The 144,179-nt window shown below is 43.9% G+C and overlaps 2 protein-coding genes across 2 annotated transcripts; both read right to left on the reverse strand.

The window, feature by feature from the left end:
- Positions 1-50,585: 50,585 nt before the first annotated feature.
- Positions 50,586-113,038, reverse strand: FNDC1 (fibronectin type III domain containing 1; the record flags this gene model as incomplete). Its single annotated transcript, XM_080616067.1, has 20 exons — positions 50,586-50,701; positions 52,156-52,278; positions 53,316-53,477; positions 54,959-54,988; positions 57,648-57,727; positions 64,772-64,880; positions 66,293-66,523; positions 68,483-68,644; positions 69,316-69,381; positions 74,061-74,438; positions 75,388-75,499; positions 77,239-77,354; positions 78,477-80,840; positions 81,623-81,811; positions 87,147-87,254; positions 87,882-88,069; positions 88,609-88,723; positions 90,146-90,244; positions 91,885-92,097; positions 112,948-113,038. 20 exons carry the CDS (start codon positions 113,036-113,038, stop codon positions 50,586-50,588), a joined length of 5,052 nt encoding a protein of 1,683 aa, XP_080472193.1.
- Positions 113,039-132,330: 19,292 nt separating this feature from the next.
- SF3B5 (splicing factor 3b subunit 5) lies at positions 132,331-133,389 on the reverse strand. Its single transcript, XM_080615852.1, has one exon. The coding sequence runs from the start codon at positions 133,328-133,330 to the stop codon at positions 133,070-133,072; it is 261 nt and encodes an 86-aa protein (XP_080471978.1). The 5' UTR covers positions 133,331-133,389; the 3' UTR covers positions 132,331-133,069.
- Positions 133,390-144,179: the final 10,790 nt, after the last annotated feature.

Genomic DNA, 144,179 nt, shown 5'->3' on the forward strand with positions numbered 1-144,179 from the left:
TTCAAGGTGTTCCAAGCATTTCTGCAAGCACCAATGCTTTATTCACTTCCCTGCTTCACTCACCCCATATAGGAGATAGAAAAGGGCTTTTCTTCTATTTTCTTTACCAGGATCCCCCAAATAAATTCAATAAATAGACCTAATTCTTGCTTTCCTTGTGCTATGCTTCAGAATTTGTTTATCTGGACTACCAGCTTTCTGGGTGGTCTGTGCATCTCATTCTGTCTATTCCCATCTACCACTTTGTTTGTCAGTTAATCACAGCCACTTCCTTGCTGTGGGGCTTACCAGGCTAATGGCTACCAGCATGTTCCATATACTGTGTGCTGGCAGATATCACAAGGGAATTACAATCTTACAACAGCTAAACTGGCTTTTTAATGAGAGGAAACATTTCCGGAGATGCTATGATCAGGCTAGCACTCTAAGCAAGTACACGCAAGCTGACTTCCTTCTTTCCAATATACTAATCCCATCTTGTCCCACCCTTGTCGATTTCATGCAAGCTGTTATGTTTGAGAATGGCAGTGTCCAAAAACCCTGGTGTGAGTGCCTTCCAGTCTGGGGTGACCTCATACTGATATTCCTTGATTTGAACCATTTCCTCTGTTATTTGATTCCATTTTGCACCATCTGTTTGCGGAGATGGTTGAGGAAGATGTGCATAGGAACCCAGAACAGTCCTAATAAATAGTATGATTTGCTGTGGAAGTACTCAGTGGCTTCAGAGTTATACAGACAGCTAAGAAGGAAGCCTGTGGGTCTGATGCCTAAGTAAATAGCCCTCTTAAATATTTCACTCACTCAGTTCCTTGTGATGGCTCAGGTTCAGCATCGAGCAGCTTTAGAGCCACTTCATAATGGAGGAGGGAGGGAAGCAGTAATTAGACTATCTCCTTTTGGCAGTGCCACCCCTGTAGCTCAAACTAATGATTAGGCTTGATGCCAGAGAGGAAAAATGCACTGGGAGTACAGGGTTTGCAGCACTCCCCTGGCATGCACAGTCTGCAGATACCTTCAGAGAACAGGCTGTACCTGAGCTGAGTTCAGCCCCGTTTCGCCTCTTCTGAGGAAGAAGCCGGTGAACGGGCTGTGAAGGGGATGGAAGACTCCAACATGCATGCACACACCCTTTCAACTGTCTGGGAAAGAGCTCTGTGTACCTGTGGTTTTGGCCTGTCTCTCTAATCTCCCAATTATTTTATATCATTTAGAAGATACCAAGCCTCAGAAATGTGTGTTTCTCTCAGAGAGAGACCTGCCGACAAGCTGAGAAATGTCGATCAGGTTTCCAATGTTTCACTCATGCTCTTCAAGCTCCTAGGAGCCTGCTTCCAAATTGCCCAGACCCATGGTGGCTCTGGGTTATGGCAATGTTTTTGTGACTACACAAACCAATAGATATGAAGGTGTTTGACTGGGACACTAATGGAGCCAAACCCCTGCATGGGCAGCCACTGGGGCTCTTTAGGGGTGCAGGGCATCACCTCTTGGACATATCCAGATGAAGCATATTTGTGTCTGGGCTGTATGGGCCCGTGCCCAGGACTGCAACCATCATCTGTCACAGTAATGCTGACAGCACTCCCTCAGGAATTTCCTCTTGGCCTTTCCTTCATTTACAGGTTCTGCCTGGAAAGCTTTTGTCTTCTATCTTCACCGAGAAGTGCTCACTGAACTCAGGACTACTCTTTCCACTGACATAAGTCAGCACCATTTACCAGCAGACTCAGTGTGCTATTTGCTTTCTATTTGCATTACCAGCCAAGCCAGCACTACTGCAATTCCAGTGAGGAAACTGAGCTGCTTTCTGCCACCCATTTCTCTCCTTTCTCTCCCGGTGCTGTGTCTTGTCCAAGTCCCAGTGCCCAGTAATCATAAGTCAGGTTAGTTTGGGAAATCATGGGATTTAAAAAATAATACGTGTGGTGGTTTGGTTTCTTCCTTGCCTCTAGGTTTCTAAGCCTTCAGGACTGTGTTTTACTAACCCTGTGTTGTTCTGGGTCATTTTCTAATGAAGATCAAGGTCAGCATTCCCTCACTGTCACAGAACAGTGTCTTGAAGAAATGACATTGGAGGCTGCACTAAACGGTGGCTGCTCTTTCTGCTTCCTCCATTTGTTTTGCACCATTGAGTTGAGGGACACATTTGTGAAAGGTTAGTTCCATTCTTCTAGTCACCTGAGATATCTGGTATTTGTCATCAATAGCATTGGAGAAAACCTGAATAAAGCTGGCAAAAAGGAAAACCTTTTTTTCTGAGATCTGTACCCAGCAAATGTACCTCACTTATTGCATCTGGCTTTCCTACCAAACAAAAGACAAAGACGTTTCCAGCATTTCAGTCACACACTTATCCAAAAAGCACCAACTAGTTTTCGCTTTATGACACACTAGCTTGTCTGTGACTATTCCTGCACACCCCTTCATTCCAATTGCTTGTGCAGCCCAGACAACACCCCTGGTTCCCAAATGACTCTTGTTTGAATTCCCATAGAGTGATAATACAGGCTTTATTTTTTGGCTCCAGTCACAGACCCTGTGGTTTTAGAGACATTTGAGTACAAATATTGGTTTTCTCTTTAGCTGTTGATGCTTTCCAAAGACTGCATATACAGTTAAACTGCCATTAAATGTAATATTTTTAAATCTGTCTTGCTCATTACACAGTAAGACACAAGCTGAAACATATTCTCTATGAGAAGGCTGTCTTCTGGTATTGGGTAATGGAGCATGCTGAAGATATTTCCATGTTGCCAAAAACAACAATAAAACTAAGAGACAGTATGTCGCATTTTCCTTATAGACAGATCCAGCTGTTCTCAAATGCCTGGAAAATCACAAGGGTGAGTAGCCACAACAGTTAGTTCATCAACACTACTAATTTGGCTGCCAGAACCAGCTTATATGAACCTTTGGCAGCTGTGTTTTACAGGCACAGTTTAACTCCCACTTGACCTGGTCTTCTTTTGCATAAAAACAAGGGCAGGGAGGAACTGGCCCACATTCCTTTTGCCCCGGTCTGGCATTTGCCTTTGGACAGTCTCATTTGGGAAGTGTTTCTGGACTTTCCTGGTGAAGAAGAGCAGTGGTGGGCTGAAATTTTGGGTGATCCTAGAGATCCAGGGAGACATGCTGTGTGCTGATGTGATCCTAGGTTCACTTCCCTGAGGATGGACTAGCAGAGTTTACATCACACACTGTTTGTAAGGCATATCCCAGACTCCAACAGGATTGACTGGTGTTCTTGCCTCTAAACTGAATTTAAGGTTTAATCCATACCCCAAATGCCTTTTCTTTTTTGGGGCAGATCTTGCAAAGAGCTTTCCATTTCATAGACTGACATAAATTTTGGCAGTATACATGAGCTGCAGAGTCCTCCTGCCTTCCTACACCAGGGCTCTTGTCGTCAGCAATATCTTTTGTCTACAGTGGTTTTGCAGCCAACCAGCACCCTGATGTCTACAGTGGGTTATTTCTGTTACATAGCTGCAGTGGGACGTGGGGTTTCATATTGCTAACACAAAGCAGCAACAGAGACTGGAGAAATGTACCAGAGAAATTAGGGTCTCTCTGGCTGGGTGACAGCTACTGCTGACAGAGTGGTGCAGCCTGAGGAAGAGTCCCAGCCAGGCTCACGTTACAGCTAAGCTTCCACGGAAAGGCACAAGGTTAGGATGCTCCTTCCTAAACTGAGCACCAAGTTTGCAACCTCTTTGCAACCAGCTGTGAGTTGCCATGGTTTGGCAGACCTATGTGATATCGTTAGCATTATTTAGATATGTTATGATTTCCTGCTCTTACTAATCTTCTCTCTTAAGTTTTAAGAGATACTTCATCAAGAACCTGTCAACCATCACAGAAGGTCACGAAAAGCAGCATGTTTACCACACCCTTGAGAAAAGACAAAGTTGAATAAACTCATGCATGGTTACCAATACATCAGGAAGCAGCACATGTGTTGGAGCTTTTTAAAAGAAAAGTGCTACAACCCAGATTAGCTAGTTCTTCATTTAGTTTCAATTAGAGTTGGAAACCAATTCAGACTAAACATTTTAATTGATGAATATAGTCCCTTCATGCCAGAAATTGCCTGTAAACAGACCATGACTTCTCCAGAAATACTCACCATTAGCTGAAAGTTTTCCACAAGTAAACATCTGTCTGTGACTGGCTCACAAGTTGTTCACCACAACTATTTGTTCTCTTATCTGAGATCCAATATTTGAGCTACACAGTTAGTTAGCCAAAGTCATATGGTATTGCATGTTTTTTCAGCCACATCTGAATGCCTACAGGAGCAGCTTCAGCACAGTGTTTGTTGAAAAGACTGTATTTACAGGATTATTCACCACTGCCTTGCAGCAAATCCTGTCAAAAAGAAAAGCCACATCAACACCACCCCTCATCAGTGATCTTATTATTTGAAAACATAATAAAATCATAGTAGGCTTAGGACTGACCAAAATCTTTGAAGAATTCCTCACTCAACTCTGGTTTCAGTCTAATTTGCCATACCTTTAACCTGTATTCATAAAGAACTGAGGTTTCTGTAACCACACTGTTTAAGTGTATACCTTTGCATAAGTATACCTAAAAATTTTAGAATCTTCTAGCTAGTTTTCCTCAGATTTAAGGGAGGAGAAACATAGAGATTAAGTTCCTAAATGCTCCATGTTTCAGGGAAAGAGATATCTGTAGAGAAGCTGCCGAGGTGCTGTGCCACCAATGAAAGAAAGACCTCAGCATAGCCTTTCCTTTACTTGAGGTGAGAGCCCAAAAACTCTAAGGTTTAGCCTCATCAATTTCAAGCAAATCAGGTTTCATTGGCACTATTACCCACCAGCTCATGAATTATCTTGATTTGCGTCATACAAACTGGATGTAATCTTGGTAGCCTTAATTTAGAACAGAGGAAAATGCTCTGTGTCAGACTTTTTTTGTTACTCTTGAGTATGTCCCATCTTTAAGTATTTTTTTTCTAGTCAATCTCCTTTGTCAACCTCAAATGGTCCCTCTCATTTACAATCTTTCAGCAATGCACCTTGAACAACCTTATAATAAAAGGCTTTATGAGGAATAGAGGCTTCTCTTTCTTGTCCTTTCAGGTGCCACAAGTAGAAGTTGGAGATGCACAGGTATGAACCCACTGTGATCTTGCAGTATAAGTGGGACAATGCTACGTTTCAGAAACTGTGTTAATAGTTTGGAGTAAAATGTTGAGTATTCATCATCTGTTTGAGGGTCTTTTTCATGCAGATGTCATCTGCTTTTGTGGCAGGAGCTGCAAGCCATTATTGTCAGCCTAACTAGACTTACTTTCAATCATCATGATTGAAATACACAATTTTATAGCCTGAAGGTAGGAATATGCATTATTTTCCTACATAGGAGCACTGAAACTGAATGCTGGGGAAAAGATGAAGGGCTTTTAAAAAGCCTTCTCTGGTTCTAACTCGTCTTGTATTGAGATGCAATGCAAACAGGAAGGAGCTCTATTAGGCCCAATTCAAGTGTTTTTTAGAACCTCACCCATGGTTTTATAGTGTTACTTTACATCACTCCCATTTACCCACAAACATGAAACAACTTTCTGGTAATTACACAAGTCTCAGGACCTCATGACCTACAAAACGAACTATTGAACATCCTTCATTGTTAAATATTGCCTTTAAGGACTTCTTAAGTGTCATGGTGAAATCTCCTTCCCAGTTTCCCAGTCTCCTTTAAATACACCATGCTTTGTAACATGCTTATGGTGCTAATAGGACATATTATATATAATATATATTATCTATTATATATCATATATATTAATATATGCATATTCAGATGGACTTTTAGATGGTTTTCTTGAACTCCCTAGAACTGCCAGTACCAGAAGCTTGGATTTCTATGTCCTTGCAAGTCTAAGTTCTGAAAACAAGAGTCTAGTTTGGTTTACAGGGAGCAGAACTGTGCCCATTACAGCCCATTAAAGATAATAGGACACTTAATGATGTAAGAGAAGAACTCATCCCATAATCTGCTTATTCAGCAAACTGTTTCAGGAAGAAGGCAGCTTATGTGTTTAAGACATTGTTAACCAAATTATATAGAAGCAGCACTTTCTAGGAATATTCTGTTACAGTTGTGCAGAGAAAATGTATGTAGGACATACAAATCTGGAGCAAATCTTGGAGAACTCTGCAGAGGCATGCTTCCAGAAGCCCCCGGTAGCAGAACTTGACACTTTCCCTAGAGACATCTTTTATATTTTGGTTTGTTTTTATTTTTTCTAGGTCCCCTTCCCATTCTCTCCACACCCATCAGGGTAGTTGCCTCTGAAGTCATTTTGAGATGTCTGTATTTTAGTTATTTAGGGGTTCTGTTCTTTATCCTCTGTGAGTTTTGTCAAGGTGCTGGCAGCCTGAAAGTCAGCCTTTTAACTCCACACTGCTGTTCAGACTCAGCAAACTGCAAGTGTCAGGAGAGTATTTTCCACCTATAAGCCTATGAAAGAGCCTATGAGAGTCCAGACCACTCATGTCAGGGAGCTCACTCCGTTTATGAAAAGCAGAAAAGGAGTGAAATTGTGAGGACCAAGACAGTTTTTTGTTTCATGTCATAATAATAGTAATAATACAGATTGCTCATGTCTTTTGCTGACTTGAGTGGGAGAGGAGTCACCTCCAGTTTGAGTGTCCTCAAAGGGTCAGGATAATGGCCATTTGCAAACTAAGTATTTACTGTATCTGCTTACCTTGGTCCAACAGAAGGGCACAGGCAGGACCTGGGCAGCACCACATGCTCTCACAGTCCCGTTCACATGTCTTCTGCTTGGTAAAGTACCATGGGATAAGGCGCTGGACAGAATAGGGTACCAAGAAAGCTGGTTAATATTCAAGGATTCACATAAAAATGACCTGTTGTAGTGAGTCCAGAGGAGGCCAGTGGGCTGGAGGAACTCTCCTATGAAGACAGGCTGAGAGACTTGGGCTTGTCCAGCCCAAGAGAGAAGAGAAGGCTCAGGGGATACCTTAGCGCAGTCTTCCAGTACCTAAAGGGGGCCTACAAGAAAGCTGAAGAGGGACTTTTTAAAAGGCCTTGTAGTGACAGAAAAAGGGGTAAAGTCTATAAACTGAAAGAGTGTAGATTTAGATTAGACATTAAGAAGAAATTCTTTTCTATGAGGGTGGTGAGACACTGGAACAGGTTGCCCAGAGAAGCTGTGGCTGCCCCATCACTGGCAGTGTTTAAGACCAGGCTGGATGGGGCTTTGAGCAACCTGGTTTAGTGGAAGGTGTTCCTGGCCATGGCAGGAGGCTTGTAACTGGATATTCTTAAAGGTCGCTTCCAACCCAAACCATTCTTTGACCCTGTGATTCAGTAGCTCCCTGTTGCAGGACCCACCCTCCACTGCCCTGCAAGCTCCTCCAGGAACCCCAGTGGGTTGGGAAGGGAAAGTCACCCAAGGGACAGCCTGCCTGCCTGCATGGGCTGAGTGGTCAGAGGGAGCAGCCTGTTCCCAGCCCTGTTGGTCCTTGCCTTCCTTCTCAGTGTGCGGCCATGAGCACACCAAGCTTTCCCTGTATATCAGGATGTACAGCATATTGGTTTCTGTGGTGAGCAGGGTAAGTATGCTGTACTTCGGTGACTCAGTGCACGTCATCTGTGCACCAAAAATTGTGTTTACTGATAGACACTGCCCAAACCAGGGAGTGAACTCTCTGGTTTGGAAGGACATTTGCAGTAATCCTGGGATGCCACACAAGAATGTGTTGAGATCCTGTCTGATCTCTGCTTAAGTTGTGGCTTTCTGTTGAAGTGATGAAACAGTCAGGCTCTGGGTCTGATTAATTTTCTGGTGCTGGATACCACCACATGCATCGTTCCATTCCCTCCTGCTCTTGGCAGGTGTTTCACTAGCATCTGTTGTCGTAGCCCCAGAGGACCCAGACCCCTTCATCAAAGAGATCAGTGGGAAGCAGACAGTCATATGCTCTCTAATGACTCAGACATCAGCATGATGTCAATGGCACCGTGGCTGTTAACAAAACAATTAATAAGGATTGAAAAACAATGAGGGGATAAAATAACATCAGCATGACCTTGTCAAGAACTGACAGCCTCAGACCAGCCTTGCTTCTCCCTCTGAAGAGATAATTCACCTGGAGAATAATGGAGATGTAAGCAAGACTATCTTGGCTTGGGTTTTTTACACCTCTCCACCCTGATTTTCTTTTGTGGAACAAAGTGAAATAGTCTCTGCGGAGCCACTGTGCACAACCAGCTGCATAACCACGTGTAAGGAGCAGTTGTCTGTGTGTCATGCTGTCCAGCCCAGCAGATACAGATATATGTTCAACAAGGAAATTCAAATATCTGCTCCATTTCTTTTTCTATTTACAATTTGGACCTGGGCATAGGGAGAGCTCCTGCAAAATTTATTGACAAGACAGACAAGAGAAGGCACTAAATCTAAAATTATTTCAATAAAAGAGAAAAACAGGACCAAAATTACTTTATTGACTCAGTTTTATTTTTGATTGCGCATAGCTATTTGACCTTTCTCTGTAACATTTCTGTCTGGCTGACTGTTTTCCTCTCTATGTCTGTGCCTTTCACTTCTGCCTTGTAGCACTTAAATTTGTCTTTCAACAGTTTCCCTACATAGCTTAAAGCGGAGGACAAGAAGAAATCTGCTGAACTTGTGGCAAAGGAAGTTTGGGATCCATACAAGGGAAGATTGTGATGGAGAGGTAGTGGGCTGTTGTCTTCTGGAAGCTCTGAAGAACAAATGTGATGGACATCTGTGATCTAGTGCTGAACCAGTCCCATGTTCCTATGGTTAACTTTAAGAAAGCAGCTGAGGATCCTGCAGCTGCACTGAGGACATGTGTCTTGATAGACCCAGAGCTATTGACTGTTTTATAAAATCTACAGCTGGGTTTTATTGAAAAAGACATTTCACATCTCTGCCTGCTCAGAGGCAAACAAGTCATGCTGGATCTATGCTTTGGTCAAAGGGAAAAGCTTCTGCTGCTGAAGACTGACTGTATTCATTGGAAACTCTTCAAAGGCATGTCCATATGTGTACCTTTGCTCTAGGTACCTTTGGTTGCCATTTCAAGAGCAATGAAGACAGTTTGCACACCTCATTGATCTTCTCACACAGGACATCTGCAGAGCTGGACCAAATCCACTCAGCCAGCATTTTCACTGGCTGAACTAGTCATGCCAAAGCTCATGCTGGGCTTCCCTGCAATGGAGAAAAATTGGCTGCCCTAAGAAGGCGAGCAGATCTGACGCCAGAAGGCCTTATCATGCCTGTCATAGGAGAGATAAAGGGAGGGAGAAAGAAGGGCAAGTAACAATCCCTACAGCTGTCACCTTCTCATACAGCCATCCCTCCAGAGTTGGCAGACCCAGCACAGAAAAATACACAATGGGTCCGTGGCCATTTAGCTGTAATCAGATGTCTTTTGCTCTCCACAACTGCTCTAAAGCAAGCCTGGAGTCTTACTTGTCCTGCTTGCTTTGTTGGTGAATTATGAATTATTTGATTTACACCTTGGTAAAATCCTCCCGGCACATTTGTATGAGCAGAGCCTGATCACAGGTTACAGCACTGAGTGCTGGCTCTCAAGAAAGCCCTGCTGGGATATCCCAGATCATGCTGGCTGCAGGAGCTGGGAACTAGTTCACCAAAAACAAGTGCTGAAAACAGCGTGATTCTCTGCATGTGATGTGGTGCCTGGCTTTATCATGCTCTGAAGGAATGGCAGTTCTGCATTGAGCTGTCAGCCTCACTGGTAGGGTGAGGTGGTCTCAAATAGGAAATCTTGGGAGCAGCAGGTATCCAGTGACCTGTGTCCTGGCGGAATTGCAAGAGCTCTTCCCTGCAGGACAGACACCATGGCTTTAACCTTTCTGTAGAAGTGAAGAATTTCTTTATTTCCTTACATGGTTCCTACTCTGTTTTTCCAAGTGCTTGTGATGGCTATTTCAGAATATATGAATACAGAACACTGTCACTTTACCACTCTTAATGGCAAACCATTCCCATGCTTCTAGGAGCGATGGAGTACAAAATCTCACAGAACTGAGTCACTACAGCAACACAGATAAGGCTGTGAAGGCCATGTTCGAGTATCTAGTTAAGTTTTTATAGCATAAGAGAACAGCTTTTAGAAGTATTCCCTGTACTCTTACAATTCAAAAAAGCTTCATTTATGTCTTGGACATGAATGGATCTGGCACTCCTTTAGTATTAATCCTTCTCTGGTTATCTACATGAGCAAAATTTTCAAGAGGCTTCTTACAAATGAGAGCAAACTGAGTGAAGGAGAGCACATCAGGCCAGTCTCACTTGTTAAAAGTTTTCTCCAGCACATGAAAGTCTCAAATACTCCTATAGAATCCATTTTGGTACCAGAAGGTGCTTGTTCATTCATTCAGACCCAAGCTTTTCAAATTAATAAAAAGCTCAGCAGCACCCTAAAATGATCTAATTTAATGGTATTTCTTTCCTGGTCTGCCAGCATGAAAAGTAAAGAGCCTGGCATCTCCATGGCTGTGCCTGTGGGTGACTGGATGTCTCTAGGGACTTGTCAGGAGGTGACAAAAATTCGTCATCTCTGGATCTTAGCTCATCACCAAGGCTGAAGTTATGGGAGGACCATTCAGTAGCTGTCAGTGGCTGGAGGAACATCAAAGATGTTGAAGGAATGGTTCACAGGAGATTGCGTGGGATTTGGCCATCTTCCATTCACTGTAAGCTAATCTACCAGGGGAGATGCTAATTACTGTTCATGCAGTCTCTTGGCAAACTCGGCAGCTTGCTCTGAACAGGGACAATTGAAGGGAAAGCTGTACCCTGTGAGCCCCAGTCATGGGAGTGAATTGCACAGCTTTCTTCTGAAATAACTGTCATTTGACTTTTCCTTTCACGCTGTGGTCCTTTGCATATGGACTCCAGGGGCTTATTACCAAAAGGAAAACATTTCTCATATCCAGCTAAGCCACCTTCATCACATCTTTACATTCCAGCCCAGCTGCATGCTTCCCCTCCATTATCATTCTAGTATCAGGAAACGGTGTCTAAACGGTTTAGAGATGACTGTGGCTAGACCTGACACACAAGCCAGTTTATTTTAGCAGGCTGCTGTAATTCTGTGGTTCAACACTGGCAGTCAGACAGAGAGACAAAAATGAGGAGTATTATTTCCAAATGAATTCCCAAGAGTGCATTCAATTAGGGAGGTTGTTTTTTTGACTTTTTGCTTCATTAAAGTCCCTATCACTTCTCCAGAAAAAACAATTTTGCAAACAGATGGGAGGAGATGAAAAATGTACGCCTGCAATGCCACACAGCCCAAAAAGAGTAGTCTTGAATGATCTCTGCTGAGAACCAGTGTGCAATTAAAAGGATGCTTATGAAGCCTTCATACTGTGAAGGACAAACACTTGCCTGTAACCTACTGGGAACTGCCTCATGAGAGAAAAAACATATACTCTATTAACTCAGCTGGTATGGAGTTTTGCATGTGGACTATAAAGTGACTTAGAAAGCGGAGTTTATAGAGGCTGGTATTAATTGCTATATGAAAATACAAAGCAGAAAAATACAAGAAAGAATTATTCTGTACAAACAGCTTTATAAAATACATATGAAAACTGAGAAAAAGCAAGAAATAGGATTGGGAAAGACCTGAAAGTTTATTTCAGGTACCTAAAATCTGACAAGTGCTGGAGGAATAGGACAGTTGTCAGGTCAGTAGTTCAGGTCAGTACTCAGAGGAAATGCCATTACTTACAAAAATTAAATACTTCTTAATAGGCACATGTGATCCTGTGTTATTTTTCAGCCCATGTGTGAGTCTGCCTAAATCCCTTTTGGATCTAGCCTTGAGGCCCTTCTGATATACAGAAGAGTTGTTTTCCAGCTCATAGAGCTGGAATGTTTTATTGGAAGCACTCTGCACCCCACCTGCGTGGTGCTGTGCGCTGTGCCTGTTACACGCTCACGGCTGAGCAATGCTCTCCTGAGTGTATGTCACAACAAGCTGCCATCACTGAAAGTGAGCTGCAGCCCATCTCTACTTCCTTACTTTGAGATGAACCTATAACAAGCATATTAAACAGGAAATAGATTTAGGTTGGGTTCCTTTAATGCATTTTAGCTTTATTCCTACCATATTCTCTACTTAATACATTTTGCAATAAGCTGTGGCAGAAAGAATACAGCTAATTTGGATCAGCTCCGCTGATAAAACCTTCTCTAAGCTACTTGAAATGTGAGTGAGTGAAAGTGGTCACAGTCTGTTGCTTTTCAGAAGAGCTTTCAGATGTCAAAGCAGGACCAAAATGGAGTTTTACTCCTTGTGGAAATCAGTGTAACCACACTGGTATAAAACCAGGTGAATACTGTCATTCAGGTCTCACTGAGCAAACTCAGAAGTTCAGTGCTCCTTTGCATCAATCATTCCTGTGCTAGTAGTTGACTGTTCACCTGTACTTACACAAAATAATTTAACCTTTTGCCACAAAAGGAGTACGTATCTTTGCAACAGCTTCACATACAGAGAGGGAGTGATGCTGATATTTTGCCATTAAGGCCACTTGCTGGACTCTGCTAGCGATCCTTGCCATTTTGTGTTAGTACACAGAAAAAGATGGGCCTGAGCCTTCAGCATTGTGATTCATGGGTATTTTCTTCTCAAGCTATAGTCTTTGGAGTTTTTCCTATGCCTCTCTTTTTCTGAAACACTTGCGAATGGCCCTTTCCTCACACCACACAGAAGTGACCACCTGTTACCAGCAACACGAATGATTCTACTTTGCTGCAGGTGACAGGGCTCTGTACCATGATGCTGCAGGCTGGGAGCACCCAGGCAGGGGATGACTCCTGGTCCTTCACATGGCAAGGTACTGCCCGAGCCAGCCCTGCTGGGGGCCTCCCTGGGACCAATTAATCTGTGGCTGACTACTGCACTGGAAGTATCTAACAGAAGCTGGAGCAAAGGCTCTTTGTGAAGGGTGCCTATGTTTAACTGTCTGGAGTACATATGAATCGATTTCCTTGTACACAGCTGCTTGCTTTGTTTCTCTGCAAATATTCTGGTGGAGTCATTAGTGCCCATAAGATGGAAGGCTCAGCTGACAAAATGACTAAACTGAGCTTCACCTGGAATGAAATTAAAAGTGATTATTTTATTATGCCTGTCACAGTCTATTTCTGCTGTGTGAGATGTGTGTACCGATTCTTCTGTCATGACCAACATTAGAGCACCCAGCCCCATAACTCTTTACATTTTCAACTGTTTATATTTCTAAATATCAACTCTAAATATAAATAAATAAATAAGCCCTACACTGTGCCTTCCTATAGAAAAAGATACTTCTTAACATTTGCCTTTTTAAAGGAAGAACTTTGCTTTATTTAATGAGTGAACATGAGCATTTGAAGATCATTCCGTGACCTATGACTTTATCTTTGTACTTTAACAAATGATTCTCAAGTAAATTTTAACAGTAACATTCTTAGGGAGGATAAGAGAATAGGTTTTAGAGTTGATCCTAGCACCTTCTTCTACTGCTTATATGTGACCAGTCACAAAGCTGGACATGCGCTCAGCTGTGCATAAAAACATCCACTTCTTTCTGAAGGGCAACGACAAGGAAGGGGGAGGGAGAAATATGTGAACCTGCTTGTGCCAGGCTGACACTTATGAAAGGAGGCTTCTTAAGCTTATAATAATTTCCTACTTCTTCTTAATACCACCCGGTAGTCTATCCTTTAAAAGGGAACAAATGACGATAACAAACATAAGCTTATAATTCACAACATCAGTGAAATCTGCTCCTCTGGAGGTGCCACAGGCATGTGCTCCCTTCCCCAGCTCTGCAAGTGCTCACAGACTTTCTGCCTCTCTTGCCTGGTCCCGTGCTGCTGACATGGCGTTGCCCAGGCACACAGCACACTACAGCTACAGGTGCTTTGTGTTGTATTCCAAACTGAATTCCCAAGACATTCCTCAACAAGTGTTTCTCTGTTCCCATAGGATTACTCCAAGGAGGAAAATCAGCAGCTGGGTAGAGCAGCTGTAGAAGACCCTTGCTGTCCTCAATGGTTCCATCTAAGGGATTGGCATTTCTCTTCAAAACATTTTCCAGCATATTCCTTGTTAGGCTTTTATACATCAGAAACCTGCAGATTTCCCGTCCATTGGACAGGAAATTTGAAGAGAGTCATTAAAAGATGTACCTAAGGTTTTGGAGGCTACCAGGTCAGTATTAAAATTTTGCACTACTAAGTGACTTCCTGTGCCATTCTGCTTCTTTTCAGAGCAGCATGTGATACATTTGAAGAAGGGACACCAGCCACCACAGAGCAAGCAAAGGAAACTGCTTGTTGCTAGCTGAAATTAGCAATTGAAATAATTGGAAGAAGACAGAAAGAGTTTCAGAAGAAATGTGAGTTGTCTCTGGTGAGACCCAGCATGGCTTGGCAGGCGGGTTTCCACTGAGGTAGGTGATGTAACTGAAGCTAATTGCAGTGAGGTTCATTTCTGCAGGCTTTAGAAACTGTAGCCCAGTCTCTTCTCCTTGAGGAAAGCACGTGTAGCCAGCAGAGATCCAAAGTTATTTAAAGAAACTCCATATACAGAGGAGGAAAACATTTATTCTGTGCATCTAGCCATCCAGCTTTTTCTGGTTACATTAGCCAAGACCTTGGGGAAATACCTAAAAATGGAGGCTTTTAACTACATTAAGTCCAACAGTGTATCAGTGAACAGCATAAAGTTATTAACACATCATACCAGTGTTTCCCCCTCCTTTGCCTGCCCTTTCCACGTGATCCAGAAGCATCTCTATAATTCAGTTTTTCAAAGAGATGACAGATTACATAGCAATGATACTACACTACACTGAAACTGGCACATTGTTGATTCATCCCGTAACTCTTGTCTTGAACTGCAACAGATGGGATTAGCACAAATACAGTGCTGCTAAGTTTCAGCACTCGGCGAACAAAGGTTCCTAGCAGTTTCCAACAGCACATTTTAAAAACAGAAATTAACATTTTATCCTTCGCATATTGTGATCCAATGTCATGTGTCTCTAGTAATCCACTTCTCAGAGCAAAAATTCCACTCCTGAGTCCAAATTTTCCTGTGTGCTTAGAAGCTATGAAAATACAGCACAGAGGAAAAAGTGAGGCTCATCCAGAAACCAACCATTCCTCAATGTTAAGAGCTGGATATTGATTGTCTCCATGCTGAAGCACCTCTGCAAAAACAAGCATCCTTTGTTACTGAGGAATCCAGGCTCTGTGTCTCTGATCCATGGGTGTCTTGTTGTCTTGCTGGGATAACTACTGGCCCATAGTTGAATGGGGCCAACAAAATGTACTTGCAAGAAGAGCTGGAAGAAGTCAGATTACTACAGTCTGGGCCATTTGGAAAATGACAGTGAAAAATGCACAGATCAAATCTGATTATGCTCTCCAGAGCTGAGCACAGTGAAGCTGCTGACAGATCACAGCAGAAGCAGGAAAGTGTTTGTTATGTACCAGCTCATTGAGAAGAAATCAGATTAAGCAGACATACCCATGTATGAGATTTACCTTAGAAACTGGGGATCCGACTCCAGTATCCCACTGAAGGTTGTGTGGTCATGCAGCACTGGGAGAGCAGAAGTGAGCACTGAGAGAGACTACATGAACAACACTGCATCATGATAAATGACTGTCACCAGGAGGCAAAGTTAGTCACTCAAACACCTTCTGAAACAAGTCCTGCTGACAGGTAACAACATATCTGTCAGCAAATTAAAACCAGAAGGAAAGATCATCTCCCAGATCACCCATGCAATAATGCCCAAGGAACGCTGCAAGCCTGCAGAGCTTCTGCTGCCCCTCAAAGTCCATCCCCCCATCTCTATCTTGTTAACAAGATGGCTGCTTTCATAGAGGACTCCAAAAAAGCCCACAACAGCTTGTAGGGGCTGGTGAAACCAGGGCCTGGAGGTTTGTTCCAGCCCTGGCAGCTCCAGTGCACGGTACCACTGCTGTGCACGTAAAGACTCATGGCTCTAGTCATGTCTGACCCACTGAAGTAGAAGAGGGAAGGTGTGGCAAGGACTTGCTTCCAGAAGTATGTTCTACTCCTGGTCTGTGGGATGGCTGGCACTTCCAAACCAAGGCACCTCTGTGCATGGCCAGGAGTGCCAAGTCAGGGACCCCCGCAAGCCTCAGGGGCACCAACAGAAATAACCACCTTGCCTCTTGCACAAGTGCTGTGTGGGACTGGAGCAAAATCCTGGCTACCTCACTCCATGGGGCGTGTGTGTGACACTGCCTGTAAAACACCTTGCCAAGCAAGACAGCTCGTAAGCCCCTTTACTCACACCCTTTCTCCCCGACTCTCAGTCTTTGTTCTTTGAAGTACCGGAGCTTGAACAGCATTAACTCTGCACCTGGCAGCTCAGCAGAGCCTTTCATCTCAAAGCCACCACAGACCCACTTGCTCTGAAAGTGTAGGAACTCTAATGCAAGGAGGTTGCCAGAGGCTTGGACCCCACAAGGATATTTCCATATATTATATTTTTACTGTCGCAGTATGAAAGACGCAGAAGAACACAAGCAAAATTTGGCACCCTGCAAGAGCCTGGTAGACGCATTGGAGGTCTCTGCATGCCGGTGGCAAGCAGTAACCTTTCAATGCGTTTGTTGTTACTTCTGGTGAGTTCGCTGTGCCTGGGCAAACCAAACAACAACAGGTTTCAGCACTGAGATTGCCAGGGCCTGATTTAGCAAAGAAATCTGCAAAATGCCTTCAAATGTCATCATGTCCAGCAACATATAACACTAGTCCCACAGGAAAGAAGCAGAAACAAGCACTTCTGAGACTAAAACAAGCAACAAGAGCAGTAGCCCACCAACACACCATGAAAACTGCATGTGCTTGCAACCTCTGACAGCAGAGCAGACTGCTCTACTCAGCTCTGCCTATTGCCCCACACCTCATCACTGACAAGTCATGGCTTTTGATGCAAGGCACAGACCTGCTTCATTTTGCCACCTCAGAGCAGAGTAAAGCACAGCTTGACAGTTGGCTCTGCGTGCAAAATCAACTTTTGCACTTTGATAACCTCCTTCAAACAGAATCAAAACTTGTCTTTCCGCTGAGGATCCTCATTTATAAAATTCATCTCAAAGTAAGCAAACCCCAGGAGGGAATTTGCTTGACATATAAACACTTTGATATCTACAGGCAACCATCTATGCCCTGATACTTCACAACTTCTCTGAGATCATCATGCAAGATATCACAAGTTTTGTAAAAGGCATTTTGCAGAGATGTTCTTTGCTGTCGTGAAGTTGCAGACTTGAAGGCTCTAACACAGTCGAGTACTTAATCACTTCCCTAACTTGAAGTACCTGTGTAATGTTCTACTGAGCCTTGGAAAGTGGTTTCACTGAACTGAAAACATTTCTGCACTTGGAAAGGCTCCTGGCCTTCCTCAGGCTGTTGCTTGCTTAACAACATGGGTCCTCTGCTGGAACTGTGCTCATGTAATTCAGTCAGATTTAAAAATGAAGGCAATTTGTAAATATACTCAGACTGGCATCTCCCTTTTGGCTGACCTGGCATTGGCCATGGTACGACCAGCATCCTGCTGTCACTGCATGCCCTGGGCTGGGGATGTTCTGGCAGGAGAGTGGACCAGGCAGGGAGAGAGATGGTACCACCTGGGGAAAGGAGTAGGGGAAAACATTATGGGGAGGCAGGGGAAGGAAGAGCCATGTGGACCTCTGCGGGAAGACAAAGAGGCGCCTGGAGCCAGTGTGGAGAGAAGAAAGCTGCAATTGAGATGCTGTGGGAGAAGAGAGGGTGTCTGAGAAACGGAGATCAATTTGGCAGGCAATATAAAGACCTCTTCTTTTCCTGTCCAATTACTGGCTGTTTCTACAGTCCAAAATTAACTACTGCAATCCAAGACAATTACAGGCTTCATTAAAGCCATGGGAGAATGAGCTGTCAGACTGAAGAGCTGTCAAGTCCTTTCGTCTAAGGAAGAGTGGGAGGCTCAGGCTGGTGCAAGCCATGCTGCAGGCAGCCTGAGCAAACAGGCAGGGTTTTTCTCTGGCAGTGGGCTGGGAGTATATATTGGAAAGGGAAAGCCAGGAGGATTTGTGCCCAACATGGGTGGCAGCTTGAGCTTGACAAGCTGCTGGGCTGGCAGGTTTGGGAACAGCTGAGTTGGCAGGTGCTGCTGCTGCCCCTGACTCCTTGGAAGATGGGGCTGACAGACTTCCCTAGGAATGCATGGAGAGGTCATGTCTAGGAGACACCATCTGTATAAATGGTTCTGCCCTAACAGAAACTGTCTTCCAAGTGACTTCCTCCAGTCACACCAGCTGAACAATGTTGAAGCTGGGCAATGAAAAGCAATGCCCCTTAGATGTGTTTCAGCCTACAAGAATAGCTTTATGTACTTTGGGGTAGGCAGGGAAGGCAGGACTGATCACATACACTATGCCAATAATAACTGAGATGCTCAAATAGATGGCTCTGCACATTGGCATGAATACGCTCTAGTTCAGCCAGTCTCACATCAGCCAGAAGTTGGTCCTGTGGCCTTCACCTGCCAGACAAGACGTTGAACAGTGTGTATTCAACACAGTATCTCTGATCACCCAGGGTTCAGAGGTCTCCTTGCAACCAGACTGCAAGTGACCAGTTACATCTCCTTCCTCTTTCCAGTGTTTGGCCTGTATATACTTCCTCTTCTCTGGGACATTTTATGGGATTTGAAGACTATTTAATGCTTAAAAAATTCATTCAGCAGTGTTCTACTTAACAGAGAATTTTTACATGGAAAATGTGTTGTTTTTTCCATTATGTTAACTTCTTACAGCTCTGCCTGCCAGCTGTAGCTCTTTGCTTTCAAGCTACTGATGAACTTCAGCATCTGTTCTTCTAGGCATCCAGGCCATTTGCAGATTCTTTAAAAGCAAAAATCATGAAATACTCTTTTTGTAAAATGACTGGATGTCTTCCAGGCTTGGTGTCATCTAGTGAAAACAGGCCCTCAATGTATTGCTGACACGATGTTGCAAGAGGAGTAGGTTGAGGGTTTGTCCGTTCACTCTAAGGCTACCACAGCCTTCTCCTGTGCTAATCTGAGCAGCAGAGTTCCCCCAGGTTCTGGGGAGGCAGTGTAGAAGTCAGTCCTTCTGGTAAATGGCAAATTGGCAAAACAGTTTTGACTACTGCTGACAGCCCAGCTGCTCTTTAAACCTGCGTTAGAATAAGGTCTCCTAATGTGGAAAACAAATCTAGCTTTTAACAAGACAAAACTGCAAGCAAAATCTCGGAATAAAACCCTCCTGGCATTTTCCAGCTAGTAACACTAGAACCTTATATTTTATGGCCAGAAATAGAAGTGATCAACAGCTGTCCGGGAACTAAGCCAAAGTTTTGTGACAAAGATTGTCACTCCTTCACTATCCTGCCAAGTTTTGCCTCTGGAGCTTTTCAATCGGGTTACTTTCAGTCCTCGGTGATGCTCACACAGGAAAGAGGACATCTCATCCATTACTGTTAATATCCAGGTAGACAGGAGAGCCCACAATGAGAGATTATCTATTGCTAAGCTTCTCGAACAAAGGCTCAGCATTTCTTCCGCACAGCTGAGCTGCAGGTTTTCCCAGGCAATGCACAGAGCTCTGCACTTTCATCGCTGCTGAGGTATTGTTGGGCATGCCAGTTTTTCATATCGATGGAAAGTCTGGGAAAGGCACAGTATGATGTCTAAATGTGCAGATCCCTCTTCAGAAGGCCAAGGCAGGACAAATGGTAGGGTGACACATGTCTGTGTAACCGCTTTCTTGTCAACGCTGGCACAGCAGCAGTGTGCACATGGCACAAACCAGTCAAGCTCTTCTTCCATGTAAATGTGCAACAAAATGGGAAGTGAATAGGAATGAATCAAAGTACTTCTCAGTGTATCTAGCCCTTGGGCTAGATATGAGTCCATTAATCAAGCTCTTTTTCATTCTTCTTTTTCAGCCTTTTCACCACATTAGTCTTCCACAGACATTTTGTCTCTCTGCATTTTCCCCCTTTTAACCACACTAGTGACAAACGCATAAGACAAATGTATTTACAGACTGGAACTGGGCTGGTATCTCAAATTCCTCTCCTCTGCAGACAATTACATGATTTCATCCATTGGCCATAGAGCAGAGGCCCGAGCGGCTGCCAGCCAGCGACATCAGGCAGTATGCAGGCAGCAGCAGCTCCTGCTTCACTTCTGGCATCTGGAGAGCTTGGATGCAGCAAGGAACACAGATGTGGGCATGCCTCTGGCAAGAAGAAAACCACAGGGAGCAGGTTCAGGATGGGCTCTGCCCATGAATGTCCCCACCTATCAATTCATCCAGCTGGGGAGACTCTGGGCAGGTTAAGGTATATGTGGCAAATTTGTTACACGTGGCAAATTTGCGTCATACCTGGATAGCCACAGCCTGACATATACACACATGTAGTCTGTGTCATGCCCTGTTGCAGGGCCCTTTAATGTGGAGTAAAGTCTTGCTCCTGGTCCCTGCAGGACAGCCCTGCCAGCTACTTCTGACCTCTGAAGTGAAGAAAGGGAAAAAATCCCCCTTCTGAACAGACCAAAGTGTCGGGCGGCTCAGTGACCGTTGGTAATGCAGATTTGTTTCCTCCACGTTTCAGACTTAGAGGTGGCAAAAGGGCAACTCCAGGTGTTTTATGGGCAGTTTAGGAACACTCAGATTTCATCTGTTTGTCTTCAGACTTTTTTGTCCCACTGAGGGAATATGAAGGTTGGTTTGCATTGAGCCAAACTCAGACAGTTAAGGCAGGGATTTTTGCTGCCTCCAGTAGATTTCTCCTTTTGGTCTGCCATCTATTTCTAAGAAAATCTTCTCAATGAGAAATGATCTTGAGACAATTTTTTGCTTGGCTCTTCCCTGCTGATTTTATGATTATTCATAGCATTCCAGATGTGTGGACTGGTAGTGTGTTTCACCTCCTCCATTCAGTGTGAATTGCCACCTTGAGAGTGTGTCACTGACAGATGGTCCCATCACATACCTGACTTTCTGTATTTCTGTCTCTTCCTGGAGTCAAGACTCTCACAGTGCCCATTGCTTAGACAATGCTAGGCCAAATGCATGTTTTAATGGATATCACACAAATGCAGAAGATAAACCATATTAAATTATTAAATCGGTCACTGTGTACTCTTTCCAATACAAGATCTAATGCTGAATATGTTGCACGAAAGTATGAAACAACCACAGAGAGCCAAAACAAAAATCTCCCTGCAGATGTATAGTAGTAAAAAGGCCAAATGTGAGATGCAGCTTTGCACTTTTCCCTTTCTCTCAACTTCTGTTGAAGTTTTTAAATAATAAGAGAAACACCTGTGGTTTCACCTGATAAACTTCAGGTTGTCATAGGGATTTAGAGTGGTTACAGACTGTTGTAGAGGGACAGAACTTATTTAAATGAGGTATTATGAAAGAGAGTTTTTTCTAGTCTGTTGATTCCCCACAGGAAATCCATTGCAAATAGGGAACAAAGGAAAAACAAAACTTTGCACAAATAGGTGAAGAAACAAATCTAAGGGAAACTGGTGCCTAGAGTCAAAGACTCACAGGGCTTTGTGGCTTTTCATACATCTTCCACCTACCAATGTGCAGAATCATCAGCTCCACCCACGACAGCATCTAAAAGGGTTTACAACCCATTTTGGTAGAGAACACAGAACTTTTACACAGAAGAGGTCAGACCCTAGAACAAAAACCCTTGATAGCACACTGTGGTCAAAGTGAGTATCTATATAAAAATGTACATAATTTCAAATTGTTGTACATGTCAACAAATTATAGACACCCTTCTGATAATGTCTTTCCACTGCCTTGTAACAAAATGTAATTTGTAATTCCAAAGAGCACTGTCATTTCCAATTCAGTCTCCTCCAAGTTTTCTTTTCATATCCAAAGAATAAAATGAAAAGAATTTAAATCTGGGAAAGCTGAGGTTTTTTCGTTTTGTGTATTTGACTTTCTTATCTTTGCTTTAGAGACCCAAATCCCAACTGCTTTGCAAATGGAGCTTGCATCATTAAAACAAGTGGGATCCATAGCTTAGTGAGTTGAACAATGCTGTTTCTAATGTGAAAGCCACAAGAAGTGAGAGGAGATGACCAACGTTCAAAAGTGCTTAAATAAGAGACTTACCAATGTCAGCTTCACAGGAAAAAGCTTTAAGTCGCTGCTGACAAATGTTTCTTATAGCAGAAAACATTTTTGATGGGTATGACCATGGTGTAAGTCTGAGCAACAGCTTTCCTTGCTCTGCACTTAAAAGTAAGGGACAGATATAAGTAACGTACTGCACAAACCTAGCAGCTTGTGGTTAATATTCTAGGAGTAGCTACCTAATTTGTCAAGGGCTTTGACTACTAACCATCTTAGGTTAAGCCACAGATATTTGGAGGAAATGTTGCAGTCTGCTCCATAGGATTGATCTGCACACTGAAGTGCTCCATTTAGACTAGATGGGACCAAGGCTGTAGTTTCCAGCTCAGTTTCTAACATGAGGCTAAACCTGGGTTGTGTCAGTTTGAATTCAGCAAAATTCCTGGCAGTTATGCAATAAAATATTCATGCAAAACACCAGGTGGATTTAACTAAACTTTACTTATATCACTGGCCTGTCTTACAATAGGTTTTCTGTAGTTAATTGGCAGATCTTCAAATTAGATGTCTACAGAGCATGGGCATGGCCTTAGTGAGAAGACACCATATTTCATCAGGGATGAGTTTTCCCCCAAGACTCACCAAATGCTAATAAAATCACAGCTTGTACCTATTGTTCTATTTCCGGTATTACTTCCTTGCCATTGGCATGTATTTTACAGTTATGTCAGGACCCCACTTTGACATCAAGTGAGCCTTCAGCATGATCCAGCCCGGCCCATGAAAAGACCCTAAATAATACAGCACTTTAAAGGGAAATAAACAGTTTGGAGTAGCTAAAGTTTACTGCATATGAGCTCGTCAAAAGAGCAGTCCTAGCAGTCAGGAACTTGCCTGCTGTGTCTTTGCATCATGTAATTACAGTACTGACCAGGAACTGCAGACTTCAATGTAAGGTCCCCAGTGACCTTTGCACAAAAAGGACTGATGTCCACATACTGGCCTCTTTTTTGTGGAAGAGGTTGATGAAACTGAAGTGAAGCATGTTTAATCCACAGCCTATGGGGAAGGGGGAACATCTCAGCTAGTTTCATCTCAGCTGAGCCAGACATCTTCAAAGCAGTAGATGGGAAATGTTGTGCTGCAATGACTGTGCCATTTCTAGTACTCAGGTCACCTTGTTCAAGGCAAGCGTATGTATCTCTGCAACATAGTGTGGTCCATGTAGATGTTCTCCTCGAAATGTAATTTGGTGACTTAGGAGAACAAAAACCGAAGCTAGACTAAAACTTTTTTAGATTTACTCCCTGGCTATATGCATTTCTGCATCCGCTTTGCAAAACTCTGTTGAAACCTCAAATACAGCCCAGCATCCCCTCCAAGGAAAAGAAACCAAACTGGAGCCCTAACCTAGCCTTCAAAGTTTCTGTCCCCTTCAAGGGTTTGGCAGGCTAAGTCTTGCTTGTGAAACGTAATAGTGTCCCAGTGGGAGACAGCTCACTCGTAACTAACTTCCCCCGTAGGGCTGTGGAAGGCTTTAAAGGATCGGGAAAGCGCAATCAATGTCAAGAATTTTTTGTTATTTTTCCCTAGCATTAATTTCCTGTTCTGCCTTCATGTGAAAAGCTACCTGAACAAAGCACAGAGCAGGACTGGCCTGGCGTGCCTTTCCACATTATTGTAAAACACAGTCAGACCAGAAGCTATTCAGGGAGGATTAATACCAACCAAAAGTAAAGTTTACCGTGGAGAGCATCCAATAGAAATTTTATTTTTCTCACTACAATTTTATATGGGATTAAAATCATATTCATCAGCACTTTTGTGTTTTTCACTAACATGGCAACTGAGGTCTTCTCTTTAAAAAGCTTGATCAATTACCAAGCACAATAAGTTCCCTGTAATTCCATCTGTGTTATAAGAAGGAAGGTGTTTTACCAAGGTTTGGAAATTTCTGTTTACCACAGCCATCTGTTTGACACAGCCCTCCCAGCTTTTGGAGACACACTGGTTCATTTCCTTCTTCCCTGGCAGGCTGCCCTGTCATAACCGAAGTTCCTTTTTGCTTGTTGTCCTGTTGGTGCATATGTGAGGGCTCTTGTACAGATTTGTGAAAAATCAAAATTTGGAAAGGAAGAGAATAAGAGTGAGGCTCTGTCTGGGGCTGCAGTATGGTTTATGCCCTCCTGCACCAAGCAGTTGACACACAAGGAGGCTTCCCTGCCTGGTTCATCTCAAGCAGTACTATTCTCTGCAGACTATCCCTTCAAGCACAGGCATGAGCACATTGCTCATAGTGAACAAGTATACCAGAACTGATCCTGTACTGTGTGCAAAGATCAACACGTTATCTTTGTGAGTCCTGGAGCACAGTAGTTAACTGCCTGCTGATTGAATGCTATAAAATGGAGTGAACAGCAAATACATCCACACTATGTTGGCAAACTATGATAAGACAAGGGGTAATGGGTACAAACTGTAACACAGGAGGTTCCACTTAAACTTGAGAAGAAACTTCTTCTCAGTGAGGGTGACGGAACACTGGAACAGGCTGCCCAGGGAGGTTGTGGAGTCTCCTTCTCTGGAGACATTCAAAACCCGCCTGGATACATTCCTGTGTAACCTTATCTAGGTATTCCTGCTCCGGCAGGGGGATTGGACTAGATGATCTTTTGAGGTCCCTTCCAATCTCTAACATACTGTGATACTGTGATATGTAACACTGCCCTCTTGCCCCTGGACTCTGGCTCTCACCCTTCCAGCACCCCTGAGCATTCCTGGGCATTTCCACTTGCACCCTAGTACCTAATACCCTGTGCAGGGTCTAGCCAGTCCAGCCTGCCAGTTTTTTACACTCTCCCAAATCCACGCATGGCTGGTCACCATAGAGCTGCTCCATACTTGACAGACAAAATGACAACTCTTAGATAAAGGGTTTTACGTTTCCCAAGTCACAAGCCACACTAAACTCATCATGTTCTGCCTTCTTGTAGGTAAAATGTGGTGCTAAAGGTAAATAACACTATTGTTGTCCAGGATTTCCTTCACTTGTTATGATCCTTTATTGCACAGATAATTCCCATAACAGTAACATAGTTTTAAGGATGTGTTTTGTGAGAACAAATGGTGATACGGTTCTCATGGGAGGTTGTGAATGCTCCATCCCTGGCAGTGTTCAAGGCCAGGTTGGATGAGGCCTTGGGTGACATGGTTTAGTGTGGGGTGTCCCTGCCCATGGCAGGGGGATTGGAACTAGATGATCTTAAGGTCTTTCCAACCCTAACTATTCTATGATTCTATGATTCTATGATATTAAGTGAGGCATCAAGGTGGTCTTGATTGTCTTCTGGAAACTCTGTTGAGAGACTCGTGTCTTATTTCTGATTCAGATGCTCAAAGTTGGATAGTATGAACACCCCCTCTCTTTTCCCTTGCCCAAGAAGCCCTTGGTTCCTCTCCTGTAATATCCCTGTGTAATTACTTTGCCAGATGCTGTTGGCTGAAGCCGAGGCCTGGCTCAAATCTGTCTGTAAATTAAGCTGTGACTTTAAGTCCTAACCCAGCATTCATGGCCTCATTATATACAATCCCAGTGCACTCTTTCTAGGCATTAAGTTCCTATGAGAGATAAATCCTGATATGAAAGGATTTTGCAATGTAGGAAAGAGAGCATGGAGAAAGAGAATAAAATGAAGCACTGGTCTTAATGATTAACAGCTTAAATAGGCATCCAGAGTAAGCTTGAGAGCTTATTCTCTATATACTGGACTGAGTGTGCAGAAATCCACATCGATTGCCACCACACCACCTCATCCTGCCACATCCACTTTAATTCTTGGTCCCAGTTTTGTGCCAACAGGTAACACAGTTGCTGCATTGTCTCCTCCAGACCTTGGGAAACACTTACTAGTGCTTGAGGTTAGGATAAAATAGCAAGGAGAAGAAAATGTAATGGTAACTGTCATGTGACCATCAAAATCCATGATGTTTTCTGGTCCTATATATACAAATATGACCTGAAGCTCTTGACTGGTAGTTGTAAACCAGAAGAATGGAAAAATGCTCAGGGGTGTTACAAGAGCTGTCCAAAAGCAGTGAAGAAGGTTGTCATGATTAGGTATGGTCATAAACTGCCCAAGACTGGACAGAATGCCTCTTTCTTAACTATAATCACCTTCTGAAGGAGAAGTGGGTTTTGGCTTTCACTTTTCTTCAGCTGTTTCTGGAGACACTTTTCCCCTGTGGCATCACAGCTGTCTGTTACTTTGGTCAGTCTTCCAAATATCATTTCTCATATGAAAATTATGTGGTTTTGATCTATAAATATGCATCTTGAGAGGCACGGAGCAAACAAACAGCCTCATGATACATCTTAAACATGGGTGTGTGTGAGTTTAGACACTGTAGAAGTAGCCAAAGACAGATGCAAACCAGGTCCAGCTCCTGGTCTGGCCTAGGGAGCCACCCTGGATCTGGCACTTGGCATCCAAAGTTCTGTGTGTCTTCCAACCAGGATACTGGACAACAGGCTGCAGGCTGAGGTCAGACTAGTCTGTTATGAGCTCATTTGAAACCACCATGTGTTGCTATGGCCGTGTACCCTGTGCTAACATCCTGCTATCCAGCAAAAAAAATAGGCTCTACATAAAATTGTGTGGGGAAGGGTTAAAAGGAGATGCACATTGTTTTGTCCCCTTCCCATTCCTATTGCTGGCCTGAATTGATCTAAAACTGGTCAAATAAGTCAGCCTGCTGACACTCTTTTTTACCTGTGTTTGCTAGTAGCCCTTCAGGCTATTCTGCAAGCTTGTGATGGGGCACAGGCACACCATAGCTCTGTCCTCTCTGAGGCCTAAGGTAGATCTGGCTTTCAGACTCTCCATACACACTGTATAGTGCATAGAGGATTGGGTATCCCAAAACTGGATCCCAAACTGCCAGTAAGTCAAGCAAGGCATCCCCGAAGGGTGGTATTTTCAATGTACAGTTCTCAGATCTAGACAGCCTCCTACCGCTGAACACTGTAGTAACTAACTACACGAACTACTCGAACAGTAACTAGCTGAAGAACACTGTACTCCTAAGTATTCAGACCTTTTGTATGTGTAGGCTTTTCTGCTTTGAAAGACTGAAGCTGAATCTTACACCAAAGAAAAAAGCAAGGACAATTGATTGAGCTTATGCGTGCATACCTGAAAGACTTACTGAGCATACATGAAAGACTTACTGCACATACATAAAAGACTTACTGCGCATATATAAAAAACTTACTGAATAAGATGAAAAGCAGGAAGAGCCAGGAATGACTGGATAAACAAAGAGTATAAAGGTTTAGAGGAATACACAGACATAATAGGAGCTCAGGACGAAATCACAGGATCAAAGAAGAAACTCAGATACTTGTGCAAAGAGCGATGAGCATAACAAAGATGCCTGAGCAAAAAGTAAATGTCAGAAATAACATTTTGAAGAGCTATAAAACATACCTAACATCCCTTGATGTATCGTAAGGCTTTGTATTTAACAGCTATAAGAGATCATCAGGAGCAGTGTATCCACTACAAGGAAAGGGAGCAAGCTCAGCTCTTCTTTTAATGCAAAAATGTGTTGGCCTTTCTCCTGTAGAGCTTATTTCTAAGCATCTGAAGTAGTAAATCGGGGAGTAAATCTGAGTAGTAAATCCTCAGTGTCAAGAGAATGTGAAACTGTCATATTATTGCCACTTAACCACCAGCAGCAACAGGCCGATGCCTGGGTTCACTTCTGATGACCAGGTGGAGGGAAGTGAGCCAGGCTTACCCTCCACCTCTGTGTATCAGACTGTGTGGGTAAGGCAGACCAGTTACACCGGGCACCTGAAGGAGCAAGGTGGCTAGCTGTCATCTCTTTCTTCCAGCTTGTGTAAGATGATGTTCACAGCTGGGTCAGGCTTCAGGACAACTTCAGTGTGAGATAAATTTATGAGAGCAGGTTTGACTGCATGCTGTGCTTCTTTCTGGCTTCCCACCACATTCTCCTGGATGTTGAAATATTTATGGGGAAAACAGTCTTAAGAGTTGAAAGAAAGAGATAATGAGCTATAAAACTGCTGACTGCCATAAGGTCTTATTCTCCAATGGCCAATCTGTGTTTCTCCCGTTAACTTGCAGAGATAAGCTTAGTCTTTCTGGCACAGAAATGGCTGTGGTACAAGATTTCACTTGTTTGGTGAAATGGGAATAAACACCTCTGAGCCAGTAGCTTTTGATGAGATTCATTTTGTCATCACTGTCCTTTACAGGACAGAAGGGTGAGGTATTGTGATAGATACTGGGTGGGGTCTCCTTAAATATTTATGCTCACTTTCCAAGTCACAAAACTTCTCAAACTTTACATGCTACCCCCTCTTTTTTCTTTTCTTTTTAATCTTTTCCTGGTGGCACTAAAATATTCCTTTGATTGATAGCAGAATTCAGGCTCCATCAAGGTTCAAGCCATAAATTCCCTCTGGCAGCCAAAACCACTGAGTAAGTGAGCCCATCTTGGAAGGATTTAGGGGAGAGCTGCTGGGAACTCAGATTTAGGATGCCTGGAAGGTGCTGAGAAAATGACGCAACTCAGCTGAGTGCTTTCAAGCTGTCATGAATTGTGCTTCCGAAGAGGTGAGCTGAAGAATAGGCAGATGGATAAAACTGATTAAATCATTTTAAATATCAGTCCGACACGCAATCCTAAAGCTAAGGAATCCTATCCTAGGATCAGTTCAGAAAGTCTTTGATATCATTAAAATGCATCAGATGCATCACTTTTCCCCAGGAACCAAGGCCTTTTCCACAGCACCACATGGCTGCTGTGAACCATGCCTTACCAATTTGCGCGCAAGTTACACAGTGGCAAGCAGCATGAGTGGAGAGCAGGGAAGCCCCCATCTCTCCACTGAGTGAATATGTGGGTCATGGCTGAAAGGAACAGGAGTCAACACCCGTCTTTTAAGATGGGTTGATGTGATCAGAAGCAAACTGGAACAGAATGGGACTGTTGAGGACACTAAGTACTTCCAGCTGTCACTGCTGACACACAGCCACTGGAAGGAAGACAAGTGCATGTGGCTTTAGGTCAAAACCTCACTCACACATAACTTCTGCATGGAGTAGCTCAGGTAGCGGGTGTGGGTCCTTTTGGGGCTGGCTTCTGTGGGAGCACCCATCACCAGCCTGGCCACTGGAGCCATGCCATGGCCAAACCCCTGCCTCTAGCAATCCTCAAGCCTAGCTGAGGAGTTGCCAACAAAGCTCTCACATCTGTGTATGTCCTGGTGCAAAGAGAAAAGTTTGGGGATAGTTGGGATATTTGGATGCTCTGTCATCCCAAGGATTCACTTTCTAACATTTGAAAAAGCATTTCCTTTCGAAAGGTTGGTAAGTTATTTGAGAAGAAAAAACATTTGGAAACAGTTTTAAAAGGTCAAAATCAAACTAAGCATTTGGAAACTAGAGAATCAGCTCACCCAGTCTGAAATGTTCATTTCCTTTGGGTTTGCTGTGTTTAATTTTGATTTTGATTTTTTCAGGGCTTCAATATTTCTTCTTTTCTGGTCAGAAAAGAATGTCAGACCCTGACAGTCCTTGTGGGGCTGGAGGAGCCTCTCCCAACTCGGCCCTTCTGTGCATGCATCATTCATATGAGAAACGGGGCCTTGGACCATAAACCAGTTGAGCAATTTTCTTCCAAAATGAAACCACCACCAGAGTAGAAAAAGATGTTGAGAACAAAAGTTATTGTTTAATGTGATAAAGAAAATCAGTGTTGAAAACAGCTTCCACTGTATCCCATTTCCTACAGCTTTGTCGTTTGAAAACAAAGATTCTACTCTCTCCCCTCCACAGGCTTGACCTAAAGCTTATCTTCCACTTATGTGTCACTTGAATTCTACCAATTTTAGACTCCCTGCAGTTTCTCTGACTTTGCTTATCAGGTCCACTGGGCAGGGCTACATTTGTTAGCCACTTCCCAAAGCACAGCAGGCTACTGCTCCCCGATGCAGTCACTACACCAGTACAAATAATAAACAAAGAGGAATGTGCCAGGCCATACAAGAATTAGAACTTTGAAGTTTTACCTCTTTCTGATTTCCTCATTGTAATTTTAATGTAGTTATTTGGAAGTCAATATATTTCACCCTTGCTGCTCACTAAATATTCTCAGATCAGCAGAGATGTAGAGCTGCTGAACACGCTTGAATCAAGATGTTTTTTGCCAAACAGATGTAGAACATTATTACTAACTTCTTGTTTTTCACCATTCCTCTCCAGTCAGGAAAAAATGAAATAATTGAAGTCTGATACTGGTAACAAACCTTACGGCATTTTGGCTCTGAAATGAAAGAGAAACACTGTGTCTGTGGTCATCTGGCAGTTTGTCTTTCAGTCTTAACCTGTTTGCTGTCCTTGGCATTACTTTTAAACCATCTCTATCTCTAAAGTTATCTTCTGACAAGTGGGGATTTCTAAGGCATTGGCAGTGCCCTCTCTCTGACCCTGTGAAGGCAACAGCCTGAGATGACTGGGATCTCTGGGTTTCACTCGCCAGGCTACTGGTAAGCACAGGCTTGCCTTGCTTTTATTCTCACTGTGCATCTGATATCCTAAATGCAATGAAGCCATGACAAATGCTTTGCTTCCACTACAATGCATTTTTCTGAATTCCCAGAGATGCCTCCGAGCGCTGTCAGGCAGGACTTTGGCTTCTCAGACCCCTTGCTTGGTTACTTCTGCTCGTATTATGACACTTTCTGAACCCATGGCATGTTGTAGGGTTTCAGAGCTGCCCCAAACACTCAGTGTCCCTCTGCTGAGAAAGGTAACCTGCATCCCCAACCCCGACAGTTTTAAGGACCCCACAAGCTATTGGCCTGATAAAATAGTAAACACAAATATCTTTCTGTGTGGCCAGCTTCTGGCATCCCAAGCCATTCACTTCAAATCGACAAGCTCTGATCCCCAAACATGAAGGCTACGACCTTACTAGGTCCTGAGTTGACAGCTAAGACTAAAAATGGACTGAAGGATTGTGCAGCTGTGGGTTGTGCAGTGATCTGGCAGTATCTGCTAAGAGGGGACATATCCAGGTTAGATCCCAGTTCCTGAGGCTGTATCCTGGACCTTTTTCCAGCTGTGAAAAGAGACTGAAGGCAAGGTGCCCCAGAAGAGCTACCTACTCCGTGTAATCTGCATAGCTCCAGGCCTGGATCAGGACCAGATATAGAAAGAGTCTGACCTCTAAAAGCTCTCATCAAACCTAACTTGAGCCATCTGCTACACTGCTGCCTAAAAGTAATTTTGAGCCACATAACCTGCTTGCATCAAGCAATAGAAGAAGTAGGAAAACTGAGGATAAGAGCCATCTGACCAATTTAGGCACCTACGGTAGTATTTATCTCCAGATATGGGTGCCTAAATGATTGTGTACCCATGTAAGTGCCTGTGGTAACATTTAAAGCCTTGAGTGAAGAACTACCCCATGGAGTCAGCTAAGCCTAGAGGGCCATGCAGTTCTCCTTCAGTCCCTTGCCTAAACATAGATGTCTAAGGGTAAGCACCCCATGAAGCTGGCAGGTACAACACAAGACCCATGGGTGATGCACAGCCTTTAAAGGGTCCTGTCTAGGGACGACACAAGATACACTTGAGGCCTGTGCTGAGGCAACCGAGTCCCATCCCTAGAAAGAATACAGGCACCAACACTCAGGTGTTTGCCTGGAGCTAGATCCCTCCCTTGTTTTAGGATGAGCTCAGTCTTTCCATGAAAGTGCCGATTTCTCTTCTTTGACTGTAGGGTAAATCGACCCAGCTGGGCAGGTGTCAGCAGCTGTGTTGCAGATGCTGGAGACCTCCTGTCTAGGGGAATGCCGTAACAGCACCACACCAGCTGAGCACTGACGGCCTCTTTGTGTTTGTGTGAAATAAATCTTTCGGAAGTATTGACTTATTTACAATGAAATGTTTTAACTATTCAGGGTGGAGGGAAATGGTTTTAGTTGTTCTACAATAAATACTAGGTTGACAGATTTCTTCAACACTGACTAGCATGCATTTCCTGCCTATTTCAGGTTTTAAGTCTTTGTGAGGGCACGTTGATTCCTCATAGTGATGCAAATGGCAAGAAGCGCTCCGGATGGAATCTTCACCAGACAAAAATGATGGCAAGTCTCCTATGAACTTCAGTAATGGCATCACCCCTAATTTTTGTGATCAAAGTACATCCATGGGCTTCAGTCTTCAACAAATGATCCCCAGCTGGGGTAGATCAGGCCACCACATGGAAAATTCAGACAAGTAGCTCTGAGATCTCAAAGTGGGGTAAAATATCCTCAAATACTACACACTTGCACAGGGATTCTACAAGGGGGGTTGAAAGCAGCAAGGCAATGAGGAGCTGAAGGAGGCTGTCAGGGGTCAAGTGATTCTGGGGAATGTCAGAGGAAGGCAAGGTGAAGACTTTTCTCCAAACTGCAAGGAAGCACAGCTTGAAACTGGGTGAAAGTTCGGGGCTGTGCTGCCTTTATCCAAACCAGATTTCCTAGCTTCACTCTGTGCAGGATATTTTTTAGTTATTATTTGCTAGCTTTCCTGTTGCTATATGTAATCACTCTGAGGAATGCTTAACTATTTCAAATCTCTGCACTTTATAAGCAATAAGTGTGGTGGATTTTGGAGGAGACCATAGCTTCATCTACACCAACAAGCAATGCAGCACAGCTGGAGCAGGTCTGAAGTGTGGTCTGTGCTGAGGACCCACCTTGGGGTTTTCTTCAGCCCAGCTTCAGGCTGGATCAGTTGCCCATGAGGAGGAAGCACACACTCCCAGGGACCACTCTCACCCTGCTTTCACCTCGATGAAGCCTAGTTTGAGCTCCCTGAGGCCAGTGTGCAGTACAAGTCTTTGCAGTTGTGCATGGGGAAGGCAGATACTCACTCCAAAAGCATCCATCTTCTCCAGTCGAGTGCTGGTGTCAGCACAGTTCCAGGTAGCTGCATTGCAGGGGTAGCAGAATAGCTCCTCTGTTTGCCTCCACCATAGCAGACTGAACCACGGTGCTCCTAGCTAAAGCAATGCCATTTAGGAAGTGCTGATGTGGCACCAAATGGTAAATGAGCCTGCAGTGTCAGATGTGGTTGCTATCAAGACATTAACTATAGGCAGCTCCAACTGTTTTCACCTCAAGTTGCGGAAAACCATGTTGATCCAACCCATCCAGAGTGCCTGCAGATGCAGAAATGAATGTGTAGGAAGTGGTTAACAGGGAGTTAAACACTAAGCTGGCATTCAGAAAGGGAGAAGGAGAAAACTCCTTTTTAGTCACCTCTCCTTAACTGGTGCTGACAAGCTGAGCTAAAAAGCACCAGCCCAGCTTGTGCTCAGGTGGTGATAGCTACCTGTTGGGATATGAGTAACACCTGCCAGGCTGCTTTAGTTCATCCAGCCTGTAAAAACACAAAGCACTTAATCTCTGAACTGTGCTTGAAGGGAGTCACAAGTTCAGGCTCATTTTGGTTGTCATCTATATGACTATTCCTGCTTGGAGGAGCAGTCAGCAAAGAAGGAAAGCACTGGTACCTCCTCTCTGTGATTGCTGACACACCTCTAGCCCTACAAGGGTGACAGATGCAGTTAGCACAGTGCAAACACTGCACTACTCTGCAAGAGCATAGTGCTGCGCAGATGCAGCACTGTCAGTTCTTAAGGGTAAATTTGCTCTTTGAGGACAATTCTTGTAACGCTTGGTGTTGTTGCTTGCGTCAAGGAAGATCAAGGAAGCCGAAGTGTACCAGAGGTATTCTATTTCTTGAGCTCAGCTTTCGCCATCTCTGAGAAACCTTGTGAAAGTAAAATGCTCCAACTCAAGAATGGAGAAGAATTCTAAAGAGATGAAGAGACACATGAAGAGAATTCTAAATTTGCTTTTTTTAAAAAATGCTTAGTTGATACAACTGTCTTTGGGGTGAGAAGCAGAGTGTCACATTGGGTGATTTTGTGTGAGCTGCAATAAATAAATAGCACACTTTAAGGCTAAGGACTTGCTATGCTCTTCTGTCTTTCCAAACTCTTCTAAATTAAGTCAGTATCTGCCATGTGCTTGTTGCCTCCTTGTCCAGGAATGGATTCTTATCCCTGACAACAGTTCAAAATATTCATCCTGAATGACCCAAGGCCTTTTCCTGGATCCATGAAGACATAATTCCTGAGTTTAACTGGGAAATTTCTTGAATGCAAATCAAATATTTCATGATCTGCAAATGCCCGAGAGTCAATAAATCTCTGCAAGATGCTCATGCTCACAAGTGTTTGCAGAACTGTGTCCCCAAAAAGGATCTTTTTAGCAATGATCAGCAAAGTTCCTAATGGTTAGGGGTCCAGTGCAGCAATTTGGATGCTTATTATGCTTATGTAAACCTTCTGGACCGGCTATACTTGGCTGCAAATACAAGGAGTAAGACAGTGGAAAGAATTGTAGCACTTCTACTATTTATTAGTCAGACCCCCAAAGGGCAGAGAGCATCATGGGGAAGAAAAAACACTGGAAATGAAATTAACCAAACTTTGCTGAAATGGCAGTAAAAGTTTGTTGCAGATGGAAAGAATATGATACATTTCCAGAAACAGCTAACCTTTCCAGGTCCATTCCAGTCAACCCTTCCATGGATTTGTAACTCGAATCTTCATATTTTCTGAAATGCAATGTGTCACTGCTCCAGGCCACTGATCACAGTAGTGCTGTTGTCAGTTTCCTGATGGCTGGTGGCATCCGCCCTTCCAGGCCCCCAGGATGCTGAAGGCAGCTACTAGTGCAGATGTTTCACAGGCAGTACCATAGCTGTAAGTGCAAAGTATGTGAAGAAGGAATCATAGATCTAAATGGGCAGCTCACCTTGATGAAGAAACACACACACTTTCCTTTAACTCTCACTGACTTTGTAAAGCCAGCATGTCACTAAATCTCTAAATTTCCATATCAGTTTCATGTTTTGCAATTGTGAATACAACTCCAGTATGACCAGGGACTCTACAGTCATGCATCTGGCTACATGACTCACCCCAAAGGAGCATGAGAGCACCACAGGCAGGTTTTTTTGAGGAAACCTAGAGGAGTGGTATAGGCCCCTTATGCCCTAGCAAACTCATGGCTGATGTGTGCATTAGCCATATGGGTTTAGGAAAACAGAGGAGCAGTCAAGGATTCTGCCAAGTGCAAGGTCCCACACCTGGGTTGGAGCAATCCCAGGCACATCTACAGGTTGGGCAGAGAAGAGATTCAGAGCAGCCCTGCAGAGAAGGACTTGGGGGTGTTGGCCATGAGAAAACAAACATGAGCCGGCTTCAGTGTGCGCTCGCAGCCCAGAAAGCCAACTGTATCCTGGGCTGCATCAAAAGGAGCATGACCAGCAGGTCGAAGGAGGTGATCCTGCCTCTCTGCTCTGCTCTTGTGAGACCTCACTTGGAGTATTGTGTGCAGTTCTGGTGTCCTCAACATAAAAAGGACATGGAACTGTTGGAACAAGTCCAGAGGAGGGCCACGAGGATGATCAGGGGACTGGAGCACCTCCCGTATGAAGATAGGCTGAGAAAGTTGGGGCTGTTCAGCCTGGAGAAGAGAAGGCTGCGTGGAGACCTCATAGCAGCCTTCCAGTATCTGAAGGGGGGTTATAGGGATGCTGGAGGTGGACTATTCATCAGGGACTGTAGTGGCAGGACAAGGGGTAACGGCTTAAAACTTAAACGGGGCAAGTTGAGATTGGATATAAGGAAGAAATTCTTTACTAAGAGGGTGGTGAGGCACTGGAATGGGTTGCCCAGGGAGGCTGTGAATGCTCCATCCTTGGCGGTGTTCAAGGCCAGGTTGGATGAGGCCTTGGGTGGCATGGTTTAGTGTGAGGTGTCCCTGCCCATGGGAGGGGCGTTGGAACTAGATGATCTTAAGGTCCTTTCCAACCCTAACTATTCTATGATTCTATGGTTCTATGATTCAGGCTGAGAGCACCATGAACATTGGTCTGGTGTTAGGCGACAAGAGGTACTTGTCCAGCAAGGTCTCAATATATGGCTTAAGAGTTGGATTTAGCCGTGTGGATCAGATAAACAGCAGTTTCCTCTACTTTCATCCCCTAGTATTTAGCAGTTTAAAAATTCACTGGGTTTTCCATTCAATGTATTCTAGGTATTTTTTAAATTAGCTTCTCCATCCCTCTGTTGCTCTCCTCCTCAGCTCATGACGGCAGACAAAATTCAAGTACTGATCTGAAAGCTGTTTAGTCTGGTCTGAATTCTGTTCTCAGGTGCACCAGGGTAACATTAGTTACTAATTTACGTGTGAACAAATTCAGGACTGTTCTCTCTGCTCTTTCTGTCCAAAAGCAGCAGAGGGGGCCAGAAGCTACCTAGGCTGCATCAACAGGAGCATGGTCAAGGTCAGCAGATGAAAGGAAGTGACTGCTCCTTCTACCCAGCATTTGAAAGACCACATCTAGAATACTGTGTCAATTTTGGGGTGCCACAATACTAGGAAGACATCAATAAACTGGATATATTTCAGTGGAGGGGTCACCAGTATCCGCGGGGCTAAAGCATGCCTTGTGAGAAGAGGCTCAGGGAGCTAGGCTACATAAAAAAGCCTATATCCTGGAGAAGAGATGATTTTGGTGAGACCTGATTGCAGCCCCTGGTACCTATGGGAAGGGAATCCTCCCTCGAGGGTAGAGCCAGGTTCTTCACAGTGATGCAGAGTGGGAGGATGAGATGAGAAGCATGAATTGAAATAAAAGATGTTCAGTTTGGATATAGGGAGAATCTTTTTCACCCTGAGGACAGTCTGAGAGGTAAACAGGTTGCCTAGAGATGCTCTCCAGTCCAATGCAGGTTGAGGACATTGTGTATTTCATCGATGGACCAACAGACCAATCAGCTGACATAGGCATATTGCTAAAGGATTGGACACTCCACAGATGTGGAGTCCTTCACATCTGTGCAGTGCCTGTACACTGAGGCAATCCCCATCTCAGGCAGAACAGCAAAACCTTTATTAGCACTGCTTTAGTTATTACTATTTTTTTTGGAGGGTCATTCTCAGAATTAGGATGGATCATTAAGCAGTTATTATGAAAAGCCAGCTGCTGCCAGTGTTCTTCTAATGAGCTGGATAAAGAAGCAAACACTGTCCTGCTCTGTCTACAATTTCATGTCTGTAAAACTTCACTTAAACTTCAGTGGAAGGGGAAGGGAAGGTGCCTTGAGCCGTGTGCATCCTATCAGAAAATACTTTATAGACTAAGCTTTAAAAATTAGCCTGGTCAGGATGATGCTGGGAAGCAGGGATAATATTGATCACTACGGGAACAACGGCAGCAGTCTTCTGGTCTAATTTGTGAAAGAGGGCTTAGGTGGCCCAGTTGGCCAGAGAACAGCTATGACCTCTGATGTCATTGTTATGGTTCCCAGCCATCTGATTTCCCTTCATGCTCACATTAGTACACTACTGGATATCATTAAGGGACCTGGCCTGCCAAAGTGCTTCGGCCTATTCTGTTGTCAGCAAGGAAAATGTTCCTTACCCTGGCTCTGAAGGAAACATCGCATTTCAAAAGTTTTCAGTTAGATCAGCATTTTCTTGTCAGAAGATGCTGAACTCACATGTTTCGTAACCAGTTGGTTTACAGTGAGACTTAACAGTCATGGGAGTGCTGGGGCTCTGCTAGTGATCATTGTGCTCCATGAAGCTCTAAAGAGCTTGTTACAATACCTCAAAGTGCCAAACAGAGTATTTAATGTGAATCTACAAGTCAATGGCATTCTCGTTTCTGCACTGTATTTATAAAGTGGAAAATGAGCTATAGTTGAAGCAACTGCTTACTTCAGAAACCTTACCTGTGGCTTCTAGGAAGCAAGGGAGACCTGGACCTGTACTAGGATGTCTCAATTGCAAAGGAATATGATTGGACTTGAAAAGCACAGGGTTAGAGCTGCCACATACCAGCCTGTGTTGTACTGGCAGCACAGACCAGACACGAGCTCATCCTGGCCAGCCATGGCCATATGGATGCCATATGTATGTACCCACCTCAGAAATGTTCTCGCTCTGTTAGGTCTTCCAGCTTTCCACTCTTGGCCCTTTCTTCTACTTCATATATTTGAGAAGATTCTTTAAAACATGGGTTAGGGATCAGTGCTCTGGAAGTGGCATTAACAGGAGCTGTGTATTTTGGAATGCCTTCTCAGCACAGGCCAAGCAGTGAAACCACTAAAACCTGAAACAAAGCTGATGACTTTTCATTTCTGGAGGGGTTTCTGTCCCTGTCCCCAACATTCTGGAAATGGCAAGGCTGAGGAATGTAACATTTTTTCAGTTTAAGATTTCCAGAGACTTTTGCAGTGTTTAGAAAAAAGTTCTGACATTTCAGTGGTTTGAAACCTTTATTGGTGGGGAGTAGTGGGTGAAAGCAAATATTGGCATACAAATAATTTGTGGATTACAAAAGGGGTAAATGTAAATTGGATTAAGTATTTTTTCTTATCTTCAGCTCACTGTACTCTTGTCCTCTTTCCAGCTCAGCAGAACTTTTAGCCATGTTTCCTGAGATGTTTCCTGAGAGACCCATAAGAGCTCTACAGCCCAGAGCAAGCCCCATAAAATAAGTAAAACCTCCCAGTGTGAAGTTCTGCCTCACTCCCACTCAGCAATTAACTCTTCTTCCTCTCCCTTACATACAACTTAGCTTCCCACACACTGAATGCCAAGTTTTTTGCTACTTTTCTTTCACACCAACCTCAAGAGAAGGGGAAGGGATTTTTAACCATCCTGCCTCAGGCTCTTCTGGGTTCTTCCTATCTCCAGTTCTCTCCTGGGACAGCTGCAATCTGCTGTGGGCCTGTCTCAATTTTATTGGCCATTCAAGGACACTCAGATCTTCCTTTCAACCATTTCTCATATGGGAATATCTCTTAGTGATACCTATATGCCTTCATCTCTCTTACTATTATCTATGGTACTGACTTAGAAAGAAATACTCTGGCTCCCTGGCTCCTGGAAGCAAAGTTCTGGTGAAGGTCATGGCATTTGGCAGCTCTTTTACCTTGCATCAGGAGCATAGAAACGGTACAGTAAAACAAAGCTGCATGGTCTCGGGTACCTCCAACATCTCCATGACACTGTCTTAGCTCACATCTCTCCTTCCCTGTTAAAGGCCACAAAAGGTCTCTTTGAACACCTACATTAGCCTTTTTAATTATTTCTTTTCCTCTTTTTATTTTCTGGAGGATGAGAAATCACTTCTACCCTCCATTTCCTTCTCCTGCAACTCTAGATTGTAATTACTTAACTGCCTGAGCCTGTTTGCTCAGAAACTCTGGAAGTACAGTGCAGTTTGTTTTAAAGATCATTTGCAAAAGCAAAATACCTGATGTTGGTAACGGTGTCAACATTTATTACATGGAGTTCCCCCTCTAGCTAGTTCATAAGAAGCGTTCATTGTCTGACATTGCAAAAAGTATGTAACTGATTGACTGACTGTTTTCAGAAACAGCAAAGTCTCTTCTGTAGCTGGCTTCCAGCCCCTCTACAGCTGGCTGGCTTCTGCTAGTTTCACAGGGACAAACTGAACAAGCAAATGCATGTGTCTGAATGTGGCCTCTTTAAGCTCTATATGAAAAGCCGAAAGCTCTGGAAGACAAGTCTAAGCAATCAAGACATGTTCAGATGTGGATGTACCATTCCTTGAGATGCTTTCTGGAGTTCAAGAATGGGTTAAGCTGTCCATGTCGACACAGCCAGCAACTGGAGCATGCACAGAGCAAGGGAGCCAAATGTAAACCTGGCACTGCTCTATGGGCTTCTCTGTGGTTATTCCAGATATTAAGAGACCCATTTCCTACCTAAGTGGAAGGATTGTAATCCATCTGAGATTTGTCTGCCTCTGTTGAACCATGTCTGCATGTTCTGGAGTGTATTATTTCCCATTAGATCTACTCAGATCTTAGAGGAGAACCACTTCCCAGTTCAACATCATAAAACACAAAGCAGCATAACAGTAGCCAAATAAACATTTCTCATAAAATAGGGAAACACAGTGCTAGTATGCATGTAAAGAAAGCTACATTTGCTGTGTGGCTAGAACAGACTCCTAGAGTCAGTCAGGAATGAGGGAAATTGCAAACAAGCCCTTACATGACACCTTGTAAAATATAAAGCTTTCTATAGTCACTTCCAGCCTTAAAAGTAATGAGCCTCATGAGTGAAGCACAACAGAGACTACTCTGCTGACACACCATGTGGATATATTGTCACAGCTGCTCTGCCCTCCTGGCAGTACATGGAGGCAGAAACTGCAATGTGAGCCCAAAAGCAAGCATTTAGTTTATTGCATCTGTAAACAGTTAGTCATCCAATTTTGTTCAGTTCAAATTCAAAAATGTTCTTCTCCTGAGGCTTGCAGCTGAAGTGAAACCATAACTTGTCCCCAGGCCAGTACTGAGGTGACCAACTACTGCTAACAATGCCATTTTCTAATTGGAAATCTGCCTTTCTGAAGACAGATTTTGCATTTTCAAGAAGTGAAGAGGTTTTCTACTGCAGTCTAAGGAGGGAGGTGAGGATTAATCAGCTGATCTGGAGCCCCCAGCCCCAGACTCTTTCCTTGCAGCTGTTAGCAGCTGGCTAACCCATGCCCTGGGTATCCAAATGATGGAGGAACCTGCAATTCTGGCTGTTAATTGCGGCCATGAAAAAAGACTACAGACGTGTGTGTGTGAAAAGTGTGGATCCTGTACTAAAGTGGCTTTTTACAAAGCTTTTCTGGCTCAGAGACAACAACAGAAACAACAGCAGTGGAAAAGACACAAGACTGAAAACAAGGCCCCATACTGAGGAGGTTTCCCTATTACTGGGCTTCCTAAGTGTCCTAGGAGCACTGAAACTTGGGAAAGCGCATAGCCAGACTTTGATTCAGGCTGAGAGATCTCCAAGATATCTGAGTCCAGCCCTTTGAAGAGTTAATGGGCATTCTGGAATGTCCCTTTTGTACTTCTGTAATGACATACAGCAACATTAAGACAAGGATAATATTTATCAGGGGATTCTCTTAGAAAGGAAAACCCTCAGAGACAGCTCCATTGACACTCTTGCAGTCTCCTTTCCTGTTATACCTTGGCAGGGTGAGATCCAAGAGGACCAAAGCAGCCTTTGTTTGGTGTACTGCTGTTGAATGAACTACCAGGTGCTGAATGTAAGAAGACCTCAGGTTTAGTTGCATGCCAAAGACATAAATTATCATCATAAAGAGATGAAAGAGGGAGACATGGCAAAGTCAGAAAAAACCCAGAGGAAACTGGATTTGCCCAACTAATTCTTGCTATTTTCAATGTTTGGGAAACGAACGTGTTGTGTTTGATGCGGCTGATAGCTGCAGAAAAATGATCACACACCGCGCAGAAGCACACTTACCTCCACAATAATGGAGCCAACAAATAAATCCTGGAATGGAGAGAGGCAAATTAGGTATTCTCATTTGTTTTACACAACAGCTATTAAACTCCCAATGTTCTATATGCTGCAGAGGTTAACCTACATCACAACATTTTTGCCTTATGATACATTGCATGATTATTTCAGGAAAACACTTTTCACAAGCATGAAGCTCTTCTTCAGAGCTGCGACCCCTGAAGTCAAACAGGATGCTTGTATCAATGAAAATTTGGATTACAAGAATGAAAAACTGCAATCAGGTGACAGAATGATAGGAACACCCATCAGCATGGAGAAACTAGACACCTGTCTTCAGCAGCTTACTTTTACTAATGAGAGAACAAAGATCCCTGAACCAAACAAACTTGTATTCACAGGCCATGGTTCAGCCTTTTTTGCTAAAGAAGCCAAGGCCTGGCAATCTCAGAAGTTTGAAGGATCACAAGTGCATTGCATTTTGATCACTCAGCTGAACTTGCTCCAGGCTGTTTGGGGGCACTGGCAGTAGTAGCAAGGGACATTCAGACTCTTCAGAGTGCCACGGCAGGTTAAAGAGTGAAAGGTGTCCAAATGTTCTCAGAATTTTCCAAGCTCTTGCAGCTCGCACTCAGGTTTCACATGCACTAAGTTGCTCTCCCACTGTTGATGCTTGCTGTATCTCTCTCTTGTCTAAGGAGGATATTTTTCCTCCTGCTGGGATTCCAAAGCAGGTACAATCACCTTGCAAAATCTGCAGAATTGTATCTTCAGCACGACAGCAAGCCCATGCCCTCACTCTGTCCTGGAACACAAAATCAGTCTTCGGCAAAATATAAGCATCCCATCTATCTCCTCTAATATGTACTTAATCCACTTGTTAGAAGCATTAGCATATCACTAAGAATTTGCTATATAGTACCATGTGTTATTCATCCTCTATATACTTCAGTGCCATACATTTTTCTCCTCAGATGCAACTCAAATAATCTTTATGAAGCTTTTTGTTTCTATATCTAATATGATGGCTTTTTTTAAGCAATCCTGTTTTCAGTACAGGTTAATCACATATGAAGTGATATATTGATTGACGTGTACTATATTATAATATAACCCAGATATACATAAGAATTGACTGACTGTATGAATAACTGCCATTTCAGTTACTCTGAGAAACATGTTTTTCCTTGTTTCTGAACTTTTGGACTTCTAAAGAAAACCAGTCCAAAATTTCTTAGCACACATGATTCCAGAATAATTCTCAAAAGAAAATTTCAAAAGGAAGAATCCAAAGCAGAATTTTCTTTGGAACCAGCAAAAGGTCCTAAAGAATATTTCTGGCAGGAGAGCTGAAAATTTAGAAAAAAAAAATAGTATAGCCTTAAGATGTAAAATATGAGGTGCAGCAGTAGTAAAGGCAACTGGGAAATGGTTGGTCAGTTATAAGAAGCTCCAACTCAACCTAGAACATTTCTGTGCAAAAAGCAAGAGGGAAAGCTGAGAATCATTGACTTGGCCACCAGATGAAGATTCCCTATCACCCTGAAAGTCACGATGTGTTTGTTGGAAAGATCAGTTTTGAGCCTTTGCAGACTGAAGGCTAGTGGAGTATCTGGCAGGAGAGCTGATGGGCTGCAGCATGACCAGGGATGCTCTGTGCAGGAGCCCCGTTTGATGCAGTAAGTCGACAAGTACATCAGTGCGCAGTTTTGAAAGGTAAACATCCAGAGTAGGATAGTACCAAAAAATGAACGGTAGAGGTAATAATAACCCATAGTACTACCTGAAATGAATGGTATAGTCCTCATTCTGGTTAGTCACTTCTGTTTTGTTTAGGTTACTTTGCCCAAAACTGGTATTGGCAATAATATTAATTTTGTAGGTCTTGTTTGTCCTCACACTCAAGGAAGAAGAAATGGTAACATATTCACAGCTTGGAACTGTTTTCTCTGGTTTGTTCACTGCTGATTAGCAGCATAAACTAAACACGACCTCAGCTGACTTGTATTTATGTACTCTGCTGTTTTGGTAGAAAACACAAAAATGCATAGTGTATCTGCTCTTTGCGGCCTTTCATCCGTATGCTCATGCCTTCAGGCAGCTTTGCCCATATGGGTCACCATGTCACACAGATCTGGGCTCTCTGTCCTTCGCTGGGGAATGGGACTCCCAGCGTCTGTCCGAGGAAGTCTGGTGGAGTGAGAGGTGCAGCTCTGCAGACGGCCTCTCCGTTTCTCAAGGCTGTCTCAGCCAAAAACAAGAACAACCAGAATACTCATAGGAGCCATTTGGAACAGCCCATTCCGTCCTCTCCTCGGCTGATCTATGAATATCGAGCTTCCAAGGCTGGCTAAAATGATCCTCACTACCCAGTGTGATGGCATGTGTAGCCTGGGGAAAGGAGATGACTCACTAGTGCATGAATCCAGCCCATGAACTTGACACAAGCAAAAGACTCAAGGCCAGCACTTCTGCTTGGTAGGGACACCCATGAGCATGAAGGCAGAGATGCTGGGTGAGCTGGAGGAGTGGGGAAGATTCGATCCCAGGTCCTCTCCTGTCTTTTATTGCCTCTGTTTCATTTCCTTATGACATGCCCATGGGTACCAGCAAAGAACACCAATGTCTGAGTGTTCCATTGTGAAGCACTTTTCGGCATACCTTAGACCATACTTTCAGGACAGTCAGTGCTTCACTCAGCTCCAAGAAAGAATCTCCAATTACAGAAGGGAGAATGTCAATGAAGGGAAAAAAATGAGGTTAGAGATGGAGAATCAGCAAAAGCTTATGCGGATTTTATTAGCTGTTTAAATAAACAGAGCCCATATTTTAATGGATGAAGAGGAGCTGCAGCTCACAGAGCAAGGACCTTCAGAAGGATGAAGCATGGAAAGCAATAAGGTGGGCAGAAATACCATTGCAATTACATTCAAGAAGAGTTTGAAGATGTCCTGGAAATAGTCTATAATGATTTTACTCCTACTACAGCATAAATGGTTTCTTGCTGGCAACAGTACTCTGGGGAAAATCACTGTGCCTGCAATTTTAGGACAAGCATCTCCTGAGAAAGCCCAGCAGGAGCGTGTTGTGTATTTGCACTTTGTTTCTACTTACAATCTTCCAAAGCTTTAGACATAACAGATTGCAAATTTTGCTTTGTGGAGTGTGGAATCCTTCTTAGAGAGAATCTCTAAGACCTGGGAATGGACTTCGCTGCTCCTGAACCAAAACTGAGCTCTCATTAAAGCAATTTTCTTGCTACGGGTGTGCAATGATGAATGTACATGCCACAAGCGCTCCGGCCGCTCATCCCCTGCTGCAAGACCTGGCCAAATAGCACCTCCTGCATCTAGACGTTTTTTGCACAAACATGGGCTACCACCAATGCTCATATGTGATGTGGTCCTCAAATGCAGCTGGGACCTTGAACAAGTCACATTTGGAAGGCATGTGCAGGAACTACTCACAGCAAGAAACCAAGGTCTGAAATTCTTAATGGGAGTCTAGGAGACTACACTCCTTCCCTCTCTTGCCCTCACAATCTCCCTCACTGCCTCACAAATGGTCACATTTTTATCTGGAAGCCAGCTTGTAACCTCCATTTAGGTAACAACAACAACAAAAAAGAGCATTTTTAACAAATGAAGGAGTAAAGAAGTACATTTCCAAAAAGGTGATCCTTCCCCTTTATTCAGCAGGAAGGAACCTTTGGAAGCCAGGTCCAGCACACTGCTCAAAGAAAAGCCAACGTCAGAGCTTGATCAGGTTACTCATGGCCCACTCCAGGCCAGTTATGAGCACCTGCAGGGATGGAGTTTTCCCCACCTCTCCAAGCTGCTCTCCTGTGCCTGATCACCCCCATAATAAAAACTTTCTAATACTTTATTAGGATTTCCCATGTTGCCGTTTATGTCTATTTCCTTTCATCCTTTCACTGCATGTGATTCAGAAAAATGTGATTCCATCTTCTTTACAACCCCATAAGGCTAAATAGATCCACCACGCCAGCCAAGCCTTCCCTCCCCATGGCTGAACAAATCCAGTGCTTGTAATCTTCTTGTGCATCCTGTGCACCAGTTCCCTAATTGTTGTGGTCACACTCTCCTTGGTCTGAGTTACCTTCTACTGGAGCTCCAATGGTACCCCATGTGCAGGCTCACTGTGCTGATGAGAGAAGTACATCACTGAGTCCGCTGATTGTGTCCTTGCTCACGCAGCTCGGTCTGTGGCTGAACTTCATTGCTGCAAGTATGTGCTTCCTCAGCATGCACCATGTGGAGGTTCCCCCAGCTCTTCTGCTGGTCAGGGCGTGTTTGGAGCTGGATGTCACAACTGAGGAGCACCACAACTGGCAATGAGGACTTATGGCAACTGTTAGTACCCAAGGACCTGGCCCCCTGGCTGCTGCCTTTGACGCTTGACTTCCTGATGATACCATGATTATCACACTCAGCTGTGATTCTGGCATTATTCTCCTCCAGGTGCTCATTCCCAACAGGGCCATGCTTTTTATTGACTGTTGGGGTGCAGCTGGCACTGTGATGTGGCACAAGTCCTGTGGGAATGCTTCCTGCTTTATGGGACACAGAAGCACAATGAGAAAAGGAGCAGCAGTACAAGGCATAGTTTTGTTTTCAAATGTTACCAGCTAAGGACCCCCAGGCAGGCTGGCAGCTCTCCAGGGGTGGGATTTTTTAGATATCCATGGACGCCAGCAGAGCCGGGCTGCTGCAACATTGGCCTCATTCCCTTCTGCATTTACCTCATTCTCTTCTGCCAGAGGAAGGCAGCTTTTCACATCAATAACATCTCTCTGCCTAGTGAGAAAAAAGGGCATGGGTTCTGGGGACAGACAACTGTATAGTTTCTTGTGGGGAGGAATCACAAGGGGCATTTCACATTGTTCAGTGGGTTGGGTTACCTCCCGCAAAGGCCTCCAGTTATTTTTCCAACCAACGCCCAATGCTTCCTTTCATCACCAAAGAGCTCTTCTGTTTGCTGGGTCCACATGCTGGGCTTTGGCTGCCCCCAAGAGCCCTTGGCATTTCTCACATATTGGTGATTGTTCCTGCTGCCTTTGAGGCAGAAATCCCAGTTCCCAGAGAAATATGGTACAGTGATCAGCGATTAGCATCTGGAACTGACCAGGGCCAGACAATGCTTCAGGCGACTTCTTTGCCTGTCTTTTCCTCCCCAGCACTTCACCCATTGTGTTTTTCTCCCTTTTTTTCCCAGCTCTGTACAATTCCCCACCAGGCAGGGTCCTGGCATTCCTCTGCCCCAGAGAGACTTGGACCAGAGGCAATGCAGGCACAAGCTGTGTGGATTTCCTCGGGGGGGGGGGGCAGGGATCCTCCCTCTCCTCCATGCCATTCCCTCAAGGATCGCTCCGACAAGAGCAGGGTTGTAACAACTCTCAGAGCCTGTGAAGGGACACAGCATTCTCCAAGCTGGCACCAAGTGCTTGAGGACCAGATGCAGATTTGGCTTTGCCAGCAAGGGGGCCATGGGAGGAGAGCAGATGGAGGAAAAGTCAAATACCTCTCCCATTTGCACTACCCAGAGCTATATGATGTCCCCTGGTATGCAGTGCAGTTACAAAGCTATACAGCTATTTCAATGGAGATGGAGTTTACCTCCAAGCAGGCATGCTGCTTCTCCCATAGTGACACAGCAAGACCAGTGTGTCACAGGGACAGTGAGGAAGGGGGGAAGGAAAGGAGAGGGTGGCCAACTGCTCAGGGTACTGCCAGGGCCATGGAGAGGGGATCTGGATAGGAAGAGGATTTTCTGACCCACATGGCTTTAGCTGCCTCTTTAATTTCAGCACCTCTTAGATGAACAAAGAGCAAAAATAGTGTCGTCTCTTCAAGAAACTGCCTATTGTCACAATAATGTGCTACCCTGCGCATGGGGCAAAGGATGCAAATGTGCCAATCAGACCACCTCATACAGCACAGCAGATGCACACCATTGCGTTTCCTGTGTTTCACTGTTGCATCCTACTGCTGACTCTGCTGTGGCTGGTTTAGCCTCAGAGAAGATTTACACTGGAGGGCAACAATGCACAGTGCCGTCCACCCTTCCCCAGCTGAGGCTGCAGAAAAAATGATGGCTTCAGCATCCTTGAACGGGACTGTCCCCACCCCAAGGGTATTTCCAGCACAGAATGAAGGAACCACATCTCTGCAGATGAACAAATCAAAACCCCTCTGTGATCTCCACAGGTGAAAATGCAGAATGCATTGACTGTGGAGAGTGAAGCTACATCTTTAAGCACTAGGCTGGAGAAAACAAGCCCTGCTCTTTAGAGTCAGTGACACAAGCCCTACTCACACATGCTGAAGACTGGGCTCTGGACCAAGGCACGACTTTGATTCAATGAAAGAAAAACACATTTTATTACTGGATGCCTCCTCTAGAATCATAAAAAGTCACTGAATAATTTAGGTTGGAATGGATCTTTGGAGTGCTCACATTCAATCTGTTGATCACAAGGACTCCCAAGTCCTCTTCTGCAAAGCTGCTCTCTGGACAGTCACAGCAGCCTGTATTGCTGTAAGGGGCTATTCCATCCCACATGTGGATTTTTTCACTTCCTTTTGCTGAACTGCTGAGGTTCCTAACAGCTCATTTCTCCAGTCTCCCTCTGATGAGCAGCTCTGCCCTCCAGTGCATCATCCACCCCCCAGCCCCAGTTTAACATCAGCCGCAAGCTTCCTGACAGTACATTCCATCCGTGCACTCCAATCCCACTGTCCAAGTCATTAGAGAGTATTTGCCCCAGTACTGGCCCCTGGGGGTGGCACAAGCAATCAGCTGCCACTTGGACTTTGCACTATTTTTGATCAGAACCTTTTGAGCCTCACATTGCAGCTAATATTACGTCCAAATTGAAGTCCAACTGTCCAAGCCATATCCCACCAGTTTTGTCACGGAAGCCAAGTGACTTACAAAAGCCAAAGTCAATAACATTCACTTTTCTCCCCTTATGCACAAAGCCAGGCATCTTGGCAAAGATGACAGCCAGGCCGGTCAGGCATGATTTGCCCTTGGTAACTCCATGCTAGCTGTTAACAACCTTTGAAAGGGAGAACTCAGATGCTTTCAGTCCTTTAGAAAAAGCTGACACCTACTCCTTTCCCAAAAGATCTTTTGAAAGTTATCAATTCGCCCCTTTGTCAGGTTACTTGACACAGATGACCAGAAAGGATGAAATAGAAATAGAACCATGTATCATAGGTTTATTAGGGAAGAAAGTTATACTTCAAGACCATATATTTGGCACTGTACTGAAGCAAAAGTATGTGAGAACAATTAAAATGTTAAAACCCAAATCACCATGAAAAATAAAATGCTCTTTTAATCACTTTAGTTCCTTTTTTGTCCCCATACAATTTACAGTAACTACAGGAAGCAACTGAAAAGGTACTAGACCTATATTACATGTAAGCTGGGATGAGAGTGAGAGATGGAGCAGAGACTGGATCCACCCCTCAGGTATACTGCTACTCTCCCAGGCTGTCAGAATGGGGGAGTCTTACTAACATAAGTAAAAGCTGTTAAGATGTTACCATGAAAAAGTAAGACCATGAGTTACGGAGTAAACTGTTAAATGCTAGATCTCCCAGAAGGACTACTAAAATTCTATGTCATTGCAAGCTTCCAAATGCCTGCTTAAAAATTATCATTATACCTTTCATTCATGTCAGCTTTCGCTTTCTGTTCTGGATCAGATTTCGGTAGTATTTTAAAGGAAGTATATCCCAATTTGTCCCCAGGACGGATCAAAGTCAAATGAGTTTCCTCCTAGATGACTCTTGTATAGGTGGCTTCGGCTTCTTGGTGGGCAAATAAGTTAAAAGCAGTTTCTAATTTGCAAGTTACTTATCCCATGCCTCCGCACAGTGAAGTGAAAGATACGGACAAGGAATAAATAACTTACCAAGAAAGATGAAAATGAAGAAAAGTTGTTCTAAAACTTTAAAATAGTAGAGGATAGAAAGTTTAACTGATGCTGATAAACTGCTGCATATGTGTTTCTGCTGGGCTATACAGTGCCACTCTAACAATGACAGAAGAGTAGATTCCTATTGAACATCTAGTCCAAAGGCTGCCAAGGAAACAGGACGCAGATCTTAGATCAATAATTCAAATGTTAGGTCAACAGTACTCACAAGAAGAATACAGCTCTTTCCTTGGTTATTGTATTGTGCATAGCAATTTCTCGAAGAATTAACAGCACCTTTTACATAAAAATTCCAGACATATTTATCTAGTGAACAAGAAAACCTCAGCATCTCTAAGCAGTATTTCTGCAGATGTACAGTACTGTATTTATATAGATATACATATACCTCAAAGTGAATTTGCACTGTGACCTGGTGATTAGTCCAGCAGTGGATGAACCCACATGATAAGTCTTCAGGAGAATACATTGCCTTTGGTGGGTGGCCAGTTACATGGCACAATTGCATAGGGGAGCCCTGGCAGGCAGCAAAGGACAGTTTAATATCCCATTAAGCAAGCACAGCATGCTTAGGTCATTCCTGCAAGATATAAGAAACTTCCAAGTTTTCAAGGCTAATACAGTTCTAGTTTTCACAGGTCTCACACATTGCAACCACCTCTGTGTGTCATATAGACCCAGAGAAGGAAGGTAGGACACCAAACTTATGTCATGTCCCTGCTTCCAAGCAGAAATTAAGCAGCACCACAGATTTAGGCTGGTAAAGGGGGGACCATGTTTGGCTTCATAAGGGTATCTTGAGTAGCTGGTCTTCATCATTTGCACCATTTCTCTTGGGTTTTTTTCCTTTCTGAATCAGTTGCTCACAGTTCTCTGGTAGAAATCATTGGAAAAGCATGGTCTGCCTAAGATAGGGAAGCAGACTGCTACCATTTCCCTGGGATGGGCACACCACACTCATACCAGCCCACGTAGTAGTAAGGTGTTGTGTGCCCAATGCGTCCAAATGATACAGGCTCCTGGCGGTACTGGCGGTAATACCCTGTTGGGGGGAAAAATGACCATTTGCATTACAAAACAAAGACCCAGTAATTTAACAAAAGTAACAAACACAAAAAGAGTCAATCCCACAGCCCAGATGAAAACTTAAAAGCTGCCTGGTACAGAGTTTTGTCAAAAGGGTATTTGCTAGCCCTTGGTATTTGGCCTAGATCTTTCTTGAATGGTTTAGCTCTGGTCCTTTCTATTTCTTGTATTATTCTGATTGTTTTTACTGTTCAAAATCTCTTGAACTATTGTGTAATGCTGTGGTCTGCTAAAGAGTTTCTGCATTTCATTGCAAAAGGTGAGTATATTTCAGTTGTGTTTATGAAGTTTGTAAGTCATTTTAAGTATATGAAGGACTGAGGGGCAAAAATACCCTTAAATCGTATTATCTCATAGGGCTCAAGAGACTCTCAACAAACATCAGCTTTTCACAAAGCACAAAGGTGTCATTTCATGCAGTAGATATGGAGTTAAACCCTTTCTCCCCCTTTCTCTTCATTAGCAGAAAGAATGTGAATGCTTAAAGCATTAGGAGAGGTGCAGCATTCTTTTCTGCATAGCTCGTGCACTGGAACATCTGAAACACTCATGTCTTGTGCCAACAGTATAATTTCTGTGTGCTCTCTGTCTCCCAAACCTAGTAATAAACATCTGGATTAAACATCCCTCTTTTGAACTGAGAAATGAAATGCAGTACTTCCCAGTGATATAAAAATATTGGTGACTATTTCAGTTTCTTCCTGGTAACACCACCATGAAAAGGCTATCAACAAATAATTTACCATGGAAACCATTAAAGCCAATTGAATAAGTTAAATCAACAGACTTATTGAAAAGATTGACTGGCTTTCAGGACTGGGTTTATTTTGTGAAGCAAGCATCACCCTCTTGGCTCTGTGACCTAAACAGTTTACTCAGAGAAACTCCTTCAAGGTGAGAATTTTCTCTCTCACCTACCAGGTCAATACAAAAGTACTGCAGCCCAACCTTAAGTCAGTAGACTCCTATGTATTTTGCATTGAATGAACTGGTCAGAAAGCATTTGCAAAAGCCATATTCGTGAAGATGTAGCTGGTCCTTTGTGGCACGTGGAAGAGTTTTTGCAATGAGGCTTGTCTTGTAATTAGGGAAAGGTTTCTCAGATCTATACAATTCTTTTCTTCCTAGTTCTGCATTTTGTTCCTGTAAATTATTTGCATTATATGTCCTTCTCTTTCTTTTTGTCTCCGTCTCTCAACACTCACAAGTTGTTCCTTCTGAGACTCTCATAACCTGTTCTGCTGGGCCTGAGTACAACATTACCTCATCGTCTACTGCATCAGCTGGACTCGCTCAAAGAGCTGCCAGTAGCAATGGACAAAGAGTCCCTTGGTGCTCTGCTCCCTACCCTTTAATCCTATGATGGGATGACAGGCACCTGGCCAGCATCTCACTCCCCCATCGCCATACCTCGGATAGTGGGCAGGGCTTCAACATATGACTGAGGTCCTGTTCTTCCATCCAGGTGTGAATCCACAAACTGGCAGTGGTCCTCGCCTCTTCCCCAGCTATCCCCAATGCTGTAGAAGGTGTCTGGAGGATGACAGAGATTATTTGACATAACATTACTTTTGTTTGGGATGCTCCTTTCCACCAGGAAACCAGATGTGGAAGAAAGCAGGAGAAGTACTACAGTGACAAACACAGTATTACAAATGAACAAGCAGCAGCTGGAAAAAGGGAGAATACTACTTACGCAGTATGGAAGTAGAAATTACGGAAAAGAGAAATGAGTACAGCTCAGTAAGGAATAGTGCCCACATTACAAATTCATGGACGCTGCACCACAGGTGATGGAGAGAATTTCAAGTGGATCAGTCATTTCAATACATACTGAGAAAATGAAAACCCCTCTATATGTCAATACTGTTAGCTTGACCGCAGTCTCAAATGGAAACTAAAAGCTGTGGAGCTCTTTCTGTAACAGACAGGATGGGTCCTGACACCCTGTTTGTTTCTTGCTGCATATTCAAACACTGTCTTTAAACTATACCAATGCACTGCAATGAGAATATTAATAATTAGCATAATCTGAAAAGCCATTGAGATAATCCCCCTACCCCAAATCAACAATATGAAAGTCTTCTTCATTATCTCTCAGCAACTACACCTGTACAGGAGCTACTGCTAAGTCTTGAAAGTACTGCTCACCCGGTCACTCTAATACCAGTCTTTCCTTCAATGCTCTCCAATCTGCCCTGGGGATCCCTAGGGTGTATTGCTCTGTTTGCATGCAGCTGGGACTCACCCACCTGTGGAGCAATAGTGGGACTTCCCAGGGAGATGTGTGGGGAGCAGCACTTTGTTTTCACAGTACAAAGAACACTGGTTTCTCAGGACACAAACACATGCAGGCTTTTCAAGGAAAACTTCTGAGGTCTGGTTGAAAGGTAATGCCCAGGGCATGAGGACAACACAAAAGCAGGGCAGCTCGGCTATCACATCAGACCTTCTCAAGGGAAGGACTCCCAGATAGCCATCACATAATTCTTTCACAGATGAGGTGAAGAAAGCAAGAAGATGGAAATGACAAGCAATCATATTATCAGATAATAAATCTTTGTGCCTACCTTTCAGGTCATCACTGAGGTAAATCTTGTACCTTAAGGAGTTGCAAAGAACCACCCCGACAAACTTGCGGTACCAAGTTCGTTTCACATACTGCTTGCCACTGCAGTCTGAATAAGTGGGGTCATATTTAAAAGTGAATGGGATCCAGATAGGCTCACCACCTTGGAGAAAAAAGAATAGAAGTTCAACATTAAGGACAGACTTTAGCATTCTGGTTTGAGTCTTGCTGAGATTAACATCTGATAATATGTTTTACAAGACATGTTGCAGCAGATTAATGCATGGCTCTTTGATATCCAGAAATACTACTTTGAGAATAAGAACCATTAAGAAAAAAAAAATAAAAAGCAAGGGACTGGATAAAATCCCTTGTAGGCAGAACACAATAATAACTGTTAAAACCATTAAAAATATGATTTCATGTAGTAAGCCACAGTTTTAAGAAAACAGTCTCACTGGTTTTACTAAAACATCTTCTCTACCTAGTGATACTCAGTTTCTTAAGGAGGCTGACCCTAGGTCTGACAGCGACACGGTCTAAATACAGTCACTTGCGTTATAACGCTAAGTACAAAACTTAACCCTTTTGCTAAAGAACAGATGTTATGAATTCTGTGGTGACAAACAGCCTGTGATGTGAAGTTCCTTTTTGCCATTTGATTAAAAAGATCAAATCAGAAATGTACTTTTCTGTTTTGTTTTCCCACATTACATCAAAACGTACGAGTTTCCAATAACAGAGAAGTGAGAACTTTCCTGGGGAACTCTATCTAGAGCAGTGCTGCAGAGGAGACTGCTTAATTGCATTGCAAAAGACAAAATATTCCTACTGGCTTACCTAAATGTTTGCTTTACACTAACCAAGACAATGTAATTTCTTTTGAAATTGCTGTTGTAGCAATGTATATAGAATTACACAAACAGATCCCAATGTGATAATTGGCATTTTTCTCTCCAACCGCAGCACGAAGCCTTGCTTTTACTGTGCTATTTTGAGGTGGTTTACAAATGAGATTGAAAGTTTATTCTATTAGTCATTTCTTCCTCCCTCTCACTAGGCACATGGACTGAATCCTGCAAGAAACTGCACATGAGAAGCTATTGATCAGCCATCCTTGAAAATCAGCACCAGCGAATCAGCTCTTCTGATTAGGGGCTGAACTGGCTTATTGCAAATTTGGAAATGCAAAGCAAGTTCAGCAGCTTTGTGGCATATCATTCATGTCAGTAACACATCCTTGGATTTCTTAGTATTTACAAGGGCATGATGATTAGTACAGATGAGCATCAACAGCTCAAAAGGAAAAGCTGATCCCACTGTTCAAGCTGTGCTCAGGCAACTGAGGGACACAGATACAGAAGCAATATAGTTTAGTGCATATTACTAAGCAATTAAAGCTGTTGTACCAACAAAAGATTGGCCATAACCAAGCGCTTATTCTAACATAGAGATTTCTTTTCAAAGACCAGAATAAGGGTTTGAAGATGGAAAATGTTTTTTGAATTAGCACAACAAATTACTATCTGTTCCTGCTTAAAACTGTAACTCAAGCTGTGGGGTAATGTGAGTCTAACATCTACACTGTAACTGGTTTGCACAGGTTTTACGCACTTCATGAAGAAACAGCAGGAGAAGACTTACCAGGTGGTCTGACAATGAGGAGGGGATTGTCTATAACAATGAAACAAATAAAAAAAATCAGTATTTTTCTCCAAACGTTATTTTATAATGAAACATTCAGTGTCACTCAAGAGAACAGAGTAAGTTGCAGAGTAACTGCTTTTAGCTACATGATGTGTATGGGACTTGCATGTCTCATCAACGTGCAGAGCTAATGAGTGTTTGTTATTCCACCGTTCTTCTCAGTTTATGAAACTTGCCACAGGATTGCCTATTTATTTTGATATGGTAAAAACTCTACTGAGATTAAAGTCACATTTGAAACATGTTTCCTCTTCTCAGGAGGTCCTCAGAGCAGGAGGACAGTTTCACTGTACACTTCTGAATATATAGTGTAAGTTACACCTGCAGGCCTACCTTCCAAAGGGAAACAGAACCCACCACTTGCATGCAAATCTTGGTCTCAGACCATCATGTTTAGCACAGTTATTTAGTGCTATTCATAAATATACAGAATTTATCATTTTAACTCTTTTTGTCATAGTGGCAGGATTTTTGCAGGGGCCCTCTGAACAGTGCAAGGAGCACTGTCCACTACTTCAGGAGCTTCTGCTTGCTTGATATAATCCCTTTTTTAAATGAAGAAGGATGGAATAGGTGTTGAGTAAGGACAACAAAACAGCATGATCTAATGCATTAGCTTGTCATTATTCATTATACTGCAGTTTCTGTCATCTCTTAACTAGCCGTTATTGTACACAAAATTCCTGAATAAAAAGCATGGTGCTTGCCTACTGATGGGGAAGAAAAATTCCAGGAAGTTTTTAGTTTGCTGAAAGAGAACAACAGTTTTCTGTTCTCTTCAGTGTCTTACTCAATACAGGGATAAGACAGAACATTTTTAAACACCTGTTTGATCCTGTGATGGCATTCTTTATTGAATATACCCATCACCTCAAACCTTTCAGTTGTACCAGAAGAGCACTCTGAACTAGCAATTTCTATCTCTTCTGACCAATTCCATCACTGTAACTGTATTATCTGGCTTTAAATTTAGCAACTGCTTTTGTGCTTGTGCCAGCTGGAAAGCCACCTTTGGCCACACGACAAAAGACAGATCAGTGCTGCAAAGAGAACTTTAAATTTGGTGGATTTAATCTGTTAAATAAAGCTAAAAAGGTAGCTGATTATGGATGGGAAAACTAGGCATTCAGGCCCATGTACAAGCACACAGCTAATCAGCAAAACTCCCTGCAAGGTATAGCACAGAATCATTCAGGTTGGAATAGACCTTTAGATCAAGTCCAAGTGTTAACCTAGCACTGTCAAGTCCGTCACTAAACCATGTCCCTAAGCATTGCATATACAGGTGACTCCACCACTTCCCTGAGCTGCCTGTTACAATGCTTGACAACCCTTTTGGTGAAGAAATTGCTCCTAATACACAATCTAAACCTCCCCTGCTGCAACGTGAGGCCATTTCCTCTCATCCTGTCACTTGTTACTTGGAAGAAGAGAGCAACCCCAACTTCACTACAACCACCTTTCAGATAGCTGTAAAGAGTCTTCCCTGAGCCTCCTTTTCTGCAGGCTGAACAACCCCAGTTCCCTCAGCCATTTCTCACAGGCCTTGTTCTCCAAACCCTTCACCAGCTTCATTGCTTTTCTTTGGATATGCTCCAGCACCTCAATGTCTCTCTTGCAGTGAGGGGCTCAGAACTGAACACAGTATTTGAGATTCAGCCTCACCAGTGCTGAGTACAGGAGGGCAATCACTTCCCTGGTCCTGCTGGCCACACGATTTCCGATACAAGCCAGGATGCTTCTTGGCCACCTGGGCACTCTGCTTCATTGTATTTGTCCAATGTTAAATGTTATGCTCAGATTTATACCTGAGCTTCTTACTCCTTAAAAAAAATCTAAGTATGTCATGGAGGACCATTTACTTATCTGCATTTTTGTTTCTGTGAAGACTTACTTCCATGGGTCTTAATGGAGCTTTTGAAGCAAGCGCTACAGGGTGGAGTCAAATGAGACAACACATAGACTGCAAAAGCCCCATGTCATCAAAAGGGCAAAATTTGAAAGAGACAACAGACCTTTCACTCAAATAAAGACTGAAAAACTTGCCCTTTATTACTGAGTGGAGTCATTGGCTTCTGGCTTAATGGAAGAAGAAGAAACGGGTAAAAATAGTTCATTTAACATACTATTTTTAGAAAGGGGTGTTGCTCTTGAATGGACTAGCCCTGTGAACGAGCAGCATGCCTTGTCCAAAAAAGAACGGAGAACTTTGCCCATCTGATGGAACAATTGTTTCCTATATTTCATCCACAGACAACTGCTTCCAACTGTTCAGCTGTTTGCAATTAGGAAGCTAATATACTAAATGTTTGGTCTATCTATCAAAGACATTAAACTTCCCATTGCTTCTGTATTGTAGCACATTAGTAGTCTTTGGTATTTTAAATTCAACTTTCTCTTTCCCTGAAGCTCATTTTAATGTCACTTATAACTTCATAGTGGCATTCAGAGTGCGTATTATTTCCCTAGCTTCACTGAAAACAAATGATTTACCTTTTAAAAAATAAATCTCAAAGCAGTGAGTTCGGAATCATCACCATTATTACTGTGCTGGTTTCAGCCACTGCTCTGCCACAGCTGTTATCAGGAATTCAGTTTTGAGATGAAAATAAAAAGCAAAGCATACCAGATTCTGTGATAAATGAGACTGAAGAGCTAACAGGTCCATAACCAAAGGGATTCTTTGCTTGGACTTTAAAATAATACCTGAAAAAATAAGAGAGGGAAAATAAGCTTAAAACATCAATTTGACTGCAATGGCTAAACTATAAATAATACTAAAACAGGATGAGGATTAAACCAGCATAATTCTACTGAGTTCAGGTACTCTTTGCATTAAATGAAATTGGATACTGAGCCAGGATACAAGCTGGCTGCTAAAGACAAATTTCTCCTTTTTTGCAGTTGCTCTCACGCATGGTTTTGGATCATTTATTTGTATATCCCCCTTTCCTAAACCACACACAACTACATGCACTTTATATTTAGCTATAGACTAAAAGAAAAAATTGCAAGGCTATTGAATTTTTGTCTCAGGAAGAGTTTTAAACCAGATTAACTCCTATGAAAGCAGTGGTGCAAACTGAAGACTAAACCGGGGTGAGATTTACATGAGATCAGAAGCTCAGCTTTCGACCTTTCTGTAAAAACTCCACCAGCATTAAGATCACAGTACTTGAGTAATATGAGAAAGCTTCACATATTGCCTTATCGATTCCCCCAAAGTATTTAAATCATATGCTTAACTTGAAGCACATGACTCACCACTAGAACTCCATTCTTTGCCCAATAGAAGCAAACTTATCCTCACCCTTAGAGATGAATACGTGTAAGCACATTTTTAGTTAATTTTCAAATACAATGATTATTACTTGATGCCTACCCGGACATTTTTTTCCCCCAGATTAATGTTTTCTTCTTTTATCTTTGTATCCAGTCCAGCAGAAACCAATTAGAATGGAAGATTACTGTAAAGACTTCCAGCACAGCATTTTTAAAGTGCCTGAGTTTAGGTTTCCCTTTCTTGCTTGCTCAATTTCATTCTTATACAGAAATTAATAATAAAAAAAAAAAATTACTGTGCCTCTGTAATATGCACATAGGATTTGGATCTTCATTTAGCTTTGTATCCAGAAGTATCTCCAAAAGCTCCACATGACCCAAGAAACAGGGTAAGTGCTTATTCGCAGGGAGGTTTGTCACCAAACACTGGATTACCTCCCGTGGCATGTCCCACCCAAGTAGCAGGCCTGATGCTTCTCAGCTGGTGAAAGTGAGCCTGTCCCATTGAAAACATGAGGCTGCTCTTGGTTGTACAGCTCTCTCCATCCTGCACAGAAACCTGCCAGTGACGCTCTGCTTGCATGGCCCATGCTGGGCTGACACAGTGTGGCTCATAGCAAAGGTGATCTGATGTCCCTGGAAACTATTGTCATCTGGTGCAGTTTATTCACCAAGCGTGGTCAACCATCCACATTAAAAGCTTCATTCCCTGTTCTTCCCTTCTGTGCACAGGAGATGACAGTAGCCCTTATAGCATAAGAGTGTAACGTGTGGTTTAATGCCATACTCTACAGCCTACCAGGCAGCAGGGAAATTCAACACAGTCCTGTTGGAAGAACTTTGATGTGTTTAGTGTGCCATTCAATTTTTACCATGTGCGCTTTCCTATACCATCAGATGTACCTGTTCCTCAAAGATGTAGCCACAGAGCAGGGCCTGGAAGTGGCTCCTGAAAGGATCCTGTCTGGCCTAAGCACCAGCTAAAGCACATACAAAACTATTCAAAATGATAAAACAGAGGGGACCCAGCTGAACCAGCCCTTTGGCAAAGGTATCTTTTTCCATCAAAAAGGAATACCTTTTTACATGCAAAGTGAACTGCTTCACCTCAGAATCAAACCGATCTCTATGAAAAGGCTGAAAAGATGTGCAAACAACATCCACTTCTTCAGCAGAAGGGTGGCAGTCATGCAAACACCATGTTTTGCTGTGAAGCAAATCAGTCACTTCCAGGGTTTGTGACAGGGCATCTTCTTGTTCACTCCATAAAAATTACAGGTGCATCTTCTAGGTGAGGTCAGTGTGGAAGCTACAGGGATGGAATATTCTGGATTTCATCCGTGGCACGAGCTTTACCTTTTATCTGTGCCAGACCCTCTGTGGGACATGTTCCCAGCCCTGCACAGGGGACGTGCCTCCTGTCCCTGCTGCGTCCCACAGCTGATACCAGAAACCAGCTCCCCTCCTGCTTTCTACAGCCAGTTCTGCCTGTAATTAATGACTATACGATGTTCACAAACAACTCACAGCTTTCCTTAAAAGACACATATACTGTAGCCAAAAGAAACCACATTAAATAGTGAAATTTAGCAAGGCTGTGCATTTTCCTCATGCCTAGCACAATCCTCTTGCTGGCAGAGATGCTTGCCTGTGGTTTTAACTATTGAACTTGATTTCTTGACTGCAGCTTCTGAGTGTTTAGCATGGCTGGAGAAAGAGCAGAGAGGAGTCAAAAAGCCTCCCGTGTGCTGCTGTACTTTCGGCCACCCAAGCAGAGCATGGCAGCCTGAGCACTGCTTTAATGTCCTGAGCTGCCAGTGCTGTCATGGGACACATGCATCCATCCACACCTCCTTCACCCACTCACACCTTCTGCACCCGGACTGGGGCATGGGCTGGTGGCACAAGCCTGACCACGAGGATGGGACACAGGGCAGCGATTCCTTACACTGGCTCCCAAAATAGCTGCCAAACTATGACGACCTAGCCCAGCGCTTGGTGTAACTACTTCAGAAGAGGAGAAGTAAATGTTTTCCAGACCTCATCTTTTCTGTAATGCTTCAATGCATAATGAAACATCTGTATGGATGCCTGACTTCCACTGCTTCCAAAGAGTTACAATTGGCTATCACCTTTACAACACAGTGGCACCTTCTGAGCAACTCTTTCAATGCACTTAATGTGTGTGTATTAATGCCAGCTTCAAAACATTCCCATGAGATACATAAGCACAATGATCCACATCTGCAATAGGAGAGAGCAGCCCAAGAGCCTCATGCACCTATTTACGTGGGGAAAACCACTCAGTTTTGTGTATAACACATAGTATAAGAACTGATTATCTACGTGATCACCAAAACTGTGCAATCAGGTGCCCTGCTACATACATAGAAGCCTGTCTCAGACACATGATAGTTCAAGTTGCCTGCCTGACTGTCTGGAAAAAACAGCAAAGAAATTATGAGTACATTTTCCTTTGCTAAATTAGAAAATTGGTTCCTAAGCCTTTATGTACACAAGAAGCCTCTAGTCGTGCCAGAAAGAGAGCCAGGTCTCATGACTTGCTGACCTGTGATTTAAACATAGACAATGCTATGATTGCTGTACTAAGAATGTCAATAAAATAATGCAGTCAGGATATATTTCTTTCTCAGACATGACAAATAAAAAAGAAATGGCCAAAGCCCTTCTAGGTCCAGGCATCTGACATTTTCATTAGTCAGAATCCTTCAGCTGATGAATTTGCCAGGAAGTCTCAGATCAGTACAACTCAACTGTTCTTCATCACATAAGTGTATGAAATAAAATGTTTAATATATAAGTTGATTGTGCTTTGATTACACTTTACTTAGCAGAATTGCAGTGAATTGTTACCAATAGGCACAGAAGAGTCACAACTGCAATAAGAAAAGAACCTTTTCCTTCTAGGAATAAACCTTTGAGATTTTATTTATGCCTTCTACTGACATGTCAAGAAAGGATAGAGCAAACTGCTAATGGGGCAATGAATATGTAATGTTTTCATTCATTTAGACTATATGACTAATCGTATCACCATACCTGTCACTTGGAGCAAAATGATTTTATGATTTAATTCAAGGTGTCTCCCTTCTGTTGGAATTGAATAGCTGGCACTTGCAGCCACAAAGTGAGATAATCACTCAGCAGGCTAATTAGGGGAGCAGCTGGTTTTCAGAAAAGTAGTTTGCTGTAAAATCCTTTTTTCCATCCTCCCCAAAGGCATGCCTGCACGGATCCCCAGCCCCATGCTCTACCCAGTGGCAGGCTGAGATTGTGGCATGCGAGCCTGCCATCTGAGGGACACAGCAGCACTCTCCGCTATGGCAAAGTGACCACATGCCAGCCACGGGGATGTGGGGATGGTTGTTGTGGGACCTCCATCAGCACTCGGCAAGAGCCAGGGTGGATGCACAGAGGAGACAAGCAGAGCATGTGGCTGCTCCTCACAGAGGAGAAGCAGCATGCTTAACCTGGTGTCTCGAAGGGAGAGACATGCACTGCCTGTGAAGGAGCGGGGACAAGCTGACGTGACAGCACCCACAGATCCACTGCCCAGCGGGATTGGCGGCTAAGAAGGAAAAGAGGCTGGGAGAGGGTCAGGAAAGAAAGGCAGATTTACTTCCACGAGCACACGGAGAGGGCAGCAAGGGCTGTATCCCTTCTTCTACAACTGCACCATCCCTCCAGAAGAAAAACATGTAAATCAGATGCCTGCAGCACGACAGGCTAGTGCAAAGTGTCTGCATCCATCAGAAATGGCCTAGCACTACATCTGTCATCAATACGTACAAAACCCATTGTAATAAGACACTAAAGCAGAGCTGGAACAGGAACTTCCTTCACAGCTGGTGTCACACAGGTCTACTGCTTGTGTAGGACAAGGGTTTCGTTGACATCCCATCTCTTGTGTGCTGCTCTGGTGATACACAGCAGCCAGCTGGGGCTGGTGCTGCTTGTTGCACATACTGCAGCTTTGCTTTAATGGAAATACAGAAAGAAAACAGAAATTGTTGGTGTATCTGGCCCCCAGAGCCAGAAGATCCAGGCTGTGTTTACAGTTGTGAGTCCTGAGTAAATGTTCAAGAGCTTCCCATGAAATGCTCTGTAAAACACCGGAATCAGTAGCAGCAGGCACTGTGGGATCAAATTGTCCCTGGAGGGAAGAAAACCCAAATGGACATGGAAGAAGATTTGATGACACACGGAGATACAGTAGTAAAGGGCAGTAGTTTAAATCACAAGACTATCTAGCCACTCCCATCAGGCACTGACTTTGGTTTCCTGCAAAGAGGCAGCAAAAAGCCTAACTGTGCTCAAGAAGCAACTGAAATGTTTATGACAAGGATTATAGTGTTTGTGACTACAGGAGACTGGATTTAGTGGTTGAGCGGATGCTGCCCAGCCCCTTGCATCAGTCTTCTGTGGCAGCTGATGTTAGGGAACAGGCTTTGTCAAGACTGCTGGTTTTAAGATTTAATAAGGTTTAAAGTAATGTTAGTGTTTACATTCACATGTCACAGGGAAACAGCTCCTGTGCCCACTGAAGCTGACCAGAGTTTTGCTAATGGAAAAACTTCCACTTCTCAAATGGAGGTTAGATCAGGCTTCAGAAGACAACTTATGACAAGGGTTAAACGTAGACTTTCTTTGCAGGTTTAGGTTTTTTAAAACCAGGCAAATGTTTTCCAGGGTATTTTGTCAGCTTCAAATCTTCTCTGGGGCTGACTTCTGCCAAGATGCCAACCTGTTACTGATATGCTGCACACACCGCTAGGTTGCACCACTAGTAGCCCCTCATGGTACACCCAGCAGTCCATAGCATCTGTGTACAGCAAATCCAACTTAATGGAAGATTTCTCATAAAATTTACTAACAATGCAAACGTAGTTTTTAGACTAACTTCAAATTTCACATCATATTTTTTTAGTTAGCAGGGGGTCTTTTCCCAGTGATTTCGGAGTTACTTTTAAGACAAAAAGTATGCAATCAATTCAGTCTGTTGATTTGGAGAATGTAAATGAGGTTGGCTGATACACACAATTTCTCTGTTGCAAAGAACTCTCCTTCTTCACCACAGACCCCACATGAAGCCTTTATTGCCTCCACAGAGTGTACAAGAGGCCAATGGATCATACCACTCTTCAGTAAGATGCTGGGAAAATAATATGCTTAAAACAAACAGCAGTTGCTTGAACCTCCCTACTTTACTTTGAAACAGAGCCTTAATGTTTGACATGGAAGATACCAGCTTCATGGAGCTACATGAACCTATAACCTTGCTGTTTGAACTCCACTCAAAACCAGCCAAATTATGACCTTCTGAAGCCTAGCATTAACATACATCTCAGCGGATGTATCACAGGTTGGCAGCTCAATTCGCACCAATTCCTGTGAACTGAGCATGGCTAGGTCAGTGGCTGCAGGGTTCCTGGGGGTTTTCACTGCAACAGCTCTTTCTAGTGACTTGGAGCCCTTGAGATGTTGGACATGAGAAGCCAAGAGCTATCAATGGCTTTCAAAACTGCCCTTGGGGCAGCAGGAGAAGGAGACTTGACTGAAAGTCAGTGAAGGGGTGAGGTGCTGCAGTGAAGGTGGAAATGGCACAGAAGCAAGATAGAGAGTACCACAGGTGGGGGAAGCTGGGGCATACAAGCAATGCCTCCTTGGCCTGTGTGGGGGACAGGGTGAGAGTGGAGGACTGAAACCTAAACTGGGATGTACAGGAGTCTGGGACGTATTTCACACTCAGAATTAGAGAGAAAAGTATGAGAGACACGAAGCATCTGTCAAAAGAAGTAATTTTAATGTAGTCCTTTTGTGGCCGTTTACTTCCCACCCAGTCGCCATGAATTATTTCAGTATCATGCCAAGCATGCATTCTTGTTCTGCCATTTCAGTGAGACTTTTTACAAGATAAAAGCCTAAAGCTCCTGCCCAATTGACTTCGGAGCAACTGCCATGGCCTCATTACATACCACCAAACCTTCTCTTCCAGCACAACTCATGTGAACAGGCAGCAAAAACAGACCAGAGAAAGGAACCTCTCCCCGCCAGCCCTTAGGTATCAAATCTTGGCCACATCAGTGTGTGGGAATGGCCACATCACATCTTGCCAAGGATATACTGTAGTATTCTCTCCCCAGTAAAATCAGCTCAGTTATGAGTAACAGTAGAAAATGCATTCTTAATCAGATTTGCTCTTTTACTGATATGTGGTTCTATATACACATACGCATGTACATGCAGACATCTGCTCCAGGCTTACTATGGTAAAGATATCATGTTAAGTAGCTGTGCAGTTTATAAAATGATTTGCTGTCAAACAGAATGAGTAAAATCTAGATGAGATGTAAACACTTATAGTAAGGCCAAGAAAAACAATTGGCAATACTCAGAATTTGTTTTACTTCCCTAACACAACCGAAACAGAGTGGATCAAATCCTTACCGTGTGTTGGGCTTCAGGTTCTCAATTGGCAAATGAGTAGACCCTGCAGTCCTGGTTGACCACTTATTCTTTAAAAAGTCATCATAAGATGCACTGTAAACCAGATAACCTGTAAATGGGAAAGACAAATAGTTGTGAGGATTCTAAACAGATTTTAAGTAAATGATATCTTTAGATGCCATGGTAGATTTTATGGGTTATAAGGAGCAGAAGCATCTTTGAATATGAAAGCGATTTGACGCCTAACTCTTCTGGAAAATCCCAGGCTATGAGAATTTCCTGTCATTAGCTAATAATGATGGAGCATTACATCAGAGAATGGTACATCAGAGGAGCATATTCTGATTTAAAACACAGTGAAGACAAAAAGATGTCAGAAGCAACACATTCACCGTTTTAAGTGATACATTGTCTGTGCATAAACTAATATAGTTAGAAACACCAAGGGGATTTTTGGGGGAAAAAACCCCATGTGATACAGACTGCACTCAGTAAGGTACTGGATCAACAGCCTTGAAGAAGGAAAAGCTGCAGGACAAACACCACATAGCCTGTTCAAGTGCCACTCTCTCCCTTTCCAGTCATTCAGAAGTTCCCACCCCTTGGCCATGGCTGTCAGCTGCAGAGCTGGGAGAGGCTCCTTGAAAGCTGCATGTTAGCACCGAAGCAGTGTAATTTTCCAGACCTTCTGGGTCTGCTGACAAACAGGGGTTGATTAATTTCTAAAGTGTTTCAGTTATTTACTCTAGTGTTTTTCCAGCAATGTTTGAGATTAATTCTTGAAGTCAGTTGGGCTTCGTTCTGGCTCTCAAAAGGTCTAAAGACATTAAAGGAGATCTAATTGAATACATTTGTTTAACACATTCCCCATCCCTGAATCTTGTTTGTCAGACTGCTTGAGCAAAATTTGTGTAAAGGAATTAAAAAGTAAAGTAAAAGTAAAGTTAAAAGTTAAAAGTAAAAAGTTAAAAGTAAAGTAAAAGCCTGTGCCTCAGACGCCACTGGAGATGGTTGACTCTGATACACTCTTTTCCTACAAAATAAACACGCCAGAAGACCACCAAGCAAGCCAGAAGCCCCTCTATAGGCAGATCGTTCTTGCAGCCACACTTACAGCCAGACAGGACCCAGACCAGCTCCAGCCACGCAGTTACTTTTGCTTGGAGTGGACTGAAGCCAAACGTGAAGGATGCTCCAAAGGCAGGCTTGGGAGCTACCTGCAGCGGAGCTGAGGGCACTACCTGGGGGCAGAAGTGCTCAGGTGAGCAAAGCGCTATTGCAGATACCATCCAGGCAAGAAGCAGTGCCTTCAGAACCACTGGCACAAAATCAGTGCCCAAATCTAAGACTGAGGGATGACAAGAGGGACCTTTCTCACTTCTCAGAAAGTAGCTCATCTCCCTCGGAAAGCTGTAGAACAGCGAGAACTTCATGAGCCGTTGGCTCAGTTCAAGGTAAAAATGGTCATTTAAGAAAACCTTCCCCACTACCCCATCAGGAGAGCAACCCTCAGGAGAGTACCTGTTACCATGTCTCCTCGAGCAGGTTTGGCCCAGTCAACAATGACAAAGGAATGACAGCCTTCAACTGCCACAACAGTGATGTTGTGAGGGGCTTTCAGGGGACGCAGATCTTTCTCTCTGAGGTCGTTAGGGATGATTTCATCGAGGCTCTCCACTTGGAAGTGCTCCAAGGCCTCTGTCAAGGAGCAGGGAGCTGCTGGATCTTTATTGAGATAGGTCACATGAGGAGCTGGAAGACACAGGAAAGGGTGGGTTTAGTTGGCAGTTTGTAGGTACCACAGGCTGGCACCTTCCTGAAAAGAAGAGAGTCAAGTTTTGTGATGCATTTTAAAATTCCTCACCTTCCAGATGTTCACTACCGCCAACAAAGTATGGCTCGTGTTCAGTTTGATGGATGAGCAGGGAGAATGTTAATATTCAGGTCTACCTCAGACTCATGACCATACCCAATCAGGCAAAGACAGAAGGATCATCTTTGCTATGAAAGGCAGAAAAGAGTGATCTGACTGCAGGACCCTCCTCATGCTACTTCCAGTAGATCTGGAAGCAGGAGTGAAAATGTCACCCAAACTCTGCCTTTCCACACGTGGGAACAGATCTCTGCCAGGACTTAAGATCACCCAAGACTTTACGTGTCTATGTGGTTGGTTTTTACACAAACATCCTGAAGCCAGAGTGAAACAGCAGAGGGAATAAGAAGATTAATTCCAAGGTAAAGCCCAACCAGGTCAAACAAAGGGAAAATTGCTCATATGCCCTGGGTACTAAGGGACCAGGAGCCATGAATTCCTACCTTCAGGCATGTGATCCCAACCTGCAACTTCTATTTTTAAAAGCTTTATACTGTCTGGAATTGAACTTCAGTTCAGGAAAAGATTAAACCATCTTTTTAAAGTCACTTAAAAGTCACTGTAACATTCAAAGTAAAGACTATAAAACTTGCTTTGGAAATGTTTATTCAGTGGCAATAATACAATTCATTGAAATGGTAATATTATTTCCCTAGTGCCTTGAAATGTTCATAAACCAACATTTCTTGGTTTATCTTATTGCATTTCATGCCCTAAAGGGATTTTTTCCAGATCTTGCAATGAAGTTAATTTTAGCCTCTCCAGCTAAATGAATCAAGAAGCACTGTCAGCAAGAGAGCCGAATAGAAACATCATGAAATTGTTTGGACAGGGAAAACTGAAGATGCACTGGAAAAAATCTCAGCATATATAAAAACAAACCTTTTACTCCAGCAGTAGAGCTCCACTTTAAGCCACATGAAGCTTGTGGATATTGGAAAGGAAGGCAAGACATCAATCAAAGCTGACTCTCCATGCCCTGAACTCCCAGCTAAAATGCCAGGTGAGCCAACAGCTGACCTGACCTCAGTTTAGATGCCAGAGGTTTGTAAAGGGCTGCAGGGGGGTCACCAGTCTGGGATGGAGGCTGGAACGCAGTGCCCTACCACCTCCAAGTCCCTCTGGTCTGGCTCTCAGCTGCTTCCCTGACAAAGCAGCAGAACAGCTCTGAAGTCAGGGCTGGAATACACCTAACAGCTCACAGAGATAGGAGCCAGCATCACGGCTCCTATTTTTTGAGGGTTCCTTCACCAAGTTCCTTCTATACAGCAAAGATACAAACAGCAAAGTCAAATTTATTTCTATTAGTTTTACCTTTTGGAAAGTTTATATCCAAAATACCATTCATTCTTCGACTTTGAAGCACACCTTTGACATACATGCTTATGCAAGGCTGGTGAGATCACTGGGGTTGCATGGGTCAGTAAAGAGCTTGGTCCCCCAGAGAAAGACACACCTACATGGAGACTTTCATTGATTGAACTACTGGTGTGAACCTAAAATGATGCAGCTGAGCTGAACTGAGCACCAGAGTCAACGCTTGCTCTCTTATTGAACACAATGCAGAATACAAAGCAGAGCAGTTACACTGAAAGAATACAAAGAGGCTTGCACTGGTTCAACAAAAGCAGTGTGGGTCCACACTTAGACAAGCAAGCATCAAAGCTAGGAACAAAGTACTACTGTTTGAGTTTCCTAGTTGGCAGTCCTTACATGGACCACACACTAGTCTGTTGGATGCATCTGTGCAATAGCCTCAGGTTAAGGGCTGACCTTGCTAGAAAAAGAATTCTTTGCAGCACAAGGAGTAAGCAATGTAAACCGCAGGACAACCTTACCAGTGAACCGTTTCTTCCCAGCGATATCATATTCTGACACAGGGCTGGTGCCAACAACACTCGTCTCTGGATAGACAACTTCCAGTTCTGTTGTTGTAGAAGCAGTGGTGGTGGTGGCAGTGGTGGTGGTTGGTGGCAAAGTGCTCTCAAAAAACTCGTAGTCTTCAGAGGAAACATGAGATGAAAATGTTAGCTTGTTTCATGTTATTATGGCTTAACCACGAGAAGGGAAACACTCCTGTCACCCACCACAGTCCCAGAGCAGTGCCACACACCCTGCCCTAGCTGCCACACGCTTCCTATGGGCCTCTAAGGCTGGGTTGCTCGTGCCTCAGACTTGCAAATGTTTCTACTAAACTGATGACAGTGAGCCTTTGCCCTAGGATACCAGTGCTGTTGCTGACTTAGACCTTACTCACACAGGTAAAAAGGATAACAATAAATGAATGTATTCATATGCTTCGTCTGCTATTTCCCCCCACAATCCTCAAGAGAAGACAGCACAGTGATTGAATCCCTGGCCACAGCCCTCAGATGCAGATGGAATGAGATAAGGGAGTGAAAAAATAGCTTTTTGAGAAATCTCTGCGTTATTATTCTAAAATGCTAGAGCTGGTTCAAAGGGACTTTCATGTCCAGAAACAGTTGCCTTTGGACCCTTGCTGTTCACATGTGATGTAGGGCTCTGAAAAAAAACTTTCCCAGCTCATCATCGCCTGCTTAAGCTCCCATTCACCAACCTGCCCCTCAAACCTAATTCCAAAAAAAGAAGACAGGGAAAAAACCAACCCCAAATATGCCACTTGAAATAGACTTTGACAATTAAACAGTACCATCATCATATATCACATATGCCTCTGGAGTTGCTGTCACATCTGAATCCAGTCCTGAGAAGGTATCTATGGGAAGAGAAAATAAAAAATGCCATAAGGATTCACGGTCTTGTCCCCACCCTCCTAGTAAAATACTTCTGGAATGAAGTTTAAAATAAAAATCTTTAGGCAGTTGGCTTGTAAAGAAACAAGACAGCTGCCTAGCTTCCAGGTAACACAGTGACAGCCCGCTCTGCGTGTTGAGAATAACAGCTGAGTAGCTAACTGCAGTAGCCAGGAGTTTTGCTGAGGGAAAACGGGTTCAGGGTTTGATTTTAAATTGCTACTTAAAATCAAAAGTAATGCACCCTCCAGGAGCAATGCCCTGGGCCCCAGATGCTCTGGAGCAAAGACAGGCTGCCAGCAACTGTGTAATGCTCAGGTCAGGGTCTGACAATGTTTTATAGTCTCTGGAGCAGCAACTGTGAGAAACTTACATACAAAAAACCAACCAATAAATTTAACTGAAAACTTGCATTTAAATACTTTTCCGGGGGAATAGAAATCAAACAACCGCTGAGCCATGACATTCAGAGACTTGCTAGCAAGTAATGCAGCCCAAAAGGAATGGATTTGTAGAATGAAGTAACTGGTGCTGGATTTTCCAGAGCTGTATTTTGAACTAGCTCTAGTCTGATTCTGTGGACTGAATGCCCATTACAGGTTGGGGCACAGATGTGTCATTCTGAAGTACTGTTTCTGCTTTAGTTTTATCCAGCAGGAATTCAGGTTGTGCACATCGAGATTGCTCTATGATGCATATGAAAGCATAGCAAGAGGAGATTAATGTGAGGTGCACACCCCAAATATTCTCCCAATCCACCCCACAAAACAACGCAAATGCACCCACAGACTTCCCAGTTGCCTGTCCCTACATCTTATCTCAATATCTCTTCAGGTCATGTATCCATCACCAGATACATCAACCATCAAGCACCTGATCTTGGGAATCCTGGAGACCTCGCTGCATGCTCTGAGAAATGCATTTCTCTACATGTTATGCAGGGGAGCCAAAGAGTACACAAACCTCAGATTAGCTATGAAATGCATGGCTAAGATTAGCATATTAGCCATGAAATTCAAACAAAGCAAAAGCATTGTTCTGGAGCCCACTGCAGGTACCAGGAGAACTCTTCAGTGAAATGCTGGGACTAGGGAATGGCCAGAGTAGGAACAAAGACAAGAGAAAGACAGCTTTGACCTCAGGATACTATACAGGGACTGGTAATGTTATTTTTACTAAGCCAGTAATACAATGTAAAATTTCAGTTGCCACTGTCAAATAGTTCACAAATATAATTTCAATGATACATCTTCATTTTTCAGGTTTTTTTTATTTAGAACCAACAATTATTGTACAAGACTAATTTTTCGTTACTACAGTAAGTTTCTTTTAAATACACAGTAGTGATTTTAATGACAAAATAAGCTTTGAAAATACAGAAAATGGGTTAATTCTTGTCAAAATTTCATACAGAAAATCTGACATTTTCTCATGGTAGACTTCTGCAGCCACTTTTCAGGAGAATATCCACTTGGGAGCTACTTGACTTCTCTGAGGGTAGTCAGCAGTGAGCAAAGTAGATCCTTTGCTGAATTCTGCAGATCTTCTCATCACAATTGGCCATCATTAACCAATGTCTATAATGCATGCACTTACCTTTGACTATATCCAAGTAAACAAGAAGTTTAGATGTGCAGAAGTGTGAAGTTCTTCATGGGCAGATTTCAACTCATTCACACCTATTAGCTGGTCAGCCTTTGCTGATGATCCAGCAAAAATAAATACTATTTTCTGCTTTTGTCGGTGTTCGGTCTCTTCTACTTCACTGTCTGTGCTTCTTTGGCATTAGCTGTGGCACGGCAATCATAAGGGTACTTCCCAAAAGATTTTTTCTCACATTATAATCTTCTGTACACACACAACTTTTTCTGCACCTCTTCAGTGAACCTGCCTGTACCAAGTGAGGCTAGGTCTTGCTATGACCACTTGCCACGGGCTTTTGGCATCTGTAAAGGACAATGGACTGTGCAACCATCACTTGATTTTATTACACATAATGTGGTTGTCTCCACTTTTCGTTCCTTGTGAGTTCATGTAAAGATTTAGCTGATTTCACTGACAAGTCACACTTGTGTGGGCAGACTCCTTCCTGAAAGCTGAAGATTGCAGAATCTACTGAAATGTTGACAATAAATTCTGCTGGGTCAAGCAAAAATCCTGCCAGAGAGTGAGCAAATTTGCCAAAGCTTTAGAATGTTTGGCAATGGATTTTGGCACTTGTAGCCTCTGGATGTTTGTGAATAAAGCACTTAAAAAAGACTATCAAGCTTTGGCAGAAAAAGTATCTCATCAAATGATCTGGAGTATATTCCAGACTCAGATTAAAGGCAAAGACAACATAAAAATACAATTTGGAAATGGTCAAGGGAAAAGTGCATGAAATACTTTGATAGTTCCCGTAGTAGTTGTTTATCCCTCTTGAAATAGTGCACTTGTTAAACAAAACTAGCCATCATTAAAGAAATACCACAAAGATGCGTTCTTTTCAAGCGAGCTCCTCTGTGAAACAGGCAGATTGGTTTTGCGGCATTTGTCAAATGTTGAAGCAGGTCACCAGCATGAAAAAAAAATGAGAAGATCTTCAGAGAAACTTTCATAATTGCTGTGTAGGGGACTAACATTGTTTGAGCTGTATAGCAGGTGAGAAGTAGAAATCCAGCACTATCTTGTCCTTCCAGTCTTCCGCTGTGATGTGCTTGCAGATACACTATCGAAATGGCAGCAGACGTTTTAGGAGTGACTTAAAGGCCATTCCCACTGAACACACAGCCTGTGTAAAAAACCAGTTTTCATTCAAGCCCATCTGGTAGAAGGGAAAAAAACAAAATAACGCTTTGAAATGCCTACCAAGCAGAATATTTTGAAATGTTCACAAAATCACATGAGAAGTCCCCACCCCACAACTCTGCTAAAAATAATACTGCACAGCTTTTTGTTCCTCAGCTTCTGGAGTGTATAATCAGATTAACGCCAGCCATATTACATGAACTCTTACTGTTCTTACAATATGTATTCTCAGAAGAGGTCCTTCAGCTACCAAATAGCACAGGACAAAGAGAGGAAACATTGTGGGATTTAAGCAATATTTAAGGTAAGCAAAAGGAGGTAGTGGGAGTGGGAAGGACTCTAATAAAAACCATGGTCCCTTTTAGGCAACTTTGAAAATACCAGGGTGACTCTGTATGATAATATTTGTAACACTTTTGGAAATATAATTAAGAACAATGAAAGCTCCAAAGGCAAACACAAAAATCTTGAAAGAAATATTTAACCATTATGGTAATTTTTACATATATACATATGTTTGTTTGTGTGTCTACACATCCATGCACATGCACATATACAAGCACACTTCCATAAATGCACACTGTCAAACATCGTTAGATACGCAACTAATTGGTAGATAAATATGAACACTATAAAACATGACGATTCCATTGTGCAAGACACCAACATCTCTGAGTCATTACTTACCTAGAGTAGCTGGTAAGGGAATTTTCAGTCTTCTGCTTCTGAGATCCCTTTCAAAGAAACCATCTTCAGGCTCAGTGTGAGTTGCTGAAGCCACATTTTTCCACATCTCTGCACTCTTCAAAGTGATAGGTCAGCTCCCTAGGCCATGGTTACACGACCTACTTGTAAATCTACTTTAGCATCAGAGATACAGGTGTACCGGGAAAGGTAAAGGGATTTCATGAACCATTAAAACTGGCTACTGCAGTTGGCAGATTTCTGACTACCAAGCTGTTGTTTAAGTTATGACCATGCTGCTGCTGCCCATTTGTAGGCTGGGTTGGGTATTACCTACAAATGGAAAGGATAAGAACAACTATGGTGCTGCTTGATCTGGATTTGCAAAATAAGCAGCTAACTGGTTTGCAATGCAACATTCAGGTTATGATGGAGCAGGCTCAATGCCCAAAGAGTAGTGCATTTGTATTTGTTTACTTTGGATTTCAGTTTGGCACCACATCCTAAGCTTGTATAGCAGCAACAGAGAAATAATGACATGCACCCACACTGTTCCATATTTTCAGATGAGAAAGAAATTAGAGTACAACTCTCTGCCTTATCTATGCCTAGCCAGGGTTGTCCTTCCCCAGCTTTATCCATGATGAGCTACATTCCTGCTAGACAATCTATATCTGTAAGGGCTGGCACGAGAACAAGAATCTCAGTTTGTAAAAGCTGGTTTCACCAAAGCTCAACTGAGAGACCCTTCAGAATTTATTGTGAGAAACGAACACAAAATAGAGAAACCATATAGTGTCTTCAGGTCCTTCCCTGGCCTGAAATGGAGTGAAGACTCCCTTACATGTGAGTGCTCTGACCACAAAACTACTGCCTATAGTTCTGCTCATGTGCATGAATGTATGTGACAAGACTGGATCAAACTCAAGACCCAAGTTTTGCTGAAATCAAAGTATTTCCACAGAAAACTTCAGCTCTGGGGAAAGTTAACATTTTCCAATGAAAAACCATTTAATGCCCAAACCCCTCATCAGCTGCTCTAATCTCAGCACCTACCTTATCACAAGGTCCGAAGTCTTCAGGGACAGACTCTTTCCTGCTTTACGTTTGTGTAACTGTGCTATACAAACAGCACAACCAAAGAAGTTCAAACAGCACAAAGGAAAGTTACCTTCTGCATTGCACTCCGGCAGACCATCAAACCCCAACAGCAAGTTGCCCTCATCATCGTACTGTCCATAGGTGCCTGGAGGACATGTTGGGAGTGGTTTCTCAGTGGGTGGTTCAGTGGTGGTTGGTTCAGGAGTTGTGGTGGTAGTTGTAGCAACAGTTGTAGTGGTTGTAGTAGTTGTTGTGGTAGTTGTTGGGGGTGTTGTTGTAGTAGTAGTGGAGGGAGTGGTTGTTTTCTTAATCATTTCAAGACCAATCAAAGGTTTCCCTCCAAGGCTTATTATTGGTTTATCTTGTGCACTCGCTACAGGTTTACTAAATCTGCTGTGTCCAAACAAAGGTAATCCGTCCGGACTCACCACTGGGGCACCCTTTTCATCTAGAAGAGAAGAACAAAACCAAAAATCTCACCATTAATCCATTTCAGGATTATAGCAGGGTATTTATCAACAGCAGACACCACAAGAGCACTGAGAGTGTGATTTACAGGCTCTTGTAACTAAGCTGACAAAGAAGGCTGTTATCTAGGACAGAGCCATGGCTGAGGAAGCCGGAAAACGGTTCAGAAGAACCTCAGATAAACCACAGTGGTATTCACTTTTATTAGCTGTTTGATAAACACTTCTTGAGAAAACTGCAGGGAGGTTTCACTTCAGTGTCACATGCAGACAGTGCCTGCATTTAATCTAAGTCAGGCTTGTAACTGTTGATGAAAGGTATGATGAACTCATATCCTGCTCCTCAGTGTCAAACATGTGCAAGGGAAAACTGGGATGAGCTGGTGAGATGCTGTCACTCCAGGTAAACTTTTGTGCCAAATTCTGTGTACTACAAATATTCATAGCAACCAGTTTTAACAGCAGGCAATGAATTTGCATTCAAGAGATCTATTTAGGTGTACTGATATGCAAACAGCAGTGTTTTTCACAGATCACACACAGGGTTTTTTACTATTTGTGGTCAGTTTCAGAAGAAAAAATGAAATCATCACATACTGGTACAGTGCTAGCTGTGGGGAATTATTTCTATGCATACGAAGCATCAATACTTATTCTGTCTCAGTTCTGCAGTCCTTTCTAATGCTGATAAAAGTGAGGATGATTGGGGTGATTCTTAGTGAGGCACTAAGTCTGGAGTGCCACAGAATGCTCCAAAGCCTCCAAAGGTCCTGCAATGTGCTGACTGCCTGATGGAGACCTGAGCTACAAGCAACTCCAAATGGCTTGCATGGATCCTGGGGAGGCCTGAAGCATTCAACAGCTCAAAGGCTTGTACCATGTGCACAAAAGTGTAGATTTTTTTGCTGTAAGAAGGAAGCTGTCACTTACCAACAATCGTACGCCCATCCCCTCCTAATTTCACTCGGAGAGGGTTGCCTTGGGAATCCTGGAGGTATTTTCCTTCAACATTTAACACAAGCCCTCGGTCAAGATCTACAATCTAAAAGCAACAGACAGACTCACTTTTAGCTAACACAAGAGGAGGTGAAATGAGCTTTCAAAGCAACAGAAATCCTGGGGAAATTCAGGTGCTAAGTGCAATGATCAGGAATAGCTGCAACACTTTTAAAAGGGAGTCATTAATTGTATAGTAATCACTGAAAAAACACTGCTGAAGAAAGTAGATCCCCAGGAGCTGGGCTCCAGAGTTGCACAACCATGATTATACTGCCTACTGTAGTTCTCACATGCAAAGGAGCAACTCCCTTGATTTTCTTGGGCTGTGCAACTCCCAAGGTAGATTCCTTTAACACTGATTTGAGTATGACCCTGAGTCCTGTTGAAGATGGAATTTCAAGGAATCCCTTTTTAAAAGAAAAAGAAAAAATAAACTAGTTAATTTAGATTGAAATGGCACTGAGAACAAAGTAGCTAAGATTTTAATCGGGATAGGAGACTGAGGAAAAGCTTCTGTCCCATAAAACAAATCTGTCCAAGAGTTTGGACTGAATTCAAGAGGTAACTGCAGTTAAAACCCAGAGCTCATTTCTATTTCAGCACAAAATAGCTGGAACTGTATGCTGGTTTTACCTGAGGCGACAGACTCTGAGCCACAGAACACACGAATGAAAACGGTGTTAAGTGCTGGGAGGAAACTGGGAAGAGGATGTGAGCAGCAGTTCCAGGCTGGCAAGACAGGCTTACATTTGGTGCTGTGGAAATGACTGTAGCAGAGGGACAGCTGTGGAAATGACTGTAGCAGAGGGACAGCTGTGGAAATGACTGTAGCAGAGGGACAGTACATCATGAGATCAGTCTCTGAACCTGTCCAGGCCCTAGATGTTGACACAGATCCTCTTGCTTTACAAGGTGTTTGTCCTGCTTGCAGCAATGCCTTCGTCTCATGAGGCAGAGAGAGAAGCCTCCCAAGGACCTTTCTAACCCACTTTCTGGAATCTACTGAAAGGGCTTTGGGCATGCTTTTCAAAATGCCTCCTTGGAATGTGACATATCTGATGCACCTTTTTATGTTCCTCTAATGCAAACAGTAAGATTGAAGTGGCTATAAAATGACTGTTGTTATGCGTGAGTAGCTCTACTGACACCAGTTCCTTCCCCCAGCTGACTGGTCATAAAGTCACTGGAAAGGATTTTAAAAGACAAGGTCTAGGTATGTAGGCACCTAGTGGGGCTTTCCTAGGTGCATTCTGAAAATACCATTGGGAACATGTCTGTACAAATGGCAAAATGCTTAACGATACATACATACGTGCATTTTAAAGCACTGTGATACTTATGGAGTAACTTTGTATTTTGATACTCTTGCTCACAAGCTTCTCCCTGGAGTGTGAGTCTGGGAAAAGCAGTGCTGAACATGTCTTTCCCAGCAGCTCTTCCAGGCAGTCCCCATTCACACTGCATGGCAGACAAGCTCAGAGACACTGGAGAGTGTGAGTCCAACTGACTGAGGGAAAAATATTTCACTGAATTTATGGGAGTAATGCTACAGTTGAAAATTCAAGCCACTGGGTTTTAAATCACACATGTAAAATATTCAAATAAGGAAATGGAAAATTTGCCATTAGATTTCAACTGAACAGTAGAAACTAGATCACTAAGAATAACCTCACTTTACAGCTTTGCTGACTGAGGGCACTCACTGTTCTCTCTTTTCTTAGTAAAAACGGAAATACAATAAAAGGCCAAAGCATCTTGAATTTGGAGAGAAGGTCACCCTACCCACTTTGTTCCTTGAGGGCCATTGATTACTCTCTGTCCACTTGGTTTTCCATTATTACCAGGTGTTATTTTTCCATTTCCATTTTTTGTTGTAAGATTAGGTCTGCCATTGTAACCTGAAACAGAAAAGAAAACATCCTATTGTGAAGGAATCTGTGCAACCTACAAACCACATTTTTAAATGCAAAGAAATGCATTTTCTGACTGATCTGGACCTATATGAGAGCAGAAAGAGCCATCACCACACTCGGCAAAACGGGCGTTTCCTTTCTGCTTTGAGCAACTGTTGTGACCCTCTTAGATCCCATCTTAAACATCTGCAAGCTGGTGGACCTCGACACAACACTGAATCTGACTAAAGTATAGCAAATGCAATAGTCCAGCTGCATGATTCTCACTCTGTAACAGTGAGGACACATTGAAAAAAACAGAGATACCTACATATAGCATAGAAGGTATTTACTACATGTCACTCAACACTAAGATTGATGTCCATGCAGTGGAGGAAGAGAAAACATTTCTACCTAGCAATATGACTGAGACTGTCTGTGATTCTCCATAGGTGACAGGGGGAACACTTGATGTGTAATGGACTCTCCATTCCACTACCCAGGTCAGAAGATATTCTGACAGAAAGCAAACCTCTAACATTTGGTGCAAACCTCACACATAAAGGGCCTGACTGTCACACAAGCAGGCCTCAACAGGAACATGCAACCCTGAGCTGTCACTTAGAAAAAAAGATTAGAGTGGCTTAAAATTTGATTACGGAAAACAGAATAACAGGACACCATGAGGAAACACCTTACTGCCTACGTATGGGCAAGGTAGCACTATATAACCTACAAAAGCCTTTTAGTAATCCATACGATGAAGAGCAATATACCTGAGAGGATGCCATACTCTGAGTGCAAATGTGCTTTCAGACAGCATTCAGTGAAGTCATTGCTCAATAACGAACAGAGGCCTTTTTCCAATTTAGTACCTAACACTGTTCTCTTTTCTGTGGATCATGAGATCCTGTGCAGATCAGAACACAGGATCAAAGGTCTGGGGGCACTACATTACACCAATTAGGAAATGTCCTCAAAAACTGGGCTCCCTGAGAACTGCCAAAATAAAAAGTAATACATTACACTAAATAATTGAACCTGCATTTTGACAGAGGACTTCTCATCCAACTGCTGATCTTAGGCAAAACACCATTCAATGATACCACTACAACAAAGGCATGTTACCTTGTCTATAAGGAGGTCTAACAAATTGCCGTTGGGAAGGATTCCATAGCCTGGAGTTCAGTAGTCGTTGGCGAGGGGACAAAGTGGAAGAAACCGTGGGAGAAACAGTGTGTGCGGTGGTAGATGCAGAAGAACGTGGCCAGACAAAGCTTGGTTTAGATGGGGTATGCTTGTTAGAGGACTGAGCAATCCGCGATGCGATGGCAGAGCTTCCTGGTGATTCAGGAGAAGACATTTTTAATGTTGGAGTTTTTTCCTTCTCTTCCTCTTCAGAGCTTACTTTGTGAGGTAGAAGAGTGTCCATAGATTTCCTCTTATTGCTAGTAGTGTCTTCATATGTGGTTTTGTTACCTCTAGAAATAGAAGGGGACAATTTTGCTGCCAAAGATGTGGGTTTCTCTTCCATTTCTTTCTGATCATATTCATTGTAATAATCGTCCTCTTCATTGGAAACTGACTGATGAGATTTAGATGAAGGGGAGGAAGGAACTTTTCGAGGAAGTTGAGCTTTGGATATTTTTGAGGGCAACAAGCCATACTTTTTCTCTGTTTGGGACACTGTTCTTGTAGCAACCCTTGAGCGAGTAGGTAATGAAGGATGAGCTTGTTTTGAAGAAGTGGATGACAACCTTGGATTATACTGGTTGTCTTTTGCTGTATCACTGGCAGAACTGGAGTGTGGCTGAGTGAGTTTTGGTTTGTAGGAAGGTACCTGAGAACCTGGCTGCTGTTGCTTTGATAGAGATGAACTTGAGCTTCCCTGAGAGAAAGATGCAGGTAATCCTCTAGAAGAGGACACCTCTTTAGGAAACACAGAGCGGCTGCTTGCTCTGTCACTGACTTCTGTTACATCCTCATCATCATCTTCCTGCAATTCTTCATTACTCTGGGATGAGGTGTGAGATGGGAGGCGCCGGCCCCTTGAATGCAGTAAGGAAGGACTGGTTTGTGCCCTCTGTGGAGGCTCTGAGTGGGAGGTCTTCTCCAATGGAAGATGAGAGGAGAACGCCTTTTTAGGCAAAGATACACTTGGTTTTGATTGAGCAAGCATTTCTTTTACTTCTCGACTGTCCTCCTCTTCAGGCTTATGCTTGGAAAAAGAAGACTGCAAAGGAGAATGCTTTTCTGGAGCAGCTGCTCGACTTTGCTGTTCTTCTGAGTCAGAGAGGGGTGACTTTTCACCATGTGTCTCTCTGAGGGGAGAATCAGAATCGACCTGAGGATTTCTTCTCTTGGAATAGACTGCTGAAGAAGACTGCCTGGAGGAGGGTAGAGAACGAGATAAGGGGCTTGCATCTTGTGAGTCCTCCCTATAATTCTTATCAACATCTTTTCCATTGGATTTGGCACTAGTAGAGGAGCGAGACTGAGGTGAGTTTTGACCAGAAATAGCAGACTTCAGCTGGACTGCCGCTGCAGCTAATTTAGAATCCTTCCAAGTGCGAGAACTGGAGCCTGAGGAAAGCCTTGTTTGCTGCAATCTAGAACTGGGCTGTACTGCTCTGTCTGCTGCTTCTTCACTGTCAAACTCATTATGGCTATCACGAGCGTGGGAATCTGCTGATTTGGAAGAGGGCTGAAGTGAATGACCTAGAGAGCCAGACCTGCTGGGATGGCTTGGGACAACCTCATGAGAGATAGCAGGCTGCCGATTTGATGGCAAAGCCATGCGGCTAGGCTCTGAAGTTTTAGAAGACACTTTCACCAGCATGGGGTCTGGCTTTCCTTCCACATTACCTGCAAGATCATTATTTTTGGCTGGCAGAGGATGGGAAGAGGTTTTAGAAGGCACATTGGTGTTGCTTTGCCTCAGTTGCTTTGTTTCATTATCTGTGTATTTAGGAACAGATGAGGCAGAAGATTGTGCTGATGATGATAACAGTGCTGATGGCTCACGTTTGTCTGTACTTGTCTGCCGTGACACCTCTGATGCGTGGGTTTGAACAGAGGTCCTCCCCGAGGCAAGGACAGGGTGGACTGGCCGACTAGGGGAGAAGGGTCTAACATTTCTCCTCTGATCCTGGGCTTTTGGTGGTGTTGTTGAAGTTTCTTGGGAGGAATCTCGATCATCTGTCACCTCAGTGGATTGGAGATCAGGTTCCAGCTCTTCTGTCTTTCTAGAAGGTAACTGAGATTTACTCAGGACCCCTCGAGTCAAGATTTTATTCTTATATTCAGAAAGAAGACTCTTCTTATCACTAACATTAGGTGAACGAACAGAAGATTGCTTAGAGGAAAGCGATGGCTGGACTTTTGAAGAAACAGACGAAGTCTGAGGAGATGAGCCAGCATTCCTGTTTTTCTTAGCCTCTGAATTGTCTGGAATATTTGTTTGTTGCTTAGCAACTGAATCTTCATGAGCAGCTGGGGAAAAAAAGAGAAGTGTTTATGCACAACAATAGAAGCAGCACAAAAAAACTGATCAAGAGAGAAACCACGTAGCAAGAACAACATAAGAGAATATGAGACAACAGCTATTTCTGCATTAACCAGTCTGTAGAGTCTGGCTGAGAAAGTTTTGATTTGTAGGAAGGTATCTAAGTGGAATTATTGCAGCTTGAGGAAAAATTAGAGCAATTAAAATCAAGTATCTAAAAGCAGGGACTGCAAACAGCAGTGGAACTAAATCTTCAGCAGAGTTTAGTCATGTTGGTGGCAGGGTGCTGCATTATCCCATCTGAAGCTGAGGACCACATTTTTTGTTAACTCAGCAAATCTACTGTCCCCAAAACAGCATCTTTTTGGCAAGAAGCAAAGGCAAGGAGTGGTATCTAAGTAAGCCACTCTGAGTGACTTTCAGGAGTGGGATTTGTCAGGAATAGTACAAAGACCCAAAGCATTGTATTCGTTGACCTTTGGATAACACAGAATTTTCACTCAGGAAATAGAGCATGGCATGCATTTATTTAAGATGTTAAAATGTGTATAAAATATCCTTTTACATGCTGCAGAGCGACAAATGTTTATCTAGAAGCACCTATTTGGACAGTACAGTGATGAAAAGAGCTAACAGAAACAGTACTAAGGAAGTAGAATCACATAGGTTGGATGAAGTGCAGAAGAAGCTAAGTCAGCAATAATTAACACAACTGGGATCAAGGCAAGAATGAGTGGACTACGCAGCTGGTCCATGGCTTGGTGCTCACCTGCTGGGATGGCGACACTGAAGGCTTTAGACTGAGGACCTGGTCCCCTCCTGTTTGCTGCACGGATTTTGAATATATAGCGTTCCCCGGCCTGGAGACCATCTATTATGGCTGATGTTGTAGCTCCAGAGTAGGTGATGGACTTGGCTCCAAAAGGCTTGAGAGCCGGGGCGTATGAAAGAATGTATTCTGAAATGATTTGGCAGACGGTTGGAAGGAGGAAACTGAAAACAGTCCTGTTTCCAGCGGACAGACTGTATGGGTAGGATGAATTAGAACGTGCATTACTAAAATTAATACACTAGCAATGCACGTTGAGTCAACAGCTGGAGTACAAAGACATGAGAGAGAGAGACACATATATATGTAGGTAAGTTAAACTTTTGTTCATCTTAACAGACAAAACCAAACCACATCAATGAGCTAATGACCGAGAAGGAATACGTTAGCTATACCTTTGTAAAAATACATAAGAAACAATGCCCATCACAATGAAGTGTCACCAAGAGGAATCAGATGGCAGCTGTACACTCTTCTAGAGAAGGTAGGGGGACATGAGGAAGTTACAGCACCAACTGCTGTGTGGTTTGGTGAGCATCAGGAGACTTTTTTTGTTTCTGGACATCAACTAATAAATGGAAAAAAATGAGTCATCTGGAAAAAAAAAAGTAACTGCCCTAAATCAGAAACAACAGAAGGAACCTACAAAGAGAAAATGCACTGGAGGAAGAAGACATGTATGAACCTTGCCAGGAAAATACGCACTGTGGAAATCTAGTCTGAAAGACTGCAAATGTTAGGTAGTGTGGATTGCTGCAATCAGAATACCCTGAAGAACCACGAGCAGATTTTGGACTTTCCAAGAGGAATTTTGTACTTACTGACTAACTACCAAAATACCTGCAACCAACAACACATGATCCAGAAAATATTATTCCAAAACATGACTTGCTTACAATGGTGGACAACACACAAATTGCGTTGCTCACTGTAGCTAGGTACACAGCAAATATGAATGCTAAAAACTTTCTGTCCCACTGAAATTATTTGGAAGAAGAAATATATGGTGTATTTACATAATTATCATTCAAGACGTCAGTATTAAAATCAGGTGACATTATTCATTACTATTAATTACCTCCTTATTCTACATTTACAACACACCTTGACACAGCTATAATTGCACTGTACTTTAAGACCCTGGTCATGCAAAAACAGCTCTGCCAGTCCATTGTGGTGAAACTCTACCAGCTCTAAAGGCCATGAACTCATTCTTCAGCAGTGCTAGGGCCTGAGGGGCACCCCCATGAAAACACCAAAAATTTACTTTAAATTTGGAAACAATATTCCTGCAGTCAAATATGAGTGTTTCAGCTGTGCCATTGCTTAGAGGGGTTTTATCTGTAATCCATAGGCCAGCAGGTAAAATTCATGCCTGTATGATGGATGTTCTTATTCAGAAAAGATACTTTTACCAGTAAATAACAGCAGTGCATATTGCCAAATGGTACCAATAGCACTCCTGTCCAACAAAATCTAAATCTGACACATTGTGCTTCACTATAGCCAGGACCAAAGACCACTGCAGAGACAGCAAAGCAAGCTTTTGCTGCCACTTAAGAAACTCATCCTGCTCTCACCTTTCAGTTCTGTGGTACCTGTGCTCTGTATTAGCTTTCTGTATTTCACCCCTATAGAAATAACTGCAGGCATGAAGAGGAGTCTTCCCATTACACTCTCAAGAAGCGCAGGTAAGACCTGCTACAAGCTCAGGAGTGTTGCATCCCAACTAGAAGGAAGTGCAGCAGGAGGGCCAGGAGACCTTCTTGGATGGATAAGGAGCTGCTCAGGAAAATTCAAAGGAAAAAAGAGGCTTATAAAAGGTGGAAGCAAGGACAGGCAGCCTGGGAAGAATACAGGGATGCTGTCCAGGAAGCTAGGGACCAGGTGAGGAAAGCTAAGGCCCAGTTAGAATTAAACTTGGCTAGGGATGTTAAGGATAACACGAAGGGATTCTATAGGTACGTAGCGAATAAAAGACAGACTAGGGACAATGTAGGCCCCCTTTGGAAGATATCAGGAGAACTGGCTACCCGGGATTTGGAGAAGGCTGAGGTTCTTAATGACTTCTTTGCCTCGGTCTTCGCTGGCAAAGGCTCTGACCGCACCACCCAAGTCTTGGAAGGCAGATGCAGAGACTGTAAGAATGAAGACCTTAGGCCCACTGTAGGAGAGGATCTGGTTCGAGACCATCTTAAAAACCTAAATGTACACAAGTCCATGGGACCTGAGGAAATCCATCCGCGGGTCCTGAAGGAGCTGGCAAATGAAGTTGCTAAGCCACTGGCCATCATATTTGAAAAATCATGGCAGTCGGGTGAAGTTCCCAATGACTGGAAAAAGGGAAATATAACCCCCATTTTCAAGAAGGGCAAAATGGATGACCCGGGGAACTACAGACCAGTCAGTCTCACCTCTGTGCCTGGCAAAGTCTTGGAGCAGATTCTCCTGGAAGGCATGATAAGGCACATGAAAAACAAGGAGGTGGTTGGTGACAGCCAGCATGGCTTCACTAAGGGCAAATCCTGCCTGACCAATTTGGTGGCCTTCAATGATGGGGCTACGGAACTGAAGGACAGGGGCAGAGCAGTTGACGTCATCTACCTGGACTTGTGCAAAGCCTTCGACACTGTCCCACATGACATCCTTGTCTCTAAATTGGAGAGACATCAATTTGATGGATGGACCACTCGGTGGATAAAGAACTGGCTGGATGGCCGCACGCAAAGAGTTGTGGTCAATGGCTCGATGTCCGGCTGGAGACTGGTAACGAGTGGTGTCCCTCAGGGATCGGTGTTGGGACTGGTCTTGTTCAACATCTTTGTCGGTGACATGGACAGTGGGATTGAGTGCGCCCTCAGCAAGTTTGCTGATGACACCAAGCTGTGTGGTTCGGTTGATAACACTGGAGGGAAGGGATGCCATCCAGAGGGACCTCGACACGCTTGTGAGGTGGGCTGATGCCAACCTTATGAAGTTTAACCATGCCAAGTGCAAGGTCCTCCACCTGGGTCAAAGCAATCCCAGGCACGGCTACAGGTTGGGCAGAGAAGAGATTCAGAGCAGCCCTGCAGAGAAGGACTTGGGGGTGTTGGCCAATGAGAAAATGAACATGAGCCGGCTTCAGTGTGCGCTCGCAGCCCAGAAAGCCAACTGTATCATGGGCTGCATCAAAAGGAGTGTGACCAGCAGGTCGAAGGAGGTGATCCTGCCCCTCTACTCTGCTCTCGTGAGACCTCACTTGGAGTATTGTGTGCAGTTCTGGTGTTCTCAACATAAAAAGGACATGGAACTGTTGGAACAAGTCCAGAGGAGGGCCACGAGGATGATCAGGGGATTGGAGCACCTCCCGTATGAAGATAGGCTGAGAAAGTTGGGGCTGTTCAGCCTGGAGAAGAGAAGGCTGTGTGGAGACCTCATAGCAGCCTTCCAGTATCTGAAGGGGGCCTACAAGGATGCTGGGGAGGGACTATTCATCAGGGACTGTAGTGACAGGACAAGGGGTAATGGGTTCAAACTTAAACAGGGGAAGTTTAGATTGGATATAAGGAAGAAATTCTTTACTGAGAGGGTGGTGAGGCACTGGAATGGGTTGCCCAGGGAGACTGTGAATGCTCCATCCTTGGCCGTGTTCAAGGCCAGGTTGGATGAGGCCTTGGGTGACATGGTTTAGTGTGAGGTGTCCCTGCCCATGGGAGGGGCGTTGGAACTAGATGATCTCAAGGTCCTTTCCAACCCTAACTATTCTATGACTTATCTCAGCCATGTGCAGGCTTCCTTTTCTTTTTAATCCTCCATAAGAAGCACGGGTATAGAATAAAAATAGGGGTTTGGAAAAAAATTCTGAAGGCTGCCAGTTTTCTCTTTCCACGAAAAGAAACAAAGTAACATCTGAGGAGTCACAGATGGGAAAGCTCTAGCACACAAAAAGAAACTTTAAAACCAGGGAATTCACTTTTTTGTCTGAAAATAAGCCCATATTCATTGTGTTAAGAAATAAGTCATGCACAAGTTATCAAAATCCAGGAAAAAAGTCCTCAACATTTTATATGCAAATGCATTTAATGCTTAGTTTGAAAAAAAAAATCAATGTATTTGAATGCTTTTGATTGTTTTATTTTGTTTTAAGATACACAGGAGTTGCTTTAATTGCAGAGGCACTGGTGTAACTTCACGTAACTCTCAAATGGCTACTGGAGGATATATTCTCCCAATAATATGTGGTACAAATTCATAAAAGGACAGGGTTAAAAAACAAAATGATCAAAAGGCAAAAATTCCTGATTACTGTGCACCATCAAAACAATGAAATCACTGAGTTAGCACACTATGAAGTGCTAATTCAGTGATTTCATTTAGCCAGTATAAATATCACTTTTGTCATTTATTTAGTTTAAAAACAAGACTTCTCCTGTAATACTTCGTACTCAAGAAAAATGATATATTAGACATGTAAATGTGTTTAGCCCTTGAAGATCAGGTATCTTTCGAATGATTGCCTTGGATGAATCATCTAAGGATCAGCAGACAAAAAATGGACAAAGGGCTACAGACTGCTCAAAATTAGGAGCAGATCTGAAATTTCAGATAATGTCCTTGCATGACCCTACTTTAAAAAATAATAATTTTTGGACAGAATTGCAGCTCTGCTGAAGCAATTGGCAAAACTCCTACTGACTTCAAAGAGGAAGGAATTCCACCACTGCCCTGAAGAACACGAAGTAGGTCTAGTATGCAGGCATGGTGCACTTCCCTCCAGGCCAAAGATTCTTTAAATCCTGGGATGCTACAGTGCTGATAAGATACCTCCAGAAACTTGTGTAACTTGAGAACACAATCCCATCAACCACTGGAGAGTGTGAGCAGCTGAAAAATCAGCCCAGTCATTTTCAGGGGGAAAAAGAAAAGAACCACCCAGAATTTTTGTTTTGTTCTTAAATTCTATGCAAGGAAACAACCACTGACAAATTAGCTTTATGACCATGTACAATAATGGTACAGTACACAAGGCTTATGTGTGGCATCTGTTGAAATCACTATTTGCACTTACTTCTTAAACTGAAGTTTGCCTTCCACGACAAACCAGAAATAAAACACAACATAAACCCACTCACTTTCTTAGCAACTACCCAGCTTTTTCTTCTTCACTTAACTGTTATAAATCCTTTGGGAAACCTCCTTCTTGAGCTCCATTTTGACCTGCTTATTAATGGAAGAAGAGGTAAGCATGCACACGTGACACCCCAGAAAGATCTGTGATTCCCCAGGCACAGGGTGATGATGGCTTCCTAGTAATGGTGCATAGATGTTGGGCTGGAAACAAGGAAATCTCAGTTGACTATAAGCCATTGACAAGTGAAAAACTCCTGGCACAGTTAGTGGTTCCATCTCACTGCGAAGTGGCAGTCTGGCTTTGAGAAGACCAGCTCCTTGAGGGGGTTAAAAAATGACAGTGACAACTTACCTTTGACCTTTCCTTCACTCTCTGGGAGAGCATCCCAGGATGCTGCTACAGATGTTGGTTTCCCCTTTAGTGGCCAAACATCTAAATTTTCAGGTGCACTGGAAGGAGCTGTGAAACAGCCGCATGCAGAAGAGACAAGTAAGAAAAGTTGACCTACACAGGACACACCTTTTCTCATAGCAGAAATTCCTATACAGCCTTTTCAAAGATAAATGTGAAAAGCACACGTAGCCCAGGTCCACACATGCCTCTATTACATCTGTCTACCAGGCTCCTGTGGTGAAATTGTATTCCATGCTTTTAGTTAGAGGCTGTCTCCACAAGACTGCTACTGTAGCTTATCTGGAATGATGCTGTAAGTAGGTTGTCATGGACCGCATCCCTGTAACAAAGGGGCCCCACAGCTTCTTCATGGTAGAGGTAGGATTTAAATCTGCTGCCTACAGATAGGGACAGCAGCAGGGCTGCTTCCCCCCAGAGGAAGGGGCACACACAGCTGCAGGGGTCCAAGGTGCTGACCCTTCCACCAGAAATACCCAAACCATCTCCCTCTGTTCTCACTGTGCCAGTGTGCTCTCCAGGGCACTGCTGCAGGGATGCAGGCAGCAGCAAGCCTTTTCCCATGTTCTCTGCTACCCCCGGCAACCACTTATTCTGGCTTTCCCTCAAGTCAGCCCTGTTTCACTGCTCAAACCCTAAGACTTGTGTTACCTCAAGGACATTCTGAATACACACCTGCCTCTGGGGTCCGCTGGTAAACGGATACGCTCCATTTGCCTTCCTTTTCTCCCTCTAAGATTTGGACTGCAAACTCATACATGGTGTCTGGCAGCAGATGCTCCACCAGCGCCCGACGGTTGGACACCTGCTTGTAATCCCACCTTGCTGATTCCCCCTTTTCCCGATAGCGAACATTGTATTGCCTGGCATCAGAAACACAAGAAAATAAAAATTCACACACTGAAACCTAGTGTTAGCAGAACCTGAGAGGGATGGGGCTGCTTTATCCTCAGCTAGCCTGCTAGGGCTTACTGGGGAACTACCGAACTACAAACAATAAAGTACCACTACCACCAAGAGCCAGCACCATCTAAGCAAACATTTTTGTGCCTTCCTCTACTGGAGTCTGATTGCTTTCATCCTAAGGGATAAACTGCTCTTTCCAGGCTCTTACTTAAAGAGGGGTGAAGCTGCAGGGCTTTCCGAGCCAAGCCAGGCATCGTCTGGGAGGCAAGGAGGATACATCACCTCACATCCACCCTCATCAGGTTTCTAACAGCTTCTCTGAAGCATCCCCTACCAGCAACTATCATAGGTACAGAAATGCAAATTCCTATGCCCTGAGCTAAATTATTCTCACAACCACTGTAATTAAATAAATGCAATAGCAATCAGTAGTGCGTTCACCTTCAGCAGTTCACCTTCAGTATGCATTCAGAAAAGAAAACATGGGACTAACTACCTATTTGCTGCAACCTTCTGTTTTTCGTACAGTGGGTCTGTCCAAGCAACGAGCACAGACTGAGAGGACATAACTCGAACAGTTATGTCTTGTGCCACCTCCACCTCTTCCTCCTCTGAAATGGCAAAACAAAAGAGCACATCAATAAGAACTTTGGAGCTCGCATAAAAAGCAGTAACAGTCTTTAGCTGATAATATGCACACAGCACAGATGAATAACAAATACAGCTGCGCAGTGGAAAACCAAGTACATTGATTACTGATGGTATCCCCATGCTGTCATCGTTTCATCTGTTTGCTTACAAGACCAGAGTGCTGATATACTCTACAGTCCTTCAACATTCTATCATTCCCCAAACCATTACTTGTAGCAAGTGTGTTATTAACATACTGACATTCATCGTCTCTGGCACACTCACTGCTAGAGCTGCCTGGAGAGCAGAAATTTTGCCTTAAGAAAACATTAGAGATTTTAAAAATTGGTTTCATTTTGAAGGTCAATAAAACGAGGGACTGTAAAAAAACCCTTCACAAAGGAAAATTCCTGCATTTTTTACATTTTTGAGTGCTTCAAACAGGTTGCTCAGACTCAACAGCTTTGCATTTTTTTTTATGGTAGATAAGGCAAAAATTAAAAAAGAAAGAAAAAAAAAAAGCAGCTCCATGGAGTGGGCTGTGCTGACACATCAGTCTCTTTTTCAGATATTCACAAAATTTTCAAATTCAGGGAAACTAATTTGATTTTTTTTTTTTGAGGTTTTTAATTTTGCTGAGGCTCCTTTTTCTATCTGTCCATCCCTTTTCCTAGCCTACTCCACCTAATGCCCTATGAAAGTTTTATTACTCTTCCTATTAGCAACTATTCCCAAGTATCCCAGAGGCATGGAATGCACAAGGTGCAGCTTTCCAGCCAAGTTTTTATAGAAGATGAAAAAATGTTGATGTCTCAGGAAAGGACAGGAGCCAGTAAACTCCAGAATATGATTTCATTCTCTAGGGAGCTCACTCACGTATGATTGAAGTTCAGGGAAAGATTGCCCTTCCCTTAAGAGGGTGGCATGGTATCCCAGCACTGCCCACACAGAAGGCAGGCAGTAGGGAAGCAAATTTCACTTCTTCCAATCAGGTTTTTAATGCAGAGGGTTCTCAGACAAGTCCAGGTCTTCCAAGCCAAACAGCTACTACACAAAAGTGGCTGGAAAGTGGCTTAGGGCCCTATTCACAATGTTTTTGAGTCTTCTCATGCAGTTATTGCAGTGCATAACGTTTGCCAATAGCTAGACAGGACCAGGTAAAACAAATAAACAAACAAAACTCCAACAACAGAAACCCCAACCAACTATGTTGCAGAATTGTATCATTTTATTAATCCTGCTTGAATTGGAGAAACAATCGGAGACATCCATCAGGCTTTTTCATGCACAGCGAAGAACTTGGCAGCTCCAGCACCAATAGACTTGCAGTCCAAAAATCACAAAGCTGTCTCATTATGTTCAAATGTGTCCATGAATTGACAGCAGCTGTGAAAGAATCATACCTGTGACTTTTCTTTTAGTTAAAGATGACCTATAGACAGGTTGGCTCCGTCCTTGGGAGCTCCTTGATGGCAACGAAACCACATGAACTGACTCAGAGGCTGTACACGCAGGGAGAAAACAGAGGCATTCTTGTAAGTCTTTTCAGGCAGAACTCTGTTTTATTCTTTTCTGAGATACAAAAGGAGAAGCTTACTTGAAAGTTAATTTATTTAGAGCCACATTTACGTCAGAGGGTTCAATATGCGTGCAGTAAGAACAGTAAAGTTGGTATTTTAGAAGCAGGAAAGCAAATTATTAACATGAAAAGACCAGTTCAAAAGTCCTGTATTCTAGGACTGGGTTCTTCTCCTGATAATTTGATTATTTAAACATCATTTGTTCTCCCTCTTCAAAAAAGGACAGCATAAACATAACGAAAATAAGAAGTAGATGCTCCAAACCACGTTACAAACTATTTCTCATCAAGATTAACTTTGTTATTGAACTCCCACCAAGCCCACGACAAGATTTCCATTGACTTCCGTACTGCCTGAGCAGGCTCTCAGCCTGCAGAGCACCGGTACGTGCTGGGCATCAAACAGAAGAGCATCTTCCATAGGTATGTGTCTCAACCCTGTCACCTTGGCACAGACGCCAATCTCAACTCCACAAGTGCTGCACAGAAGGATGTAAAAGTGAATACTAGAGAAGGGATGAGAAGTGAAAAGGGAGAATAACAGATAGAGGTGACTGAGGAGTTCTCTCTCTTTGGAAAAATGGAGATAAAGACATGCATTTAATACAAAGCCCACAAAGCAGAAGGGGAAACAGACATTCATGCTGCAAAGCCAGGAATTCTGGCAGCCACACATGATTTTGGATCCATCCCTCACTTTGTAACCCACGACCAGATTAGCTGCAGGACAGGCTTCCAGCCCAGAGGAGAGATGTTGAAAGAAAGCAGCAAAAGCACCCAAATAGTACAGGACCAAAGCAAGACTCGTGAATGCAGACCTAGTGCCTGCTGGGGCAAGGGGCGCTGAGGCAGCGGGACAGAGACAGGTCAGTCACACCACAGGCAAGTGACACATACAGCACAAAGGAAAATGCTCAGCCTCTGCAGAAACAGAACAGTTGCAAACCCCATTGATACTGTTAAATGGGAAATCCTTTACAACAAGGGCAGGTGATCTAGGGCATGACCACTGCACAGCAGGGCAGGGAGAACACAAGAGGTCAGCCTGACTGTCTAAGGAGCCCTTGGTGACCAGGACCTCATGAAGCATCTGTCTGGAAAGAACATGGACACACAAGCGTAAGACTCTAGTACTGAGCCCATGAAACAGATTTAATGGTAAGTGTGGGTACATTTAATTAAAGCGTTATTTTTTTTTCTCCACTGGCCTGAAATAACAGAGAGCATAAGCGGAAGAAAAGAAACAATGGACTTCAGAGTAGTCCCACCACATGCAAGGAGAATACAAGCTATAGCTCTTTTCCCCAGCCCTTTCCTCTCTGTTAATAGGAGTAACTTGCTCTTTAACACAGCATCAAGTTCTGCAACACTTTCTACACTGCTCATCACATTTTTCTGTTAAGAACATGTTAAAGAATGCAATTAATAGTGAGCATTTTCATTTATAGGAGGAAGTTGTCTGACAGCTACAACAACCCGTGCTCTGTGATCACCTAGCAGCCACAGGGGCTAACAGAAGCGTGCTAGCTCAGCTAGATATGCTATCAGTGAACCCAGAGTCACCTAGTTTTCGTGCTTCCTGGTTTTGTCGCTCTTGCAACAGTGGAGCGTAACTCATCCTTCGGCTGCTTTCTCCATATCCACGGAGGTAACCTTGGGATCTGCTGCGTGGACTCCTCAAGCCTGCTCCACCATAAGGTGGCTTCCACCGAAAAGGTAACTTGCCATCTGGAGACTGGGCACGCATTCTCAGAGGTCTGTTTGGCATGTCCTTCTCTTCAAAAAATAAGCAAACACACACAAACAAAATCCATCACTGTTATTATAGAGCACACGACATGTACGGCAGCTAACATATGCCTGTTGCAAGTGCAACTATCAAATTACCTCAGAACAAAAGGCATAATTTTATAGATTTTTAGTTTCGCTATAAAACCCAGCTGCAATAACAACAAGTTTTCCAAGTGGGATGTGCAATACTCAATTGCATCTTTTCCCAGGCTCTTCAGACAGACTGGTGCAAGACACTGAAAGTGAAAACATACCATAATACAAGGACTCCTGCCAGAAATTGGGGATGTCTTGTAGCTTTCCTGTTTAATCTTACCCTCACCCTAGTTCAGGACATCAGCACATTATTTTTTTGTCAAGCGCTGAAGTTCAGCATAAATCGAAGCACAGAACCTTTTAAACATTTAGAAAGCAATCTACATTAAAAGCAGGTTCTCTTCTCCTAAACCCATCACTAATGGTTCTGCTTTCTGACAGCCTCGTATTTAACAAGTCTGTTTTGCACATGCTTCAACTCTTGACTTCCCAAACTCCCATTATATGGTACCCTGAGCATGCAGTACTGTAACATGTACCTTCTGCAAATCGTTTATTTTTATATCTGCTGGCAAGTTGGCAGCATCCTTTTATAAAGTGATTCTGATGCAAGGATTACTCGAGCAACCCATTTGGCTGCTCTGAATAGCATCTTCAATTTTTGTTATTCTCTACTGCATATGACCTGCACCATTCTACAGCACAGACTGCAAGCAGAACAGGCAGCAGGAAGAAAGGTGCTGGCACCACCAGCCAGGACTGAGATCTCCCACACTTGTAGCGAGGTTTTGCCTCACCTTCTGCATTTCACACTCAAAGTGGGTGTCTCTCAGTCTTTTGTAGCAATGCCATTCCATCAGACTCAGTGTTGTGTGAGCTGCCAGCGCAGAGGTTATGCTGTCTTCAAATCCTCTCACTTGCTGGCTAAGCCAGTCACTGCAATCACACCAATGTCAAAAGAATAAGAGACTGGAAAGTAACGACTGCCAGAGACCTGGACAGACATTGAAAGCCAATGCACCAAAGTATCCCCAAGCAATAGCTGAGAACCTCTTTCCAGCACCAGGTCAGTAGCTCGCATTTATTCATGACAGCACTTAAACATGTTGCTTTAAGTATGTATTGATGTCTGCATGTCCCTATCGACACCAAAAGCGCGTCCTTTTCCAATATTTCTGCTCAGTGACACCTTCTATAGACAAACTCCCCACTGGTCCTGATCTGCTGACAAGGTTGCATCTTCTTACACACTCCCAACAAATGTTCTTCTACTAAGTTACCCCTTGGAAGGGATCATAGCAACTCTCAAAGCTGTTTGCAGAGTTCCTCTTGAAATCCCTGTGAGAAATGCAAGGTTTCAGTGCTGATGAGGTGTATCATATATGCAGAGAATCATACACTCCCCAGGAATTCCACTTTTCTACTGAAATCCTAGGGTGCAGCTCAGCATGGTAAACCTTGCCTTTTTATTTTGCCTACAGGAGGACATATCATCAGTTTAAATACATGGACTTCAGCAGCTTCTCTCTGCTGGCTGCTCCTCACCACCCCAGCAAAATGAAGCATCTATAAACCCAGATTAATAAGCCAATTAAGCTGGTTTTACAGACACTTTGTGTTGCCAGAGCAGTGTGTACTAGCTGGATCACAGCAGTGGATCTGATCCTAAGTGGTTAACAAGCAGTAAGTGCTTTTTGCTATACAATAAATATGGCTGCTTTCACGAGGCTCCCTGACTGCTTTCCAAGAAACGTTCTCAGTCACACACTCCATTAAAAAACCCCACCTGCTCCCATGTGGTTTCTTTTTCTTGCTCTCCTGAGCAGTTTCTCTGCACAGATTCCAAAAGCCTGTTAGTCACTGATCATGTAGGCACACAGCCTTCATTCACAGCACCGCCATGGGGAACTGAAAGAGGGCAAAATTCAAGTTGGAAGGGATCCCTGGAGGTCTCACACTCTTGCTCAAAGACAAATTGTCTCCAGCACCATGTGAGACCAGCCCTGGTCTTCCCTAACTCAGTCTTCAAAACCTCCCAGGATGGAGATGGCACAGCCTCCCTTGGACCCACTCTAGTGCTGCACTAGCTGCCTTAAGTAAAAGCTTTTACCATAGAATAATGGAATCAAAGAATCATAGAGTGTTTATGTTGGAAAAGACCTTTCAGATCATAAAATCCAACTGTTAACCTGTCACTGCCAAGTCCACCACTAAACCATGTTCCTAAGCACCACACCAACATGTCTTTTAAATACTTCCAGGGATGGTGACTCCACCACTTCCCTGAGCAGCCTGTTCTAGTACTTGACAACCCTTTGAGTGAAGAAATTGTTCCTAATATCCAGTCTCAACCTCCTCTGGTGCAGCTTGAGGCCATTTCCTCTTGTCCTGTCACTTGTTGCTGGGGAGAAGAGACTCACCCCCACCTCACTACAACCTCCTTTCAGGTATTTGTAGAGAGCAGTAAGGTCTTCCCTGAGCTTTTTTCTCTCCAGGCTGAACAACACCAGTTCCTTCATCTGCTCCTCATAGGACTTGTGCAAGCACACCATCTGGGTTTCCTCTTGGTGGCCTGATATGCCCACTGGCCCGAGCTGACCTTGTCACCACAGGTCAAGCAGGATGAGGTCACATCCCATCACCTTTCTGCTTCAGTAGGATCCCATTCACTGCACATCTAGGTGCTGGATGTGAACCTAGAGATGGCAAGATCTGAACCTGCTCCAGAGACTACACAGTGGATTTTTTTTGCCATGCTAAGCTGAAGAAAGCAAAAGCTCTCGAAAAATAAAGGCATCATTTCAATACTAGACCAAGGGAGACAAGGATAGCCCAAGAAAAGGGGTGTAGAGAGAAAAAGTTAAAACAGGGGACACCAAAGTCACTGAAAGTACTGTAATAATATATTGGAATATGAGAATAGGAACACACAGGAATCTAAAGCAGACAGGGAATAAATGTAGTGCTGAAACTGAGAAAAGGCTGAGTGAAGTAGTATGGGTGGAAACGAGGGAAGGACTAGACAGAGCTGTAGCCACTTGATGCTGGGCTTCATCCACCCTTAAAAGGACCTTGCACAAGTCCTCTAGCCACCTCCAAACAGATTAACATGGCATTAAAATTGCCTCACTTAAATATCCACTAGGTATACAAGGTATACAAGGACACCAGTCACAGCAACCGCGGTGCAGACGTCTGTAAATAAAACCTCATCCTCCCAGAGGGAGAAAAGACACGTCAGATTATATCTGGGAATTTGCACTCCTTGTGATACAGGAAGTGGTAATAGATTTACCAGTAGGGAGGACCAAGTGCAAACAGAAACCCCAATATCTTGCTCTCTACATGGTTATGCCTTGGTATATATACCATGGTATAACATATCCTCATGTCACAGGATGGATACATTGCACTGCTGCCCATATCCAGCATCAATACCACAGCTCCATCCTGGCCAGCTGAGTCCAACCCAGATAAATGGGCACCCAGAAATGGCCAATGACAGCAGTCACCTCATCTAAAGAGATACCTTCAATTAAAATCAAATCCTTTTCTATGTTCCGAAGAATGAGAAAGAGTCACTCCCTTGTGCTCTCTTCAGTGTAGAAATCCAACATTACCTACAGCTGCAGGAATTCGTTTATAGTCTTGGCCCCCAAAATGCAGGGCTCATTAAAGCCTCAGTATTGACTTTTTGCAGTTGAAACATCCACTATTATTGCCAAAGTTTCTGTGCGTGTCAGGACTGTGGGATAACATTTTACAAATGAGGTAAGCCCAGATCATGAGGTCGAAGCTGAGGGTAAAACATCCTCTAAACAACCATACAAAGAGGCAGCTTGCACTTGCCAAATCACACAGATTCTTCAGAGAGCTTCATCAATTATCTACCAAAGGAAAGCATGAAATAGCTCCAGAAGAAAAGGCAAGTACTGACCCCTAGTAACCAATCTATAACTGTGGGTAAAAATTTCTCACGCAACCCAAACCTATTAAAATAAAAGTGAAAAAAGAAGTAGTTGAAATATAAGGTCACAAAAAATCAGGCAATTCAATTTAGCACCACAAGTCTAGGTACAAAATGCTTCGGTTTGCCTTCCCTAGTCAGCAAAAACTTTTCTACATTTTCCTTCTATGTGCCATTGCTTCAGGACTGGAAAACTGGACCTATAAAATGGGTTCTGCTGTGGAGAGGACACATGTTTGGCACAGTCAGTAGACAACATCCATACAGTCTATAAACATCTACCAACCCCTCTTTTCACTTCATCTAGAAGCTTGGGAGGGTAAGCACAGTGACCCAACCACAGGCACAGTAACAGCTTGAACAGAGAAGTTGTAGCTGCTTAGAGAAAACAAAATCACCACAAAGTGATCAACTGCCTTCATTAGAAAAGGCCAAAAGCGCCAGCTGGCAAATGAAATCCTGTCATGAGCAACTTGACCAAAAATCATCACAGTCTACACTGCAATAGCAAACTGGTGGGATTTGTTACTTACTTTGTTGCTCGCGTTTGGTTTGGGTTTGTTTTTTGGGAGGGGTGTCGGTGTTTTGGTTTTTGTTATTAATTTAAAAAATGAAGTTCTAAGCATCAGATGAGACTGACTGGCTCTGTACCCTGGGTTCTAGACTACTGCTGCTTTACCAGACTAAACAGATTTAATAAAATGTGAACACTGAATAAAGCGCGCCAAACTGCTCAGTTCATTCACCCTCCGCAAAGAGTAGATCCCTTTCTTAGGAAGTCCTTAACTGCTCCCTGAGCACAATCAATTGTCCTCTGAGGTAATAACCTCGCACCACTGCCAATCTGCAATACAGTTTCAGAGCTGAGCCATTCAGTTTACAAACACCCTGCAGCATCCCTCCCAAAACCCACCACCAGAACTAGAAAAGTACCTCAGCCAGAGGTGGCTCTTAGATCTCTGAGCTATTTCTTTGGGATATAACACTTGTGTATGCCATGCACTCTCATGGTATACATGAGAGTACCACCATGAGGATCTCAGCTGTTCTTGTAGCAAAAAAATGACAGTGAATAAGTAGGCAAACCAAAAAAAAAGCACTGTATTTTGATTCTTCAGGTGGCAACTCTAAAATTCATTCAATTTGTGAGGTAAGACCCTTTGTAAAACATCCACACTCCTAAAACCTACTGTGTCAGCCTCTCCTAAACACAACTGCTTGAGTGGTGACACTCAAGTTCATAGCACATGTGGCAAACACATTCAAGGGCACCTTTACAACTGCCTTCTTGGTAAGCAACTTGTGAAATCAAGACAGGCATCTGCCCAAGGGTGCAGAAAGACTGAGGGATGCCAGCCTGGCCAGAGGCACCAGAGAGGCAGGGGGAGAAAACCCACACTCAGCTGGTGGTGTTCATGTACTGGCTGTATCATGGCCAGTCCTTCATCAGGAAAAAGAGCTTACTGTGCTCAAAAATGCTTTGCAACATGATCACCCATCCCTTCTTCATACCCGCAATGGGTGTTGTTTTCCACATACTGCTCTACCAACTTCCAGCAGGTAAATCACTTTGTGTGTTGGCTTTAAGGGCTGGGACAATTCTGATACACCACTTCGGTTTTTTCACCTGATTTGAAATAGATTTCAAAACAGAGCGTAATTGAAAAAGGAGAAAGCAGAGCTTTACTAGTACAGCCACGCGTCTAAAGCTCTGTAGTCCTTTGTGCAACTCAGGGCTTTCAATTTGGTTGTTATATATGAACAGGAAAAGAAAAATGGCATTTTACCATAACTGAGAGGCACAAGGGACAGAGAACATCTCACCTTTCTCACCCAGCAACCCACACAGGGGCTGCTGCTTTGGTCCTCTCCTTCACATACTGTCACCGCTAGCCATCTCCATTCAGCTATCCCGAAGCCACATCAGCAAAAAAGTAACAAAGAGAACAGACAAAATACCACAGGAAGATACTTGTTTTCCACCCAAAAATTAATGCTCCGTGTCACTTTGGCAAAGTATTACTGGTATTTTTTTCCTTTAAGTTGGCAGTTTGATCCAAGTTCCGCTGAGAAAGTGAGAGCAATTCCACCAGCTTCAATGAGGGCTGGATCAGGGCCATCCCCAGAAGAGTTCACTCTACAAAGATATTTCCTGCAGTTGGCAAGCCAGCTCAGACATCAGACACAGTGCTGATGTGGCCCTTTGAACCAAGATGTGCTGATTGCTCTAACTCCAGAAGACTCAGTGAGGTACTTTGGACCAGCCATGGCACAGAGCATAGCACTAGGTCTAGTGGGGATCTTTGTAGCATTGCGTCAGTTAACATGTAAAAGCATGAGCATATGATCAGAGCAAGTAGGACTGAAACGGGAGACCAAATGCAGACTCAGGCTTACTGTGTTGGTAGGTTCCCTAGCACTTTAAAAAGCTCCATCAACCTTGTCCCTGTATGGGCTGATCAACTATTTTAGTGCCAGTCAGTGTCAGATGTCCTGGAAAAAAGCCGATCAGTTTAAGCAGTGGAGACAAGTGACACATAAATCCTTTGTTTCTCTCAGAAAAAAAAAAAAAGAATAATCGCTCAGCACATTTCCACACACTTCTGCTTGGCACAGAAAGTGGGGACTGGAATGCTTTAGTTCCTGCAAAGCACAATGGAAAGTGTGCCATAATTCACCGGGCGCTGGCCAGGAGTTTTGGGCAGAGGACCAGTATCCAACTGTAATGTCTGATTTAAGCAAAGCAATTCATTATACATCTGTAGAAGAGTTACCTGGCATCCAGAGGACATTCTTTAAGTTGACAGCATCAACAGAAGTTTCCAGTGGTCCCTCTGAAGAGCCTTCTGAAGGCTAAGCACAGTAGGACTAGGGCATTTTCCAAACTCAACAACATATTTCTACGTGATTAATATATATATTATGACTTGAGAACAACCAACAGTGAAGTGCTGAACACTTCACATTCTCCCACTGACATCCACACATAGGTTTCCTTCTACATCAGAACCCTTTGAAGGGAGCCCACTGAGCCTCCTCAATCACACCAGATGCCTCTGAACGCTTCCCATTCAGGTTTCTCCAGTGACCAAAGCACTGTGGTGATAAAAAACACCCAGCAACCCCAAGGGGCCGTGAGAGCACACCGCAGCTGTGGCCCTAGTCTGCAACTGTTCATTCGGGGTGCTGTCCATCCACTGACTTGGAGGAAAGGTGGTACTGGAATGGCATCACCTTTGGGGGCTCCTTGGAAAGAGCAGAGCAGGCAAAACCAGCTGGCAAAGGTGCAGGGCTGCCTTGTTCACGGCCAACCTCTCCACAGGGCTGAGCTGGGCGATTAAGAAGCACTTCTGCTATAGGAGCAGGAGGGCAAAGGGGCCACAACCAGTTTATGTCAAAATGCTTTCCACTGCAAATCCCCTTTTCACACCTCAACCCTGGTCATTACCTTCATTCATACCATGTATGGCAGGGTAATCAAGTTCCAAGTCAAAACTAGTCTGTGCCCTCCTCTGCAAGTTTCACATCAACATTGTCAAACACATGCCCTAAACCAAGATGTTTTCCTAATGGCTCGACATCGAAGGACAAGGCAGAAGACCTGCGATGGGTATGGCTCTGTGGGATGCCACAGCATCTGTATAGGCAACAGCTTCATCCCTGCCTTTCCTGACACATCCAACATGAAAGATGTACATACTTCTACTATGATAGTATCTACCAGCAAAAATCATTGCCACAAAGCTAACAGATCTACAATTTTGGCTGCCCCAGTCTGCTGCTTGTCCCCCAGACATTTCAAAGGCTGTCAGGGGTGTGGGTCTACTGGAAGTGTCCCTTGGAACCCAGGCAGGATTTTGGCTGCACAACCTGTAATGAGCGGCAACACTCTCATTCTGCTCTAACAACTTGGCAATTTTGCCTATGACAACAGCAGAAGGAGGCACAAAGATAACACAAAGCTTGCACTAAGATGGATATTATTCCTCTTGTAAAATATACTGACTCCCACACGGAGAGCTACCACTTCTGAGCCATAATCTCTACACGTGTTTCTATGAGAAAGAATTGACCCCAGTACAAATGCACATGGTAAAATCCACCATGGCAGCAGGAGAGAATTACATCATCTGCCAGCATTGCTCTTTTTATCTGAAAATTTCTGATGGTTGCATGGAAACATGACTCAGACTGACTTAATCTCAGTGGTTTTCTCATATTTTGTGAAGTTGCCACCAAGGGAAAGCTTTCTTTAGAGGTTTCCACATGAAGGAACATATGCAGAGCTTTCTATAGGTTGAAGCTGGTACTTCTCCACCCACAGCTGATGCCCACACAGATATGGCTAGCCAAGAAGGGTGACCCAGCCTCGCAGGATCACAAGCCCACAGATGTCCTTCTCTTCAGCACAGACACCAGCATGGAGCTTGCACGATGCCAGTCTGCCCAGTCTGGATATGAGACTGCATTGCAGCCTAGCCACATTTATTCTTACCACCCATAAAGATGGCTTGCAGGTGAGCCAGCCTATTCCCCTCTAGGTGGGCCTCAAAGGATGCCCACAGGAGAGGTAGTAAAAATAGAGTATTGTTTCCAGGCTGTCATGCATCCCCTATACTGCTGCTCCCCCACTCATAACCCAGCAGCCTGAGCTAGCTTTGAAGTGGGTTGGCAGGGAACACAAGTCAGAGGCAGAGCATGCGTTCCTGTGAGCCAACCTATGTCCTGCTTCCTGCAGGTATGGCCACAGATCTCCAGGAAGGAAAACACACCTACTAAAACTGTACTGCTCATTAGGAGGCTAACTAAACCGTGGCAGCGTCTGTATGCTGCACACCTGGATTACTTCTTATGAACCTAAACCTTCACTCCATTGCTCTGCTTTCATGTTAGTGCAATCTCACTAAAATCAGTGGCACATTACAGAGGCAGTCAAGCGAAGAATGAGGCCCTGCTTATTCAAAGGCTGAAGAAAACATTGGGCATAATTATCCTGATGGGAGATATGGACTAGGTTTATGGAAAGTCAGTCATAGCAGGCAGCACAATTCTCTTTCTGCACCAGCTTTTACTCCAACCATATCAAGCAGTGGTTACCCACATCCATAAAGCACAAAGCTTTATATGCTTAGTTCATATTATTCACTTTTTATCTGAATTGTATTTTTAATGAAATACTCCCATTCAAATATCTGATTTCTGTCCAAACCTCACTCAGCTCTGGGCTGCTGGGATGTTTTATGGCAGATCCTCAAAGCTAACCTCCTCTGTATTAGTTAGGGGTGTCAGGTTGTGGGGCGGAACCAAAAGCTCTCAGCCACCTTCACCCTCATGCCCCCACATCACAGAGCCTCTGATAATCCTATTCACCTCGGGCACGTTAACACCCACCAAATGCAGTACATCAGTCATCTGTGGAAACAGTGATGAGTGCTAACCAAGCCACAACTAGCCAGAAACTCATGGCTTCAACTGTTCTTTAGATACCTGAGACTTTGAAAATCCCAGAAAACTGTGATTTTCACGCACATACACTAAAAGAGGGTCAGTGAGACATTTCTGAAGCAAAGATTAGCTCTGGATCCACAGTGTAGGAAATCTGGATGGTGTGGCTCTGCTGCTGGTTCATTCCTTTATGCATCCTTAAGAAGGATTTACCAAATCATCCTTCTTAAGGGCTCTGGATTACTTGTATGGGGTGAGGGTGGTTTATACCTCTCTCCAAAACCACCTCAATATATCTAAACCTGCCCTGTACAGTAACACAGATTTCTTAATCTATTGGAGATTCACATGTTTACGTAAAGTCTTTCCATTCCATCTCTAGTTGAAGTGCACGTTCAACTTTCCACTAGAAACTGCCAAAAATGTCTCAGACTCACAGAGAGTAGGAATTCAAGCTTCATCGTGTGTGAAGGAAAGAAAAAAGTTTAAACTCCCAATTTTTATTTCATTTTTCAAACTTTTCATAAATCAGAAACATTTGAGAGTTTCCTAAGGTACAGGTTTGCTAGGAACAAAACACTCTTTTGGTCTTTGCTCTTTCATTAGCAGCTCTCAGAGGTTAAGTTTCTCCACAGGAACTGGAAAAAGTACATCCTAAAATAACACAGTCTTTGCTTCTTCCTCTTCATGCAAAATGCAAATAAACCCCACTAAACCATTATTTATCTACCTATAAAACTGTTCACAATTCATGTCTTGAAACAACACCAGCCTTGATTCTTCTAAATAACTTTATGCCGCATTATTTATGATAAAAGATCTTTCAAAAAGTACATAGAATCACAGAATCATAGAATAGTTTGAGTTGGAAAGGCCTGTAAGATCACCTAGCTCCAACCACTTTGTACCCTAAAAAAAGGGAAGCTGGTGGCATACACTCTCAAGTCTCCCAAAGCGCAAAGATCATAGATACTAGACAAAACACATGCCAAGGAAATGGCCAGAGTAATATTATCACTATTCTTAGGAGCGCTGCACTAGTTTGGGCTCAGGTAAGAAATGGATAGGCACAGATCTCCATTACTGATAAATTACTTTCTTATTTCATGTTCAAAAAGCAAACCTCTGCAGTCATATTCAAAACAATGTCTTCAAGAAAAGCCCTGGGCTGTATTACACTCTACATTAGTCCTACCATAGCTGAGCAAACGTGACTGAGGCAAATGGCAGCAGTCACCTGCAATCACCACATCAGTTTACACATCACGGTCTGTCAAGTGCTAGCTGGAATGGTCAGCAAAGCCTTTCCCTAACTAATACCCTTGAAAAACAGCTTAACATATCGAAAAGATGCACTCACAGCTGTACAAGTTTGTTAAAGAGAATCCATGCCATCTTCCTCGCTTTAGCCCAGGGATATCTAGGACTGGAAATACAAGTATCTACAAAGCAACTGATGGCTTTGCCTCCAATGTTGAGGTGCAAAACTTGTAGCTTCTCCTCACACAGCACAGAGCATCCCTGACCAGTGGGATATATGGCAAGAGGAATGTCTGGGGAAGAAAATAAACCCTTCAACTCAAAAAAAGTCTCAGCAAAAATCAGGAGAGCAAGTCTCAGGAAGAACCATGTTAGACTTCCAGAGTCTTCAATATGCCATAGCTAGCAGCCTGCCAGAGCCATACATTACCAATGTGCATGGACTCCTACTTTGTGTTATTCACATATTATTGTTTGAACACCCAAAGTGGGAGACTGGAAGAAGTGGTGGAGTGAAAGAGTGTACTGATACGGTACACTCTCTAACTGCTGCTAGGTGACTCTCTGACAAGGAATGAAGTTTTCAAATACCAAAACACCTATTCGGCACTGCCCACTTTGTGAACTCTGAACCAATTTTGCACAGTCCATATATGAGCTTCTGCTGAAAACCAACCCTTAGTGCTATGACAATAGTATCTTCTACGGTCACAGAGCTTCCCCTGCATGGCATGCAAGGAGATGCTTCTCAACAGAGTCACGTGCAGCCTGGATCTGGATGTTCTGCACAGCCAACACTGAGGAAGCAGCCCTGCAGTGACAGCAGAGGCAAAACCCCAGCTCAGATCCGTCAAACCAAGGCTAGGAAGGCAAAGAAATTTGCACTGCTTTACATGTAGCTTAACCAACTCACATCTTCTGGGGTGGCCATCTGCTACCATTCAGTAGCACAAACATTTTGTTAAAGCAGCAAAGCTTCCTGAAACAGTGATTTCCTTCCATACAAAGGGGCCCAAAATTACTGAAAAGCTGCTACAGACAGTTAAAACTTTTAGTATTTGCCTTGTCAGTTTTTACAGTGACTGCTTGTAACCGTAACAAAAGTGGGGTTTTTAAAATACATATATATTTATACAGCACAAGCAGCTTAAAATATATATTCGCAAGAGGGCCCTCTTGCTGAAAAAGCCAAATGGCTCCTTTTTCATTGCCAACAACCTTGCAAACCCTATAGCTAACTGTATGGAGGCTCTTATGTTTGGATTCATAGGGTCTGCTTCTGCCACCCTTACTGCAACTATTAGCAGCTTGCTCTGCAAGGCTCTGGTCTTAAGTAAAAACTTGCTTCTCCCCAAGGAAAGCAACAGGTAGAATGGTGGGAACCCATTCTACCTAATTAACCTCCTCTCTCTCCAGGCACACCACCTTCTTTCAGGAACATCCATACTAACTCATCAGCTACTCTGATGCATACCCCCACACAGACCCTGAGGCCAGTTATCTCAGTTATCTCAGTTATCTCAGTTATCTCAGCTCTCCCTTCATCTCTCCACTGGGCTGCCATCCTTCCTCTCAATCTGCTGGTGCTAGAAAAAACCCACATTTATCTTGTATGTCCTTATTCCTCCCCCCAGCCAACATATACGTGGGTGGTTCCTCTCCTCCATTCTCAATGGGGAGTGTGGAAACCATCCTCTCCTAGATATGCTCCCACTGCATCACTGTGCAGGCACAGCCATGCCCACACCAGCCTTCTTGTATAGCTACAAGAACACACAGAGCAGCTCACTTGTTACCACCACAGGGACAGACTTGAGCTAATACAAAGCCATTTCTCTTATAACTTTACTAAAATGGCAGTCTGAAATCTATTTCCACCCCTCCAAGGTATCACAGTCATTCCCGTTCCCATGTCACACCATCAGCTGCAGGTTTCCAGCCCGACCTGCACAGCGTGGTACCAAACATGACCAGAATCCCACAATGCCTCATACCAGTCATCATCCCTCCCCAGGGGTAACTTAAACAGCTGGTTTTGTAGAGGAAAATGAGCGCGTTTGCAGAGGTGTCTGGTCCTCAGTAATCAGCACTTCCAGGGGCACGGCACATCCTGCTCCAGATCCGAGCTGCTGGGAGGGCAGCTGAGGATCCCCTACGGTCTGAGACATCTCGTGGCAATAAGCAGGTATTACCTTGCACTCAGCAGCCCTGACCCTGACCCTGACCCTGGGAAAGGCTTTCATGAAGACACACGCTGGGCCCACTAAGGAGTCAGTGCCCTCAAGCGTGCACTCACGCTCTCAGAGGACCAGCCTGACTTACAGTAGCTACTTAAAGTGAAGAACAGGAACTCATCCCCTAGCAGAGCAATCATCACATTGCAAACAAAAAGGCATATCACTATACACATCTAACGAGAATTTGGCTTGCTAGCATTGATGTTTACGGTTTAGACTTCCTAGGTTTTCAATACCTTTGCAGTGCCATCACAGAAGAGCTTATTTTTCTGTAGGCTTTGTTTCTTTAGGAATATAGCCATTTCTTCTGTGCCTACTAGCACCAGACACTTCAGGGGATGGATGCCATTCAGGCCCTTCTTGGTGTGAAAATTTTCAGGTCTTTAACGCCACGCACTCCAAGTGCAGCTCTAACTTAGAATAAATGATATCCTACATTTTTAGGCTCCTCATCTCTGTGCTCACAGTCTCTTTCACCAGAGAAACACGAGCTGATCACCAAGCTGAATTCACCTCCAAGCACTTCTCTGTGGTGCAGCTGGATTAACATCTCCACACTGGAAAGGCAGACACCAAGCTACATCAGTCTGCAGATTTGATCCATCAAAATAACATGCATGTACCTCCTTCAGCTGTGTCCACTGATTTCACACAGCAGGCAAGTATGTGTGTAAGCATATCACAAATCACAGCCCAGTGCACAGTAGACAAGAGGGAGTCTACAGCAGGACAACATCAGAACCTGTGTCCTGAGTTGCAGAGGGAAACCTAGGGAGATGCGCCCCTCTCCATCTCAGGGACAGTCAGCTCACTGCTTGTCAGGGATGTTATGTGGGATGACAGCACCTCTCACTGAGGTTTGATAAAACAATGTGGAAATACTGCTGAGCATCTCACAGAAGTTTTCAGTCATTACTTCTGGTTTGGAAAGTTTCAAGTAGAAGGGAACAGCAGCTGGGGTTGGGCAGCTCTCCGGCACCACAGCAAGGAAAAAACATTCCGATAGTTTTTCAAAGAGGGCCAGTGGAGCCCAGGAAAGGTGAGATGTCACTTTGAAAGTCTGTCTGAATGAAACCAGGTCCTGTGATCCGCATACCACCCCCCCAGTAATAAGTCCTCAGACACTTACCAAATATGTGTATTAAAAATACATGCAATCTGAAAGCAGGCTGAAGTCTCAGTGCAGCCAGATGGACCCTTTCCATCACTGCCATTCACTCTTAAACTGTTTATAATACATTTACTTTGGGAGACCAGAAACATCAAACCAATAGCATGGCTAGGAGAGAAGCCAACGCGAAGCCCAGCTGACAGTAAGGCTGCAGACACATAACGCAGAGCACCCGCTCCTGCAAAGCGGAGCAAGCCTTCTGCCAAGTCCCTGGATCACCATCAGCTTCACAATGCTACAGCCTCTCCGTGCGTGAGCTGTGGGGCCATCTGCAAAGCATCTGACACTAAAGAACACACAGTTATGTCACCGAACCAGGCATGGCTTCAAAAGGTGACGAAAGGGAAAGACATTCAGACTATGTAAAAGTGCAGCAAAATTGCTCATGCAGGGCCAGATTCTGATGCCGATAGGTATTTCAGCAGGACTGCCACATGAAGCAACACTTTACCCAGCTGGAATAACAGCATCTAAATCCAGCCCTTATCTATCTGGCCACAGCCTGCAGAGCTGGCCAGTGATCTTAGCAGCACAGGTAAAACTAAACACTGTCTTCCCAAGGCTGAAAACATGAGGCCTGGTTACTTCCCAGCCTGCCAGAGGGGTGGCAGGGGTAGGCACAGGGTTCTGCTCCCATGCTCCCCTCCCTTGGCAGCAGGAGCATGCAGAGGCTCTGAGAGGGCTGGCCAGGAAGGTGGCAGGGCTTGGTCTGGGCACTGGGCATCACAAGCTGCCAGTCACAGCAGCATGATTCATCAGTCACATCTGCCACTTTCTATTGTGGGAGTTTTAGGGCAAACTCAGTAGCTGTTCCCTGTTACCAGCTAAATCCTTTCCCACTCCCTACATCCTTCCAACAATGCCACTCTGAAAGGAGCGATAAAGCACTTTGTTACAGAATACCAAAACAAATTATGTTAACTATTCAATTTCTCTTATTTCAGTTGTATTTTTAGAGACAGGGAAAATACAACATTCCACCTCCAGCAGTTCTGCACTTTTCCCCAAAAAACAGTTTCAGCCAATATATTGCAGCCAACTACGCAGTAAACAGGATGACAAATAACCATTTGAAGAGTTGCCTCTTATTTTACAGCAGATGTATACATTAAGAACAACAGAGTCCTCCAGTGGAAAAATAATCAGTTTAACACCAGAAGAATACAAACAGCCAGAAAGATTTGCTGGAACTGGGACCGTTGCAAGATGCCCAAGAGGACTCAATGACTGTGTAATAGCAAAATAGCTGTACTGGAACAATGAAATATGAACACACTCCACAGTCCTCAAAGGGTAATTTCCTCTATTTAATGAAGAGCTGATTTGATGATCAAGTCACCCACTGAAGAGGGGTGATTTAAAACACACACTTCTCCAGACCATTTTCTAACACGTACATAGTGAAATTTGGATGTACCTCCCAGGTCTTCTTCCAGGGCAAGGAGAAGCATGGACTGCCTTCCTTACTACAGGATTTCAGTATTTCATCTGATGTAACTAACGATTTTTCTTTGTTTAGGAAAAGCTCTCTGTTTAGAGCACACAGTTGCTACATGACTTGGGTCTTTTTTCCACCTTTCCTTGCTTCTCCACCACTTGGGGCTACTTGCTTTAAATATAGACCGACTCTGACAAATGCAAGCACCTACACTGCAGTGGAGCCACACATGCAGACTGATTTCAGAGGCACTGAAGCGCGGTCACCTCTTACCATAGCATGGGGGTCTGATATAGCCAGGGTATGCACCCCAAAATGCTCCTGCATTCCATGGCACAGATGTAACTTATGAAGAGCTAACGGTGGGTCGGAGGCCAGCACAGGTCTTGCAAGTGACCGAGGCGCAAGAGCTGTGAGCACAACCTCCCATCTCCCCAGGCAAGACAAGACTGAGCAATGAAGGAGCCACCATGTAAACACTGTTTGATGTTGCTCACGTTAACTCTGCTACCAGCATAGTACTTAAGCACTCAACCATGTGGTCTGCTATAGAAAAAGCTCCTTTTCGTTACAAGCTTGTCCAAATCTTAAAGAGGAACCAGGGAAACCTGACACTTTCCAGGTGCCTGTACGTCCCCAAAGGAAATTAATACAACTATGGAGGTGCTGCAGGCAAATGCTGCTGATGCCTGCAAGTAAGAATGAACGTGAGAGCTGGGATCAGAGCATCAGAAGTCCATCTAGCCAGGTACAGTCAGTACAAAATCCCCTTGCTCGTCTAAGTGCTTCTTTGGTAAGAGACAGGCAGCGGAGATGCAGACTAAACCATGCCGTCTCTCCAAATCCCTAGACATCCAGGGTGTGGAGGAAAGCTCAGAAACGTGTGTCACAAGACTCAGAGCACAGACAGTAAAGCAAAAGATCTCAGCAGTTCTTGTTTTTTAAATCTTGTGCTTTTTAAGCCACTGTCTTGATCTTGGCAGTGCTTTTTTTGGCACTGCAGTTTGTGAACATTCAACACTATGTTTTGTAGCCAAGAGTGCAGCAGAATAAGCGGCAGTATAGCTAACACATATAAGAAAACGTAAACATGATTTCAAAGGCTTTATAGTGGGTCATGCAGAGCAGAGGATCTTCTAGACAGCCTCGCACTTCTTCGAGAGACCCATCACTCTTCTATAGCCCTGAAAATGTAAGCCACACCACTCCTCAGCTGCAATGGTGTCAGCGCAAACACAGCCAAAATGCAAGTTCACAGCCAGAGGGAAAGGATCTTCCCAGCTTCAAGATCCGCTGCTGCCCTCTGGATTTCACTGCCTCATCACCCAGCGGTTCATACCCGTGTGCCCGAGGGGTCAGTGCAGTGCAAGAAGGGCTGCCAGTGCCCTCTCAGGGCTGCACAAGAACACAATACACCTCAGCTTGGGGGACAAAAATGGCAGCACGGAGCTTCCAGGCAGGAAGACACATCAATGCCTATGCCATTCCCTCTGGAGAAGTGAGCACTTCATCTGCATAGTGCGTTATCAGCCTGGGGGAGGCACAGGTAAACATCTGCCCTCCCTCTTTCCCCCCAGCAGAAATCACACACACAAGTGGGTAATGTTCCCATGATACATGCATGCACCTGGATATGGATGGTTCACTTGGGTAGGTGAGCAGGGAGTTAAGGAATACTGATTTATGAAGATAGGTAACTCAAGTTAAACAAGATAAGCAGATCGTGACATTGCAAAACCAGAAACGAACGGCAAAAAAAACAACCCAAAACCACAGGTGCTGGTTTGGCTGCAGGTTTTTGAGTATTTGGGATCACGTTAAGGCCACTAAACACAGGCTCACTCTAAAGGTCTTCGGTCAGAAAAAGGTCCAAGTCCTGGTTGTACATCAGCTGGCAGCAGTGTAGATTTAAGAGACCCAGTGCCTGGTGCCAGCAGATCCCAGTGCCATCTTAGCCACAAACCTGAGCTCTTCCCCAGTGATGGAGAGAGCCGGGTGACACAGCTGCCAGCGGAAGAAACCGTGGGTCCTAGACATGCACCAGAAACTGAGCCTAGTGAAAACACTTCTTTGCTGCATTGATCTGGAGACAATAGGCCACCTGCAGGTAGATACACACAACCTGGAACAGACACGAAGTCTGACCTCAGCTATCCTTGAGACTCAGAAGCCACGTTTACCATTTTAGTGTCCTGCACTGAGAAACAGCAATGTCACTTCAGCACTGAATGTGTCTGAGGAGGAAGCTGTATTTTTGGGGGACTGGATCAATACACACAAGATCCCATTCCCTCTGCAAGCAGAGAAAAAGGATGTCTTTGTTTTGCTGCATGATTTACTCACACTCATACCCTCCCATTTTCCTTCTGTATACATCGGCTTCTGAAAGCATCTCCTTAACCACTTGTCCAGCTAGCTTCAGTCCATGTGCTGTCTGAAGAGCTGGAATTACAGACTTGGACAGCACAAGGGCTTTCATACCTCTGACACACCCAGAGGCTGGTACAGAGCTATACAGTTAATACCATTACAGCATTGTCCTAAATAACTGAGAAGATACATTCCTTAGAGCTAAATGAAGTGGAAAATTCCCTTGAAGACCCTTCTGCTTTCTCTGTTTATGTCCCACAGTCTAGACAAGAAGGGAAAATGAGAGTTGGTCAGAAAGGCCCTTGCCATGGGCACAGCCTCATCTTAACGTTTCTCCAAAACTTCTCCCGCTGGCCACAGGTGGTGCTCGAACATTGTTTGTCTAAAAGCAGCCAAGGAGGGCTCCTACAGGACTGCTTTCTGCCCTCAGCGTCCATCCTCCCATGCACAGGATCTGGCAGCAAGCAACAAAATCTCTCTTGGCAATACACAAATGGGATCTGCCCCTTAAGCTGGCTCTGGCACAACACCCCTCCCTTACACTTCCTTGGCCCAAGAGACTGCCCACACAATCCCGGGCACAGGACCCACTCTGACTTTTTTTTGATAAGCAGAAGCGCTCTCAATGACAGCACCAGCCCAACGCCAGACCCTCCCCTCACTGGGGGGAAATCTTTTCTTTCCACGGACAAAAAGTGAAGGGTTCTTTCACTTCCTTTGTCAGAGCCCCTCTGCCAAGCCAAGGCAGTCTCCCTGTCTCTCAGACACAGCACTTGGACAAAGGCTCCAAAGTGCAGAGTGGGTTTGGAGCAAGTCAGCTAGACAGAGCGTGTGCTGGAAAGGCGAGGAAAGGAGGACAGGAAGGGACCATTTCAAACACAGCTAGAAGACAAGAAAGCAAAGGCACTCAGCAAAAGCTTTTACCCCCTGAGAAAGGACTTCAGCAACCCCAGCCCTCCTGCCTGAGACTGCACTTGTTCAGAGCCCAGCCTGGGTTAGTGGCTTATAAAGTACTCTCTAGACTGGAGAAAGAAAGCGATGACGGCTCAGCATGGCCAGCACACTCCCAGGGACAAAAAGCACACGTGCAGCCCACCCCTATCCCGGCACAGCCGCTCTGGGGTTAACCACACAGTGCTCCCGCTGCAGCAGGTTTTGATGTGCTCCAGAGGTCTGTAGCTGGGAAGCATGCAGAGCTCTCGCACAGCACTACACCGAGACATTTGGGTTTGTTCAGAAATTGGCTTGGGTTTACAGCACACTGGAGTGGGACTGCAAGCTAAGAAAGACTGGATGGATGTTACATCCAAAATCTTCAGTGACGTTTCAGGCACCCCTAGAATCACTTTAGACATTACACAGCCAGAGGAGCAAGAGCCTGCCTGCATTCAACAGCTAAAACTTTTCCTCAGAGGCTATGACATTTCCCATGGATGTTACCCATGCTGTCAGTAGACAAACTCCCCTGCTCCCTTCCCTTCTTCTCCTCCCACTTGCCAGCAGGCAGCCCCATAGACAGCAGATCGCGTTTCCCCTCCATTTCCCATTGCCACAGAGCAGCACTACTATAAATCCACTTCCAGAAGACTACCAGGTTTAACCTGTACGAGAACAGCACATCACAGAAAAAGAGACAGCGGTGGGTACATGGGCACATGCCAGCAAAGCTGCTCTGCGCTCAGCCTCCTGTAAACACACTGCTGCTACTCTGCGATAGAGTCACAGAGGAGAGGGCAGGGTGCACAGGGTCTTCAAACCAGACTCAAAGATCTTTTCCTTGCTCCAGGTTAAGCAGATCTTTCCACTCTGTTTAGCTGCACTCTAGAACTCCCCAGGAGCTACAGATTACATTAAGTCCCAGGCTCTCCTGCCTAAGCCCAGCTCTGCCAGGGGGTGAGATACTAGGCTTGGCTGGCTCCTCTGCAAACTGCAGCTCCGGGCTGGAGATGGGACAGCCAGAGCCAGGGAGCAGGTGTACCCAACTGCCCGGCCACTGTAACCCCAGTAGTTAAAATCAGGGGCTGAAACGCCTCCGTATGTCCCTCTATACCCTGTCTCTAGCTGCCTCCGGGGCTAAGACCTTGTGGGCACAAGCCGAGTCAGCTTCGTGGCTCAGCGCTGCCTGCCGTTAGAGTACACGCGGGAAAGGACGGGGAAGATCTGCCACCTCCAGAGCAGGTTAAACGGGAGGCTGAGAGTCCCGGGAATCCTGGCAGCAGCCGCTGCCTCGCCCAGGCTGGTCCAGGGTCCGACCAACGGGGCTCTGGCGGGGGGAATGGAAGAAGAGGACTGTTCGGCGCTGGGGCTGCCCAGTGTCAACGCTGCTAACCTCGCCAGCGGGGCTTTTCAGCAGATCCCACGCGCGCTGAAGGGACCCCCGCCCGGTGCCAGCGGGAATAAGGCATCCGGGGGCTAAAGGCAAGAGGACGGCAGCTTTCCGTTGCCCCCAGTTCACGTCTGGCCGGGAGCGTCCCTGCGGGCTGCAGCCCCGCTCCCCGGAGCTGCCCCAAGAGCAGGCGAACCGCAACGGACTGACCGGACGGTCCCGATCTCCGAGAGCCGCGGGGAGCCTTCGGGGTTTGCCCGGCTTTGCAGACCCCCACCGACACAGCTCGGGTCTCCCTCCCCTGGCTACGGGAGGGTAGCGCTGTCGGAACCGGCGGAGGGACGGGACGGCACAGCCGCGGGGCAGCGGCAGGTGCTCTTCGCGGCTCGAGCAGGGGTCTCCCCGCCCGGCGATGCCGCCGCGGCTCCTGTCCCGGGCCAGGCGAGGGCAGCAGCGGAGCTGCCCCGAAGCACCCGTTCACCCTTCACTGCGGCTCCCCGACGAGCCCCAGCCCCGCTGCACCTCTCCCCGCGGCGGCCGGCGGCGACACGCGAGGGGCGGCCGGTGCTCACCCCCGGTGCCTACCTGGGGCGGCGGCGGGCAGGAGTGCGGCCAGCAGCAGCAGCAGGGCGGCCCAGGGCCGCGGCGCGGCTCGGAGCGCGGTAGGCTCCGCCATGGGGCCGTGGACGCGGGCGGCGGGAGCGGCGGGGCGCGGAGCTGCCGCCCGCCCGGCGTCCGTCTCCGCGGGGCTGCCCCGCTGCTTCCTGCGCGCCCCGCCGTCTCCTCCTCCCGGGCTGCCGGGACACTGCAGCGGGGCGGCCCCGCGGAGGCGAGCGCCTGCCCTCCGCCCCCCGCGGCCCCGCCGACCCGGCCCCGGCCGGCCCGCCTGCCCTGTCTGTCGGTCCCAGCAGCATCCTCTGCCGCTCACCTGGCTCCTTCAGAAAACTTGTCCCCGGGTTGATCCCGAGCCCTGATCCTGTCCCCCGGCACCCAGCGGAGCCTCAACTGATCCACGCGTGTTACCCACGCACCATGCTCCCTTTTTTCTTATCCCCCGTGTTACTGTGGCCTCGCAGCTGGCGTGGGTATTCAGCCCTGGCTGGGCATAGCATATGAACGACTGGACAGAACTTTCTACACAGGGTTGTCATTCCTTCTTCGTATCTTTTGTTCTTGCTGAACTTTCACCCCACTTCTGGATGGGGCTTTTGCTTCAGTTGTCTTGCACTGGGGAAATGCACTGTCAGATCTACATAGTGCTTCTATGTCAGGCATTACAGTCTCTGCCTGCCATGGAGGTAGAGGTAAGATACAAGAGTTTCTTGGAACAAGAACACGCTTGGTTAGGGTTCCTGGGGTTAGGAACCCTAAGCCATGGAACAGGCTTCCCAGGGAATGATGGAATGACTATCCCTGGAAGTGTTCAAAAACCGTGTAGATGAAGTCTTTAGTGACGTGGTTTAGTGGTGGTCTTGGCAGTCCTGGGGTAATGGTTGGACTCGATGATCTTAAAGGTCTTTTCCAACATATCTGATTCTATGATTCTGCAGGCACTGGGAAAAATAAACACTACGTTTTCTGAAAACAAAACAAACCGAAACAAACAAAACCCCCAAACAAACAGACCAAGCAAGTAAAAGCATGATTCAAAGAAAGGCAAATAACATGGGCAGGCTTTGCTCAGGAATGTGGCAGGTGCCAGCTCCACACCAGCTTCTGCCCAGACACCCATCCCAGCATGCTGCTGCACAGCCCCATTGCTGAGTACATGGGGGAACCAGTACAGAGTCGGCACCAAAATCTCAGGCTACACGTCTGCTGCTGGACACACCTGCACCCATTCAAGCAGTCATTAGCAAGGTGAGGACTGTAGCCCAGAACTGAGGTAAGGAGACAAATTATGTGATGGCATAGGCATGCCATGATAGCAAAGGGAGCTGGTCCCAGCCTGTAGCTGTGGGGGTCTCCAGAAGACTGTCTATCATCACTCCTGGAATATTTCCTTCCGAAACCTGACTGCTACAGCCTGGGAGAGGCTTTTAAAAACAAAGCAGCATACCAAAGAGAAGGAATCTTTAAAGGACAGGCTTTCAGACAGCTTGAAATAAGGCGCACATGTAATAACACACTTTCAATATATTACTGTCTGTTGCAGCCTCTTAGTTCCTCATCAAATCAAGCAATATTGGTAACTTCCTCCTCTCTTCACTTTTCACTGTTCCACTCACTTTTCTGAATGCTGCCTCTGTTGCTTGAACTTTATTGCTTTGTTATCCCCTTTTGACTTCAGTTCTCCCTTTCTTGAGGGCCCTTGTCCAGGATGTGGCTGCAGTGCAACAGCGGCAGTCATGCAGTGAGGTATTGAATTTAGCCTTCTACATTAAATGCTACCTGTGCCCCGAGTGCACCTTTGAAAGGCCTTTTCTGTTTTATGAATCAAGGGCTCACTTGAACACTGATGAGTTAATGACATACACAGTTCACATGTGGGGCATCAGCTGTTCTGAAAAACTCATTGCAGCAGGTCCTCAGCTGGCACAATCTAGCAGAGCTCCTTGCCTCATCTTCCTTTGAGCTCTGCTAATTATTTCAGCTAATGAAACAGCTTTTTGTTTCTGGTAAACAAGATTACTCATTCTTTATATTTGTCACTAATGCGAAAGAAAGACAGCTTCAGCCTCTGGGCTAGAAATGGCAATCCCACCAGTTTGTAGAGGCAGGTTTACAAATAGAAGAGACAGACACACAAAGACACGCAAAAGAACTTTAGTGAGCCAAATTGACCAAATATTTACAGGGAACCTCAAGGGCTATGTAGACAAAGCTTCTCTCCTCTGCAATCTGGACTACTGGCTACAGCTTACTTGGACATAAGCAAACAGGATTCAGCCCCAGCATCAGTACAGGTATGGCTGTGGCAGCACGTGCTACAATACAGGCATGGTTCAGCACCATGTGGTAAAGCCACACCTGCTTTGCTGTGTCTGCGCAAGTTAGCTTCCACACAAGCTGCAATTGCTGGTTTGGATATAAGTGAAAACATAGCAGCCTTTCACTATGTTCCAGTGACATTTGCTTTGTTTATGCACGAGAAAGTAGGAATGCTGCATTAAACACTGCTAAAGGAGTTTCTGACCACTTACTCTAATGGAGATCATTGCTCAGCACAACTTTGTTCTAATGATTTGAGCCCCAACATTTTGCATTTGTTTAACATTAAACCTGCATAAAGTTTAAGGATTGTTTAGATGGGTATGCCTGAGTAGGTATTTTACTTCAAGATTAACTGAAACAGTTTAAAGCATGCTAATCATATAATGGTTTTGAGTTGAAGAGTAGAGTTCTGTTGAAGGCCACTAACAGAGAGAAAAGAGGCTAAAAGAGAGCCAGTCATGTAAAACTACTACAAGCACCTGGTAACTACTCCTCTTGCTTGCAGGTTGTCCTGTTTCAGCATGGGCATATGCACAGGTTGGTAAAAGCACAGATAGCTGTGTCTCATAAAACAAATGCTTGGTTTATACTGTAGAATATATACTTGTTACTGGCAAACCACTAGTAGCCGATAATTTATTTGCTGAAATTTGCTTCTTCTTCTGCAATCACTTGCTTGCAAACAGTTTCTTTAATGTATCTGTTAATTACTTCAATTTATGTGCTTTGGTAACTCCAACTGAAATTTAAAGAAAGATTTCCATTGTTTTAATAATAAAAATGTCTCAGGCCCATGTTCTTGAAGGTATTTGGGGTACTTTCCCAATCCAGCTTCTAGGTACAGGGTCAAAAAAACCTGTCAGAAGAAACTGAAAAGTTTAAGTTAAATGAAATTACCAGATAAAATGTCAATGCAGTCTGAATTCTTGTGTGCCCATCTGGTAGACTCATTCAAAGAAAAGCTAAACAAGAGGAGATTATGTCATTAAAGAATGCCTGCACACAAACAAGGAGCAGCTAAGTTTTTTCAGGCAGCTGTAGAGCTGGCATGCCTTGCTTGAGTCGTTTATGTCTGAAACCATATCTTTTCTATGCCGTTCTCCTACAGAAATGCCAATGTTTTGACTTCAGTTGGACTCGATGGTCTTACGGGTCCTTTCCAAACTAAATGATTCTATGACTTTTAGGGGCAAAATTCCCAGCACTAATTCTGTTGGGCTCCATTTTAGCAGCTCTTCCTTCCCACAGAAGTGGTTTGGTTTCCAGCCCTGCGTTACCAAAGGCCACTTTCTCTGCCAAGCAGACACTGTTCTGCCTGCATGGGCCATGCAAACACACCTTGGTCCAGACAGCAAACCCCATTAAAATGGCTGTTGAGACAGCTGCTCAGGCAACCCAGCCAGGAGGGCTTTGGTTAAGGCTGAGCTGACCACAGGAAGCACGAGCAGAGCAATTGGGAAGCACTGTGGCTTCATTCAGGCCAATGGTTTTATGGCAAGAGTGTGCTGGGAAGTGGCGATTTGTGGGGCTGCAGCCTTAGGAAGGTACAGCACCCAGCCTGCTGCCCTCAGAAGTTAGTTGTATTGGTGTACTTATTCTAAGATTCTTTGATTTGGTCATTTTTCTTGCTTTCTCTATCAGCCTGCCTCGGGGGGAGTGTGTCATTTATTGCTATGATGGGAGCATCCACCTCCAAATCCTGATTCTCCATCTTCTGTTTCCAGTGCTTGTTTCTCAGTGATGAGAGTCAGTGGAGTCAGCTGACCTTGGCTGGATGCTAGGTGCCCACCAAAGCTGCTCTATCACTGCCCTCCTCAGCTGGACAGGGGAGATAAAATGTAACAAAAAGATCATGGGTCGAGATAAGGACAGGGAGAGATCGCTCACCAATTACTGTCACAGGCAAAACAGACTTGACTTGGGGAAATCAGTTTAATTTATTATCTATTAAATCAGAGTAAGATAATGAGAAATGAAAACAAACCTTAAAAACACCTTCTTCCCACACCTCCCTTCTTCCTGCGCTCAACTTTGTTCCTGATTTTCTTTACCTCCTCCTCCCAAACAGCACAGGGTGATGACAAATGGGGATTGAGGACAATTCGTCACATGCTGTTTGCCACTCCTTCCTCCTCAGCAGGAGGACTCCTCACACTCTCCCCCTGCTCCAGCATGGGGTCCTTCCCATGGCACACAGTCATCCACAGACTTCTCCAATGTGAGTCCTTTCGACGAGTGCAGTCCTTCAGTAACAGACTGCTCCAGTATGGGTCCCTTCCATGGGGTGCAGTCCTTCAGTAACAGGGTGCTCCAGTGTGGGTCTCCTAAGGGTCACAAGCACTGCCGCAAACCGGCTCCAGCATGGGCTCCTCTTCCCATGGAGCCACAGGTCCTGCCAGGAGCCTGCTCCAGAGCGGGCTTCCTACGGTGAGACAGCCTCCTTTGGGCATCCCTAATGCTCCAGCACGGGGTTCTCCATGGGCCGCAGGTGAGGATCTGCTCTACCATGGTCCGCACCACAGGGTGTAGGGTAACCTCTGCTGTAGCACCTGACACACCTCCACCCCTCCTTCTGCACTGTCCCTCGTGCCTGCAGAGCTGTTTCTCTCACATATTCTCACTCCTCTCTCTGGGTGCTGTTCTGTGGCATGTTTTTCCCCTGCCTTCTTAAATACATTATCCCAGAGCCCAACACTGATGGGTTTGACCTTGCCCAGTGGTGAGTCCAAGACAGCACTGGAAAAAGCCTTAGGTGGAGACAGAGGTTTGGGCTCTACACAAAAGCCTGACCTATGCCACTTTGCCAGAATAAACAGATTTTCAGCACAGCTCCAAGGGGTAGAGGGCATCTGAGTTGCATGGATGCGCCCTGCAGCACGGGCTGGCTATGTGGTGGAGAATTTAGGACTTCTTCCCCATTTTCACTCTTCTCCCATTAACTCCTATGGTAGGAGCTAAGCCCCCTGCCAGAAATTAGGAGTGTTGAGGTTGCAGGCTGGGCTACCCTTACTCTCTTTCCCTCTTTGCCTGGTGAGAGTTGCAATTGCAGGGAAGCTCCCATGCTGCCGGCCCACGGATGATGCCTGAGATGGGGATGGGAACAGGGATGGGCACAGGGAGCTCTGGTTCTGCAAGGTAAGGGCTCTCACCAGGCTTGGCACTTGCAGGGGTTGTGAGAGGATCAGGAATGTTTTGTGAAGATGAGAGCCTCAGAGAACTCATCTCCCAGCTCTAACAAATGTCTTCTGGACCCATATAGACTCCACTGAGTTAGAGATCTATCCAAGCTCATTTCCCTAACGCTCCTCCTGGTCCCCCATCAGGGAGCAAGAGACAGCCCATTCCCAATAGGCACTTCCAAGAACCTCACGCTCCTGGAAGCTCAGGAGTGAGAAAGAAACTCTATTTTTTTACATCAGTAGAGCATATTCATTCGCTGAGGTCCTTCTGTTAAAGAGCAGGCTATTGTTATGTCTCTGTTTGGCAAGGAAAAAAGCAAGATTGATCAATGGCTTGGGGTTACTTTTTCCTTAATGACTGCAACTGCTTTCCTCTCACAATGTTTTTTTTTTTAGGGATATTGTTTACTCCAGCTTCAGCCCTACTCAGGACACTTGGAATTCAAATAAACTGGATTGCATTGCGCTTTCTGGCAGACATCCAGTGCAATGAATTTCAAACTAGTGTTTGATTTTTGTCAGCAGAAAAGCAGAGAGGCATCTCACTAGTCAAGACTAATTCTTCCAGTTGCTACACAGCACAACCCCATGAATTTGCTGCCAGTCACATCACTGAGGTCATGTTATCCTACGCTAACAGTACCCCGAAAACATGGTAAAGTGCAGATGGTGATCTGCAGAGTTGGGAGACTTTGAACCTGTGGTATTTAATGCCTGGAATTAACTGTGGGTGTATCTGCTGGCATTTGGAAGAAAGACAAAAGATTTTCAACCTTTAGGGTGATTCACAAAGACTTCAAATGTTTGCAGTTGTTTGTGGTTGCAGATCTTAAACCGATAACTGAAAAAGTGTTGACCAGACATGACTTTTCATTAATTAGATAGACAAGAAGAACAAATGAACTCTGAGGTCAAGAGATCTTCCCAAACCTGTAATTCCCAATCCCCCTTCCTCTCCTCCCCCAAAGTGATGTTATATATATTTTCAAGCCCAGGTTTCCCAAAGAGCTTTCCAAAATGCTACATGATGAGCATAAAAACAAAGTATAACTTAGACCTATTAAACATTCTGACCCATGCACAGCACAGGCTATTTAAAGCTAGCATCAAAGGGGGATCCTGGCCAAGGCCTCCTCCCTCCATCTCATTTTGCATACAGGAATTAACCAGAGCCCCCCTGGTTCCTCACACGCTCCAAGCAAGCCTCCTGCAGCACTGAGATATTTGTGCTTCCCCTTCCTCTTCAGAAAGAGCCTCCTGCCAAGCAGCTCGATTGCCTAAATCTTCATGTCAGCCTGGCGACTGGAAACAATACTGCTGTTGCACAAGCTGACCCCCAAAACATTGGAGAGTTGTGTCTGATTTCTTCATGAATGGTCTTCCTGTCACCAGGGCTCTGAGGAAGGCCAGATTCCCACCCCAAGCCCTGGCTGCCACCCTGCAAGAGCCAGGTATTTCTGCTACAGTGCTCAGCTGCAGGCACTGCTGTATTTGCCAGCCAGGAGGAGGTTTCCCTGAACGTGCAGTTATATCTCCATTGGACCCGTGGGCTCAGTAGGGTGGCCTCAAAGTGGCACAGCATTGCCCGTCTTATCTCACAGGGGGCAGCTCCTAGGGCAGCATGCTCCCCAGGCACAGCTGGGGCTGCTGATGGGGCTGGAAGATAGAATGATAGAATCATAGAATCATAGAATGGTTAGGGTTGGAAAGGACCTTAAGATCAAGTTCCAACCCCCTGCCAGGGGCAGGGACACCTCACACTAGACCAGGTTGCTCTTGGACAAGATGCTAATGACACTCTCCAACTCTGCCTGCTGGAGACAGGAACAAGGAGGATGCTTCACTGCACATTAGGTCACTGCACTGTGAGGGATACAGCACTGCTGCCTCATGACAAAGATTTTTCCAATGCATAATGGCTCTGCATACTTGAAGCGCCAGTTTGGAAAGACAGCATAGGGCAACCTTGGCAAAGTTCTTCTCCGGTATTTGTGCCATTCAGGGTGTTTTATCTTTCAGCTTTGCATTGATGAAGCTCTTCCTCTGTTGCATGGACAAGGTACTTTTCCTTTGAGACACCTGTCCTGTGACTGTGGATTATGGACTGTGAGGATCCAGGTGTCAAAGGGAGATGGGAGCTCAGCCTGGCAGACAAAGAACTAGTGATGGTTTGAGCGTGCTGTGGCTGCAGGAGGCACCTCTGGGCCTCAAAGACCTGCATTTTCCTCTCTTTCTGTTAGGAACTGAAAGCAGCCTGGAGTCCAAGTCGCATTTTCAAAAAGTCTTCTCCAGCTGCACCCCCCTCCCTGTCCTCTCCAGCACTGTTGCTTTGTCTTCCTTTAGTTTTAATTTGCCTGCTCATATCTCCTCCCTTTTTATATTTCACCCCTCATCCTCAGATAGCATCTCACCATTTCTTGCTCCTATGGTCCTATTACTCCTTCCTTTTCTCTCCCACACCTTCCTTAGCAACTAGGCCCAGCCCTCTGTTCCAGGGAGAGGAAGAAGAGGGAAGCTGCTGGGCTTTTCTTCTCATTATTACTAATTCTAGCACCTCCCTGCTCTTACTCACCCTCTTCCCATCATCACCACTTCATCCAACTCTTCTTCCTGCCCCATGCTGATACTGCTGTCCCATGGTAAGTCTTCGATAACCTCCCCTGGACTTTAACTTTCCCTTACATCATTACCTCCCAATCACACCCCCACCAACTCTCACCTCCACACTGGCGTCCATTTGATTACCTGGCATCTTTCCTCTTTTCCCTTGATTTGTCCTGCAGCTGTGGTCTATGTTTCATACTCGCTGAAAAGGATCTCACCTTTGCTACGGACTGCTCCTTTGTTGGTCTGCTTGACTGTGATGTTGACAGCTGCTTTAGCACTGCTCTGGGTCTGCCAAATCAATACCAGCTTCCTCTGACTCCTCAGTCTTTTTCCTGGATAACATCTTTCACTTGCTCCTTCCACTGGATATGACTGTTTCTATGTCTCAGTTTTCTTGATCTTCCTCAGCCTCTCTAAAATCTTGTAATTTCTTGCATCATTTCACAGCCACCATCCTTTCCAGTTTTGCCTGCTCTTGCACTCACTCCCTTCAAAGCATTACTCCAATTTTCTTAAGTCCCTATTTTTGCCCTCTTGCTTCCTAACACCTACTGGCTCCACCTCACCAAAGGCTTCTCTTCTCACCTTTCAAACCTTCCCTAGGTGACCATTCTCAGCTTCTATCATTCTTCAGCCTTTGATGGTGCTTTGTTTTCTCCCCTATAGACTTTCTGCATGTGAGAAATTGCTGTAGAGGGCTGGTATCTGCTCAAGCCTCATCTTTTTAACAGGGCAGTCTGCTCTCTTGTTTCTGACCTTGTGTAAGCGGAATGTTTCCTGCTCCTTCTATCCTTCCTTCCTGTAGCCCCAGCTTGGAAAAGGGAGTTGTACCACATTGGGACAGTAAGAAAAACTCACTGGAATTTATTAAAATTGTGAAGTGAAGGTGGCTTAATAACATCAACTGAGTCATCTTAACTTTGAATGAGAACACCCAACCAGATAGATGAAGTTTAATTAATTCCTTTCACATTTATAAATCTATGTAATCTAGGTTGCTTCCACCTTTGAAAAGCCCTCACAGAATCACAGAATGATAAAACGTTTTGGGTTGGAAAGGACCTTAAGATCATCAAGTTCCAACCCCCTGCCATGGGCAGGGACATCTCACACCAGACCATATTGCCCAAGGCTCTGTCCAACCTGGCCTGCCCCACATCTCGCTCATTTCCCAGCAGTCTCCAATGCAACAGATTCCAGCTGTTGTATGTCTTTCCTTTTCCTGCTTGTAGGTACTTCTTGGCAGGGCTCATCTCTTTTCTCCTGCTGTATAACACCCAGAATAACAAGACCTCAAACCTCCATTGGGCTCTGACAGCACCAGATTTAACAGCCTCAGAGTCACAGCTGCGCTGGCTGGCACTGCCCCTTCCAAACTGTACCGCGAGGGGAACTGGCATTGGTTTTCTGGCAGGAGAAAAGGCTGCCTGAAGGGAAACTGCTGCTGAAAGTAGGATGCAGAACTCAGTATTTCCTCATACTTGGGATACTTGGCACAGAGGTTATGAAAATAAAGGACAAGCAACTCTTTTCTAGAGAAGTGGGTACAAAGACAAATTTGATGCAAATTCTTTTCAGAAACCAATTTTCCCCATGAGAACGCTGGCATTTAAAAGCATTTTAAGAGCTAAGAAAAATGCTTAATTTGTTCTCTGCTGCCAGACAGGAACACTGTATTTCAGCTTTGTCTCAAGAACTTCCTGAGCAAATGGGTTTGCCGCGTTAACCTCACTCTTAGTTGTGGTTAACTTCTGCTAAGTGCCAATATTGCTGAGTCTATTGATTGCTTTTCAGGATGCAGAAGAGAGGAATGTTTTGAATACACAGTGGGACTTATCTTCACTGTTAATAAACCACACACTTACTGAAATAGAGATAAGACTATTGTCTTGAAATAAAATAGGCAGAAAACGATTTCTCATTTCTTTTTCATGAAAGGACACTGAATTCTGATTCAATAGGTAAAATTTCTGGCCACTCATCTTGGCTTTTGCTATCCTGAGCAAATGGGTTTGTACCAGTCATCAAAAGCTGGATCTTCACTAGTCAATAGTGCCAGCATCTAGATGGCTAACCAAAGGAATCTGTTACATTCAACACCAAAATGATTTCCAATGAGTCCATTACTGCTAAATATTTTCCAAAGTGTCTCTAAATTGAGGTGGTGGGAATTTAGCCTTAGGACAAACAGGAGCTAGGAAAACTACCCACTGGAACTGATCCAAGTCTCTAAAAGGCAGTCTAACATAAAGGCATCATCTTCTCTAGTTCCATGAATCCCTCAGCTAGTCAGAGGAGTACTGTAGGAATCACTATACATTTGCTCTATTCTCATCCTCTTCCCTAGACATCAGCCTTTGAACATCGCCAAGCAGGACACCGATCTAGGTGAAACTTTGGTGTGGCCCATAAAAGACATTTCTGTGGCTGTGATGAGAGTTACCACCACAGAGCAGATGCTCTGGTCACCCAATTTCAGTAGAAGGTTCACACATGGGGAAAGTGTCAACACCTCATTCCCTCTGCAGCCTCCAGGAACAGGATCTACATGAACTTGCTCCAAAGATATCTGAACCCAAACTTCTATCCTGCAAAAGAGGACCATGAGCAAGGGATGTTCTGAGTCAAACACTTCCTGCATTGTGAAGGAAGGCGGCTTATCTTTCTTCCCAAACTACAGCTAAGGAAAGCGGAGGGAGATGCAGATTTTAGTCAAGTACTGTTCAGTAAGAAGTCTTAGTCCTCAGCACATCCATAAGGCAGCTAGACACAGCTAGCCAGCTTCCAGTTATCTACCTAAACACTGGAGTGGACTTAAGCAACATTGTGTATCTAAGCAGAAAGCCACGAGAAAGCTTCTTTTTGTGCAGCCCATTGCTGTGCAGCACCCTAGTAACACTGCAGACATCACCCATTCCTGTTGTTCTGTGATGGCCTCACAGAGAATTGATTCAGGATCAGTATCTGAGACACTTGTCCTGAGGTACTGTGGGATTTGGGTCAATGCTACCCAAAAGGCTTCCTTCTACTGCAGCATAATGATTGCAGTTGACAATTTAACACCTCATAGAATCATAGAAGTGTTAGGGTTGGAAAGGACACTAAGATCATCTAGCTCCAATCCCCCTGCACTTTCCACTACAAGGCAGCAGTGGTTTGGGTGCCAGAGAAAGCCTTCTTGAGAGCTTGCATGACCCCAAGATTACCAAGAGGTTCACAGAGCCCAGCATCATGACCCAGCATGCAGGAATCAGGCTGACCATCTCCTGGTGCGCAGGTACGCAAGGACTGTGTTCCGTGCCCGCTGGGACTGAAGCAGAAACATGAGACAAATGCTCCTCTCTATCCTATTCCTTAGCTTTCCAGTACTCCTGAAGAAAGTTAGTAACATCTCCAGGGACACAATGATTCTTGCTCTTGATACAAGGATTCTGGACTTTGATGTGTCTCAGGTGATGATATTTTGGCTTAATTAGATTGTGCAGGGACCAGACAGGCTGGGACTATTAAGACTCCAGAGACTGAGGCTTTATGGCCTAGGGAGCTGTCATGCTGATCCAGAAGGATTTCTTCTGCAAAACAGGCGGAAAAAAAGACATTTCATTCAAGCCCTGAAATCCAAAGGACTTCGCAAAAATTCTGCCAATCCTAGCTCACTCACAAGACGTTAAGCTCCACCTTCTGGTGAATGGCTAAACTGCAGGAAGAGACAACGCTCTCGGTTAAAAGCCAGTGAAAAGTTTTCAAGACAATAGAATTCGAGTAGAAAAGTACCTTAACTACACTTCAAATATCTCATGGAAATGCACTGATCTTCCTCAAAGTGTCGACAGAACATTTTTAAAAGGCATCGTAGTGTTTTATATCAAGCACTTTTATTATCATAGACTCAGAAAATCAGTTGGGTCGGAAGATTAAACTCATCTAGCTCCAACCCCCCTGCTATGGGCAAGGACACCTTCCACTAGACCAGATTGCTTCAAGCCCCGACCAACCTGGCCTTGAACACTGCCAAGGATGGGGCAGCCACAGCTTCTCTTGGCAACCTGTTCCAGTGTCTCACCACTCTCATAGCAAAGAATTTTTTCCTAATGTCTAATTTAAATCTACCTTCTGTCAGCTTAAAGCCATCCCACTTGTCCTATCACCACATACCCATCTAAAAAAGTCCCACTTCAGATTTCTTGTAGGTCCCTTTAGGCACTGGAAGGCTGATACAAGGTCCCCCCGGAGCCTTCTCTTCCCCAAGCTGAGAACTCCCAACTCTCTCAGCCTGCTTGCATAGGAGAGGTGCTCCAGCACTCCTGTCATCTCTGTGCTGGGGGCTCCACAGCTGGACCCAGTATTCCAGGTGGAGTTTCATCAGAGCAGACTGGGAGAATCACCTCCATCGACCTGCTGGACATGCTTCTTTTGATGCAGCCCAGTATACAGTTGGCTTTCTGGGCTGCAATCACACATTGCGGGCTCCTGTTGAGCTTCTCATCAACCAACACCTCCACGTCTTTCCCCTTACGGCTATTGATGTTGGATTCCATTTTCTTCTCTTGGTATAAACTGTAATAACATTCTCCTCTTGGTATAAACTGTGTAAAATTAACTTCATGTTTCAACCATCCCTAATCAGAACTATTTGGAATACCTTTCTGCAACAAAACCTTTCACTGTTTTGTTTTTTCATCTCATCGAAGTGAACAAAAGCACACACTGAAATGCTAAAGTTTCTCTGAGGACAGGGGATGCTCACCAGGGAACACCCCAGAGCCTTGAAGTTTTGTGTTGCTCATGGCCAACCACTTCTCTTTTTCTGCACACTGCAGCAAGTGCAGAGACCATCAAATATGGCTAATGTGGGGGTCCCCAGCTTGTCGGCAATGTCTGTGTCACCAACTTCCTCCCTCAGGTGCAAAGACATAATTCTCCCTCTCCTCATCCTCAGCATAAATGAAAATCCATGCTGAGGTAAAAGAATTCCTTTCAGCTAATCACCTTCAGTCATTTCCTCATTGACACCACCTTCTGACTCCCAGAAATATGCGATCTTTCCCATGCTGCAGCCCACCTACAGCAGTACATGGGGAAGGAGGTGACTCTCTAAAACTGTGCCTCCCTCGTTGGAGAAGCTCGAAGATGTGGGCAAATGAGTCAGGGTGCTGCAAGGAGCTGAAGGATGCTCCTGTGGCCCAGGAAATGACACAGCCCCATGGGACTGGTTTACATCCAAGCAGATGCTGCATAGAATCAGAATCAGCTAGGCTGGAAAAGACCTTTAAGATCATCAAGTCCAACCTTTCCCCCAGGAAATGCATCTGTAGCATGATGTTACAGATACCAAACCTCGTATGGAGTATGAACTGTGCTCCTGGGGGCCTGACTGCAGGATTTGGGATGCTCTCCAGGGGCACCACAAGCACAAAAAGCAATTACAGCTATACACTGTTCATCCAGCTAAGTCCCCCAAAAGAAGCCAGCCCTCTGCATCCTAGCATGGGCACCCACAGCTGGCAAAGTGCCTGGCCTTCCTCCCCTTGCAGCCATGTTCCCCACCAGTGAGGCAGCTGCCAGCTATCTGCTGCGGCAGGAGAGGCATGTTCTGGTGGGATACAATGCATCAGCAGGTGACTACCGACTGCAGTGCCTCGTGCCAGTAGCCAACCTTTCAACAATGTCATGTGGATTTACCACCACCTGGAATGGGAAAGACTCCAGTACCATGGAAAAGCTGCTTGGAGTTACTGTTCCCCACCTGGACTGCTTTTATAAACCCCATGTATGGCACTTTACTGTTTACTCTAGCCACAGTGACTGTGGGGGAGAATTCAGTCTGGAAGTTCTCCAGTCCAGATTTGTATCTCAAAATGTGTATATATAGAACTAATGTGGAGCAGCAGTCTTCCCCAGATTATTCACTGGGCAGCTGACACAAGCCAGTTGCTCACTGACAACCTAAACCAGAGCAATTATTCATAAACTAATGGGCTTTACCAAAGTAAGATTAATCTTCTCAAGCATCATTGAAGAAGGAAACTGAGGTATCAGCACAGGAAGAATTGTTGCACAGCTGGTAAGTCAAGCAGGAGCAAAATACTGCTATTGCTGTGGGTGGTGTCACAGAGTGACTGCTTAGAGGGGAAAGCAAAGACAGAAGACTGAGTAAGGAAGGGGATACAGTGGTCTACACTGAGACTACACCAAGGCCAACATTCAAGCTCAGTGCTGACCCCTCACTCTGAGCCCTGCAGTGTCCAGTGATGCAAGGGAAGTGCCTCCACGCAAAGAGGCAGAAGACCTTGATTTTGACACTAAAGTAGGGACTTGCAACAGGCACTAGCTACAGAGCAGCAGATGTGTCCTCACAGTTAATTTACCACAAGTAACTTGCTCTCAAGTCCTTGTCTTCAGTTTATTTATTGCAGGATAAGAGCATCTGCAGAGAGTGATAGCCAGAAACACGCATTTTACATTTATTTTCTTTGTGTAGAAAAGGCCTGAAGTTGTCTGCTCAGCTTTGCCAAAAAAAACGCTCTGTTCCTGGTTCATGACGTTAGCTTTTCTGGTAGTGTCCTTGGAGGAGTGGTAAGAAGAAGATAAGCTTTCTGCAAAAGGATTATAGCTAAGCAGCAAAGGAATGAAATTTTTTCCTCTACGAATTCTTAAAACACCGTAATCCCTCAACCCTACAGCCCTTCACCTCCTAATTTCCTAGTAAACATACATCAGGTCCAAAAGATAATGCCTTAACAAAGTCCTCATACATTCTTGACCCCACTTCGATTTCCCTCTGCTGGTGCTGGCAGTGTCACTGGTGAGGTGCATGTGTTCAGGAAGCAATGCTTCAATTAGTTTTCAGAGTTTTAAGTTTGTTTTTTCTTTGTCTCATCTGCACTATGCTTCATATTTTGAAGGAAATAACAGCTCAGAGTGATACCTTTGGCATGATGAAGCCCATGTTCTGGAGTTCTCAACCACAAGATCTTAGCTCCAGCTAAGATGGCAAAAGCTGAATAAAACCCAGGTCTGCACGACTAACAGACTGAATTTGCATGTGCCCTGTTTGGGTTGGTAAATCCTAGCCTGCAAGTGAGCAAAGCCTTGTAGGGCCAGCCTGTGGCCCTGTGCTGCCCCTAGTCTTGACCTTCCACCAAGACAGTTATCCTATGCAGCTGCCGAGGTCCCACAGGCCTAGTTGCTTTCTTGATGAGCATATGCATCATCTCTTTCCCTTATAGCCTCATCATAAACAAACAGTCAAGATACTGGGAATAAAATCACAAAGCAGAGCATTGGGAAAGATGTCTGCCAAAGCACTCACTCACTCCAGCTTCCCAGGGTCATCCCAGGACAGCTGCAGTTAGCTCCGCAGTGCAACAAGTTAAATTGCTCACAGATTTGAATAGCTGCTTCAGAACCAGTATCTTAGAAGGAAGACATTTTAACAAGCAATGAAAAGCAGCATATAGCTCCTTAAACATTTCTACAAAGGCCTGTTGCAGCTCCCTGGCAAAGTCCCAAAGCCCTGGTGTGGGTGCAAGCCACTTTCCCAGCCTCTGGATGGCTCTGTACACTCTCAGGACAGCCCATGGAGGACCTGCTCAACCAAGTCTGACACAGTGATACCTTGCAAAGTCCAGCTGCATGCTTTGAAAGGTGCCTCAAAGGTACAGTTGAGTAGTTGTAGGTGATGCAGTGAGTTTAGCTGTTCTTGTTACAAGCATCTTTTAAACCAATATGGACAGTGGTCTAATAATGCCAAAGACACCCTTAGTCTTTTAATATATGAAGTACTGAATCCACATAGGATGTCACTCAAGATGTCCAAGTGGGAAGTGATTTATAACAGTAGTACCCCATCAGCAGTAATCACAAAACACAAGCATTTACTATTCTCTATTCATCAGCATCGTACATTTGGGGTTTTTTTTCAATATTTATACCAAATAGGACATACAATACAAATGCTCCAGAGTTCAGACAGTCCTGCAACAGCCTGGTTATTCTCAGTCTGTCCACAGTAATTCACTATTCAGCTGTGCCAGTGCCTTGTATGGTCAAGCTATGAATGTGATGAGATAAATCAGACATAAAATGTAACCTCAGGGCTTGGTAGGATGGTTACAAACTCTTAACTTTGCAAGTTTAATCTTAACACTCTTTCAGCAACGTGATTTATTATGCTGCAGCCCCACAAGCACCATTATCAGCATTACTCAAGAGGCATCAGACTATGCAGAACTTCCAAGCTAGCTATGCCACAGAAGAAAACACGGGCTTAATTATGCCCTGCATGAACCTAAGTAAACGCTGTTGTAATTGACCTGTTCAAAAATTCTAATTCCATCTCAAAATGGATTTTTTTTTTCCAGCTGTGCTAGGGCTCCCATACTGCTCTATTCACCCATGGTGCATAAAAGTTATAATGCATGTCTTGAACCTTACATTGGAAAAATAAGTATTTCTGACTATTGGAAAGTTTTAGCAATTTTTATAAGTATCCGTCTATTTTTTTTCAGAGAAAATTTGCACGACAGAATGCAATTATATTAATGATCTGTGCCTCCAGTCGAATAGCAGCTGCATTTGCTGCCCTCTGGTGTAGCACAAGAAGAAAAAAACACTTAGAATTAAAAGTAACTAGAATATAGAAAACAAGCAAGCTGTGGAGATTTCTTAATATATAAAACAATTAGCAAACCTCACACTTATGCCACCTGTTGTAAAAGGCAACCACATTACTAAGAGAACAGTAGCAAACATAATTAAAGGTGGCAGTGCCCTTCTCCAGTAATATTTTCTGGCTTAAGTATAGCCCATTTGTAAGTAAAATAAACCATCTTAGCATAAAGCTTTGCATGTTTTTTTCTGAAAGAGTCAAGCTTGCTTCTTCTTCTCTTCAATCATCTATAATTAAGGCACCAGAAGCAAACCTTTCTCCTTTCACCTGCCATCCACTTACTTCTCACTGCATTCATAAATCCTAGACAACCTAGCATGGGTTCAGTATCCTATTTTTAGCTAAACAGTCATTTAGTACTGTATGTAATATCCATTAGAAATTTTTCAATTAAAAATGCATGTATGGTCTACTCTACAGAGAATTTACACAGACATGTTAACTACCAGAACACAAGCAGGTGAAATTCCTTCTTACCAAATACAATGCACATCACATTGGAAATAGCTCGTATTTCTCATACTTCACACTATGTGAAATTAAGCCACAGAAACTCAGGAAAATGAGCCAGAGATCATAGTGAGAAGCCCAGTTAAAGCCATACTGCTTGGACGTGAAAGAACATCATGCAGATATACAGCAAATTTTTAAACAAACAGTACGCTTCATCTTTTAATCGGGATGGAGGTAAAAAACAGATGTGTCCCAGTAGGACAGGTAACCCTATTCTTATGATGCTTTACTCTTCCTAATACCAAGAAGAGCACACTGCCTTCATTGGTTTTAAAAATGCTTTGGCATTCAGGAAAAATACCAAAGCCCAGAAACACACTCTTCAGCATCTCCCATTTGTCTTTGCTTATCTTGAACTCTCAGGAATTCTAACTTCGCTTTGATTTTCTGCATTTCTTAAGGAAGTGCTTGCAATGTCTCACAAATATTACTTAGTACAGGCACTTCTAAAAACCTTTTCCAACCACTCTAAAACAGAGGCATATGCTTAACCAGGATTCAAGCGAGTACACATGACAGAACCAGCAAGTTTACTCAGCATGTAACTGACCCATCTCTGAATGCTGTTTGCACTATACAATGGCCTGCAAGGGGACATTAATATTTACTTTTGTGTGATACATTTGTAGCTCACATTTTAAAATGTATTGAGAACACCCATCAATAGAGCTAACTGTAACAGGTGTCTCAAAGAAATCTTGCTTGAAACCTTTTTAAGTTCTAACTTAGACAGGAGTGGATTAAGTTGCAGTTTCTCTTCTTCCTTCCATGTTAAGAGATTCAAGACTCATCTTCACAGAACTTTGCAAACTCAGTTTCCAACCTGTTACAGAAGCACCTGTACCCTCACCCCAGCTCTTCCAGTTCCCGAGTTCCAGCACTGAGGCTCAAGCTCCTTTGCCACCAGTGAACCAACCTGGACATTGATGTCCGTTCCACACACCAACTGCCTGTTGGCAGCCAGCAGGCTAGACACTTTAGAGCTACTTTTGGGCAAGGAAATAGAGTAATTGATGTTTCTGTTCAACAACAGAATAGCTATGGTATGTGTAAGGCAAGAGAAACTGGACCAGCAGCTTACCCCGTGGGATGGCCCCATGCCACCCTTTTTTCACTGAGCATGTTGCCTATTCCTATCAGTGAAAAAGCAAGTTTCTAAGATTTGATCCTGGAGCAGACTTCTACTAACACTAATAGGAAACACGCTTGATTTACATACAAATTTACTCAATATTTGCAAGCCTGCATTGCACACCTACTAGTAAGTGCCTGACCTCAAGTTAGGGAAAACCTTTCAGCCGCATTCCTCAGTACATGAGGAACAGATGACCTTTAAGTCACTTGCACCAGCTTGCACGAGAAGTGAAAACCAAACAAATAGCCCTCATTTACTGAAAGTTGCAGTAGTTCCCCATAAAACTTGCAGGTAACATTTATTTAGGACCACTTCACCCCCCCCCATCTTAATATGTGCAACAAAACTGGAAAAATGCCATCTCTTGAGTTCTTCAGAATATAGATGTACTGACTTTAACATGGCACCAAGAGCTTGTGCACTTTTTATTACTTTATCATATTATTACGAATAGCTTAGTTTTGTAAGACTCAACAGCATTTTGAGACCACTGATTTAAGGAAAAGAAAATAAATCAGCTTGCATTCAGTCTTAATAAGATCATAAAATAATGAATTCTCCTCTCAATGTTAGAAAAAGAATCCACACCAACACCACAGCCAACCAGAGCTACAATGATCCATGTCTGAAATTAGAGCACTTAATTTCTCCAAGCAACAGATCTCTACATTTACTCTTCCATTCATTAGAACTGAGAATTTATTTTGAAGTGAATAACCTATTTTAAGAGACAAAAGTCAACATAGTTCAGTTTGCAGTCTAAGATTCTTTCACCTTAAAGCATTTTACTTTGAAGTATCAGTGAGAAACCATTTTACTGTGAAGTAGCAGTAACCATTATGTTCCTATTCTATATTAACAGTGCCTAACCCCACATTAATACACTTGCTTAGAGTAATGTAGGAAAAAAACCCACTACCTGACTACAAAACACTAGTGAAAAAAAAGTAGCTAAGTTGGATCAGAGAAAATCAAAGTTTGTAAAACACAAGTACAGGAAAGAGGAAGATGAAGCAAGAAAAAGGTATTTAAAGAAAAGCCATTTTGGAGTTTTGAAGCACTAGAGTGGCTGACTTGTGCTATACCACAAATCCCCCCACACAATAAACACTAACAACACATCAAACTCTTCCCTCGTCAGCAGGGATCCTCAAAACACAGCTCTGGCAAGCAAGCACCGGCCAGGCCCGCTGAGAAAATGCTACCCGTTATCTCAGCTTCGCACCTCGGATGGTTGTATAAACGCTTAATGCCGCTTAACCAGCACTCCTTTCAGAACAAGTACCTCTTATTAGCCGATTATCAGACAAAACATTAGAAATGCCCAGTAAGATTTATTATTTTCCATTCCTAAAAGATCCGAACAATGGTACATGTAAGAGCTGAAGCTGTCCAGAAGCCGGCGCTTTGCGAGGCCTCTCCCGTCAGAGTCCTCCGAGAGCACACCACACTGGAGCAGAGGGACCACGAGGCCTGAGGGCCACAGTCCCCAGAGCTCTCTTCGCTCCCTGGTCCCGCGGGCGTAACAGCAGCCTCGCGTTGCCGGGCTTGCTCTCAGCGGGCGGACAGGAGAGCTCAGAGGAGCCCCGACACCGCCGCTCGCTCGGGCCCACCCGCCCCTAAGGCACAGCGCCCTGGGGATGGAGCCGGGAGGCGGCCCAGGGCGGGCTAAGACTCGTCGGGCTTGTCGGCGGGCGGCCCGCAGGGCTGCAGCATCTTCTCCATGAGGTTGAAGCGGACGCGCGCCTTGCTCTCGTTCTCGGCGATGGCGAAGTAGTTGAGCAGGTCGAAGTGGCCCATGTAGGAGCAGTACGAGTCCCGGTGCTGGTTCACGAGCCACTCCCACTTCGTGGTGTCGGCGTGGCCCGTCCCGATGTACTTGGACTGCAGGTGCTCCAGCTGGCTGTGGATAGTGTACCGGTCCGTCATGGCGGCGGCGGCACGGGCGCTGAAGAGAGGCGCTGCGTGAAATGGCGAGAGGAAGTGGCGCCCAGGGACCTTTTCCGGCCAGCGCGCAGCAGCTCTTTTCCCGCCTGGCGGCTGGGAGGGAAATGGCGCCCCGCAGAGCATGACGGGAGTTGTAGTCTTTTCGCGACCCGCCCGCCCCCGGTTAAATGTTTATGCGGTCTGTAATAAAATAATTTCCTGTTAGTTTCATTATATAAACAGACTAATTCAGTAGTAAGACGAATGACAGGTGTAACCCCAGGTCAGCGTCTGTGACACATAGTTATTTTAAAGAACATACTTGACCATCAGTGGCTATTTCAAGATCTTGTGTTCTCAGGACAGGTACAAGGCTCTGTTAAAAGTCAGGCTCCAGCCTCAAGTTAAAGCCTCAAGTTAATTTGTAAAGCAAAGATATCACAGAGTCACAGAATGGTTGGGGTTGGGAGGGACCTCTGGAGATCATTTAGGCCAACGCCCCTGCCAAGGCAGGGCAATATGGATTTGGTATGGTAGGTACTGCTTAATTCACCTGAGAATCAAAGGGGCATGCGCTGTCAAATCTGGCTACAGAACACCTAGATAACGGGTCATGGGGAGCAACATCAGAGAGCCTCCAGCAAGCAGGAAAGCAAAACCCTAAGGCTTACGCTTCAGGGCACAGCTTACCCCAGCTCCTGACACTGTCTCTGCACAAACTGCATCTCAGTTTGACTCATAAACAAAGGGAGGCAAGAAGTCTGGCCTAAAGAAAGAAAAACCAGGAAAACAGCCAGGAGGTGCCAAAAGCATCCCAACACTCAGCTTTGTCACCCCTTTGCTTGGTTGGAGGGCAATGCAGCACTTTTTATGGTAGCTCTTGTGCAAAAAGACCATGCAGAGAAAGGCCAAAGAGGTGCTCAGCATTTTGTAGTCTGGTAAGGTTACTTCTGTTAAATGTAGCTGAGGAAAGTACTGTAGTTCCCATCCCTGTTCTTTTGTGGTGCAGAGCTCTTAGTTACTTTCCCCCAGGCAGGCTTTGGAACTGAGCAGGGTCAAGGGATTTAACCCACAATTAAGTATTTCTCTTTAAAAAGATTTTTGGTCAGGGCAGATAGTATTTTACGTGAATGTTAAACTCATAAGCAGATATGGACCCCACAGAAATTATAAATTGCGTTGCCTATCTTCTTTGGTGAAAGTGGAGCTTGAAATAAATTTATCATCCATCAAATAAATAGTCTTTCTTCTCCAGCTCTATTCCAGAGCTTGCATAATGTTAAGTTTAAAATGCATGAAATAATTCACGCTTTCCTATTATAGTGATGTTTTTAATTACTTCTTTTAAAATAGGAAAGAAACATTGCCAGAAATTTTCCAACAGGACACTGAGCTGTTTCTTCCTGTCCTTGTAAACACCCTGTAGTCAAAAGAACCCCACATAAATTTTCTGTGAAAACCCGGATGATTCTAAGCCCCTTGTTTAAAAGTATCTTATAAAACGAAGGCCACAGAAAACAAAGTCAAAACAATGTCCTGAAGTGTCCTCACCCGTTAGTGCAAAGAATTAAACGAGGACTATAATTTATTATCATTATTATTGTTATTATTATGTTTAAGAGGATCTGTTGAGTCATTGCTCTCAAGGCTTACTCAGCAGGAAGCAGTTTACACAGCTGGATGCAGCAGCTGCATTCTGTGGTTGCTTCCAGAGAGACCAAGAAAGACAAACCAACCAACCAACCAACCAAACGCACGCAACTCCTCAGGAGTTCCTATATATGCTGCTGTATAGAAAGACAAGAAAAGGCATAATCTGAACATGGGAAGGGTTTAATTTCTTTTTTAAATGATATCTTTATAAAGAGTGGGATGGTTTGAAGGATGATAACTTTTGACAGATGTTCAGAGAGTACCAGACAAACTGACCAATAATAGGAAGAAAAAACAGGTAGTAAAATTACCAGCCAACAAGCCACTAACAAATATTTGCGAGTAATTACCTAACTTCAAGTTTCACTTGAAATATGCAGTTTCAGCTACTAGCTCTCAAGAATTATATTTAATTATGTTCACTTTATCTTCATTTCTTCTTCCACACAAAAATAAAATCTGTTGTTGGTCTTTGTTTTTCTTGTTAGATCAGTGCAAAATGGATGCCTGCACTTGGGCACTTGCATTTCAAGTTCAGGAATATTAAGTGACTGGGGAGAGGCAGAGTGTAAGTAAGTATGCATTATGCACAGATGTAGGTATATATAGAGAGAATTATCACTTAGTGGTAATATGCTTGTGCAGTTAGGATTCCTGAATAATTTGGCGTTTAAGGATATTTCAAAATCTTTGTACTGAGTACCATTAAATATAATTATCAGAATACTTTATATTTGTCTCTGAAGTCATGTTGATAATTACTGTCTGGAACAACCGACGCTTACTTATGGAAATCACATAAATGCATTGATTTAAGTGCTGAATTAATACATCTGAAGAGTAAAGCCGTACGTACCGCTTCAAGCCAAGTTTTAAATAGTCCAGACACCGGGAGCGTGTCCTGAACCGCAGTGGCCACTGGATGTCAGTGTTGGACCTGCGTAAATTATTCTTCCCTCAAACGGGAGTAGGTGGTGGCTTCCCCGAAATGCAAAGAGAGTAGAGGCGGCCGCTGGACGAGGAAAGGCAGAGTGACAGTGGCTGTCGACGGCAAGATATAACAGAGTTTGTAAATTTCCTGCTGACCCTTCGGGTGAAAAAGTGAAGACATAAATACCCCACAGACAAGGGGATGCAAAGATTTTAATAGATAAATCCAACACACACCCAAAGAGATGATAAAAGAGTTTTTTGGTTGTTTGGGTTTGGTTTTCAGGGTTTTTTTTTTAGAAATTTCTCTGTTCTTCACTATACTGATTTCTCCCATCAATACAATATCAGAGCGCAAATAAAACTCTTGCGAAAAACTTTTCTCATAAGCAGGTCTCTTTCTCCACTTGGTTTTGCATAAGCTACTCTAGTTCACTTTCCTTGCAGTCAGAACTGTGATTCTGCTTCAGTATAAGAATGTACCTTCGCACTGCAACCACCTGCAGCCTTTGGGGATGCTTCTGAGATAGAGAAAAAGAACTCCCAGCACGCGTGGTTTTAAACTCTCTTCCACTACTAGAAACTAGGTTTTGCTGTTGCTTTGTTTTTATAATCTGTAAATATTCAAACATCTGAAAGCTTCTTTTAGGGTTGTGTGGCTAGTTCTTTGCCAAAACTATCAGATAAGAACATGAAATAAAAAATAGGAAAAGAAACAATACTGTGTATGATACTATTGAAAGCATACACTTCAAGCTGTTTGCATCAGTGTTCCTATCAGGCAAAGGAAATCATATTATTTTATATAAGACTGCAACTGGATAAATTCACTGCTGAAAAATTATCTTGGCCTGAGGTTCAAGGCAGGAATCAACTTAGTATGGGATAGTGCCATGCTTAGGCTTTGATGTGTTACGGTGTGTCACAACTTAGGACAGGGGGCTGTTGTAATAAGTGATTTGCAGCTCATGGGAAATAAAATGTTGTATTTTTAATGTCAGTTTCAGTGGTTTTAGGATATTTTTGTTTTGGTTTTGTTGCATGGTATGCCACCAGGGTTATGCACCAAGCTTTATTGAAACTCCCTAAAGTACTTCTAAAATAATGTATCCTGTAGTACACCATTGTTGCATGATGGCAGAGTGAAAACATAACTGACCATGTGTTAGACCCTTCTCTATGAAACTGAGTAGATCTGTGACCTAATGGTCCCCTGCCTAGGAACAGCTCTTGTAGCCCAAAGCTTCAGTCTAGTAGCTTCACACTCCATCACTTGCTTGTGAATATTACCATGAAACACTATTTCTTCTGTATACATTTGAGTAACAGCTATGTGCCTTAGGTGTGCACCACAATTTAATTAGCTTAGTTTACACACCATTGACAATCTCCTAGTGTGGTGTAAGAGCACCCTAAAAGTAGAGCCACAGTAGGGGTCACTAGCTCAGCCCTTACAGACAAGACTCAAAATAATGTGATGATCTGAGAAATGTGGTTCAGAGGAAGAAAATGGGGCACCTTTACCAAGAACACAGTGGAGGTCTAGGAAAGGCTATTCCTAAGCCATCACTTAAAAAATAAAACCCCCTTCACTAATGGGATTAGCTACTGCTTCAGGCTAAAAATGAAGCTAATAATAGTCTGCCAGGTGAATTAAAATTGCTTGTGTCTACACATATTTTTTTGCAATGGGAAAGGTTTGTTCTTGTTATGCATTTTGAAGTAAAATGAAGTCATTATAGTAAACACCACAAAACTAAGAAAGACTACAGGACTATCCAAGATGCAGCTGTACTCTACCCACACTTTTTTTGGGGTGTCTTTCCTTCATCCACCCCAGATAAACTGTCACAGCTAATACAGCTATTAATTGTGTTCAATAAGGTACACAAAAGTAGCAGTGATGAAAGATACATCTTTAAATAGGCCCCAGAGAAGATATCAGAAATGTACACGAGCTTAAATTAGAAGAAATTGATTTGACCACTGAGTAGCTCAGTATATCATATCACTGTCTTCTTTCTGTGTGCAGGAAAGGGTAAGAACAGAGGAGGTGACTTTCCTTTTTTCAAGAGTGACTCTTGTAGCTGCTTAATGCAACTGTTTCTTTTTTTTATCAGCCATGTAAATATCATGTTTTAAAAATACTGATTTCTTCAGATCAGTACTCAAAAACATTCTGTACAAGGAAGCCTATTTGTAACCAACCTTTCCCCTCCAGTTTCCTCCACACACACACGTGCACAAGTGTTCATCATTTCACCTCCTGCTCTGCAGTAAGCGTGGAGGACATCATCCTTATTGCGACAAAAATCTATTGTCTGTATTCTGCACAAGCGCAAAGCTCATCTGTTAGTGCGAAAGTGAAAAATAAAAGCAGGAGAAGCATGAAGCCACTGATCAGGGGGTCATCAGCCAGTCTGGTGCATGTTGTACTAATTCATGTTACGAAATTTCAGGCTGTGGGTTGCTCATGGGGCAGACAGCAGAAGAGAGAAGGGGCAGCAATAGATATTTAGGAAATTAGCATAATTGCAAAAAGAAGAATAAAACTGTTCCTTTCATGTATCTCTAGGAAAAAGCAGACCAGTAACTGTCAGTTAACTGCTTCTTTCTCAACTTGCGTTACAAACTTCTTCATTTGAAATATGAAATGTAGATAAGCCTCTTGCATTTACTGTAAAAGCAAAGCTTTCAATAATAGGGCTATGCAATGTATCTCACTTTCAGCTTTATCCAAGTATTGTTGTTTATTATGTTTGAGGCAGAGAGAACATAATTTTTCACAATACCAAGCACCATAGAGGATTTCATATGTTCATGGCACAGCTCTTGATAACTTAAGATAAATGTCTTCTTGATTGGTGGTTTCATGCTTGGGAATGCCTTGTTTGTTAAAAGCTGAAAATTGTTTAACAGATCCTCAAAATAAAAAGTAAACCCAGAGTGTGGAGACTTGGCAAGGAATAAGACACTGGAAGCAAGGTATTTATAGTCAGGATTGGGCAATGTTAGTAATATACGCTGATAGCCACCCCATCTATGCATTTTGGCATGGGATTTGAGAGCTTGAAAAAGAATTGTTGATTTTGGAAAGCAAACGTATGCAAAGAGTATAGCAGAAACATGTTATCTGGTTTAGGTTGTAATATTTCTTCCCACCTCCTCAGCACCATGCAGTCTGAAAGGCATTGAACTGCACTCAGTCCAAAAAACAGCTGAACAAAGTTAAGGCTGAGCGGTCAGAAATCACCCAAACCTGGAAGCTTTTAAAATGGTGGGGTTTTTTGGTTTGGGTTTTTTTGTTTGTTTGTTTGTTTTTTGTTGTTGGTTTGTTTGTTTGTTTTTGGGTTTTTGGGGGGTTTTTTTGGTTTGCTTTTTCATTTTGAGGTTCTATATTTCAGTTAGTTCATATTTGCTTTTCTCCATAAATGATTGAAAGTATTTTATGATGTTTGAAGGTATTTAGTTTTAGAAAACTAAAGCTGAAATATTCACAAGCTCAAATGGTTGCAGGGACAGAGGCTTTAAGAAAAGCATCAGTCATTGTGAAAACTGCTGGTGCTGGGGTGGTGATCTAGAGCCCCAACAGGATGTGTGTAAACCATGTAGAAGATGGTTATGGATCTCTCAGAATAGCTGTTGTAAAGAACAGGCAATTTGGTATTCACATACAGTTGTGTACTGAAACCCATTTTTGACATTTTGGAAAAGCCAAATAAAAACATTTGCAAACCATAACTCTCTGTTCCATTTTCCATATCTTTTTCAGCCTCGTATAACTTAATGATAAGCTCTTCTTGGTTAAGGCATTCTTTTACAGTGCTTGCACTGCAATTCACACAGTGGGGCCTCATTCATGGCCTCACAGCAGGATTATTATAATATCTAAGGTGGCTGTTGGTAAGATTCACCTCTGGGCATGAGTGTAAAGATACCTGCTTTTGAATATATAGGTATATATATATCCAGGACTAATGGATATATTTCTTACAGGTAGAGAGAGGGAAGTACAATCTACCCAGTGGGTTCTTCACTTTCATTTTGAATGCAGCCTAGACATTCTGTCAGTAGGTGTTAAGGGTTAGGTATTTCAAGTGCCAAGACTATTTGCAACAGTCATTCATACTTGGCACTTCACGAGAATCAAGCCTGAAGGGTAAGGAAAGATTATAGTTAGTTCAAGATGTGCCAGCAAAATATGCCTGTTTCCGGAACAGGCTGGTGCAGAGATTCCCATACCAATGTATGCATGAGTCTGTGACTGTAACTGGCATGGCACCTCCAACCTTGTCACATTCTGATATGTAAGAAATTATTTGCAATCATAAAAAAAAAAATCAGAGACAATTAAAGAAATTAATTATGAACTACAATTAAAATTACAGCAAGCTGCTGGATGATTTTTATGAGCAAGGGGTGAACACACAACAGTAGTAACAGAAAATGCTATGGGAAAGAAAACAATCTCTTTTAGTTAACGAACCATGAACACCAATCACTGTAATCCCATGACACCTCTTCTCTCCCCCATTTAATTAGTTCCTTGTGTAATGATGACCTGAAGATTATTTTTCTTTAAAATGTATTTACTCTGTCTCATATAGGTAGTTGCACACAGAATAAAGGCTTCACAATCTTTTCCGTACCATGGCTGCCTGCTGAATTTATTACTGTGAAAAGGGCTGCTCTGACTGGCTCAGCTGCAGAACTGATTGGTCTTGTCAGGGAACAGACTTGTATAGATCCTGAGTCACAAACTTGCTTGCATAATTGGAAGGGTAAAACAAGCTTGTCAAGTGACTCAATTTGCAATTTGATACTCATCTCATTCCCAAATGCATATGCACCTGCATTTTGGGATAGCAGGGATAGTTAATTACAGTTTGCATCATTTCAGTGGTACCTATGGAATGTCCCCTTCTGAAGCACTCTGGTGTTCGGTTCTGGCCAAGTGTTTCTTCCTTCACACAGTAGGAAAATAAATAAATAAAATTTGTGCTCTCCTTCACTAGTAAAACCAGTCATCATTACTATCCTAAGAGATCTTCACGTGGAGCTTAAGTCAAAAACCCAGCATCTGTGCTTTTAGAACCAGAGAATCGCAGAATCCTTAGGGTCGGAAAGGACCTTAAGATCATCTAGTTCCAACCCCTCCTACCATGGGCAGGGACACCTTTTTTAAGGCATTATTATTACCCTATTTAAAGAACTTCACAATAAACTAATTTCAATGGTAGGTTAGGGTCAGGAAAGAAGGTGAATCTTTTGTGTATGTGTAGAATTACAAAACAGTGGCATAGAAATCATAGTAGAACATTTTCATGCGGATGTAGGTGTGTTGATTTGACTGATGTTTGTGGGAGAAAAAGAATTGGCCTTTTAACTCGGAAGAGCTGATGCTCAAGAGGAAGTAGAGAAAACTTTGCACTGAGTAATTTGTCTGGTGCTCTGTCAGCCAAAGAAACAGAAGAATGTAACTGTGCTTTAAGAAAAAGGTGGCCATAAATCTAGAGGAAAATAGTGTTAACGGCAGTCATCTACTTTATGGATATCACTGTTTCCTTTACAAACCATATTAGGAAGTGCAATAGTCTTTCTTCTGAGAACTGTATACCATCTTACAAGCACTAACTCTTGATGGCAGTACTAAGAAAGGAAAATACCAGCCTAATCCAATACACTGGTATATTGGCACAGGCAGCAGTGAAATCCCCTGCCAGAACACTATTCTGAGCTGGTGGCAGAGCAGGCTCCTTTCTGGGGCTGCACTGTTCCCATTGCCCAGCTGGGCCTCCCCAGAGACTTTCCACTGACTCGGCACAGCACATTATCTCTAAGTGAGATTTGTTTATGACCAAAATGGTTTGCTTTGGGTAAATTAGCCCTTTGGAAAATTTTGTTGCCAGCTAAGTTTCTGTTTCCTCCTACGTCATTGAGCAGAGTCTGAGCTGAGCCCACACTCATGCTGACACATTTCTTGCCCTTCTCACATGGTGCACAGTGGAGCTCCTCTGAGACCTGCATTTTTATTTATATGCAGAAATAGTCATATGTTTATCTCCAATCAGTTCTACCACTTTTATAGCAAATCTGGAAATTTTCACTTTCTTACCCAAATCAAAGTGAAACTGTTTGCCCAGGATGATCCAGAGCAGTGGGGTGGGGGACACATCTAAATACACTTTTAAACTGCTTCTACCAATATGCTCCATACAAACAACAGCTTGTACATTGGCTCTGACAGTATCTTTTCAGCTTGCTTGAATGCTTGAATGCAACCTCCATCTCAGAAATCCCACAGCTCTTGGTTATTGGGCAGCTGTCTCAAGACAAAGGTCACGTTCAACCTCTTTTTTACAGTTTTCTTATGAATGTTATCAATGGTTTGTGATAGAAACAAAATTTGGCCATAGACCTTTGGTAGTCGGGTTTTTTCTAAGAAAGGCACTTTAATGAAGGTATGCTGATGCAAAGCATGTCTTACAGATGTATGGTAGTACTGGGTTTGGATTGCTGCACTAGTATCTGGGTGTAAACCTTTACTTCTCCCAGCTTTGGGGCATTTGAGTTGGGATTTTGGGATCGGCTCATTGGGAAGCTGGGACAATCACAAGTTTGGTTGTGATTTGCAGTTGTGTAAGTATCTGAATTCCGGGCACTAGTGTGGGCTTGTCTCTAGGATCTGGGAAGCATTTCATCAAAAACACATTTTGTAACTGCCGAAGCCAGCAGCCAGAGCATTTGTATAATTAATCTCATTTTGCTTTCTGGTTCTTGCTTTAGGGGCATTGGCTAAAGGGCACACAGACAAGTTCTATTCACTCAGCTGGACACAGGATCATTATGTTTTGACTTTCCTCTATACCAGTATCAAAAGAGCTCACTGCCTGTGCTTCATCTCACGCTTCCTGTATTTTTAAATACTGGCCTGTCTCACTTGATGCCATGGTCAAACTTCTATTGACTTCACTCAAAGCAGAAATTTGGCAATTAAATTTAACTGGCATAGGATTCTTATTAAGTAGCATACAATATTTTCTATGCCAAATATACAGCATTCACACCTAAGTAATTATTTAAGGAAATGAAGTAGAAAGATGGCTGTCTAGAGGCATAAGCCTTAAGAGAAACAAATATCTGTGAGAAAAAGACAGAGACATGAAAAGGCATGTAATCTTTTCAGGAAAGGAGAGGACTAGCACTCACGGGATTTGGATGCAACTTCTAGTTAGATCAAGGCTTCCTGTACACCTGTAGCAATTTTGACACTGTGATTTCTATCCCATCTATAATACATGGGCAACAATACACATAGCAGTATTTTTAAAGTGATTGCTCACAAATTGGTTTAGAGAGCCTGAAGTGGAACACAGTTTATAAATGTAATGCAATATTATCACTGTTGTCACATAAATTAAAAACCTAGCTTAGTCCATCAGCTTAATTTGTCACCAAAGCCATGAGTATGACAGGGTTTCTAACATTACTCAGATAATCATCTTGCAAGTGAAATGCTGTCGTTCAACAACTGCATGTCTATCTCCTTTCATCTTCAGGGAATAAAACTGAAAATTTCCATGTAGAAAGATTTGAAGGTTTGAAGGTTGACGGACATATTGCTGGGTGTGTAAGAGAATTTGGAGAGTGCTTGTTTGCATCTAATCAATCTGTCTTATGACTTGTAATATACTGCAAACACTTGTTAAACTGTTAAACTGCCTGAAAAAATCCTTTGACCAAGTCATAACAGCCTGGATGCATCTCAGCACCTACTAATCCTGGATCAGTTTGGCAATATACACTGTCAGGCCACAACCTGGTGCCAAGAGAGTGTGTTTTGTCTTGCACTGACAGCCAGAGAAGGCAGATTGCTCTACCCAGACAGCTGAACAAAGACAGAGTTGTTTTCAAAGAAAGCTACAAGAAAGTCAAACTGCAGATATGTATCATTAGAAACAACAAACCTTTGGAATATAAATTCATTAGCTTGGTAGCCAAGATTAAAATGGAATGTAGGTGTGTTGCAGTACGAATGTTGACTAATGAAGAGCTGGCTTTTCCGTAGCAGCTAACAAATCTATCTTAGACTCTGTTCATGCAGTAATGGGCGCTAGATGATGAGTCTGGCAGCTCTTGCACTGAGGTGGGATGTGGGATTTAAGAGCTATTTAGAGGTACTTTTTAACACCAAGATCTGGCCTCTACACCTGTTGATTTTGGATTACATCAGAATCATAGCTTGGAAGAGGCTGAAGGGAGTTGTTTT

Source organism: Psittacula echo, assembly GCF_963264785.1.
Source record: "Psittacula echo genome assembly, chromosome: 4".
Classification (NCBI taxonomy): domain Eukaryota; kingdom Metazoa; phylum Chordata; class Aves; order Psittaciformes; family Psittacidae; genus Psittacula; species Psittacula echo.

What these genes read in the sequence shown, in the direction of transcription:
- SF3B5 (XM_080615852.1), bottom strand. Translation starts at nt 133,330, where the DNA reads ATGACGGACCGGTACACTATCCACAGCCAGCTGGAGCACCTGCAGTCC.